Consider the following 126,665-nt stretch of genomic DNA (forward strand, 5'->3'; position numbering starts at 1 on the left):
CATCTGCAACATCAGAGGGCTTACAAGTGAGTTGTCGGAATTCAAGATAAGAGTTCGCTCATTTTTTTAGGGTTCCGTACCTCAAAAGGAAAAAACGGAACCCTTATAGGATCACTCGTGCGTCTGTCTGTCTGTCTGTCTGTCTGTCCGTCTGTCACAGCCGATTTTCTCCGGAACTACTGGACCAATCAAGTTTAAATTTGGTACACATATGTAAGTTTGTGACCCAAATACGGACATGTAACGTAAACAAATGAATTTTAAACATGGGGGCCACTTTTGGGGGGTAAATGAAAAATTGAAAAATATTTTTTTTCAAACTATATCATGTTACATATCAAATGAAAGAGCTTATTGTAAGGATCTCAAATATATTTTTTTTATAATTTTCGAATAAACCGTTTAGAAGTTATTCAAGAAAATAGGCAAACAATTACCATTCCCCCCCCCCTTATCTCCGAAACTACTAAGTCTTAAATTTAAAAAAAAATACATAAAATAGGTCTATACCTATAGATGACAGGAAAACCTATTAGAAATGTACAGTCAAGCGTGAGTCGGACTTAATTACAGTTTTTGATCCGACCCCTACGGATTTTTTAAAGAGATTTCACTCACGTTTCACATAAAATATACATTGTTAACAGTGCCGGATTACTTAGAGTAGTAGTTTTCTTAGAGTAATTGGTGATAATTTTCTGATAAGATAATCATTTTAAATATTTAACGGTCTTACCTACTTACGAGTAATTGTAAGGTCAAATTAAAAATAATGTTTAAAAAAAATATGTTAAATTGAGAGCTAGCTCAAAGTTTTTTGTACTCGTCGACTTTAATGGTTGATTTAATAAAGACTTTGTAACCAATAAGCAAAACAAGCACGTGCTTACGGCACCACGTTCAGGGAGGGCACCAAAATGCCAGGTTGAAAAAGGTGAACAAATTTTTAAATTAGGGACAGACACATCGTTTTTACCACACGATTTTTTTAACTGTTCAAAAGCTAATTTGCAAAAATAATGGCGCGTAATTTTTTGGGAAACAATCGGTAGCAGTAGAAGAGTCGTGATTACATGCATAGATTCGATTTCAACCCACTCTTTTGCGGTTCGGCGTTAGGTCTTATGCGAGGCCTTCTGCCTTACGGCAAAGTTGATCTTCTGCCTTAATTACACTTGGGCGTGGATCCAAATCCAAGCCTTCCTCTTTCGCAGCTGGGCCTACTGCCTTTCTCACACTTCGCCAATTCAATTCCAAGCTCTCTGCTTTCTTGCATATTTTATGCATGAAAACAACCTCGCTGAGACCCTTAAATATCGAGCCCTATGCGAAGCTAGGCTGATAGAAAACTGTCCCATCCCTTCTCTGTATGAAATCCTGGATTCGCGCCTGGTTGGGACTAAAACTAAAATTGCGTTTTTATATCGAAAAATTTTCGCGCTCGCTTCGCTCGCGTTTTCAATTACTTTATAAGGTATGATAAAGGTGACATTCGGATGGCGACTGCAGCAACATTACTCTGTTGCAACGTTACTGCTGCAGTACTGTCAACTTCCGTGATAAAATGATGTGACTGATTTCCATACTAAAAGTAAAAATGTACAACTGTCTATCATATTGCGTTTTTATATCGAAAAATTTCCGCGCTCGCTTCGCTCGCGTTTCTATTATTTTCTACGCTATGATAAAGGTGACATTCGGGTGGTGACTGCAACAGCATTAGGTACTCTGTTGCAACATTACTGCTGCGGCACTGTCAATTTTCGTGATAAAATGATGTGACTGATTTCCATTCTCAGCTGTAATGCGGCAATGAACTTCTCTCAATTTACCAAAAAATCAATGTTATCTTGATGACCCTAGGGAGAGGGGGCACCTAGAAATGCTTAGGGCATCAAAATATCTTAATCCGGCACTGATTGTTAAAAATTGTGTAATATACGGAACCCTTGGAACGCGAGTCCGACTCGCACTTGGCCGGTTTTTTGAATGTTTAATGGCCATATTGGCCCAGAAATGTCACGGGCGACGGTTCATTCCACAGTTTAGTTGTGCGAGATAAGAAGTTTCTGTAGAAACGCACGATAGAGGATTGCCAATCATCTAACTGGTGAAAATAGAAATTTTGTCGCGTAGAGCGTTGGCGGAAAGAAGCGGCTGGGATTAAATGCGAACAATTCCTCAGAGTACTTCCCATTAAACATGCTATAAAAAATGCAGAGCGAGGCTACTCTCTTCTCTAAGCCGCAAGCCAATCTGAAATATACTAGCAGCCGACAATTAGAGTCCTGCATTTATTTTCGGCAATAACGCTTCCGCCTCTGCCTTGTCCACGCCAACACAAATAAAATGTCGCCCGCCTTTACGTCTACAATAAAACGCCTTTCTGTTATTGACGGGAACACTGCGTTTTGATGATGACAGGTAATCAATGACTAACCACAAGCATAGGAATGAAAAATAACTATCTCATACTCATAACATCATACCTAACTATTTTTGTATGTCAGAGAATACAATAGGATAGAGTCCTTACGCAAAGGTAATTTATTTAAAGTAGTCTATCTTTGATAAAAAAAAAAAACACCTGCCGCGGGACCGAAATATAAAATGTTGCATACTTTCATACCTTATAAAATACTGATTCCCCACTTTACTACTTTATTTTTATCATTTGCTACTAGCTTCTGCCCGCGACTTCGCCTGCGTAAAATGATGATGATGATTAATGAAAACTATCCTTTGTTCTTTCCTGGGCCTCGTACTTTCTCCATGCCAATTTTCATCTAAATCGGTTCCGCGGTTTACGAGGGGTCTTCCAACACACAGCCAGACAGACAGAGTTACTATCGGATTTATAATATTAGTAGGAATTAGAGCGAATTCAGAAATTATTATACACCGTGTTTTTATTGAATTCCGTTAACTTCGGGGTATAGTTAAGTACGTTTATAAGAACTAAATGGCATAGTTAATTTTCAAAAAAAAAAAAATTTTTTTTGTTTTCTTTTTTGTTTTTTTTTGTTTAAAAAGTAATTAAATGTAGCATATAGCGTTGTTGTAACACGGGCATTACATTTAACTCAACCAAACAATTGAAATCTGTGACATATCAATGTCATTTCGTACATCAATCGACCGAGATTGTACTTAAGTTTAGTAGCAAATGTATGAACTCATTCTAAACACTAATCAATATGTAAGCCGGCCCTAAGGCAAGTGTACACGCTTGTAGAGGCCTTATAGGAAAAAAATAAATTATGGATTATCTCCGAAATGGACTTAATTAGAACATCGGTGTCTTTGAGAAAGTTGCTTGATTTAAGCTCAGGAATGCACCCTTGAAATTAACGGAAATCAAAAAAAACACGGTGTATATTTTCAACTAAAGTGTCATATGGAACTTGCTAACTATGTAAGGTAAACGTCCGTATGGATGACACTGACCTAATGTATGACTTTTACGCAGTTTATTTTGAAAAATAAGAAAACGGTTTTTAATATAAACAAAAAACATGACTTAATCGATTGTATGTGTTATCTATAAATTTTGTTCCGAAGCTGTCATTAATACGTTAAATATTTTTCATATCTCATGCTCTGAAAGTGGGTCGTTGTTGTTCTAAAAGGTGCGCAGAAAGTGATACGTTTATGCTCTAGCGCAGAAAAGTGGTGTACTCCTCTGCGTCCCCGTCCCACGAACAACTGGGTGGAAACAAAATGGAAAAATAGTGTCTTTATTTCCTCGCCTGGAACAATTGGTAATTGTTTAATTTTACTAATCCCACGTTGATCCTTTTTTTTTTATAAAAAATGATGTAAGTAAATTCTAAATTGTTAAAAACTAATTATTCTTGATTTCTTTCGTTGAATTCTATTTACTCGATTTAATAAGGCGGGAACCAAAAGGAATACACCAAAAATATTTTTTTAAACCTTACACTTGCGTAAATGAGCAAAGGCAGAATCTTATACAGCCACAGTTAAACGTTTGTACGATATTAAATTGGTTTTTAAAGTTATTTAGCACTATATATATTCATGAAAATAAATAAAATACAAGATAAAAAAATCTTTTATTATTCATTTAATTGTTATTTAATATTTAAAATACTTTTATTATGTTATTACGTAGTGCGGCGCACCAAGGTCGCGGTGCGGTCTGGTAGTCTGTTGCGGCTTTTAGAATGAAAAAGTATAAAATTAAAAAGTAAGAGGCAATCCCGCTGATTTTCATACTATAATGAACAAATCATTTTAAAATTACTGCAGTTTGTTAAAAAATGTGTGTTTTTGTAAATATTGCAATCTAAATGATTTTCGCTAGGGGTTATTAATCTTCACACATGTAAAGTCTCCGATTGCAAGTAAGTCCTAAGGAAAAATATCATGGCCGTAGGTCTATTGGGTACTTCAATTACTGATTTTGCGAAATTGCCTTGTCTTGTTTGGTTTCCTCGCATTCGATATGAAAAGTAGAGTGTTTAACTCGGGTGAAAGGCACCATTTCCGTCTCGGACTATTGGCGCTCTCACTGCGTTCGAGCGCCAAACTACCTCGACAGAAATGGGTTCCTTTCAACCCTTGGTTAACAATCTACTATTTCACTTTGTGAGGTAGTTTTTGCTAGGAGGTGCATCGATTCAGTTGTGCTTCGGGTTTCTTAGTAAATCTGTTAAGACTTTACATCTTAAAAGTGTAAATAAAAAACAGGAATTTATGAGTAATTAGTAAGTGCTTATTCATATTGTTACACAATAAACCAAACGATTGATATTGTATATTAAAAGTAGATTATTTTCCTTACGTTAGTATTTTGAAGACATGTCATACACTGGAAAAATATTTAGCGTTTAGTAGTGTATGACATCTATGTCATTCACTCGCACAAATTACTATTTTATGACATTTAATATTGACCATGTTGTAAGGTAGTAGACATACATTGAATATACTCTGTAAAAATCAATTATTTTTCGATCATGTGAGTAGTATCTGACATGAGTGTCATACACTGTTTTACTATGGAGGTGGAGTGAATGACAGTTACGTATTGAGGTGTCATTCATTGGGTCATAACTAGTGTCATACTCGTACATTGGTTACAGCTATCATGTAAACTTGATGCACCTTCAGTCCTTCATGTCAAACACTGGGTCAACGACATTGTTTTTTGATAGTTTTTATAAAGACTGTATCGTTAATTCTAGGGACAACTTTACTTAGCCGTTTTTTAGGGTTCCGTACCCAAAGGGTAAAACGGGACCCTATTACTAAGGCTTCGCTGTCCGTCCGTCCGTCCGTCCGTCCGTCCGTCTGTCACCAGGCTGTATCTCACGAACCGTGATAGCTAGACAGTTGAAATTTTCACAGATGATGTATTTCTGTTGCCGCTATAACAACAAATACTAAAAACGGTTTACTAATATGTGGCCGAAAATTGTATGGCAAATTATCACTACCCAAACTATTTTTCCCATAGTATAATTTGGCAAAACTATCAGATGGCAGACCAATGTTTCGCATATATAACATGTCGCAAATGATTATTTACAATATTATCGTATGGCAAAATATTTAGTTGGTCATGTTTCAAAATGTCTTTTATTGTTATGTCGAATGTATTGATAGGCATAAATTATTTTTCGCCTAATATTGTGAATAACGTACCTATCCCTGGGAGCAGTTTCGTTTTTAGGGTCATAAAAAAAAATAACCCTAACCTACCTATCTCTGGGAGCAGTCTCGTTTTACGGGTCATAAAAAAAAATAACCCTAACCTACCTATCTCTGGGAGCAGATTCGTTTTTAGGGTCACCAAAAAAAAAATAACCCTAACCTACCTATCTCTGGGAGCAGATTCGTTTTTAGGGTCATCAAAAAAAAAATAACCCTAACCTACCTATCTCTGGGAGCAGATTCGTTTTTAGGGTCAACAAAAAAAAACCCTAACCGACCTATCTCTGGGAGCAGTTTCGTATTTAGGGTCATCAAAAAAAATAACCATAACCTACCTATCTCTGGGAGCAGTTTCGTTTTACGGGTCATAAAAAAAAATAACCATAACCTACCTATCTCTGGGAGCAATTTCGTTTTTAGGGTCTTAAAAAAAATAACCATAACCTACCTATCTCTGGGAGCAGTTTCGTTTTACGGGTCATAAAAAAAATGCTAAATATAGTTGTGATCCAATAAAAAGTATGCGAAATTTCAATTTGGGCAAACGTTATTTAACAATAAATAGTTAGGTATAATAAAACATTTGCTTAGTAACTATTTTTCTAAATGAATAGTGGTAAAATGAACATCTGCTAAATAAAATTGTGTTCAAATAAAAATTATGCTAAATAATAATATGCTAAGTATTGGTTTACCAACTAAAAGTACTGCAATAAGTTGGTTGGGAAGTGAAATTAGGCGAAAAATATTTCGGCGAGATGGCAGTACACCACTAAAAACAGAATAAAATAAAGATTTAAATGGGGCTCCCATACAACAAACGTGATTTTTGACCAAAGTTAAGCAACGTCGGGAGTGGTCAGTACTTGGATGGGTGACCGTTTTTTTTTTGCTTTTTTTTCGTTTTTTTTTTTTGCATTATGGTACGGAACCCTTCGTGCGCGAGTCCGACTCGCACTTGCCCGGTTTTTTTTTGGTATTATATTTTTATTTCAAAATTACACAATCATGTGTTTAATTAGTGCTTTAATAAGGAACACATTTCGTCCTGGGACCTCGACGTAAAGCATATGGTTTGGACAAAATTTACCCAATCCTCTCGAGTAACAATTACGACTGCTGACAAATACTACAAGAAAATTTGCGGTTTGCGAACAAGACAATATCACACAAAAAGAAAACCGTACTATGTAAACAGCAATTACACATGATTCGTATAGCTAAACATCTGGACATAGTCTAAGCATTTCTTTTCGTAAAAAAAAAGTTTAGGATCTGTGCATGGTGGCCTTTTAAAGAATATGGCATGCTACTTACGACAACTATGACTTTGACATCTAATATAACTATCATGGAGTGTTTCTATCGACCCGCTCTAGCGATGGATCAACGCCATGAATGTTCGTTAGGCTTTGGTTTTAAGCTTATTCTTCTAGCTGTCTCCGTCATTATGCTTGCATCAGAAATTGAAGGGATTCCAAAACATGGGGTGAAAAATCGTTTTTATGTAAAAATAAAGATTCACTACATTTATTCCACAGCTGCTCAATTGAACAGTCATGAAGAGGACACTTAGATAACATGTTTTGGCAACCTATTAACCTGTTGTTACTTTAAATCATACCAAAGAGTCGGTGAAATAGTCTCAAATTCAGCTCGATAGGCTTGTCCGGACTGTATTTGCTATACGGTATTAAAAGCATCATAAAGTCCCTAAAATAAAAAAAAAATCAAACTTTCTTAAATCAGATATAGCTTAAAAATACCCTCAGATCAAACTCTTAGAACATAGTAATACAAAATAATACACATGCCAACAGTTAGACCAGGTTTAATCTGTCCCTATACTTAACAATACGGTCTTTACAATGGGACATTCGAAATTTCGCCAGTTATCCACTGGTACAATTTCAGATGTCGAGGAAAACTGAAATAATTAATAAATGTTATTACTATTATACAATGTATTGTTCCGCTGATATAAAGGAAGGACTGGTTCATAAATCTGCATACACCAATTTATAGTCTGTATGGGTCATAGTTAAGTAGTTTTCCGAGTAAATGTCTTAATGTCCTCCTAGTAGTGTCATTCACAGGAACACTTACCGTAAACAAAAGTCACTAGTAAGTAAATTCATCATTCTTTGATAATTTCAATATGGCGGTTGGTTTACATAGTTAGCAAGCTCCATAGAATGACACTTTATCTACCTATTACCACGTGGACCGTAGGAAGTATAATGAGCAGTCATTGCGTCTCACGAGAGCACACGAATTTCATCATTGGAGATAGTTTACTGTCTTGTTCTTTAAACTGTGATGATTTTTTTGGTATCCACAGTTAAATTTCCTTTTTGTTCCGAGTTTTAAAATGTAAAACGCCTTGTTGTTATTGGCTGTTCTTTGACGCTGACAGCCAATCAATGGGCGGAACAATCCACAAAAACCTGCCGGATTGCATGTCAGTATTTTTGAAAATGGAACGAGATTGTTTGATCACGGTTGGGGTTTTCAAGGGTTGATGGATTTTTTGCCTTTGAAACATTCACTTTGTCTACAATAATGCTCGTTCTATACTTTTGCACTTCTTGACAAATTGATGATACACGAATCAACATGATTTTGTTTTTCAGTACCTAGTACCTACACTTAACCCTTCCTTAAACGGGCATTACGGCGCGCAACCTTATGGCGGCTGGCGCTTACGCTATTATTAACGCCGCTCCAATATTCACCCGGGGCAATGGTACCTTTTGCCGTGGAACGTCACATATCTTTACTATTTCATATCTAATGAATCTCTAATTCATTTCCCGAATCGCGCCGTTAGTATAGTCGTACGGTTTAAAATGTCGGAATCCACTTCAGAGATTACCTGCCGATGAATGGCATTGTTTTCTTTTGTTAAACCAAACCGCTAATTACGTGTGCATTTCCATATACTATGTTGTGGCGTTAAAATAAATGTATTTCTTCTATTTCAAAACGACATGAACATAATGAACATAAATCTGTGTTCTAGTACTAGTTTATGTTGCTATACCTAAATTATTATACAAAACTACTCGCTTTAATTTCCTAAACTGAATATATTTGTATAATAAAAATTAATACACTATCCGCTACTTTAATCCGTTAAAATAAATTTATTCCATAATTTATATACCTACTTATGCTTAAAAAGTGAAGTCTATTTGAGGTGGTCCATGGTATGAACGTTATGAATTTATATTAACTGCACGTAGGTTGCTATTTTTCAGAGTTATATTTTCGCAGAAAATGAATTTGTATTCTGACATGATGTAGAAAGTAGAAATCATTGTTTATGTCTGAAAAGTTTTAGTGTATCCACCCTGCATGTGTTTATAAACTATTTAAATTCAGGTAGAAAATAAGGTAAACGTACTAGTGCTCGACATGCTAATGCCCAATAAATGACACCTTGCTATCACCTCTATTGACAATAACTTAAGTTTCAAGATGATATGTACTGGGACCGCGTCGAGCACCATTACGTTTACCTTACTAGTAACTTAAAAAAAAAATCAATACGGTTAACTCTGGCTGCGGGATAAATGTGGCTGACCTTCACTTTGGGCCCTGTTTACATTTTACTTTTGTGCATATGACAGCGGCCAGGAAAGGAGCGGACAGCAGCGAAAATAACATTTAGAAGACAAAAAATAAAAGCTAAAATGAAATAAAAGGAAAATAGTAAAAACGCACACGAGGAACGCGTGTTGTATGGATGTGGTTCGTCTTGAATATACTAGTCTCTTGACTCTAGGTACCACTATATCACACCTAAAAACAAATATAGACTTAGACCGTTTATGATTTGATGTCTTGATTAAATTGCTGAGGACAATGGAAGTTTGTTGAATTTTTAATTAATGGTGGATAATTTAGTGCTTTTCTGATTTCTTTTGAGAGATTTCTTTTGAGAATATTTTACTATCTTGTACTCCTTACTTATTTTAGGTGTGTCCCTACTTATTCCAATGATTATTAGGGCCTTATAGACTCTTATCTTAGTCTCAAGCTATTAAGGGACCTCGATCGATGAGTCGCCCGAAATTATTTTACTTTCGGTTTCAGATATCTATTACCGTTTATAATTTGAATGATACATATTACCTGATCTCAAGGTCATGTTACACTGTTGCTAACTTGGTTCACTCACGCTCTCTGACCTAAGGCAACACACACAGGTAGGTAATAACGGCGTGAACTTCACAACTAAGTATATGATTAATTCACCGACGAACAATGAGAAAACTTTGCACTTTTTTAATAATTTATTACTCGCTTGACAGGCTTAGACAAGTTTAGTTTATGGAATTTATTAAAAAGGTTCAATATTTCATAATGTTTGTGTATGTATTATGCCTTTATATATGCCAGTCGCTCGCGCGCACTCAGGCGATTCGGGTGCGTTGCGAACCGCTAGCCGCTGCAATATGGCAGACATCGTGAAGTGTAACAATTGTAACATAGTAGTGAACGAACTATTGACCTTTATGGTCAATAAACTCAGTGTTATGGACGACGAAAGCATGTGTCGAATCTGTGTTGAATTTTTTACTACGCTTGACATCAAAACTGCCAAGGACCTGCTGTTTCAATCAGTGCCGGCACGCAAACGAAAAATAATAAGAAGGAAAGAGGGACAGGAACGCCGTGATATAGACGACATACTGGACTTACTCAAAATTACCGATCCGGAAACTATTCCCGTATTTGTTGCCCGTGATTTGAAGAAATTGCCCCCTATTGATTTCGATTCGGTGGATGTGTCATCACTTTTGAAGGATATAGTGACACTCAAAAATGAGTTACGAATTATTAAGTCGCAATATGTCACCATGGAGTACTTGGAAACCTTCAACAAGAATCAAAAAGAGTCACCGCCAGTTCTGAAAAAGAATATCGACCTTTGTTATCGGGACGTTGGCATTTCAAATATCACGGTAAGACGTGGTGCTTACTTGGATAGCGGGCCAATAGGATTGGCGCATATCGACATGTCAGCGCTGAGCCAATCAACCGACGATCAGAACAAAACAATTCTGTCTCCCTCAAACTCGAATGGCCATGCTATTTCGCCATCGCCGCCGTCACCGATACAACGAAGGGGTGATTCGGCTATCATCGTAAACAACGCCGCTGCGCCTGCGCACTCACTGAGTGCACCGCCCCGCCCCTCTCCACCGTGCCCGCTGCAGCCCACTGCGAGCACCGGAGCGCAAACCGGTAAACAACAAGCCGTTAGCAACAGCGCCGCCGGCCGTGCGTTAACAGAAAAACAGACAGACATGACTAGCGTACCTACCGAAGGTATCAATAAAACGACGATCACATCGAGTACGAACAAAATGTCATTTTCGGATATGGCAAAACAGGGTGAATGGAAAACGGTCGAGCGCCGGAAGAAATCCTCTGCGAGCAATCGGTTTCTCGGTAAATCCGGAATCGCGGCAACTGACGTCAGCTGCAAGTTTAGAGCAGCAGAAACATGGATACCGATACTGATTACAAACGTTCATAAGGAAACACTACAGTCGGATATCGTCGATTATATACGCGAGAAAACAGCTGTCATTGTCAACATGGAACAAATTACTATGAGGGACAGTAGGAAGTTACATAATGCCTACAAATGTTATGTACCTAGATCCAAAGTGGATTTGTTTCTTAACGAAACATTGTGGCCTAAGGACATTATATTTCGACGTTTTGTGCCGTCTAAACATAAACATTATTCGAGCGCCTCGCCATTAAGTACCAGTGCTACGAATGTCGCTACGTGTGCTACGCGAGCTACAGCTGCTACGTCCGAGTATAACAAACTAAATTTAAATGAATAAGAGTGTTAATAATATAGTTTTGTGTTCATTTAACTGTCGTAGTTTAAAACGTTCCATAGATGACATCAGACGAATATGCTCTTTTGCGGATGTGATAGCCATACAGGAGACATGGCTTTTGCCACATGACCTATCATTTTTGAATAGTATAAGCGACGAGTTTGCCAGCACCGGTACGTCAGCTGTAAATACGTCGGAAGGAATGCTCCGAGGGAGGCCCTATGGAGGGACTGCGCTTTTGTGGCGAAAGAAAACGTTTCCGTGTGTCTCTGTAATTTTGTGCGATAACGCTAGAATCAGTGCTATTAAGATATCTTCCGGGAATAAAGATATATTAGTATTTAGTGCGTATATGCCGACCAACTGTGTCGATAATTTACCTGAATTCGTGCAATGTATTAGTGTAATGAATGCTATAGTTAGTGAAAGCGGCATTGAAACTGTATATATGTTAGGGGACTATAATGCGCATCCCGGTGAGTTATTTAGTGACGAATTGTTAAGTTTCTGTGCCGAGCAAGGTTGGATTTGTGCCGATTTAGCTAAACTTAACATTGAATCTGACACATTTACGTACCTCAGTGACTCACACGGAAGTAAACGCTGGTTAGACCATTGCATAACTACTGCCGCGGGATGGAACTCGATAGTTGATGTTTTTGTTGATTGTGGCGTTTATTGCTCTGACCATTTTCCTCTAGTCATTAAGTGTAATCTAAATATAGTGGTACCTAAATTGTGTAATGTGAATTTGCCACCGCAACATAAACAAATAGTTTGGGGTGACAGGACGCCGTGTGAAATTGATAAATACACCGATAAATGTAACGAGTTGTTAAAATCTATCGAGTTTCCTGCCGAACTTCGAGACTGTTGTGGCAAGTATTGTACAAACAATTCACTTCACATTAATATTCTTGATGACATGTATCTAAATATTATAAATGCATTGAGTGAGGCGTCTGTATACAGTAAAGACATTGCAGGTGGTACTGGAAAGAAAAAGATTGTAGGATGGAATAAGCATGTCAGTGAGGCCCACAGGGAGGCCAGACTTCACTTTCAAAACTGGATGTTATGTGGTAAACCGAATGCGGGTCATGTTTTTGCCGCGATGCGTACTAGTCGCAAAGTCTTTAAATCAAGGCTGCGTTGGGTCCAAAATCACCAAGATCAAATAAAGATGGACATGCTTGCGGCCCATCATAAAAAGTGTGACTTTCGTAACTTCTGGAAACTTACGAAGAAAATGGAAGTGAAGACTGGACTCCCAGTTGGTGTCAACGGCATTTCAGACACCAAGGGTATCGCTGACATGTTTAAGAACCATTTTAATAATAAGGCGCCATCTGTTGTAGGGTTAGAAGGGTTGCGGGTGCCTGACGATGAGGTAGGGAGTGACTTGCAGATACGTTATAGTGCAAAAGATATAACTAAAACATTGCGGGATATGAAAAGGGGAAAGTCTCCCGGTCACGACTGCCTAAGCGTCGAGCACCTGCAATTTGGTGGCCCTCACTTGCCTAGAATCCTAGCAATGTTTTTTAATCTGTGCATCGGACACTCATATTTACCTAAGCATATGACGAAAACCATAGTGGTACCTATTGTTAAAAACAAAACTGGCGATATATCTGATGTGGCAAATTACAGACCTATTTCTCTGGCAACAATCGTAGCCAGAGTACTTGACAGCCTACTTAACGTGGAATTGGACAAATGCTTGCACTTACACGACGCGCAGTTCGGCTTCCGAGCCGGCCTGTCGACTGAAAGTGCGATCGTTTGTCTAAAGAACACTGTTGAGTACTATACTCGGCGTAATACACCTATTTATGCGTGTTTTCTAGATCTCTCTAAGGCATTTGACCTTGTAAATTACGATTTACTTTGGCAAAAGCTTGACGAGACAAACTTTCCTAGGGAGTTAACACGCATATTTAGATACTGGTACGCGAGCCAGAGAAATAGTGTTCGATGGGGAAACGTTTTGTCAGATGAGTACGGATTAGATTGTGGCGTCAGGCAAGGCGGACTAAGTTCGCCAAAATTATTTAATCTGTATGTTAACGAGCTTATCGGTGGGCTCAGCAGCACGCATGTCGGATGCCACGTGAACAGGGTAGCATTCAACAACATCAGCTATGCAGATGACATGGTGCTGTTGAGCCCATCGGTTGGCGGACTGCGAACCCTAATCAACATTTGTGAGTCATATGCTTTAAAACATAATTTAAAATATAATGTGTCGAAAAGCGAATACATGGTTTTCAAGGCGGGAACCAAGTGCCCATCTCATGTCCCACCCATTCGCCTGAATGGAGAGCAGCTTAGGAGGGTCAATTCGTTTAAGTACCTTGGGCACTTGGTAACCGATGACTTACGCGACGATGCGGATATCGAGAGGGAGCGGAGGGCTCTGGCGATCAGAGCCAACATGATAGCTCGCAGGTTCAGTCGGTGTACAGCGCAAGTTAAAATTACGCTATTCCGTGCGTACTGTACATCGCTGTATACCTGCAGCTCATGGTCGAAATACACGCAGCGCTCGATCAATAAATTACGGGTGCAATACAATGACGCTTTCAGGGTGCTGTTGCGACTGCCGCGGCATTGCAGCGCGTCTGGCATGTTCGCGGATGCGCACGTTGACGGTTTTCATGCGACGCTGCGCAGGCGCTGCGCCGCGACGCTCCTCAGAGTCCGCGACAGCCGCCACAGCCTCCTGAGCGTAGTAGCGGGGAGGTGGGACAGTGGCCTAGTCAGGCACTGGTCCTCTCTTCACTTAGGTTTAGGTACTAATATAGTTGTTTATTAAGTATGTTCTTGTTACTAACACACTATGGACACTTATTAGTCTGAAATAAATGCATTTTATTTTTATTTTTATTTTATTTATTTTATTATTTTATTTATATTAAATACAAACACAAGAAACACAGTTAATAGAAATTGAACACAACAACGGCGTCGGCGTAACAAAGAAATTTAGAGCGAGTAGAGGTTTTACATACAAAACTACTCGCTGTATTTTCTTTATTTAACAATTTTAAGCAACGAAAACTAGGAGCAGACATGGGTACTTACTATATTTTATGTAAAAGTTCATGCCAAGCTTCATGTAATTTAGGCATGTCGTTTTAAAATGAGAGCGTAACTCTGATTGTATGGGAGCGGCATTAACGGGTGGTAGATACTTTGCATTGCTCATCGTTTTATCCCCTACTATGAATGCTGACTGTACGTAAATCGATTGTAACAATAAGGAAGACATGTTTACGTTTTATAAACATGTTTTGATCCCAACCAAAGGAACGATATAAACAAATAAGACGTACAATGGCCTTGAGGAACTTGGCCATACACAACGACAGTAAAGTTTCATGACCATCTTTGATAATTATAATAATACCATTTCCGCGTATGTAAATACCTATCAACGAGGGTTTTCGGTTTTCCTGCCATCTGGATCACCAGCGTTCCAGCCATCTGGCACTGCGAGTCGTGTTGTACCTGTAAGGTAATCTCGCTTGCACTTATTAGTACTATTAGTATGCATGAGATTCACTAAGATTCCTGTCAAGGTCGTATCGTAACAATAACAAAACAAGTTGAGATTTTAAGCGTAGATTCGGCACTCCCTATGACATGACATAACTCCCAGCGTGCCTAAATTATTCTTTTTTTATGATGCATACATTTCGGCAATACCTACTGTAACCGGACTGCGTTGAACTAAATCTGCATAATATTTACATATTTAGAACGTTTTTATAGCGACGTTTAAAACCAGAGGTTTTTTGGGCGGTTTGTATGAAGTGCTTGTTATTTTCGCTTAATTACTATCGTGTTCACTATTTCAACGTTTTTCGTTTGTGTGAGAAATATATTTATTGCTTTTGGTTTAAGGAATTGTATACATACAAAGAATAAATGTATATGATGGCTCTTATTCCTGATGTAATTTATTTCTTATGGTTTTCAAAAAATATGAAATTATGCGATTTTACCTGGCCTGATGTTGTCTTTATTTCAAAACATAACATTTTTTACTGAGAATTATTTTTTAAGTGTATTAATATGTTGTTAAAGCCAGTACTCGTGAAACAGTAGCAATAGGCGATCTCAGCGGATCAGGCAGAGCGCGCTATCCGTCTGCTAGACAAATCGCTGCCTCAAATGGAAGATTACTGTAAACCTGGCACACAGTCACACGTCACACCGAAACCTGTTATTATTCTCTGTAATCGAAGTGTAGCGACAAACTCATCGCACAACGCGGTTGCGATTTCACGCTGTTTTTTGTTTTCACTTGACAATTGGGTCCATAACACCGTTTAACTGGTGCAGTTGATAAAAAGTTAGTGGGATCATCTATGCACTGTTTGAAGCTTTTCTGTGCTAATGTGCAAGCAAGCAAAATGAAATGTAAAGCAAGTGAAAATGTAATACAAATAAAAACAAGTTTTAGTCGTAAAACTCGACTAACTTATATAAGAAAATCTTCGAGCAACCTTTTGGCCCACCTGGGATAAATGGTGATAATCAGTAACTCTTGAAACAGTTTATTTGTTCATAGGAAACAACCCTATTTCCAGTCGGGCGCCAATAAGCCTATTTATTAGAGCGTTAACGTGCGCGTTAGCCCAATGAGATGAACTAAATTTTTCAATTTCAAAAATGAAATATTATACCTACGTGTGATTTAGTAATTTTTTCACCCTTACCCTTCATGTCTAGACGGTGCAAGCGGCGGCCATTCGCGTCCTCAGTTATCCTCCGAGAAGATAGTTTTATTGCCGGTTTTTATTTCGTAAACAATTCACTTTGTTCTGTACTTAGAGTTAAACCTGCCCATTTTGCTTCCCTGGTTAAACAAACATAGTTTAGTTCTTAAAGGACAAACAATGTACAGTCTACCGCAGTTTACCGTCCCCATTCTACCATCGGACTTTAAGGGGCCCACTGATTAACAGTCCGCCGGACGGTATCGGCCTGTCAGTTAATACAAAATTTTGACAGTTCCGAACAACTGACAGGCCGATACCGTCCGGCGGACTGTTAATCAGTGGGCCCCTTAGACGCACGGCCGGTTTCCATCCTTACTTGGTTGATATTCCACCAATTCGCACGAAGCGCTTTGCTTCTTCTTTCCTTATGCGCACTGCCAAGGAATGGAATTCCTTGCCGGCGTCTATATTTCCGTGTTCTTATAACCCGGCAACCTTCAAATCAAGAGTGAACAGGCACCTTCTGGGCGAGCTCGCTCCATCCTAGGCCACGTCTACGCCTCGGCTAGTCTGTGGCCATGAGTAAGCCCATTCATAATAAAAAAAAAGTTTACTTGTACTAATGATAAGTAAATGAAATAAGGCGCATTGTTGTAGTTTCGAAGTTCGAACGTGGGGTAGTTTTGAATGACAGCAGGGTAATTTTGGCCATTAAGTTATTATTACTATAGAGAAGCCATACAATGAAATTGTTGCAATCGCAACCTGTACCACGCGACCAAAACGTCGTAAACGCCGTAAAATTCATGGCGATTATGCGTTAGACCGGGCCGTGGGCGGGCCGGAGCTTCTGGAGCTTCGTTTTCTATGGATAGCACCACGTGATCACCGATCAGCCGTCATAGAAAATGACATGTCGGACGCCTCGGCCCGGGCACGGCCCGGTATAGCGTGAGTCATCCTTCTATGGTTTGTTGTCAAAACAACAACAACTCATAGCGCAAAATATTGGTTCTCTGAGCCGGTTTTATATGTAGTCATAATACTAATAATAGTTCAATGATTTTGGCAAATATCTACTAAGCTATATAAGTAGAAACGGTAAACTTGGTAAACGTTGCAGTATAGTGTACATAAATGTCGCTAAAGTATGAAGTGCCTCTAGCCGTATAAAAATTTGTCATTCAAAAATTACCCCACTTTCTAAGTAAACCCAATGCACCTCTCTCTCTCTCTCTCTCTCTCTCTCTCATCTCCACCTCAGTGGAAAGGCAGCCTCAGCAAGTCAGTAGTCTTTATTACCGACTGGTCGCTCCTCATACTAAGTGTTCCAACGTGAAGTTTGCTCTTACTTTTAACGAGACACTTCTCAATTGTCATTGTCTGGATAGTTGGATCGTTTTTCATAGTGATGGCTGTTCAACTAATGTCGGCCTATGTACGCTAATTCTATGGGCTATCTATTCTATGAATTTTATTATCTTTGCCGTGGAGAATCTCGAATAAGAGAAGCCCTAAGGCTTAGGTCGGGGTCCGACCTACGGCCCGAGCCTTTAAGATTGGTCAGCGAAAAGGAAACAAGAGAGCAAAAGGCCATAATTATAATTTTACCATATTAATTGGTCTTTTGCTCGAATATTGGATATTCGAAGTTGGTGGTTAGGGAAATACAAGCGACGCTTTCGTGGAACAGCATCTACATACTATTTGGAAGCTGCCAATTGTCAGAAAATAAACAATAGGTCCTACACCCACTAGGGCGCCAGAGCGAATAAACTGGTAGAGCCGAAGGCCTGGCCCCTATTTCACCAACCTGACAGGTCCGACAATTGTCGACATCACTGTTACTGACGTCACAGGCCTCCATAGGCTACGGTAACCGCTTACCATCAGACGAGCGGTATGGCTGTTTGCCACCAACATGTTAATTAAAAGAAAACTCCACTATATCGCCAGTTAATAAGTACTTATTTTGCGCTAATTAGCGCTTCATAAGCTAATGACAATTGTCACAAGAAATACGACAATTGTCACGAAATTCCGACTCAAAACTCATTTGCTGTCAAGAATTACCGAAAGTTCTTTAAAATCTTGTGACAATTGTCATGATTATCATCATAAACATCGCAAGAGAAATACCTGTTTTTTGCCGATGTAATAAAGTTTTTTTAAATAATACAATGATGGTGACAAACAGGAATACGGCCCGCCCGATGGTAAGCGATAACCGTAGCCCATGGATGCCTGTGACGTCAGCAACAATGAGACTTGCGAATTGTCGCACCTGTCACGTTGGTGAAATAGGGGCCTGGTCTTGGCCCTCTGGCCAAAAAGTTAGGGGTTATCTGTTGTTATATCGATAGGTACCATCCTTAACTATTCTGTGTTATAGGGATCAAAGGATCAAAATACAGTATGGGACGGCCGAAATATAAAATTATGCAAGACACGTTACATAATTTAACAATTCAGCCGTGATGTGAACAGCTATGTCACCTTCAGTACATTTCATGATTCAAATAGGTCCCCAGCTAAAATAACCGCCCAGGTTCAACCGCCCAGCATCAGTCAGGGCGCATATTAAGCAGGAGTGATTAATGTGGGGCCGCTCGTTCTCGCCGTACCTGCCCGTGACTGATCTACCCTGTGATTCTTGTTCAATATGAACAGGTTAGTAGGGATGAAGGTAGTTAAACGGTTTTATGTTAGTCATACTTTTATGTATAGTCGAGGTAACAAACATGTTTACCTACAAGCCAAAGTGCCAATAATAAGTTAACACGTCTCCAAGACACCTGATAATAAGGTCGTGTAAATATATTTATGGAACGTTGGCTTATTAAGATGTTTGTGAACTCGTCCGAACTAAACTCGACCAACAATTTAAAAACTAAATTACCTATGAAACGCAACTGCGGTAGGGAAAATCTTAAAATTCATACGTAGAAAATAGTTGTCCTGGATTTAATAGCAATGCAATATTATCAAGCCATAGAGCTGAAGGAGCTGATGATCTGATAATGGATACAGATGGTGGCCATAGGAACTCTATAGCCATAGAAAAGAAAAGAAAAGAAAAGAAAATATTTATTAGTAACATTGTTACAAGTCGGTTTGTAAATTTACATTTAAAGCACTATAGTTATAACACTTATAACTAACATATCAATATTAGTGTATAAATAACATCACCATAGGTGGCTATAGATGATAAAATTGATAAAACAACTCAACCTAATTGTAAGGTTTGTTAGAATTGTCTCGATGAGTATCAGTTGCCTGTTGAAAGTGTTAAAGTACAATCAGCGATAAAAGCTTGTATCAAAAATGTCATTTTTGACAAAAAACTTTTTGAATAAATCCTAAACGTCAAACACAAATTGCCCAAGCGTCTCAAAGTTGTTTTTTTCCGAAGCAATCGCTCGAGCGTTTCAAAGTGGAGCGATTTCCGCGATTCCATTTAGTCGGATCTAAAGCGGATTTGCCCTAATCTGCCTTCAGTGCCCTGATCCGTCTGCGTGCCGTGGCATTCTAGCCACTTACAGAGCACCTTGTGTACTGATAGTATCTAGACATGCGGTAGCGTATCCACCCAAGTTCAAAGAAAAATTAACTGGCGACGCAGCAACCGTGTGTATTACACGAACTATTTCGAGATACTTTTGACCCCTTCTCAACTTGCAATCTATACACCCTACACCCTGCAGATTAAATAGATCTGTGAGGGCCACTAAGCTATTTTAAAACTACCCTTAAGCTAATTACTCAAGAATATGGACAGGGGGGTGTCACTACGCAGTTTAGGTACATTTGGCCGGCGGGCCTCCCGGGCAGGGCAGGCGTATGGCAGTGGGCTGCCGCTCGACCGCACGATAGTCGTGTCACGTGGCGCTCGCGCAAAGAAGATTCAACGTTCGTGCACGGTTATAAGTTTCAATTTTGTTGCAGGCGGCGAGTATAGGTCTAATTTTATACCTAAATCTGACTTTTGTGAAGGAGTGAATTTTCTGTACGGTAGTACTATTAGATATTCTGTGATATCGGTAAGAACTGCGATATGTTTCGCAGTGCATTGAGCAGCGGTCACGATAGCCGCGCCCACGTCACGGCGCGATAGCAGTAGGATGCTATAGAAATATAGCACCCGGAGACCAAGTCACACTTGTTCGCTCGGGTTTGCTCGCCGTTGAGAAGGTAGGCTTTGGAATAGTGTGTTACACTTATAGGGGCTCGAGCTGGCCTTGCTCTCAACTCTCCCGCTAAATCGCCAGTGTGATAAGACTCTTACTTTATTCAAAACAGCCGCACACAAACGAACGGAACAAACAAAGCCAGGCACTTCATAAACCGTCATAAAACTGTCCGCCGTACAAATGTCCTCTGTGTAGGACAAATGGCGCAGCTTACATGCAAACTAGGGTTATTACTGCCAGGACGACTTGAGCAAAGACGCTGTGGCGTTCGGTCAATAGGCTGTGGAAGACATAGCAACGACACATATAGGTATATTGACGAAGCTATCAATACACTTTTGCCTTGCACGGTCATATGACTGACACTTATTAGACACATTATTATTGACGACCGCTCTGGCCTAGTGGATAGTGACCCTGCCTGCGAAGCCGATGGTCCTGGGTTCGAATCCCAGTAAGGGCATTTATTTGTGTGATGAACACTAATATTTGTTCCTGAGTCATGGGTGTTTTCTATGTATATAAGTATGTATTTATCTATATAAGTATGTATATCATCGTCTAGCACCCATAGTACAAGCTTTGCTTAGTTTGGGGCTAGGTTGATCTGTGTAAGATGTCCCCTAATATATATATATATATATATATTGTCCCCTAATATTATATCACAGAAAATTATCACCTCTCCATAAATATTCCCCGCCCGCAGCTTTCATATTACCCTTAATTTTTTATATAACCAGAGACAAAAACAATTAATATAGTAAATCTGATTACACATTCATAAACCACGTGATTTTCACTAATCAATTATAATAATTTTATTTCAATATTTATATGATATTCGTAAGTCGTGTCATAATAAGGCAACACAGTGAAAACAAATGAAACACAAATGCAATTTTTGCAGTATTTTATCTCCACACAATCCCCTCAATCCAGTCAATGTACTGCGACACCCTGGCATAAATGCCGGGCTTATTGGAGCGGGCGCAGCCGATCCCGAACGAAGTCACGCCGATCACGTAGTGCAGCGTGCCTTGTCCAGGGACGTCTAGATCGGGGATTCGTACTTGGAGAGGGCCTCCAGAGTCACCCTGGGGAATTAATGAAAGAAATGACTGTTAATTTACAGATAGGGGTATATAGTGTAGCGGCACCATACAAAATCTGCTCCTTTGCCTCCTGTATCATAAAAGAAAAGTATATTACCTGACACGCGTCGACTCCACCAGCAAGTATTCCCGCGCAGATCTGTCCGTCCTGCAGACCGCACCATAATCTGCTGCAGAACGGCCTCAGAAGCTGGTCGCAGACGCCAGAGTCGATGATGTCCACTTCTGCTGCCTGCAGTTCCGGAGAGGATTGGAGACCCGCTGCAAAACACCTTGAAACTTTAGAAGTGGGTAAAGTAAATTTTTATCTCTATTTATGAGGCAGTCCAACTGGGAAATTACCTAATTCTTAGATCGCAATATTCTCAACCAACTAAGTCATTCTCTGTATAAGCTCCTATTGGTGAGTTGTTTCCTCGTAGCGATTAATATCATAATAGCAGTTATTAAATAAAAATAAGCTGTAGGTATGTAACCTTGAAACGATCTTATGCATTTTAAACTTTTAACACAAATACCAACACACACTTGCTGACTACATAAATTATACACGTGAATATGATTGATGATCAAACGAACTTCTTGAAGTGAAGTTCGATCGAAATTATATGAGTCACTTCATTTGAAGATATAAATTTATATTAACCATGTAGTTTCCCTATTGTACAGGTAGCATCGCACACATTTAAGAGTAAGTATTTTGATTTAAAACTGACAAATAGCAACTTCCGCCCACTTCCGGTTATCCCTCCCCAGCGTGGGGCGGCCGCTCAGCTCCTCATTATTTTTAGAGAAGTCAGGAACCAAAACTTATATCAGGGTTCTAGGGCGGGAGGGACCTTATATTATATCTTCAAATGAAGTGACTCATATAATTTCGATCGAACTTCACTTCAAGAAGTTCGTTTGATCATCAATTATATTTCGTCACTTCATTTTTCAGATATAAATTTATATTAACCATGTAGATGTTTAGAGATATAAGTTTTGGTGATATTAAAAAGGAAACCAGTGTATGTATTAAATATATTTTAATAACAGAACCAAGAATGCATGTTTTATTTTATCATATTTATTATAACCTTGACAATCTTCTAATTGATCTTAATTGTACCTATGTTGAGTTATTTGGTAAACAAACAGACCTGGCAAATTCAGAGTGATCTATAATGGGTCTATTATAGAATTTGGCAAACGTCAGTGACGAGCTGGACCAGCCCGCTGTTTTCCTAATAACGTCAACACTAACACCAGCCGCGTTCGCAGCTGACGTTGACGCATGTCGTGCGCTGTGTGCGCCGTACATCACATCTACTCCGCTCGCTGATAATACTTTTTTGATCCATTTACTAATGGTTTGCGATGAAGCAGCTTTATAGGGACGTCTGCAGGTTAAGAAAAGATTATTTATCGTATCAGTTCTCATATCCTTTGTTATATCTAAGTAATCATTTAACGCTTTCGCAGGGCAAATTGTGGGATCTTCCTTAAAATAAGGAAGAATTAGTACTGGCTGCTCTCTATTAGGCCCAGAAGTTTTAATAATATCAGTGATGAATATTTGAGCACCATTGGGTGTAAACTGTATATTATTTACTTTAATTAACGACAGCGTTTGAACACGGTGGGCCGTACATAATGCGAATAACACAGCTAATTTTTTAGTTAAATTTTCGAAAGGGATGTCTTTATGAGGCGTCCATTGCGAAATATAGTGTAACACTTTTTTTGGGTCCCATGTACTGTTGTATTTAGGGGCAGTAGGTTTAAGTCTATACACGCCTTTCAATAATCGTCTTACTAATGGATCCGATCCAATGTTCTTAGGGCCTAATAGCAAAGATAAAGCTGAGCGATGAGAATTGATAGTACCATAAGACGCGCCTTTAGAAAACTGCTCAGATAGGAATGTAATTACCGATTTAATAGAACCTTCAAAGAAATCAACTTGATTAATTAAACAAAAGTCCCACCAAAGCTTGAGGGATGAGTTATATTGACTTATCGTATTGTCAGCGAGCGAGGCCACCATCAGCTTTATAGCGACAGCCGTGTGTCCCTGCCGTGCGTAGGCTTCCCGCAAAGCTTCGCGACACCCAGGGTAAGTTTTCTGAACAGGGGGTGATGACTCCTGAAAGGAGAATGTAACAGGTCTTTATGCGGTCCAAAATACATTATTTCAGAAACTAACATACTTTTTAAAAGAGGGTACCACGGCTGTGATGGCCAATGTGGAAATACGACAACGCCAGTTGCATTGTCTTCGAATATTTTTTGTACGCATTTCAACATCAACGAGAATGGAGGAAATGCATAGAAATAATATTCGTTCCAACTCACTGTAAAGGCATCAATTGTTAGGGCCTCTGGGTCTCTTTTCCACGATATGTAATCGTGACATTTAGCGTTGGTGCGAGACGCAAACAAATCAATTTGCGGTTGTCCGAATTTACTTACTATAGTCTCATAAACCGTCTGAGAGAGCTCCCATTCCGTATCTGGATTAATTTTTCTTGATTCTTCGTCAGCTTCAAAATTCTCCGTTGTATTTATGTATGATGCAAATAACCAGATATTTCGTGTCTCGCACCACTGCCAGATTTGTCTAGTAAGGTTTGTTAAATGTGGGTATTGAATACCGCCCATCCTATTGATATAACTTAACGCAGTTGTGTTATCTACCCTCAATAATATTGCGCAGTTAAAACAATTTTGTGCCAAACATTTTAATCCTAAGAAAATAGCTAATAATTCGAGATAATTTATATGGTGGTTTCGCTCGTCGTCCCTCCAATAACCATTAACGCGATCATTGTCACTGACTGCTCCCCAGCCAGTGGAGGATGCATCAGTAAAAATAACTTTGTTAAAATTTAATGTTCTCATAGGGCTCGTTGCGCTATATATGTGTTGAGCCCACCAAACCAGATCGTTAATAATTGTTTTTGGAGGGGTGACCTTAGTTTCATAGTCGTCAGTTTTTTGTAGAAACAGGTATTTTTCCCGTTCCAAGATTTTAGTGTATAGCCAGCCATATCGTACAGCTGGGCAAGCGGCGACTAGAACACCAATAAGTTGGGCGAATTCTCGAATTGTACATCTTGGCAAGGACATAAATTTATGGACTAACTGTGCAATTTTGTTTTGTTTATCTATAGGTAATGACACTGTCAAGTTAGCCGTATTATACATAAAGCCAAGAAATTTACAGATTTGTTTAGGTTTTAATGAACTTTTTTCGTAATTAATCACGAACCCTAGGCAAACGAGTAGGTTTAGTGTTTCGTTGACATTTTTAACACATTCTGTATAAGAATTGCCGATACATAGAATGTCGTCAAGATATACGACAGATTTAAAGCCGCGTGACCTGAGAAATGTTACAACTTCTCTCATTATTTTACTAAACACTCTAGGGGCTACTGAGAGTCCATACGGCAAGGAGGTGAATTCATATGTTAGTAAACGTGATTGATTATCTTCAAATTGGAAGCGTAAAAACTTTCTACATGAACTGTGGATAGGTATAAGAAGATAAGCTTCTTTTAGGTCAATTGTTGCTAAAAAACCGTTTTTAGGGATAAGCTTAGATGCAGTTCTGTAGTCTTCCATCTGGAAATGTTCGGTTTTTATAAATTTATTAAGTGGTTTGAGGTTAAGTATGAATCTTTTACCTCCATTTGACTTAGATGCCAAGAATATTCTAGATATAAATTGATCCGGTAATGGGAGACATTCTGAAACTGCACCTAAGTTCAAAAGGTTTTGAATAGCTTCAGACATTTCATGTTTTTCCTGATTTGACCATATCGAATTATTGGGTACTACATTTTGAACAACATCAGTGTCAAAGGGGATACTATATCCTTCCCGGATCCATTTTAATATTAACAAATTACCAGTAATGTTTTGCCAACAATCAAAAAAGTAATGTATTCTACCCGCATGTGGTACCTGTGTTAACGGCGCGCTAATTGGGCACGCGTTGTCGCCTTGCTGGCCGGCCTCGTCTGAGCCGACGAGGCAGAGCTCGGTCTGTAAGATGACGTCCTCTTGGGCGCTCCCCGCGTCATCTTGATCAGCGGGTAACGGGGAGGCCACGACCAGTTTCCCCGATGTTGGGGAGGACGAGCGGTTGATGTAGATGGATATGGTGGGTAGGATGGGGCCGGGATTAGGTTAGTAGGATTTTTCTTTATTTGAAGGCCTTGCTTCTCTATAGCTTTACAAGCTTTAATTTTTTCGGATAAATTGTTTCCGAATAATGTTTCGTCACGGCTTGCGTCTTGAATTACATTTAGAAACTGTTTTTCTAAACCGGGTGTTAATAGCTTGATTCTGGCTTGTGTATTAACATGATGTAGATCGCTTAAAATGCGGCAGGCGTCACTTAAGAACCTAATTGCTTTTAAATTATCTTCGTTGCCGTTGATCAAGACGTCCATAGCTCTGTTGATCGCCGTGATGCCTGCGCCCAGTTGTTGCTGATTGAAACTTATTTTCTTATCCCTACCTCGAGCTGTTTCTGGAACGGCGGCAGATATCTCTGGATTTAGTTTCGGTGACTGCAACAAACTACAGTTTTGAGGAACTAAGTATTCCTTAAGAAGTTTGTCCTTGTCGTCCTTTGACATGCCTTTTTTTTAATAAAGGCGTCCAAAGTTGTGCTAGGTTTTCGTGTATTTTGTTGCCGTACACCGCATCATCACCAGTTTTGGCACCCAGTGCCACTAAAATATCAGGATTTAGCTCTGACGCGATTTGATCTGCGTCCGTGGCCTTCAAAGGATCCGCTACTAACGGTTCTAATTGTAATTCAGGCTCATGATTTGGTTGTAACTCGGGTTCAGGGTTTGGTTGTGACTCGGGTTCAGGATTTGGTTGTAACTCGGGTTCAGGGTTTGGTTGCAACTTAGGGTCAGGATTTGGTTGGAGCTCAGGCACCGGATGTAATTGTAATTCGGCCTCGGCGCCCGTGTGCAACATAACCTCCTCAGGTGTATTTCCATGTGTATCTGCAATATGTAATCTTATAAGATATCTATTTGTAAAATAGAACAAAACGACAGCCTCAATCGGCTCTAATGCTCAAAGTAAAAATTCGCAAGGAATGGAAATATCTAGGCCCTTTTGTTTCGTTTCGTGCGTTATTCGATCTTTTGCCTTCGTGTTGGTTCACGACCAACCCCCGGGCGAAATCAATGTTCGAAATACGAATGTACTTTCCTTCGTGTTGGTTCACGACCAACCCCCAGGATGATTTATTCCTTCGTGTTAGTTCTCGACTAACCCCCAGGATATATATATTTTTTAATTATTATTATTTTTTTATTTTTTTTTTATTGCACGCCATAAAAAAGATAAAAGTTGGCTCTCGGCCAGAGTAGGTAGTGTACGAAACGGGCAGAAAGATTTTCGAGACTAACGTTGATTTACGATACTTACCGTCACCATCGGAAGAATCCGATGAAGAGTAAACTATTCTTCTACGAGATTCTTCTAGTTTTCTTATTTTATTTTTATAATATTTGATGCGCGCACTACGTTTCGGCATCGTGCTTAGCGTGTGCTCGCTACCGCGCACAAATAAGGAATGAGGAGCTGAGCGGCCGCCCCACGCTGGGGAGGGATAACCGGAAGTGGGCGGAAGTTGCTATTTGTCAGTTTTAAATCAAAATACTTACTCTTAAATGTGTGCGATGCTACCTGTACAATAGGGAAACTACATGGTTAATATAAATTTATATCTGAAAAATGAAGTGACGAAATATAAATGCTCCTTTGGGCCATGGTGCCTACTAGCCTTCAAATAGGCTGTATTCTTACATATCGACTTCTTAAATACCAAAAATCCTCCATACTCTTACTCTTCTCAATCGTCCCCCCGCCAGTGAGGTTAGCTTAAAGTTGCAAAAGTTCAAGGTATCGTGCTAAAACACTATTAGCTATATTTGGTTTTCACAAATTCAAGGCCAAAGTATGTTCAAAGATCTTTATATTTTACTTACTCGTCTCAACCACCCCCCACCCAGTGAGGTTAGCTTTATGACCAAGACTGCTAGTGTCGAAAGTGCCCCAAAGACAAGCAGGCTGAATCAGCTCAGTAAAGTCCGTGACACCATCCACCAGCTCGATGATCGCTATGTCGTGGTACTTCTTCGGTGCGGCGTATTCTGGGTGCTTCGTTATTCTTTGGATGGTCTTGTCAGTGGGGAGTTGTTGGTTGGAGAACTGAAAGTTGAGAAAGGCGTCATCACGTTTAGTTTAAATAATGAGTGAAATTCATTTAATTTTATAATCAATAAGGGAATCGTATTCTCACCACGTCAGCTATGTTCTTGTCTCCAAGTCGTACTATTTTCGGTACTGGGTCTTCGACGGAGGGATCCCTTCCTGAGGTGCGGGAGCAGTGCGCTGCAGTCAGTAGGAACTAAAAAATATCCCATAAATATTTTTAGATTTATTTATTGTATCTAGTTTAAATACATCTAGTTAATAAATAGTATAAATACCTTGTGACTGATGAGAGAGCTGCCACATTTGAATATCCATGTTCCACCACCAGCTGCTTTCCAACCCACTGCCCCCTGAAAATATAATAATTATTAGTTTTTATTGCTTTTAAGTGTTAACATGGTCGGCAAGTCGTGTTCGGATGAATTCCATAATTGAAATTAATAATATGACGTAAGTTTGCAGTTTTAATTAGGTATCTGTATCCCTTCCACCTTCAATTTAAAATAGTCATGAAGTCAATGCAAAGTACCTAATTTACTAGCTAACCTAATCTAAAATAGACGCAGTGTGAGACTTAAATGAGTGTCATAGGCTGCCTTTCCACTGACACTGCCGTGTCACGCCCAAGTCCGTTAACTCGAGTTACATGAGTTACGGATAACCAGTCTAAATCCTCTTAAAAACCATTAAATATACAGTATGTAACTGAACGAAAAGCAATTACTCAAACCCGTTAATGTTTAGGTCATACTGAGCAACTTTTACTATGGGACCAACCCCGAAAACGCGGAAAAAAATTGGAAGTTTCATACATTTTGCTGGTCTGATGTTGAAATTGCCTATGGGAGAGTCAATTCTTTTTTCGCGATTTCGGCGTTGGTCCCGTAGTAATAGTTGCTTAGTGTGACCTAAACATTAACGGGTTTGATTAATTGCTTTTTGTTCAGTTACATACTGTATATTTTCTAAAGGAAAATTTTGAAATACTTCATTATTTACTGAGAAAAGCATATGACTAACTCATGTAACTTAATTTTTTTGCCGATGGCGTCAGGCACAACTCAGTTAACTTGAGTTGCATGATATATGCATGACTGACACAACCAAAATATCACCATCGTTTCTTAAGTTACCAAAGTTAGGCATGACTGGCCGAGCGCTTGGTTTATACGACAACAATATTATTTCGCTTGATTATGAAAAAATGACACGTTTTATCTCGTAAATACGGTATTGTTTATGTGCACGCGGAATTATCCTTTCTGCTTAACGCAGGTACTGGTTTTATTATCTACTTCCTCCAACGACGGGGCGTGCAGCAATATTCAATAAAATTAGTATGTTATGACATTTAAAACGGTGCGTAATAAGTGCAACAGTTTATACTGTATTTTGTTTCGTGTATACCGTGTATTGGCCAAAATATACAACAAAATGAGTTCTGCGCGTAATAATACATTGTTATTTATGTGTAAAGAAAATAAAGTGTTTAAAAACAAGGGTTCGCCGATAACGGCATATAAATGCAGAGAAAGTAAGCCAGGAAACTTATTGGTTAAGTAATACGTGCCACGTCTGATCACGCGTATGTCATGTAACTTGACTTACGTGACTTAGTATGACCACTATTGTATGGAAGGGTTGGTCATGCGGAACCATTTAACTCGAATAAAATGAAAACTATTCAATTATGCGAAAAAATAATTAAACGTCCTATTCTGTGACCATATTTCCTACATGTAGATTATAAAAAATTAAGATGAACCGTCAACGATAACAGTATTTGAATCAATAAAACTTTAAACGTAATTATCTCGAAACTCTACTTTTGAAGACTCTACTCTACATGAGATGCGCGTGACAAGGCAGGACGCAGAAATGCACGGAGATGAGACTTGCTGGAATCAACCTATAGCATTAGTTGTAAATTGTAATCCAGCGGAGAAATGCTATTAGTATATATCCGCACACGTATGTGTGCGGATATATATCCGCGTATCTCACACACACACACACACACACACACATCTATACAAGTGATACACATCTGATAGCCGAGCCGAATATAATAGGTGAGACCAAAGCGCATCGTCTCCGATGGCTTGGCCATCTCGAAAGGATGGGTGAGGATCGGGCAGCCAAAAGGGCCTACTTGGGTCGAGCAACTGGGCGACGTCCTATTGGTCGTCCTAAATACCGTTGGGCAGATAGAGTGGAGGCAGATCTCCGTGAGCTCGGCGTCGCCGAAAGCTGGCGGGATACCGCTCTGGACCGAAGTGGCGTGCTATTGTGTTGGAGGCCAAGACTCATTTTGGGTCACCGCGCCAACCAAGTAAGTAAGTATATTCCCGCACGTCTGACGTAGATGAGAGTTCATCTCCGCTCATCTCCGTTCAGTAGAAAGGCAGCCTATATTTATTTATTTAAAGTTTATTGCACAGTAATAATTGTAAAAAAGGCAAACATAATGCCAGAAGGCATTATCTACCAGTTAACCCTCCTATAGTCAACTCAGGCAAAGCCGGAGGTTTGTAAACTCACCATGTGCGGATATTCCCCTGGTAGGGTAATATGGCCACCGATTGCCGCGAGAATGGTCGTTTTATTCGATCGGCTCAGCAGATACTGTGTGCCTGTTGAAAATATCATAAACCTAAATTCAATCACACGCCAATTATCAATAAACACAAAAAATATTAAATAAGTACCCAAATTATAGAATAATTAATGCACTAAACTTATTATGTAAAATTTAATTTGGAATAAAACTAAAAATGGAACATATAATACTAATATTACAAAGTGATTGCGTGGTTTTATGAACCCACGATGCAAGTGAAACTTTTTTTTCGGATTGTAGGCATTTGACAGATTTTTTTTGGAAAATTATTCGATTTAGGGTATTAAAATCCCGTTTTTAATCTTAACTTAATACCTAAATATCCTCTTTAAAATTAAATGTCAAAAAAATCTCAGCCATCGTGAATTAAGTGTATTGATTTCAAAGACTATGAACTCTAAATACTACCAAATAAAGTAGAATTTTACGACTGTAATTCTGTACTGCTGTAATTCTATAATGCGACATGCTAAAGACGGACAAAAAAATTTGAGGCGATAGAATAAAAGTTTCACTTTAATAATGACCTTTATATTGAAGGCATAGGAAATAGTGCATTAATTTATACATTAAATCATTCATTCGTTCCGTGTGCCTCTTTATAAAATCATGCTAGTATAAGTACTTACACAGGTTATTCCTCTCCTCTCTCTCATCTCTAATTTTCATGTGCCAAATATACTCCTCGCATTCTGAAATGGAATAATTTAACTTATGTTTCTAATAGTGATGTGTACTTTGTCCTTCTGTTATAGAACTATAATTACTAGCAACCCGGCCCCGGCTTCGCACAGGTAAACCTTAACAAATTATACACTTAACCTTCTTCAAGAATCCCTCTATTGATAGATGAAAACCGCATGAAAATCCGTTCAGTAGTTTATTCCGAAGCCGAATATACAAATAGACAGAAGCGGCGGGGGACTTTGTTTTATAAAGTGTAGTGATATTAGACAATAGGAAATACAGCCTATTCGGACTGGAAATACTGTCGGTTCTATTTAAGAAAGTAATGGATATTCAAATTCACAATGCAATTAACTTCCATATCTCGGTTTTAGGCTAAGTAGGAGTCTTTCTTAACTTACTTTTGTTTCTTATTCTGAGTCTGTTTTTAACGTTTATAAATGTATTCTCTTTCTGTCTTGTTTGTGGCTAAATATTCCACTCTGTACAATATTGCCAGCAACGCCACAGTGTTTCGTCTAGAACAAGCTAGGTGGACAAAAGTCGTTATCAAATTATCTCTGAATGAGTCATTAGATAAGATAAACAACATATTTAAACCCCCAAACCCATCAATAGATTATATCTCACTTTCAAATTTTATGAGTCATAGGGTGCAGAAGTCAGCCAATGAGGTAAGTGCAATTGCACAATTAAATCATTTGCAATTTTGTGATGCGTTCAACAACATCTCTTACAAGTAAAACGTTATTTTGTGAAAAGTTTTGGTGATGGATCTTATAACTGAAGGTAAGCACTTTATATTTTTCTTAAAAACATGGTAATATCAGATGTAATAATACTCGTATAGAGCAATAAATATGCACTTAAAAACGTGGGGTTTTTTTCTTCATTTTAGAACTTTGATAGACTAGCAAATACTTGACACCGCTTGACACCGGACTAGATTTTTGATATTATTTACTTGCATAATTCTATTTTATGATGGTGTATATTTCATTTTCAGAAATTTGCATAACATTTACGAAAATTTCCACCTGTATCAGTTTATATTGGTAAAATATGAGTTACCTACGAGATTTCACAGAAGAGTCTGAGAGACGGTTGAAAAATATTTTAACCAGTTATTCATCAAAACTGAATACCAAGTGGAATAGTGCGTCAAGATTAAAGAAGCAATTTGTGGAAAAGTTTAAAAGTGGTCTGGATGGCCAAAATATAGAATTACGAGTGTACATAAATAGACCAAGTGCATCAACGTCATCTGAAAATGTTAATCCTGCAGGAAGACCCAAATTAAACTTCAAAAGTTCCTCTTTTAAAACGAAAAAACGCTGAGTTAAAGATCTGGTACAATTACGTACCTATGTTTTAACTGCTGCCGAAATCCCGATTGATTCTTGATCGGCAGGAAATAGAACACGGCAAAAATGTTAAAAAATATTAGCGAAAGTCCACATAAGCCAAGGTAGTCTTGTTCTTACGACAACAGTGGGTACTTCAATGAATTCTAGGCAGCTAAGTGTTAATGAGGCATTAGCATATTATATTGAGTCAAAATCGACAAATACAAACTTACAAGCAGACTAAAAAGTGGTCAATGAAGGCTGATTATCATATATATTCATCATATTATTAAGGTACGGCGTGTTATATAGCCTTCAGAAGAACTTCAAAAAACTTACGCAAAACAAGGAAAACAATTATTATTCTGATATAATACATGAGTTAGAACAGATTATTAAGTTATTAATAATTAATTTCTCTTTATTCATTTCTCATCTTAAGTTAGGTTATTTATAATATGAATATAAAAGTAAAATATAAAAACACTTACAAAACAATAAAAATGAATATAAACACATTATAAAAAACCTAACCTAGGGTGCCGCCAGCAGCGGGGCAAGGCCCAAGCTACCGGTGGTCAGGGCTGCAGAGAGAGGAACCGGCGGACTATCCGCGCCGTGTCCAAGATCACCGCCTTCTGCATCTGACCCTTGATCCAACCACCTAGCGAGAGTCTCTCAAGATGTTGGTCGAGACTCTTCGCTATTAGACCGTTCACTGAAACGACTATCGGGACAATGATCGTCGAATCAACATCCCACATGGCGGTTATCTCGTGAGCCAAGTCTAGGTACTTACTGGACTTGTCCTTCTCGGCCTTCACGAGATTCTCATCATGGGGGATGGTGATGTCAACGAGCACGGCCCGACGTTGCGATCGATCTATTATCACAATGTCAGGCTTATTGGCTACAATAGTCCTGTCTGTGATGATAGATCGATCCCAATAGAGCGTGGCATGACCATTCTCGAGAACAGGCGCAGGTAAGTACTTGTAGTACGGTACTTCGCGGTCCACAAGGCCATATAGAAGAGCAAGTTGCTGGTGAATAATTCTGGCTACGAGATTATGTCTGTGCAAGTACTCGCCGTTAGCAAGATGAGAACAACCGGAAATGATATGCCTGAGTGACTCTCCGGGACGGCGGCATGCCCGACAAATGTCGACCGTACCGTCCTTCAGGATATATTTCCGATAGTTGTTCGTCATCATCACTTCGTCCGCAATTGCACAGGCAAAACCCTCGGTTTCTCCGAAGAGGTCCCCGAATCGTAACCAGTTCACCGACGCGAGCAGGTCCACATCGGGTCCCGTGAGGGCCTTGTAGAACCGCCCGTGTAGCACCTTACTCTCCCATGCCGCCTTGCGATCCGCAGTACTTAGTACCACAGGTTTGCGCCAGTTCTCGTTTGCCAAGGAGAGCGGCGTGAGGTTCCTGTCTACTGCCACCACATCACGATGCATCCCACACTCGTTGTTAAGGAAATAATTAATTTATTATTAATAATAAGTTAAGTTTTAATTAATTTTCTACATTATATTTTTATTTTTTTGTATATTTTTAAGTAAATAGTATTAAAAAAAATGTATCTAATGATCTGTAACATTTTGTTTATTATTGTTATTAAAATAATATATAATTAATTTAAATATATATTCTATTTTAATTTTTTCACTTTTTTTCATGTGATTTTAAAATTTTTAGTAAATTATATTTAATTGAGTAAACATGTTCTAGACGAAACACTGTGCAACGTTGCTAGGGCAATATTTCTCAAATCCGCACATCACTAAATAGTTGCAAATGGCTGAAAAGCAGATGCAACGACAGCTTGCGTTGGCTTTATCAAAAACTTTGCAATTTAAATTACATTTTATTTGCTGGATTAAAAGTTGAGTCTATTTTATGTAGCTACAGAGTTTATAAATATGCATATTTTTCCATATTTGAAATAACTGCTACTCGTTTACCATTTAATTCACAAGTTAATTGGAACTCTATGCCGTATCAGTGTAGGTATCAGTGGCGATGGTGGGGCAACGAACAATCTTGCTTCATTGGGCAACCCGGAGCGAGTTGCGCTTAATCTTCGAGTGTTTTAAGACGTTGGATAATTTTTCTAAATAGAGATAAATCTCTACAGTTTGTATTCAAACGTATCGGCTACAGTTTAATTATTCTACATATTTTATCCATACTAATATTATAATTACGAAAGTGTGTCTGTCTGCCTGTTACCTCTTCACGCTTAAGCCGCTGAACCGATTTAGTTGAAAGGAGATCGTCGAATTTGGGCCCGGAGAAAAATCATCACGTAAGTATATGGTACTACACGGTACGGTACGGTACCTTAATTATATTCGCATTTTATTACTGGAAAAGATATAATATTGAGTAAAAATTAAACGGGAATTAGAAATACATAATTAAAAGACCTTATATTATTCATTTCCATTTTTGACGATCGGTCTGGCCTAGTGGGTAGTGACCTAGTGACCCTGCCTATGAAGCCGATGGTCCCGGGTTCGAATCCTGGTCAGGGCATTTATTTGTAAGATGATACAGATATTTGTTCCTGAGTCATGGTTGTTTTCTATGTATGTAAGTATTTATATTTTATATATATCGTCTGAGTACCCACAACACAAGCCTGCTTGAGCTTACCGTGGGGCTTAGTCGATTTGTGTAAAAATGTCCTATAATATTTATTTATTTATTTATTTATTTATTTATTTATTTATTATTTATTTCCGTAAATCAATGTATAGTATTACTTAGGCTTTTGCCTTGCTATCGTCAACATCTTTATTAGCATTGACATAACGCTCAACTTCACACAAACCGTGAGGTTTTGTCACTAAGGAGTTAATATATTCTCATTGCATTAAACTATATGGTGCTATAAGTGGTAATATGTAAGTCATAGTTGACATAAGTGCGTTTCGATACTATTCAAAATATCAGTAGCGTCATTTATTATTTATTTAATATATACCTACTTTTAAATTCCAAATCGACTATTAAAATGCCTAAAATAAGTATGTAGTTAAAAATATACTAAGGTGACTTTATATTTAGTTACATAGTTTGGAGATTTAAACGAGTTCAGAATACGACGATATCATGCTACTTTTATTTAACGAAACGCAACCATTTTTATCAATCTGTCAAATATTAGCAAGTAACGCCAACCTTAAATAAACCTTACTTCATTGAAAGAAGATTTAAAATGGTCAAAGAAGATTTAAAATGGTCAGATGTCAATCTGTTCACTCTCCGTAGAAGTAACAATGAACTTCAGAACAAGATCAAAATATAACTTTTTATTGAATGAGGATACGATTTCAGTTTCATTAACAAGTCAGAATTTGACTATTTCATTTTAAAAAGCCATAACACTTTTACAAAATAGTGTGAGTAGTATACGCTTTTGAATATAATACTTTTTCTTGTCATGTTCAAGTTTTTATTGCAGTATTTCTCAAAATTCCCGTTATATTTTGTGATTCTGTTTTTATCATCATAGTCTAGCAATTACGATTAATTACCTATATATAGTTCAATTTGCGAGGGGGCCCAAACGCCTAATAAAATCGACGATCTCCTTTGGTATAGAGGATTTGGTAGATAGTTGGAGTCCCTGAGAAGGAAATAGGATAGTTTTTATGACGGAAATCATCCCTGAAAAGAGTGCAAAGGGGGTGGAATTGGAATTGAGTTAATGAATTGCCTAATAATTGAAGTAAGCAATACGCGTATTGACTGATTGCTATTAGCATTATCCAGGCGCTTTACCTACTTTAGCTGCTGTCACTAATTCCACGCAGACGAAGTCGCGGGCAAAAGCTAGTACAGATATATCGCTTTTTGAGAATCGAGAAGTACCTACTTTTGATGCGTAGTTTGATCCGTTACTTTTGATTCTAACTATACATATATTATTGTATCTAAGTAGGAGTGTTATTTTGGTTGTGGCTTTGCTGTTTGTTTTGTATCTATCTCATGTACCTACAAAATCTTTCTCGTACCATTTGAACGAAATCCTTTGATACAATAAAAATAAAACATATTTGAACTTTAAGCTTCAACAAAAGCTTCGAGTATGTAACTTTGTTAGATGCGGGTGGAATCGTTATCACGACATTCCATAAGGTCGAATGTGCGCACGTTTCAGGGGCAGGTTCGACATTTTAGTGATAAGACTGTCCTCCCACGATGCTGGTGTAATAAACCTCAGTTTAAAAAGGGGTTATCTTTGAGGACACGGGTTAGAACTTGGTAATAGTTACATTTTTATGAGGAAGGTAATGGTTTATGGAAGTATCGTGGTCGTCGGTTTAATTTGGATAGTTTTTTCACTTTTAGTTACATGTACATATGTATTTTTATGTTTTTTTTTTGTTTTTATCATATTGGTATTTGGTGAGGGTCAGTCGGTCCTCGCTAGGAGTACGGGCGGCCGATTGCCTTTAAGTTTATATTTGGTAACCTAAAATATGTACCTATTTGTTACTGTATTTTTATGATAACCTGCATATATTATAGTTAGTAGTGGCTACCAAAATTATAATATATCTAGCTATGTTCCCAATTTCTTACACTTTTAGAGAAATTGGCTGTGAGAAATAAACGGACATACAGATGTATGGACGGACATACGGAACGGACATGACGAAACTATAAGGGTTCCGTTTTTACCATTTTTGGCTACAGAACCCTAAAAATGCTCTAACAAGTGAATAGCGCATCACCTACTTGTTTTTGCAATTTTCAGAAGTTTATTATATTTTTTCCTAATAGGGGGTATTACTGCAATAATTATGTTCTGCCGCCAGAGTGCAGCACTATCGCCTCTAGTAAACCATAGAGTAACTTATACATACTGTGCCTTGAACTGTTTTTTGACAAGTTTTCACAGACAATAAAATAAGTACCTATGACATTGATGCATCAAGGCGGTTTGTTAACAAGTTGTGGTAGTGACGCCCTCTATGCAGAGCTTCGTGTAATTCCCTATTCACAATCGAATCGGAAAAACCGATTAAACAAACTTCAGCATCCAGAATTACGTCTGTCCCAAACTCACAACTCACCTTTTTTAATCAACGACCATTACGCAGCAGCCATAATTTCAATTCCAATTCCTGGACTGCTGGATATTATTACGATATTAAAAGTTACGGAGCAACAGGTAGAGGTGAGATTTAAATGAATGGGGTCGGGTTATTCCATCTCTAAAGTTTCACGGAATCTGATAGTTTATCTGGAATGCTCGCAGAGTTTAAAGTTTCTTACGGCTCGATTCGGAAAATGAATTAGATTTCTACTAGACTTCAACAAGTTACGATACGGATAATTTAAAGATATTTGTAGGATAAATATGTACAAATTTGACGTTTCCGCTATTCTGGAGGTCCTCTTGAACGATTTCGACAAGTTATGACTTAGATATCCAAGTCATATCTAGTCGATATCTAATGTAGATCTAGTTGATCTCTAAATCGTCTCTAGATTTTGTGATTATCTCGAAATCCGAATAGGCCTGTTAGTCGCTGGGTCGTTTGGGTCTTGCAGTCAGAAGAGACCCTTATATAGTTCGTTCGCGTTAAGAAAGCAGTAAAATTATCATTTTCCGTCGGCCTAGCGATGATCGTAACCAATCAAATCGTTCTTTACTAGAAATTATGCCTTCAACTGGTGACTGTGATACTGTGAACTTGACTTACTAATAATTAAGAATGATTTGATTGGTTACGGCCGTGGCTAGGCCGGCGGATAATGATGATTTTACTGCATTCTTAACGCGAGCGAACTATACCTATAGTTTTATCTGTGTGGTTAGTTAGACGGTAGATACAAATTATATCATCATTATCGTGTGATTTTAGGCAAAGCGGCAGTTAAATATTATACCTAATTATGGCTATTAAAATTCAGTAAATAATTTATTCTACTCTTCTGTTTTTTTATGCTTGATTCGACGCTACTCTTCTGTTTTGTATGCTTGATTCGACGAGTTCTTAATGAATACACTTGGAGACCTTTATACATCTCTAAGTATTTATTTATATATTTTATTTTTGAAATGAAATGAAATGAAATGAAATGAAATGAAATGAAATGAAATGCGTTTATTTTGCTTAACATTATGTACAGATAAGTTGGTAGAGTCAATTGTATTATGTCCAGATAATGTCAATACCTTATACTAGTAGGCATGCAAAATATTTTAAAGCCTATTTACATTATATTACAATAAATTACATAATCAATTACAATAACATTAAATAAGAATAACAATAATTAATAATAAATAAAATGTCACAATATTAATAAAAATCTAAGTTTAAATATTCCTTAATGCTATAAAATATGTGCTCGTTTAAAAATATTATAATTTCTTTTCTAAATTTAATAAGTGGCATGTCTCTTAAGTATTGTGGCAGTTTATTATATATTATGTATGTCATCCCATCGACATTATTTCGACAAAGAGCCAAATTGCTTTTTGTACCGAGAAGTTTGTTTAACCGATTAGCTCTAGCATTTGGATTTACTTGAGCTATAAAGGTAAAGTATTGGTAATGTTTTTTTACAAAAATGCATATTTCTGCTATGTATACACATGCCAATGGCAGAATTTTAAGTTTTTTGAATAAGGGCTTGCACGATTCTCTTGTACCAATACCGCCTAATGCTCTAATGCACTTTTTTTGGGCTTTGAATGCTCTATCAATATCAACACAGTTACCCCAGATTATAACGCCATATCGTAACACAGATGACACGTAGCTATGATAGGCGTTTAAAGCTGTGTCTAGGGATGCGATTTGTTTTAGCCGTTTGAGTGCGTACACAAATCGGTTCACTTTAGTGCATACAAGGTCAATATGTTTCTTCCAGTTACAGTGTTCGTCAAGAGTTAATCCCAAAAAGACAGTCGAGTTAACCATGTCTACTTTAGTATTATTATACATTAGATTTAAAGATAATACATGGCTCTTATTTGTTCTAAATTGTACAGCTTTGGTTTTACCAATATTAATTTTAAGATCATGTATATTCAGCCAATTTACTATGGCTCTAATAGTTTCATTTATTTCATTTTCAAAGGTATCAACGTTCGTACATTTAAACAATAAAGTCGTGTCATCAGCAAATAATATACATTTGTGTGTTGTTACATCGGGAAGGTCATTAATATATAAAAGAAACAATAATGGTCCTAAAATGCTTCCTTGCGGAACTCCTCGTCGATTAAGTTTATATTCTGACATGACACATACTTTTTCGTCATTAATTACTTTAGATACTTCTGTACACTGTCTCCTATCACTTAGGTAGCTAGTAAGCCAGTCATGGGCTTTCCCTCTAATGCCATAATCGTAAATTTTATTGAGAAGCGTTTTATGATTTACAAAATCGAATGCCTTAGACATATCTAAAAATAATGCTATAACAGGCTCTTTACGATCAAGGCACTCAGTAACATATTTAACTAAGGAAAAACTAGCCAGAGACGTCGATTTACCTGACTGAAATCCGAATTGATCCGTGCTTAGTAGTTTGTTTTTTTGTAGAAAATCATATAATCTCTTAGCAATCACTTTTTCGAACACCTTTGAAATTATTGGGATAAGAGTGATAGGTCTATAGTTATTCATGTCTAGAGCGTTACCTTTTTTGTATATTGGCTTAACTATCGAGTATTTAAGACGATCCGGAAATATACCTGTGGTGATAGAGAGATTAATTAGATACGTCAGAGGAATAGCTAACTTCTGGGCGCATAATTTTAATAATTTGGTGCTTATAAAGTCATATCCAACCGAATTTGTGTTATTAAGTGAAAATATAATGTTTAACACCTCATTTTCGGATACGGGGGTTAAAAACATAGAGTTTATTTGGTTGTATTTATGAGAACTATGTAGAGGCGCTGTAGTCGTGTTAATTGTACAAGTAAGATCTATAAAGAAGTTATTAAATGCTTCCGCTAGTTCTAGGGGATCATCTATGAGTTTTCCATTGTTGTATACTTGGTCTAGCTGTTTTACAAATCCCTTGGTGTTAATATTCCGATGAATTACTGACCAAGTTGCTCTACATTTGTTTGTAGCAGTTTTAATTGTCTTTTTGTTGACCATACGTTGGGCTTTATTAATGCAACGTCGTAATGTTTTTGAGTAGTTAATGTAAATACTTTTACGAAGTGGCTTATCACTTGCAGTTGATTTTCTGTAAGAGAGATAGAGACAGCGCTTTTGCTTGCAACATTTCCGTATCCCTTTCGTTATCCAAGGCGAGTTTTTAGTCTTTTGAGTAATTCTCACTTTAATTTTCGGAAAACATAATTCAAAAAAGAGAATTAGTAAATCATGGAACTCACTGAACGCTGCATTTATCTCATTATTAGTATATAAATTATGAAAAGACAGAGAATGTATAGCATTGATAAATTTCTGTGTATTTTCCGCACTAAAGTCTCGTCTATGTTCGTACCAGTTCCTAAGATATTTTAGTCTCCCTAGATCAAATGAGATAAACTGTCCTGTATTATGATCTGACAAACCTAAATGGTCATTTCGGCTCAATACCTGCGCTATGTTGCTGGCAACGAGGTCTATACACGACGATTGTCGCGTCGGTGTAGCGGTATGAATTTTAAAATTATTGGCTTCCAAAATGCTAATTAATTCTTGGCTTATCTTATCAGTTTTGAGTATGTTAATGTTCCAGTCTCCACACAAGATAATTTTGCATTGTTTTTTATTTATTTTAGAAAGCAGATAATTTAGTTTTTCTAAGAATGCCAGTACATTCGAGGAGGGAGTTCTGTATATACAGATAACAATCAGTCCCATCTGCTCTATCTGTATCCCACAACATTCAAATATATAGTTTTGTGAAATTTGATCGCAAATATTTAATGTTTTATAATCTAATTCATTTTTAAGCAAAATACATGAACCACCTCTTCTTTCACAGAGGCGTGAGAAAAAAGCTGCCATTTTGTATTTGTTAATACAAACGTTTTGTTCCATTCCTTTTTTAAGAAAAGTTTCAGTTAGGCATAGAATATCAATTGGCTGTTTTTGTGCGGAATATTCTTCCAAAACAATTTCTAGCTCATCCTGTTTTTTTAAGACACTAGCTATATTCTGATGCAATAACTGGAAACTTGTATTACAATCGTGGTGAGTTTTTGTAGTTTTTAATTTCGTTTTAGGCACGAAAGGAATGAGAGTGCGTTGTTATATTAGAGTTTTTTCTTAGAGGTGGCTGCGGGTCCGTTTGTATACCTATATCATTTTTTTTGGGCGAGAAAAGAGCTTTCGGTTCCGGTTGGTTGAACTTATTAAATTGCTCTATATACAAGATAGTTTTCTTGATACCTTGAAATATCTGTTTTACACCGTTGTTATTTATAAATCCAGACGCTCTGCTAAACATATCGTACTCAAATGACAGTTCGAGATTTGAGTCAAGTAAAAATGAGTACTCATATTTTAAGTTATCACAATAAAGTAAATTATTAAAAGTTTCAATCCTCCAATTAAACATTATACCTGTATTTTTACACCTGAATGTTGGTGAACATATAATGAAGTTTGTGTAATCTAATTTTGATAAAGTGTTTCTTATAATGTTCACTAAACGCTGGTAATCTTTAGTTTCCGTAAAATCTTCTTCCCCGATACAGACAATGCAATAATCTTGTTTTGTGAAATTGATTGTCTTTTTGTCAATGTCACGAAACAATTCTGTAATTCCACAATTCGGCATTAAGTAATGACATATCTCTAAAGTGTCTGAAAGTGCATTCTGTGCCACTTGCAGTATTTTGTTTCTTTTGTTAGCACTTATTAGGCAAAGTTTCGACTTTACTATATGTTTCGTCGTTTCTATTGTGACTGATGGTGACCCACTTATTGAAGAATCAGCCTCCGGTGTTGTAGTCCGTTTCTTGGGATTTGCAGGCGTCGAAAGTTCTTTTTGGGCTAAGTCCGAGATTGGCGTGCTACTTATATGTAATTTCGTAGGTAGAGGTAATATAGAGTTTCGAGATTTAGTCTTGCTAGCGGATTTTTTCTTTTTCTTCCCTCTTCCGGCTGAAATTGAATTATTTGGTGTATTTTCATTTAATATTTTACGATAAGTATTTATTTTGACATTGCATTTGTCAACTGTATTTTTTAGTTTAGTAATGTCACTATTCAAGCGAGCAATTTCTTCGTGAGCACTTAGTAGCTGTATCGTTAATTGCTGATTTGCAGACTGCAAGTTCGCTATTTCAGAGCTATTCAAATCGGGTATATTGGGTAGACTTAGCTGTTCCTGTATACTACTCGATTTTGACATAGAGCCGTCCGTATCTGTAGATATATCAAGATTTTCGTCCGAAAAATGGTGAGATTTTCTAGCCTTTCGTTTTGTGACATAGTCGATACTGGTATTTATTTTGCTATCGCAAGAGCAATCTTCCAATGCCTTCGAGGTGTTAACGCGTGTAGGAGACTGTTTAGGAGACGGAGACGTCCTCGAGGTGTTAACGCGTTTAGGAGACGCTTGTGTCTCACACAGGTTAGTACTACTTATGGCAGGCTGTTCCACACTGCACCGATTGCCGACACACGGGTCCTCGTCGTCGCGCTGCTCCTCGTCATGTTCCACTTTGCGGTGCTCTTCGTCAAATTGTTTGGAGTGGTTTTGCACCGTAGTAAGTTGCTTCTCGGTGGGCTGATCTCCGTCAAGCGGTTTCAACTCTCCCCGTATTCCGCTATCTTGGAGGCACTGACTCTCGTCGCTCTGCCGCTCCGTAGACTGTGAAATTTGACTCTTTTCACGTTCGTCAGCTGTACATGACGTTTTGGATGGTAAATCACGATGTATAGAGTTTGGTGTTAGTTGTGTAGAGTCCTCGTTTAATTTGCTTGATGATTCAAGAATATGAGATTCCGATGTCACACTCTCTGTTGGTGTGTTTAGGTTTGTTACGCAGTTGCTACATTTCCATGTCTGTTTATTTTGATTTGTCATAAGTAAAAACCTTTTGTAGCTAACATTAGTGGTGCATTTTTGATGGTATGTATGTTTACACGTAAAGCATTTCAAATATTCTTTTGTGGTAATAGTCGTTTTGCAATTTTTGCATACAATTTTAGTCAATAATTTTCTGGAACTCGAAGCTTTGTCGGTTTTTGTTGACATGGTGCAATATAAATATAATAAATAGTGATTCTTAATATTAACGCCCTCTTTGATGGATTCCGTGTACTAAGATTTCTCTATGTCTTCGATCACAATCTTGATTCACGTGGTAACGCTATTTCATCATAGATGGCGCTGTATTCAATATATGTAGGCGAGTCGAACAAACTGTTATTTTTTGTCTAAATTTAGAGATTATGTTGTATGTACTGTCCAAAATGAGTAATTATTCCGTTTTTTTATATTGTTGACACTTTAGTAATGTATGTGTTATTAATTTAGTCACAGAAATCCACGAACTCTTGATATTGTCACTCAAAAACACTTAGTCACTGTCTAAGTTTTATGCACCGTTTTTTTTTTTATCCACTGATCAGTTTATATAAATAACACGTGTTGTTGCGAATTGGTCCATTGTTGCCATTTTGAACACACTTTAAAGTCAAAAACACATTACAAACAATTTTTTGTTTATTTTAAGTTAAATACGACACACAGAGCACTGTTGATAGTTGTAGCGCCATCTAGCGACCACAATTTTGATTGTACATACCTATATTTTTAATGTTTCTGACACTTAGAGACCTTTACATCTCTAAGTCAACTTAGGCTAGTAATTATGTGAAGCTATACTGTCTTTTTATGTAACATACGAGCACAAAATGCCGTGTCATACAGCTACTCGTACATGTTATTACTATTTTAATATTATTATAGGCCGGTAGCTTGAACATGTCATGCTCGCTTAAAAGTCTTTGCTTACGGTGGCGTCGTTGATCGGGTCGCCACTTTCCCGAATGAAGGTTGAGGGAGGCGATGGCTGAGATACGCGTCATACTCGTGAACGGGTGCTGTTTGTGGAGACTGGTCTGTTTAAGCTAACACAAGCTATTATACTTAGTAACTTTATTTTTGACACGTCTGTGACGTGTGTCAAGTGTGACGGGAGGAAAATATTTACTTATTTAATTTTAATTTCATTTATTGTAAATTTTTGTGACTTGGGAACGGGAATGAGTGAAAAAAGTCAAGGGGCGGAGTCCCTCGACTCCACCAACATCGAGTGTGGCCAGCGGTCAAATGAGTTGCCGTCGTGGGTTTCGACGAGAAGCCGTGGTGGGAGTTTTTTGAATTTAAGTGGGTTTAGCCAAGCGGAGTCCCTGCTGGACGTCTATACCAAGTCGGATGTGCTACAATATTTGGAAAAGTCATCGGCTGATGGTGACCTGAGTGATGATAGCTGTACGTCGGTTGCTAGTTTTTGCACTGTGGGGAAGAAACCAAAGGGTTTACGCATGAGGACAAGTAGTAAAATAGAGGCTGAGAGGATTTCGATATCTGAAAAAGAATTCGAAGTGTATGTGGCTTCGAAGTCGGGACTCCCAAAACAATTTAGTTTAGCCAAATTACTACAACATAATGATATCAAAGGAGTTTTGAGGATCAAATATCTGAGTTCTTATAAAGTCCTAATACAGCTAAATACGATAGAAGAGGCTGAAAAGCTCCTGACCTTGAAAGAATTTAATAATAACGATAAACACACATATTGGACAAACGAAACAAGCTGTTCTTATGGAGTTGTGAAACAAGTTGAGTTGGAAGTTGATGAAGAAGAGTTTACAAAAAATATTAAATGCCAGCAGGAAATTTTAGCAGTACGAAGATTAAATCGACTAGGTACTGATGGTAAGTGGACGAAGTCTGAAGTCATACGTTTATGTTTTAAAGGAGCTGCCCTACCGCCATACATCTACGCTTACGGATGCCGGTTTCAGGTGAGGCCATATAATTTCCCTGTCAGCCAATGCTCTCGATGTTGGAAGTACAATCATCTAAGCAAATCCTGTCCCACAAGCAAAATTATCTGTCCGAAATGTGGAGGCGGGCACGCCAATTGTATGACAACTAACTTTAAATGTATCAACTGCAAAGGACCCCACATGGCCTTAAACAAATTTTGTCCGGTCTTCTTAAAAGAGAAAGACATTCGGAGAATAATGGCATCCGAGGGCTGTACTTATAAAAAAGCAATATGGATCTATAATGAGAACAAGAAAATGCCAGCTATAGAGTCCAGGACTTATGAAATACCACCTATTTCCAAACCAGTTATTTTGGGAAAATCATATAGAGACGCCGTCCTATCACAAAAAGTAAATAAAGATTCCAACGACACCGTTAAAGTCATCAAACCATGCGCGGCCCAAGAGTTGAGGAATAATACGCCACTGCAACAAGAGATGAGAGATCAAGACATTACACAGAACGAGAATGCAAAAAGTCACAAAGAGGCCGAACAACCAATACAAACGATACCCTCATCACACTTTCTGAACACCCCTGACACCGAAGATTCTACCGCTAGGGATAGCAACGAGGGCTCTACGGTTTTTACACGAGTGATTGAAAGTGTGAAAAACATTCTTATGTCTAAAGATAACTTGACCAATAAGCTAAGCCTCATAGTTAATATTTTAATTAAGGAATTTGTTGTACTGCTAATGGGGATTTTCAACTCCGTAGATTTCTTTAAGTTGCTTTCTCCTAATGTAAATGGCTAGTTCCTTTAAAAAATCAAAATTGAATCTCATGCAATGGAATTCGCAAAGTATTAGGCCTAAGTTAACTGAATTTGAAGCCCTATTGAATAGCGAAAAGGTCCACATTGCTTTAGTTAGTGAAACATGGCTTGATGGCAATTCTACACTAAACATAAACTCTTACACTATATTTCGTAACGATAGATCCGACTCGTATGGGGGTGTCGCGGTCATTATACATAACTCCATCAAGGCCCAGTCGTTTCACATTGCCTTAAATAACCCTGGTATTGAAATTGTATGTGTTAAGCTTTTAAACTGTACCTCTTTAAATAATATTATATCACTGTACTGCCCTTCATCAGTGCGAACAACTCAACTCGACTGGGATTCAATTTTCACGGCTCTTTCGAGTAAATCATTAGTAGCAGGGGACTTCAATGCCCATCATACTAATTGGTCATATAAATGTGACGGTAGAGGAAATCAGCTGTTTGATTCGGCACTTGAGCATGGTTTTGTGTCTCTTAATAATGGAAATGCGACAAGGGTTAAACTCGTAAATGGGTCACTCCAGGAAAGTGCTCCAGATATCTCCTTTTGCTCGTCTGATATTGCTGTTGATTTTACCTGGCAGGTCACCAATGAAAATTTAGGGAGTGATCATCTAATTGTGAAGTTTAGTTTAGATTATCGAGACATCAGGCATTTTGAGCAAAGATTAAATTTTAAAAAAGCCGATTGGCCCGGCTTTCGCGATTTCCTAAAAGAATACTTCTCTAAACAGCCAATCCCCACGCAAAACGATATTCAAGTTACTTATGACATCTTTGAGACTGGTATCAATAAGTCCTTAGCGATTAATATCCCTGTGATTAAAACGTGTACTGATCCTACAAGGAATTTCAAACCCAAAAGCTATTGGAATGGCTCGTTATCTTTGGCTGTAGCTCAAAGGCGACTAGCACTAGCAAAATTCAGACGGAATCCGACCCCTTCTAATCTAAAACTGTTGCAAGAAAAGGTTGCAGAAGCACAACGCCTCATTCGTAATGCTAAGGCGTCTAGTTGGCGGGAGTTCTGCCAAAGTATAGATCAAACTATTTCCGCGTCTGACATGTGGAATCGTATGAGGTGGGTAAAAGGTCATAAGCGTTCTAGGGTTGTTGCATCTGAAGAGAAAAAAGTCGAACTGTTGCGTTCTCTCACGCCTGATTTCGTGCGACAGGAGTCACCGACGTTTACATCTGTGAACCCACAATTAGAGGTAGAATTTTCACTAGAAGAATTGACAAGGTGTTTAAAAAATAAGAAATCTTCTCCAGGGGTAGTCGGAATAACGTATGCTGTATTATGCAATTTGCCATCACAAGCATTGTTATTTCTACTAAAGCTGTATAACTTGATTTTTGTGTCAGGCGAGGTGCCCAGGCAGTGGAGAGTTATCCAGGTCGTACCTATTCCTAAGTCAAGTCAAGATAACACTTCGAAGCTAAGGCCGATTTCTTTGATGTCCTGTGTATCTAAGATATTCCACACAATGCTTACGAGACGCCTGGAATGGTTTATAGAACACAACCAGATTCTATCTCGAAATACCGTGGGCTTTAGGAAAGGTCTATCCTGTATGGACTGCCTAACTCGCTTAATATCCCACATACAAGTGGGTTTTGCCAAAAACACTTGCACTCTAGCTTGTTTTTTAGACATTGAAGGTGCATATAACAATGTTTCGGTCTCTAAAGTCGTTTCTATTCTAGATACCTTAGGAGTTGGGGGACATTTTTGTAGATATTTATGGGCCTTCTTGAGCGAGAGGCACCTTCTGCTAAAAGACCCTGATGTCGGTTTGTCTATGGTGCGGTGGACAGACAAGGGCCTAGCTCAAGGGGATCCACTCTCCCCTCTTCTGTTTAACATTGCTACATACCAGATTTGTAACGACATAGTCAATGTCTCAATTTCCCAATATGCTGATGACTTCGTGCTGTATGTCAGGCAAAAGAATTTACATGACAGTGTCTGCTTAATGCAAGACAGTTTAAACTCAATGTTAAAAATTTTGGACAGTTTAGGACTTGAGGTTTCAGCTAGTAAGTCAAAGTTTTGTATTTTCAGCAAAGGTGATAAAAAACAACAAGTAAACCTATTAATTCGAGGACAACCGCTTTGCTCTGATAAATCTATTAAATACTTAGGTGTATTGCTAGACCAACACCTACGATGGGGAGAGCATATTAACTATGTAGTCGAAAAAACCCAAAAATACGTCAGCATTTTGAAAACTTTAGCTGGCGCGTCTTGGGGAATACATCCTAAGCACCTACGAAGGTTGTACATCTCCTTGATTAGAAGTAGACTGGATTACGCGAGTGCACTTTTTCACAATAGCGCCAACAGACACATCTATAAGCTTGAAAAAATTCAAAACCAAGGTCTAAGGGTAATCGGAGGGTTTATTAGGTCTACACCGATTCATGTTATGCAAAGCGAACTATGTCTTGTGCCACTGCATCTCCGTAGATGGTTCCTGGCCACTAGGTTTTGCTTGAAATCACTTACCTGGTCAAATAGCGCCACGGTTGATGACGTTCTGGAGTTGCGGGCCTCATGCCAAAGGGGGTACTGGACTAAGACAAGGAAAAGACCTTTGCTAGCTGTCGTAAATGAGGAAATCTCTGAAGAGCATATTCAGTCGTCATTCCCATTACCAATGTTTCAATTAGATGTTTGGGTGTCAAAAATTGAATTACATGAAGTCTTGTACAACGGTTTAGAATCTGTTGTTGGTGCAAAACACAAACACAACGCCGATGCTCTGCGGATTGATGTGGTTCAAGAACTGAATAGAAAATATATCAATTTCTATAGAATATTCACTGATGCGTCGAAGTGCGATAAAAAAATAGGGGCTGCCTTTTTTGATCCTTTTAGTGCCACAAGAGCACAATACAAAATTTCGACTGGAGTTTCTATAATGACCGCGGAACTCAGTGCGATTTATCAGGCTTTAGTGTTTGTTGAAAATCAAAATTATCCCAATGTGGCAATTTTCACGGACAGTAAAAGCTCCATTCAGCATTTGAGCCGGTGTGCCTCAGGCGAACGGTGCTTTTCACTGGCGTACAAAATCCTAATGAAAATTTTTAAGCTCCGAAATTGCGGAAGGTGTTTGAAAATACAGTGGGTTCCGTCACATATCGGCCTGGTGGGAAACGAGGAGGCTGACCGGTTGGCGGCAGCGGCTGCTTCTGGGGGAACTGAGATTGATGTCGCTCCAGACTTCTCAGAAATAGTCGCAAAGTATAAAAGTAAAATGTATGGTCACTGGAAGGAGTTCTTTGATGAAAGATCGAAAGAAAAAGGAATCTGGTACAAGACCATTCAATGTGAGCCTCCTCGGATACCCTGGTGGGAACTAACTGACTTAAACCGGGCGAATATTGTACGTGCCCACAGGCTTCGGTCCGGTCACATTCCATTAAATAAGTTTGCTCATCTGATGGGGAAAGCAGAGTCGCCCAACTGCGATATCTGCGGCTCCGTCGAAGATGTACAGCACTTCTTAATGGAATGTGTCCGGACTCGAGTCAAGAGGGCACAATTATTTGAAGCTGGGGACTATAAAGAAATTGATGTTGGGGTTTTTCAGTCGATTTTGGCGGAACCCCTGTCTAAAACTGCAAAATTAGTGTACCATTTTTTTGATAACTAGTATAACATTTATTGAAACTCATATAATGTAGAGGCCCAACGGAGCCGACATGTCCCGTTTGACAAAGGTTCCTTTTAAAAACGTAGATATAAAAAAAAAAAAAAAAACTTTATTTTTATTAATTAATTACAGTGAGACGCCTCATTCTGCTCTCGTATGTTTCTTTTCTCTTAATGAATGTATTAATTATACAGGATATTGACTCTTGGAGACCCTATACATCTCTAAGGATAACTTGATAAACTATATAATCTTATAGTTCTGACACCTAGAGACATTTACACCTCTAAATATTATAGTTTTTTTTTTGTATTTTGTATCTGTATTTTTTATGTAATTCGACATTAAGAGACCATATACATCTCTTAGTAATTGTAATACGTTAGATTGAATTCTTAGTTTTATTTTATAAAATTGTTGATGTTATTATTTTTGCATGTATGTAAATTCAATGATGACGTGTAAAAGTGCCCTTGTGGCCTATTTGCTGAATAAATGTTGATGTTTGATGTTTGATGTTTGTTTGAATAATTTTATTCATCACACTTACTCGCTTGGCTGATCCTTTTTCCAGGCGCACTGAAGTCCGGAGTGGGTGGATTGTATGGTTGACAAACTTCTGGGTCTGTGGGTTCCGGGTCTGTGGGTTCTGGGTCTGTGGGTTCTGGGTCTGTGGGTTCTGGGTCTGGTTCTGGACTTACGAATGGCTCGTGGCTTCTCTGTAAAAATATATTCGTAAAAAAAAAATTACAAGCAACGAATCAACGAATAAACATCAATACAATTCTAACAAATCCAAACACAATTAGGTATGTTGAGTTGTTTGATAACAGAGTTCCTATGGCCACAACCTGTGTCAATCATCAGCTCAGCTCGATGGTACTAGTACTAGGCACTAGCATATTGCGTAGTCGAATAATCGGAAGTGGGTCTAATGGGGTTGTGGGTCGAATAGTGGGGGGTGGGCTCGCAAGACTTGACCCGGACCGAACATACATACCTAAATACAGATATATTATATTATAAGTGAAATAAAAACTAGTAAAAAAAAAATTACGTGATGGGTCAAATCAAAACATGATTTGAATCCTTAATTCGAAACATAAAGACCCATACAACCATTTCCAGTCGCCGTTACGACGCGGTGTTGACACATCTTGTGTCGACACCGTCTGTTTCGGTCACAATTCCAGTCGCAGAGTCGTCGCCGTGTCGACACAGTTACCAGAAATGGGGAAGGGTCGACACATGACACAAAGTGACATAAAGTGTGGTCGCCGTGTGCACACATTGTTTCGGGTTTGCGACTACTTTATGCCAAAATCATTCGTTCATTCGTTCATTTTGTTCCTGTCAAATGGAAACTGTCAGATGGAAAAATACTTAAATAAAAATAAGTGACATTAATACGCCATCTCTAAAACGGATTACAAGACGTAATTATATATTGTTTGCTTTTACATATATTACAATAGGACTTAAATTATTATGGGGAATTAAACTGCTCGAGTGATTTGATAAACTAAGTGTAATATAATCAACGCGCCATCACATTGTTTTAGTTTAGCCGGAAATGAAATTGTTTACTTCTCAGTGCCTGTGTTCATAACTATATTATTTGAAGCATTTTTAGTACTTCGATGCGTATACTATACTTAAATAACAGAAATAACGCTTTACATAACTACGAAACTTGTTAATTATGATGTATAAATATGGTTTAAGGCTGAGAAATATTGCAGTCACAAAGTAGTTGCAATGTTTCGACTTTGTGTCGACTCTGTGTTGACACATGACACGCGCTGTCAAAAGTAATAACAAAGTTACTGGTATGTTACTGGATTTGCAAAATGGCTCCTTGTGTTGATTTGTTTTCAGATATTCTCAAAGTGTAAAAATGCCGTGGTCAGAGATGGGCATTAATCGATTAACTGTTTATTCGACTAATTAATGGAATAAAAAAAGTTAATTCTCAAATTTTAATCGCGATTAGTTTAGTCGACCTAACATAGATTGAAATTGAATTAATCTGAATATTAATCGAATAAATTATCGATTAAATCTCGATTGAAAGTTGACAGGGGGCCATTTTTGTACGTAAAAATAATAGAAATGTCTTGCATGCAGATGGTAGCAAAACACTTTGTCATAAAAGTCGAGATGGGTGTCGATATATAGGTTTTAGGGAGTGCCGATTTCGAAAATAATGACCATTTTGGAATCCGAAATGGCGGCCATGCACTGTGTCATAAAAGTCGTCATGGATGTCGTTTTATACGTTTTAGGGGCCCCAATTTTGAAAATGATGACCATTTTGGAATCCAAAATGGCGGCCATGCACTATGCCATAAAAGTCGTCATGGGTGTCGTTTTATAGGTTTTAGGGGGCGCAGATTTCGTCAATGATGACCATTTTGGATTCCAAGATGGCGGCCATGCACTATGTCATAAAAGTCGTCATGGATGTCGTTTTATAGGTTTTAGGGGGCCCCGATTTAGAAAATGATGACCATTTTGAAATCTAAAATGGCGGCCATGCACTATGTCATAAAAGTCGTCATGGGTGTCGTTTTATAGGTTTTGGGTGGCGCAGATTTAGAAAATGATAACCATTTTGGATTCCAAAATGGCGGCCATGCACTATGTCATAAAAGTCGTCATGGGTGTCGTTTTATAGGTTTTGGGTGGCGCAGATTTAGAAAATGATAACCATTTTGGATTCCAAAATGGCGGCCATGCACTATGTCATAAAAGTCGTCATGGGTGTCGTTTTATAGGTTTTGGGGGGCGCAGATTTCGAAAATGATAACATTTTCAATTTAAAAATGGCGGCAATGCACTATGTCATAAAAGTCGTCATGGATATCGTTTTATAGGTTTTAGGGGGCGCAGATTTCGAAAATGATGACTATTTTGGATTCCAAGATGGCGGCCATGCACTATGTCATAAAAGTCGTCATGGGTGTCGTTTTATAGGTTTTAGGGGGCCCCGCTTTCGAAAATGATGACCATTTTGGAATCCAAAATGGCGGCCATGCACTATGTCATAAAAGTCGTCATGGGTGTCGTTTTATAGGTTTTGGGGGGCGCAGATTTCGAAAATGATAACATTTTCAATTTAAAAATGGCGGCAATGCACTATGTCATAAAAGTCGTCATGGATATCGTTTTATAGGTTTTAGGGGGCGCAGATTTCGAAAATGATGACTATTTTGGATTCCAAGATGGCGGCCATGCACTATGTCATAAAAGTCGTCATGGATGTCGTTTTATAGGTTTTAGGGGGCGCAGATTTCGAAAATGATAACATTTTCAATTTCAAAATGGCGGCAATGCACTATGTCATAAAAGTCGTCATGGATATCGTTTTATAGGTTTTAGGGGGGCGCAGATTTCGAAAATGATGACTATTTTGGATTCCACTTTTATGACAATACGTAGCCGCCATCTTGGATTATAAAATGATCATCGTTTTCGAATTCTGCACTCCCTAAAACCTATAAATCGACATCCGTGACGACGCAAGTTATCTTTATTTTCAGATCTAACAAATTGCTACAGAATACAAAGGACAAAAAAGAAGCGAGGAGGTAATGAAACAAGCAAAAATACAGATGATTCCTCGACGCAATTGGGTGATTCTTAAATTGTGTCCAGATTGTTTTTGTCATAAAAGTTTTTATTTTTCGCATATTACTCTCACAAGTTCCGTGACATTTCGAACTTGTAATTTTTTAAGTAAATGTTTTTGTTTATCTATGAGGATCTCACTAGAATAGTATAATCAAGGTATGTTTATATTTGATGAATGAAATAGTAACGCAAAAAAAAAATATATTTGTGTCTTATATTCCTGCCGAAGACTTTTATTTTACCTTTTCCTTCTACACAAGTTTGGCCAAGTAATAAGAATTTAGGGCTCTCAATTTTATTTTGACTTCTACAACAGTAAAGCTACGAGGCCATGTTTGGTATCGTTTTCGTATAAATTCGCAGTACCAAATTTAGTTAAGGTATCACATTGACACCATTCCGAAGTAAAAACATATAAACTTATTAAAATACTTTCTTTTAAACTCCTCTTCACGCTTAAACTGCTGAACAGTTTTAATTTAAATTTGGTACACATATATTTTGAGTCCCGAGACAGGATATAATAAGTTATCTCAAAAATCATCCTTTAAAGGTGTGAAATGAGGTGTAGGGGGGAATTCAGAATTGACTTCTTGAAGTTAATACTGTTTAAGTTTAGGTTTGAAGTCATGTTTTTTCATCATTTTTAACTAAATCAAAGATGTAGACCATCCCAAATTTCATATAAATCGGTTCAGCGGTTATTGATTTCCCGTACAAATTTCCACGCCACTTTTCACACCTTCAAAAGATGATTTTAGTTATAAGATCTATCCTATGTCCTGTTCCGGGACGCAAACTATTTCTATACCAAATTTCAACGAAATCGGTTCAGCGGTTAAGCGTCAAGAAGAGTTTCAAAAAAACCGGCCAAGTGCTAGTCGGACTCGCGTATTAAGGGTTCCGTACATTAAGTCCGACTCGCGCTTGACTGCACATTTCTAATAGGTTTTCCTGTCATCTATAGGTAAAGAACTATTTTGTGTATTCAGACGGACATACATACAGACGCACGAGTGATCCTATAAGGGTTCCGTTTTTTCCTTTTGAGGTACGGAACCCTAAAAAGATTTATTTTTATTTTGTGGAATGGTGTCAATGTGATATCTTAAATGGATTCAGCACCCCAGATTTATACGAAAACGATATCAAACACGGCCTAGCACCTTCACTGATATAGATATACTTATCAAGATAAAATTGAGAGCCCTAAATAAACTTTCAAGAGCGGATATCTCAAAAACTATTCAACATATCGAAAAAATTGACTGAATAAACTTGTAACAAATTAAATTAACTTTCATTTTGTATAAGTGGCCATGTCGCTGAGATGCATAGTTTCCGAGATATAATCGAAAAACGGGAAAATGGGACCTTCAAAGCCCCCTCTCTCCCCCCCCGCTTTTGATTCCGGCCGGGGACTTTTGATATGTTCACCTCCTAACTTGTCAAACCGAGTTACGGAGACAAAAATTGTGTTCCGAGCATTTCCCTCTACAACTTTTGGAGCATTCGTTGCCTGACCTAAGTAGCTTATTGAATTTCTTTAAAAACTTTTCTGTAAAAGGTTGACGGGTGTTGGTTGTTTATATGGTTTCGGTCGATTATTATCATTTGCATTGCCCATGATGACTTACTAGAATTACGAGCACACGAGACACTAATAGTAGTTTGACAAACCTTGGTTTTCAAGAGGTATTTTATATTGACATTTGCTGTCACAAATTTGCTGTCAGATTTAGTCGCAAACCGCACGCAAAGTGCACACAAATGTGTCGACACCTTGTTACGGAAAAGTGTAGACACGGCGACGACACTTTGTTTCGAAACAATTCTAGACACATTGTGTGGACTCTGTTACGACACATCTGACATTTAGTTACCACTTTGTGATTCTGCGACTGGAATGGTTATATGGGGATTATGTCTAATACTCGTATTTTGAACGCTATTGTAATAATTTGTCTTAAACTTTACATAGGTACCTTAGTAGGTAGGTACTTACTTGCTTACTTATATTAAAGAAACGAATCGTAAAAATCGCAAATGGGTCTAGGGATACCTCGCCTTAAACAACACTCACTACACATTTCTTTACTAGAAATATACTTACTGCTTTTGTTGTCGTTTCGTAATCGTCAACGAATCCCCACGACCATCTGTAGTCGACATCTTGCTGAAAAGGATTATTTATCATTTTTAAATCCATATTAAAATAATTATATTGTAAACAATAATATTATCGTTTTTTATTAGTTTCGTTTTTTGATCCAGGCTTTTAGTGAGTGGGCAGGTAGGCTAGACTGCCCTTTTCAGAGGCACTGGGTGCAGCTCCATGTTAGAATATCCAGTCTGGCATGCAATTTTAATTTTATGTTTATAATTTATTATGTCCTTTTGTAATAACAATAACGAACCATAATTTAAATATGACCTTAAATGAATTTAAAAAGTAAATCATTTATTTATATCATGTTTTATACATGGTGTTCACGAGAAATGCGAAAGTTTTTAACCACGCATTTCTGAGGTCAAAATTAAAAAAAAAAAAAAAAAAAAAAAAAAAAAAATGTAATATGAGTTTAGGTCAATTTCGCCAAAAAGAATTTTTTTTTGTTTGGTTTGTTTTCAATTTTTTGAATGTATTTGTACATAAAAAGTAAATGTTATTGGTAAACTTGTCACTTAAAATGGATTTTTCCTTTTTTTTTCGTAAAACTTAGTTTTTGCAGTGTGTTACTTGTCACTTTTTGACATCTATCAATAAGGATATTTAGACTTCGTCCCATAGTAGCAACATTGCCATCAAAAAGGCGTTTTGCTCTATGTAACAATATATACTTGTTTTTTTTTTTTAATTGGTATTAACTCTGAAACCAGGCGAATTTCAACAAAGTTTATAGGACATTTTTGTATCTAAATATGATCAGGAATACACTGTTAAAATTATTCGGTTTCCTCATGTTACACCGTGTATACATTTTAATAACAAAACTTCCGTGAGACACAGACATATTAAATATATTAAAAACGGGTATTAAAATACGTGAGTGACCCGTTTTTAATATATTTAATATGGCCGTGTATACATTATTGACGCAAAATATCAAGGCCATACGGAGATCAATGAGTTCCAACCTACCTACTTCTAAATAATTTGCGTGGTTATGACACTGTGGTTGCAACCGAAAATCGCAATAAACCACCTGGCTTAGTTAAGTAGAGATATACTCATTATACTTAACTTACCCTTTTATTTCTAATTGTTCTGTCAAAATCCTTATTCGATCTCACCGCTTGCACGTAACACAACACTGCCGAAACACAAAATCATTACAAATAAGTAAACACTAAACTCAACAAATTAACACTAAACTCTGAGTATCTTATTACCTGAGCTAATTAAAATAAACTTGAGCATTTTCCTCATTAAAGGCAATATAATACAAGATAATGACTTTGTTTATGTAGATGTAAGACGTCTTCTCTCAGTTTGTTTTCGCGGTCATCTGGTCAAAGACGCGTACAAATCTAGATATTGGCACATTTAACTGATTTATTATCAACCTTATTTGATTAGCTTTAAGGTACATCAATGACCATTTATTTGTGTTGCTATTAGTATGAGGCATTTTGGCTTGGATACGTTTTGCTGACTAATGATAGGTCTTATTGTAAAGAGATATGGTTTATGAACGATCAGTCTTGTTTTTAATGAATGGTAAGGTAATGCCCCTAGAACTGATCGCGTGCCGACTAGATGACGCATACCACGAGCATACACGACTGCTCATTTCAGTTGCGTCACACCGAGGTAACAACCTTCCACCTTCACAACAAAGAGGCTAATTACGAGCCGAAGATATCTTTTGGAGGGAAAACTCTAAAGTACAACCCAACACCAAGGTACCTAGGAGTGACACTTGACCGCAGTCTTACCTACGCGCCACACATGAGCAAATTAGGGAAAAAGCTTCAAACCCGGAATAACATCATGCATAAACTGGCCGGCACCACATGGGGGGCAAGAGCTGATGTGCTTCGCACCAGTGCTCTGAGCTTGGTATATTCGACGGCTGAATACTGCGCACCGGTCTGGCTAAATAGTGCGCACGTGAAGCGAGTGGATGTCCAGCTGAATCAAACCATGATGTGCATTTCTGGAACTATCAAGAGCACCCCCGTACAATGGCTCCCGATGCTCAGTCATATTGCTCCTCCTCATCTAAGAAGGCAACAAGCGCTTATCCGTGAAGCGAGGAAGATCTTGGCCTGCCCAGACTTGCCTGCGCACGCTGATTTCCAAAACCCTCCCCCAAACCGTTTAAAATCACGGCACCCTTCATACCATACTGCACGAACTCTGATCAACTGTCAGTTCAACACATCTACAATGTGGGAAAAGGAGTGGAGAGACAAGACTCCCGAATCCCTGGGCGTTAGTATCAACCCTACGGTGAAACCACCTGGCTTTTTAATGCCCAGAAAAGAATGGTGTCAGCTGAATAGACTAAGAACCGGTTGTGGACGCTCACGAGCGTTCCTGCACAAATGCGGCTGGGTGGAGTCTCCGAAGTGTGAGCGCGGTGCTGCGGAGCAGGATGTCGCGCATATCTATCGAGACTGCGCGCTACGTAAATACGATGGAGATCCAGCAGACTTGTTCACCCTTGACGCCGACGTTATCCAATGGATGCAGGGTTTAAGCATAGTACTATAAACGACTGACAATATGCCATACGATTAAATAAAATAAAAAAAAAGTTGCGTCACAAGAAAAGTCGCACACTTGTATTTAAAGATAGGTACATCTGCCATTTATTTATCTAGCCTGTCAATCCGGAACGAACTAAGCTTTATTCTAATTACTTCACCGAAAAGCGGTAAACGGTAACGTTATTTTACACAAATGTGCCTATCTAAATAATAAATACCAACATAAATTGAGTTTTGGGGATAAAACATGAAACAAAATTTATTTGTTTTGTACTATATGCCTAAGTTAACATATTAACAGTAACTATACGTTACTGTCTGCAACATAAATATGCGACGCACGTAATTGTATAAATAGCAAGTAAGCAATAATAGCCTATAAATATGTTATGTTTAGATTTACTTGCTCTCTCTCTATACTTGGATACCGAGAATATAACACATCTTCGGTAATGTCTCGTTTCACTTGATCTCCATTCGACCCTCCAACTACCAACTCATCAGATGGCGACCCATACCAGAAGAATACCAGGAAAACGAAGTCCACCACAGCGCATCGCATAGGAAAATGAAGATAGAAGTCAAGGCAAGAAGATCACCCTAATGAAGAATTCAAGCTAAAGAACCTATTTTTCAAGAAAGAAACTTCCTGCGCATTTTCAAGAAAGAAGCTTCCTATTAAACAGAACCCTCCCACACATTTTGAAAACGAAAGAGAAGAAAGAAAAAGATGACCGAGAAACAAAACTCAAATTAAGAAAAAACGAAGAAAGAAGAAAGAAGAGCGTTGTCCAGGGTTATCCCGGCTCGCAATTCAAGAGGTGTCCAGGGTTATCCCGGCCCATATCAAGAGGTGTCCAGGGTTATCCCGGCCCATGCTCGAGGGAGTCCAGGGTTAGCCCGGCCCGTCATCGTCGTCGGAGCAGAGGCAGCCACATGCAGCGTCAGCGAGTGCCACATGGAGGTGCCAGCTCGCCAGCAGCGTCACGCGACCGCCCAGCCAGCGCGGAATGCAGCGTCGACATAACCTACTTACGGGGGTACATTGCCCGCTACTAATGTAAGTTAGATATAACTTTATTATTACGTTTTAATTGTTTCGTCGCGATATATAGGAAATGTTAGGTATCCTAATTTTAGCCGTTGTATGTTATTAACCGTAGCCGCAAATTTATTATGCTATCTGAGTTAGTGTCCATTCGTGAAAGGTTAAATAAATTAAGAGAAGATATTGTAAAGTTAGGTCCAGAGAGGCGACGGAAAGAAATAGGTAGAAAGAAACTAGACGAATCAAACGAATTATATAATCGCGCGGCGGATATTGTGTCTCAGTTACAGAAACAAACGGAAAAATATAAAATTTCAGAATTAGAGTTAGCTAATAAGCATATAAACGATATTGCCGACACTTACAGTAGGATAAAGATAGCATTAAATTATTTTGATACAGAATCTCAAACAGACGGAAAAATGGCTAAGCCCAGTTTTGATGTCAAGACGGCCATCGCCTTGTTGCCCGTCATGACGGGGCAGGAGGATACCACTAAACAATTAATAGACGGTATTCTAATGTACAGTTCCATTATTAATAGCGAAACTCAACAGGTTTTAATAGACTTCGTCCTAAAAACAAGACTTTCATCTAGCGCTAAGCTCAGATTAAAGACGTCATATAGTAGCGTAGAATTACTTGTCACGGATATGCGTACATTCTTACTACCTAAAAAATCGTCCGAATCGATTCAGGCTCAACTATACAGAGCTAGGCAAGGTAGGAGAACTATAGAGGCATTCGGAGCCGAGATCGAGGATCTTTTCGTCAACCTGACCATATCTCAGGCCGACGGTAACGATAGCAGGTACGATATACTTCGTCCGCTGAACGAGAAATCAGCCATTAAACGGTTTGCAGACGGTCTAGCAGACCCAAAATTAAGCACAATAATATCATCTAGGCAATTTACGTCATTGCCCGAAGCAATCAGGACGGCCATTGACGAGCACAGCTCATCACCACAACAGGATCAAGTCCTACATTATGGACGGGGACATTCTCGTAATAATTACGGGAACCGGAATGCCCACTCTGCGCGTTACAATAGGAATAGGGGCAGAGATTTTAACACAGGAAATAAAAATACATTCGGGACACGGTATTATTCCAATAATAACCGTAACACAGGTATTTCGCAAGACGTCCCGACAAATAGAGTTAAACGACCTGACAATTTCGCTGACAGTGCAGCTACAGTTCGCCGACCTGCGCACCCGCCCGCTCGACCGAATACGCGTGCTCAGCACATGCAACCGTCACACGATAATGTAAAACCTAACAGGCAGTTTTTTCGTGACTAATATGAATAGCGCAATATTTAGTTATAATAAAGATAATTATAGCACAGTAACTTGTAATATAGGTAAAACATATAAATTAAAACTCTTGGCCGACAGCGGAGCAGGCCTGTGTGCTATTAGGTACGAATATTTACAAAACAAACCCGATCTTTTTAGACAAATACAAGGACATAGCATTACTATTAAGGGAGTATGCGGAGATTTAACTTCAGAAGGATATATATATTTAGACTTAGACTTTAACGGTTTCATTTGCGAAGAAAAGTTTCATGTTTTTAAGAATATGCAATGCGCAGCCCAAGCAATTTTAGGGGAAGAATTTTTCAAACGTTACGATGCAGATATAAGTTATAAACGCAATGCATTAATTTTAGAGGACCGAGGTCAGTCCGTTTCGATACCTATGCAAGTACATTTAAATAATACGTATGTCCATAATATACCTCCGCGATGCGAAGTTATGACTCACATTACGTCACAACTGGTAGACGACTGTGTAGTACTAGCCCAGGAAATGCAAGCAGGCGTTTTTGTAGCAGGTGTCATTTCAAGACCAGACAAAGGTCAAATACCCGTACGGATATTGAATACGACTGATAAGCCTGTTACTTTAGATTTATCAAAGTTGAAGGTAAACCGATTATGTAATTTTGATATTTGCAATTTTGACACAGGGAAAATTAGCGTCAATAGAGTAAAAACCTTATTAGATCTCTTAAATTTACACACTTATTTAAACAAAGAGGAACAATTAAGTATAGAACAAATTTGTGCAAAATACGCAGATGTTTTTCATCTGCCAGGCGACAAGCTTACCACAACAAACTTGCTGGAGCACAAAATTAACTTAAAAGAAAATGCAAGCCCAGTATACGTAAAACCTTACAGGATACCACATGCCTTACGCAAAGAACTTCAAACGCAGATCCAAGATATGCTAGATAACGACATAATAGAAGAGACTACTTCCGAGTGGTCCAGCCCAGTTTTGCTTGTTCCTAAAAAGAGTGATAAGTTAGGAGAAAAGAAATGGAGATTGGTTGTCGACTACAGGCAACTAAATAATAGAATACAGGATGATAAATTCCCATTGCCCAACATAACAGAAATATTAGATTCCCTAGCAGGTAGCATATATTTTTCAAAGCTCGATCTTTCCCAAGGTTATTACCAACTAGCTTTAGACAAGGAATCCCGGAAATACACCGCGTTTACTACCGATAAGATGTATTCAATGAAGAGATGTCCCATGGGACTCCGAACAAGCGGTAGTGTTTTCTCAAGACTTATGACCATAGCCATGTCCGGATTAAATTACAAACAATGTTTCATATACTTAGACGATTGCATTGTCATAGGTAAATCCATAACGTCACATAACCATAACCTCACTCAAGTTTTAGAACGTTTAAGGAGCGCGAATCTTAAACTAAATCCATTAAAATGCGAATTTTTACGTAAAGAGATAATGTATTTAGGGCACAAAATAACTTCAAAGGGAGTAGAGCCCGACCCAGCGAAAGTAGATGCATTAACCAAATACCCAAGACCAACGAATACAGACGAGGTCAAAAGATTCGTAGCATTTGCCAATTACTATAGACGGTTTATTCCAAATTTCGCGAACATAGCTTATCCTTTAAACCAGCTTTCCAAGAAAAACGCAGTTTTTAACTGGTCTACAGAGTGTGAAGCAGCATTTTTAAAATTAAAAAATATTCTTACGAGTCCACAAGTTTTAGACTATCCAGATTTTTCAGAAAATAACATTTTTACGTTACATACAGATGCATCAAAAATAGGATTAGGTGCAGTACTATCAAATTCCAACGGAAAAGTAGTCGCGTACGCAAGTCGAAATCTTAAGCCAGCCGAGACGCGATACCCAATCATAGATTTGGAATTACTTGCCATAGTTTGGTCGACAAGACATTTTAGACCCTATCTCTTTGGGAAAAGGTTTAAAATTGTCACCGACCATAAACCATTGATTTATCTTTTTGGAATGACTGATCCCTCGAGTAGATTAACCAAATTTAGGTTGTATTTAGAAGAATTCAATTTTGATATTGAGTACATTCCGGGGCGAAACAATGCAGCTGCAGACGCATTGAGTCGTTTACCGATGAATAGTGAAGATTTAAAAAATATTAGAACACACGTTGTATCAGTCATGACCAGAGCTCAAACACGGAAACTGCGCGCGCAACAAACTTGCGATCAAGGTGACTTAGCGACAGATGTACCCGCAAACGATAGGCTTGATCAACCTAGAGTTGTGGAAATCATCAAAGCACCAAAAAATTGTACTGAACTCATATTAAGTTCCGATTACAAATTAAGTAAGACATGTCAAAATAAAATAATGAGTACTAAAGGAAATTTTGAGTACGTACCAAGCGAATCATGCATATATCTAACATCCCGATCGTTATCTACCGTAGGCGTGTTAGCGAGGGAATTAGAAGAATTTTGCAAGAAGCAACGCATAAATGAAGTTATAATAATAAAAAATAAACAAAATGCGCAAGAAATAAACGAATTTTTAGCTAGCTACAAATGTGATATTCCTAGGATCCTAGTAACGAAAGGTGTCACGAAAGTATACGATAAAGAGGAAATAAGAGTTATTTTAAACGATTTCCATCTATTACCCACCAGTGGCCACGCGGGGGTTAATAGAATGCTCAATAATATTAAACGTCATTACTTCTGGCCAAGAATGAGCCACGATGTATACGAATACGTAAAGAAATGTGCACATTGTCAACACAACAAACACACTAATAAATACACTAAGGAGCCAATGGTGATAACTACAACGCCAAGTTCATCCTTCGAAAGAGTTTCTTTAGACATTCTAGGACCTTTAGAAATAGATAATTATAACTATAAGTACGTATTAACAATTCAGTGTGAACTGAGTAAGTTCGTCGAAGCATATCCTTTAGAGAGGAAAGACACTGAGTCTGTAAGTAAAGCATTTGTAAATAATTTTATTTTAAGATATGGCGTACCAAGCGACATTATAACGGATCAAGGTACCGAATTTATGTCTAGTGTTTTTAGCGATATTTGTAGATTATTAGGTATAAATAAGCTACACTCGACTGCTTATCACCACGAAACTATAGGAGCACTCGAGAACACGCACAAGAACCTAGGAGCTTACCTTAGGATACAATGTAGTAATAACCGCACAGACTGGAGTACCTGGTTAAGCTATTGGTGTTTTTCGTATAATACCACCGTACATACCGAGACGCAATATACGCCATTCGAATTAGTTTTCGGCAAACACTGTCGTTTACCGAATAATTTAATTTCTTCTGTCGACCCTCTCTATAATTATGATAGTTATCCTAAAGAATTTAAGTATAGGTTACAAAGAGCTCAGTCAGAAGCTAGAAATAATTTAATGTCTAGTAAAGTCAATAGAAAATTAATGTATGATAAGAAAATGAATTCTGTACAATATAAACCAGGAGACTTAATACTTTTAAAAAACCAAGTAGGCGATAAATTAGACTCTATTTATAATGGACCTTACAAGGTCATAGAAGATATGTCACCAAATGTTAAGATATTAAAAAATAATCAGGTTTATATAACTCATAAAAATAACACTAAGATGTATTTTGAAACTAAGTAATAACTAGCAACTATTATATTATAATTAAAAAAAAAAATGTAAATGCAACTGCGTGTGTCACATTTTTTTTTCTTCCTTTGTGGGGGTGAAGAGTAACTTTCCAGGGAGGTGTACTATATGCCTAAGTTAACATATTAACAGTAACTATACGTTACTGTCTGCAACATAAATATGCGACGCACGTAATTGTATAAATAGCAAGTAAGCAATAATAGCCTATAAATATGTTATGTTTAGATTTACTTGCTCTCTCTCTATACTTGGATACCGAGAATATAACACATCTTCGGTAATGTCTCGTTTCACTTGATCTCCATTCGACCCTCCAACTACCAACTCATCAGAGTTTAACATAGGTAATACTCGTATTACAGGTGGTACTTTTAAATACATTTCGATCACTATGTTTAATGATCTTGAATTAAGTATTCTAGTATAAAATTGTATAGTAAAGGATATCACTGAGTAGAGCGGCTTGCTGCGTTATAGGTACAGTTGCCATCAGGTATATCACGGCCGAGGAGCTCATAAATATCTGAACACAATCTCTAACGCCTTGAAAATAGAGGCATGTTCAGATATTTATGACCTCCTTGGGGGCTCCGTAAAATCAGTATCAATTGCAGCGAATAAAACAACGTGCCAAAAGCGTCTGCCATCTAGAAACTTAACGCGTCATGATGCGTTGTCTGTTGGAGGCAGTCTGTCAAGCGGCAACTAGTTAAGTATAGTTGGTTGTGTTTTTACGACGATAACGTTTAAAACACGTCTTGAGAGTATTTTACCGGCCAAGTACAAAGACTAGTAGGTCCTAAAGGTCATGATTTTCATCGTAATGTGAACATTTGTACGTTGGCAGAGTACTTGAGAGACCGTACCGTAACGGATGTGATATGATGGTTGCACTTCCCTATGAGACTAGGGTTACCAGATACAGATTTAGAATTTCCTGACAAAATTCCTGATTTCCGAATATTTTTCCTTTTTTTTTTTAGAGGTGATATATGTAGTTTTTATTTATTAATAACTCTCTATTATATCACGATTGTATAAAATACTAATTATAAAATTTCATTACAGTATAATGAGTACCATAAAAAGATTAAAAACCGGGCAAGTGCGAGTCGGACTCGCGCACGAAGGGTTCCGTACCATAATGCAAAAAAAAAAAACGAAAAAAAGCAAAAAAAAAAACGGTCACCCATCCAAGTACTGACCACTCCCGACGTTGCTTAACTTTGGTCAAAAATCACGTTTGTTGTATGGGAGCCCCATTTAAATCTTTATTTTATTCTGTTTTTAGTATTTGTTGTTATAGCTGCAACAGAAATACATCATCTGTGAAAATTTCAACTGTCTAGCTATCACGGTTCGTGAGATACAGCCTGGTGACAGACGGACGGACGGACGGACGGACGGACAGCGAAGTCTTAGTAATAGGGTCCCGTTTTACCCTTTGGGTACGGAACCCTAAAAACTAAATTTAAAAACTAAAATTAAAAACTACCTAAAATTAAAAACTAACTAAAATTAAAAACTACCTAAAATTAAAAACTAAACTAATCTAAATTAAAGTAAATCTAAAAAAGGCCCCCGCGGCATTGTGCCAAAGGTGCTGGCAGCATTCCCTCGCTGAATGGCAATACTAATGCGTTGCGAGAGAAAGCTGCCAGCTCTCTGGTCACCGGTGGTATCGGCCAGCTTTTTCGACAGTTCTTTAAAAAGAACATGAGCGCTTGGACCCCACGGCCCCAGTGTCTCGTCTCGACACCGAATGCCACAAAATGGTATTGGGGGCCCAGACCTTGATACTTTGAAAACTTTTTGTTTTCAGCCGCCTCGGCAGCCGCCCCAGCCCTGGTCGAAGTTCTTGGTAGATGGGACGGTGCCAGTGTATCGACGCATGTGGCGTCCCAGACTAGCACCCGTCCCATCTTCCACGGGACCAGGGACATACCGTCCGGTCTCTTGCCGTCGTCCCTCAAAACGCCGTTAGGTTCGAGAATAGCTGGCGCATTGACGGTGGCAAGAGATCGGCGGATGATATCATTTAGGGCAGCGTGCCTGGAGAGGCGGCCAGCACTTAACCGACAAGAGAGGCCGTGGTGTCCAAGCACGTCGACGGTTGCGCCGCAGGGGCATCCGTGGGGGGCGCAGACCTTGACCCCTAGCCTAAGGCTTACGGCTAGGCGTAGGGTATCCGGTTCTAAATATGTACCAGAGGGGGGGGGGGGGGGGGGGAGGGGTAGGCATGCAGCCACTGGCCGGATTCCCGTTCTGCAGCAGCGAGCAGCCGCGCACGTGTATTAGGACCATCAGAGCTGGAAAGTAGTACCTCAAAGTTAATTTTGCACAAAGTTGTATATGTAATTTTAAAGGTAAATCTTGACCCGGACAAGCCGTCAGCCAGGCGTCTCTAGCTTCCGTCAAGCACGCCGTCTCGTAGTTTAAAGGGCAGGCCCTTAATATTTTTCCTATGAGGGAGGAAGTGCCATGGACGGAAGATAGAAACGCCGGCAAAGCAACGCTAGAAATTTTGAGCTGCTATTTAACTGATCACCAGATTTAGTAAAATTTAATACCAAAAAAATATATTTTACCACCCTAAAATAATAAATGATCACCAAAATCATAACACCATTTTAATGTGAAATGATTACCAATTTTATTACATTTTACTATCCTATTAAAGGAAATGACACCAAATTAATCATTATTAACCCAAAAATAGTAAATGATTACCAAATGTCAAACCCCATTTTAACGTGAAATGATAACCAAATTTTTACATCTTGCTATCCTATTAAGGAAAAGGACACCAAAATAATCATTGTTAACCCAAAAATAGTAAATGACCACCAAAACTGTAACCACATTTTAATTAAAAATGTGCAAATATTTAATATATCGTTATCCTATTAAATTAATTATTCCACTTCGTCACCTTTTTCTAGTAGCATTTTATTTTTGTAACAGTCGCAGTTCTAACCTAACCTAACCCACTTTTCTAGTAGCATTTCGTTTCTGTAAGGGTCGCAGTTCAAACCTAACCTAACCCATTCTTCTAGTAGCATTTCTTTTCTGCAAGGGTCGCAGTTCAAACCTACCCTAACCCACTTTTCTAGTAGCATTTCGTTTCTGTATGGGTCGCAGTTCAAACCTAACCTAACCCATTTTTCTAGTAGCATTTCGTTTCTGTATGGGTCGCAGTTGAAACCTAACATAACCCACTTTTTTAGTAGCATTTCTTTTCTGTATGGGTCGCAGTTCAAACCTAACCTAACCCACTTTTCTAGTAGCATTTCTTTTCTGTAAGGCTCGCAGTTCAAACCTAACCTAACCCACTTTTCTAGTAGCATTTCCTTTCTGTATGGGTCCCAGTTCAAACCTAACCTAACCCACTTTTCTAGTAGCATTTCTTTTCTGTAAGGGTCGCAGTTCAAACCTAACCTAACCCACTTTTCTAGTAGCATTTCTTTTCTATAAGGGTCGCAGTTCAAACCTAACCTAACCCACTTTTCTAGTAGCACTTCGTTTCTGTAAGGGCCGCAGTTCAAACCTAACCTAACCCACTTTTCTAGTAGCATTTAGTTTCTATAAGGGTCGCAGTTCCAACCTATCCTAACCCACTTTTCTAGTAGCATTTCGTTTCTGTATGGGTCGCAGTTGAAACCTAACCTAACCCACTTTTCTAGTAGCTTTTCGGTTCTGTGAGGATCGCAGTTCTAACCTAATCTAACCCACTTTTATAGTAGCATTTCGTTTCTGTAAAGGTCACAGTTCAAACCTAACCTAACCTACTTTTCTAGTACTATTTCGTTTCTGTAAGTGTCGCAGTGCTAACCTAACCTAACCCACTTAACTGATAGCAGTTCAAACTGATAGCAGTTTAACCTACTTTTCTAGTAGCATAACGAAATGCTACTAGAAAAGTAGGTTAGGTTAGGTAGGTATACGGTGCGGGGTACGGAGGGTTGAGCGGGAGGGGCCAGTAATTTTGGCATCAGTTTACTTTAATTGGTAATACGTATACATTTTTTGGTAATCATAGTGGTTTATTTAGGTGAAAATATCGCACTAATTTGGTCTTCAAGATTTGGTGATCATTAATGATTTATGGTGATCATTCAATATATTTGGTATTTGAATACAATTTGAAGTGCAGTCGCAATTAAAACGGTGGTACTTTTGTATTTCTAGGCCTTATTTTTTTGGTGTTCATTAATTTTTTTTGGTGAGCATGATTTTTTTATTTAGGGTACCAAAGTATTTTTTGGTGGTCATTATATTTGTAGCCTTTTTAAAATATTTTCATTTTTGGATTGTACTTAATATGTACTGTAAAGCTTTTATGTTGTGTGTTGCTGTGTCCGAGCGTCGAGACTTATCATTTAAGTAAACTTGAATCTGTAGCTACATGTGTGATCCTGTAATTGGCTTTCCATCTCTTATTCATTAGGGATACTCTGTATAGATAGCTGTTGGATCTCCAAAACATAAATAAATAAATGAATTTCATATGACTGACACTTATTAGACACATTATATATCACTGAATGTTATCACTTCTCCATAAAATATATTCCCCGCCCGCAGCTTTGATGACCCTTAATTTTTTATGTATTTTAATTATTTATTTAGGAAACAGACACAACAACAATATACGAGTATTTACATAGTAAATCAGATTACACATTCATTAAACCACGTAGTTTCCACAAATCATTATAAAAAAAATATTTCGATATTGATATATTATGATACTCGTCAACGGCGAATACATCACTCACCTTCGGTTTGCCGACGATATGGTAGTCATGGCAAAGTCGATGGAGGAACTCAGCATGATGCTCGATGACGTCAACCGAGTTTCACAACGGGTGGGCTTGAAAATGAACATGGACGAGACGAAACTTATGTCAAATGCCAATGTTGTGCCCATCCCAGTCTCTGTTGGGAACTCGGTACTCGAAGTTGTTGACTCGTACATCTACCTAGGACAAGTAGTCCAATTAGGTAGGTCCAACTTCGAGAAAGAGGTCAACCGCCGAATCCAACTCGGTTGGGCAGCGTTGGGGAAACTACGTAATGTCTTTTCGTCCGACATACCTCAGTGCCTCAAGACGAAAGTCTTTAATCAATGTGTGCTACCAGTGATGACTTACGGCTCCGAAACGTGGTCTTTCATCACTATCGGCCTCTTCTCAAAACTCAAAGTCGCTCAACGAGCTATAGAGAGGGCTATGCTCGGAGTTTCTCTGCGTGATCGAATCAGAAATGAGGAGATCCGTAGACGAACTAAAGTCACCGACATAGCCCCCGGATTAGCAAGCTGAAGTGGCAATGGGCAGGCCACATTGCACGCAGAGAAGATGGCCGATGGGGTCGAAAAGTGCTCGAGTGGAGACCACGGACTAGCAAGCGCAGCGTAGGACGTCCACCCACAAGATGGATAGACGACCTTGTTAAGATCGCCGGAAGACGCTGGATGCGGGTCGCTTCCAACCGTACGAATGGAGGCCCAAGGGGGATGCCTATGTTCAGCAGTGGACGTCTTATGGCTGAGATGATGATGATGATGATGATTCTCGTAAGTCAAAACAAATGAAACACAAATGCAATTTTTGCAGTATTTTATCTCCACACAATCCCCTCAATCCAGTCAATGTACTGCGACACCCTGGCATAAATGCCTGGCTTATTGGAGCGGGCGCAGCCGATCCCGAACGAAGTCACGCCGATCACGTAGTGCAGCGTGCCTTGTCCAGGGACGTCTAGATCGGGGATTCGCACTTGGAGAGGGCCTCCAGAGTCACCCTGGGGAATTAATGAAAGAAATGACTGTTAATTTATATATAGGGGTATATAGTGTAGCGGCACCATACGAAATCTGCTCCTTTGCCTCCTGTATCATAAAAGAAAAGTATATTACCTGACACGCGTCGACTCCACCGGCAAGCTTTCCCGCGCAGATCTGTCCGTCCTGCACACCGCACCATAATCTGCTGCAGAACGGCCTCAGAAGCTGGTCGCAGACGCCAGAGTCGATGATGTCCACTTCTGCTGCCTGCAGCTCGGGAGAGGATTGGAGACTAGCTGCAAAACACCACGTAACTTTAGAAGTGGGTAAAGTGAATTTTTATCTCTTATGAATGAGGTAGTCCAACTGGGAAATTAACTAATTATTAGATCGCAATATTCTCAACCAACTAAGTCATTCTCTGTATAAGCTCCTATTGGTGAGTTGTTTCCTCGTAGCGATTAATATCATAATAGCAGTTATTAAATAAAAATAACCTGTAGGTGTGTAACCTTGAAACGATCTTATGCATTTTAAACTTTTAACACACAAATACCAACACACACTTGCTGACTACATAAATTACACGTGAATATGAATGCTCCTTTGGGCCATGGTGCCTACTAGCCTTCAAATAGGCTGTATTCTTACATATCGACTTCTTAAATACCAAAAATCATCCATACTCTTACTCTTCTCAATCGTCCCCCCGCCAGTGAGGTTAGCTTAAAGTTGCAAAAGTTCAAGGTATCGTGCTAAAACACTATTAGCTATATTTGGTTATCACAAATTCAAGGCCAAAGTATGTTCAAAGATCTTTATATTTTACTTACTCGTCTCAACCACCCCCCACCCAGTGAGGTTAGCTTTATAACCAAGACTGCTAGTGTCGAAGTTGCCCCAAAGACAAGCAGGCTGAATCAGCTCTGTAAAGTCCGTGACACCATCCACAAGCTCGATGATCGCTATGTCGTGGTACTTCTTCGGTGCGGCGTATTCTGGGTGCTTCGTTATTCTTAGGATGGTCTTGTCAGTGGGGAGTTGTTGGTTGGAGAACTGAAAGTTGTGAAAGGCGTCATCACGTTTAGTTTAAATAATGAGTGAAGTTGATTTAATTTTAAAATCAATAAGGGAATAGTATTCTCACCACGTCAGCTATGTTCTTGTCTCCAAGTCGTACTATTTTCGGTACTGGGTCTTCGATGGAGGGATCTCTTCCTGTGCGGGAGCAGTGCGCTGCAGTCAGTAGGAACTAAAAAAACACGAAAATGTCAATAACGTCAGGGAAATAATTTTATTTTAGTCCTTCGAGTCCCTTGAAAGCCCTGTCCAAGAGACTTAGACTCTTTAGGAGACCAACGTCTCACTCAATGCGTCCAATTTGATTATCCAACGAGGATTGCCTGTCGATATTATTCGAACCGTGCAGGCCAGGGGGCATTTTAAAATTTATATTATTTTTGTTTTGGTTTTAAATAAATAAATAAATATATAATTATTATAGGACATTCTTATACAGATTGACTAAGATTGATTTTATTTATTGTAGGTTAAATACATCTAGTTAATAAATAGTATATATACCTTGTGACTGATGAGAGAGCTGCCACATTTGAATATCCATGTTCCACCACCAGCCGCTTTCCAACCCACTGCCCCCTGAAAATATAAGCATTTGTTTTTATTGCTTTTATGTGTTTACATGATCGGCAAGTCGTGTCGTGTGACTAAAAATACGTGAGTTTAAACCGTAAAATTAGTTTAATATTAGTAGGTATGTCTCACGCCAGTTTAAATTCCGTATTTGTAAGCAATTTGACCCATATTGATCTGTAGTAACACACGTCTGACACTGAGTCGCAGCGACCCAAATTGAGTTAGTATCATCCGTGTGGTACCTATTAGGGCGCTCCACGGGTTAAATGAGTGTCATAGGCTGCCTTTCCAATGATGCGGAAATGCACGGAGATGAGACTTGCTGCAAAATCAACCAATATCATTAGTTGTAATCCAGCGGAGCGGAGAAATGCTATTAGTATATTCCCGCACGTGTGAGTAGACGTAGATGAGAGTTCATCTCCGCTCATCTCTGTTCAGTAGAAAGGCAGCTTATATTTATTTATTTAAACTTTATTGCACAGTAATAATTGTAAAAAAAGGCAAACATAATGCCAGAAGGCATTATCTACCAGTTAACCCTCCTATAGTCAACTTAGGCAAAGCCGGAGGTTTGTAAACTCACCATGTGCGGATATTCCCCTGGTAGGGTAATATGGCCACCGATTTCCGCGAGGATGCCTGTAGAAAATATCATAAAACTAAATTAAATCACACACCAATTATCAATAAAACTTTAAAATATTAAATAAGTACACAAATTATAGTATAATTAATGCACAAACTTATTAAAATGTGGAATAAAACTAAATATGAGACAAATAATACTAAAACTAATATAACCTTTATAATGAAGGCATAGGAATTACTTAGTGCATTAATTTATAATCAAATCATTCATTCGTTCCGTTGCCTCTTCTTGAAAAAATATTTATTTAGGTAAATATTTAGTTTTGACAATACACTACAGTTACGAGTGGAGTCTCCCAGTACCGTAAAACGGGGTGAGTAGGTTTCGCGGGGAGAGGTGGGTTATGAATGGGGAGAGAAGGTTTGAGAGGGGGGTGAGAAGGGATTTTAGGGCTACTGCTACAAAAATAATGTATTCCAATTTAAAATGGAGCTTTAATACGCATAATAAAAAAAAATCAATCCAACAATCTTCCAAAATCACCTTTGTATGAAAACCCCTCTCACCCCAAATACGAGGCACTACGGGGTAAGGTGGGTTTTCCTCTTTATCGTCAAAGTTATGAAATGGAAGTACCCAAAATAAAATAAAAACTTAAATACAAATCCGGAACACTTAATATAATAATATATGTCGCAGTAAGATAGATAAAGCCGTTATATAGTTATAACCCTAGGATATAATTATATGACGTAACATAGTTATATGAAAGCGATTCATTACTATCTTACTAGGTATATAAGTATAATACGGCTTTAGTTTAGTGATATAGTTATATTACTGGATTAAGTTTAGTCAAAGACATATGTAACTTCGTATAAGACGAATAAAGTCTACGGAAAAAACGTGCCTCGGAATTCAAGCAAAAGTCATTCTCGAATAGATGGCGCACACACCTTTAGCCTATCCTCGGCTAGATGGCGTGACGACACCGTTTCATATTTAACAATTTTAACACATAGATATCAGTGAATGAACAGGGATCAAAATGATATAAAAATAATAAAATCGTTTATCCATATATATACATTTTTTGATAACTTTATACGTTTTCATTTTGAGTTTTAGTCGTGTGTCGATAGATGGCAGTAAATTTACAGTGACTACAAAATTTACAATGACAGGACCCCTCTATACTATCTATTCTTTTTGGTTTAGTGAAATAATTGTAGGTAGGAGTGCAGCGGTGCGGCGGAGGTATAGTTATATCCCTAGGGATATAGTTATATGCCGTATAATACGTATTATAATCATATTCCTAGTAAGATAGTAATATTGCAATTACTTGTAATACTTTTTAGCAATATTACGTAAAAGTACAGTACGGCTACCACCAGTTTTGACATTGACATAACGCTCACGTTTACGTAACTTACTTTCTATGCATCTCGCTCGTACTCGCATATGCGAGCAATAATGGAAGCGAGATGTACAGAAAGTAAATTACGTAGACGTGAGCGTTATGTCAATGTTAAAACTGATGGTAGAGGCTCAGGTCGATTCACGAAAGCTGGCGCGAGATTTCTACTGAGTGACAGCTATTTTCATTGAAATTCTGTCAAATCTCGCGCCAGCTTTCGTGAATCGATCGCAATGACTCATAAACCCTTAAAATAGCAGCATGACAATATCAGATTAAGATACATCAAATCCAATCCAAGATACATAAAATCTATTGAAAAAATGAACAGTATTTCACCATATTTTTAATTTTTGTTCTTATATGACGCGGAATTATGACATCTAGAATTGCATAGTACTGAATGCTTCTTGCAGGTGCAGCATTTAGTAGAACACTGTGTATTTGTTTTTTTACAGGAACATTTGAAATAACCTTGGCCACCAAATGGCGATAATTTTTGACATATTTCTCTCAGCGACAACTCTTCATTTGGTATAGGATCATTCAAAGTAAGGTTTGTTAGCTATATTGCATTTCTGGGTAACCAATCTTTCAGAATATGATTATAATACGGATATAACTATATCCCTAGGGATATAACTAAACCTCCGCCGCACTGTCGCACTCCTAATACCTACAATTACTATCTTACTAGGAATATGATTATAATACGTACTATACGGCATATAACTATATCTCTAGGGATATAACTATACCTCCGCCGCACCGCTGCACTCCTACCTACAATTATTTCACTAAACTTAATCCAGTAATATAACTATATCACTAAACTAAAGACGTATTATAGTTATGTATATACCTAGTAAGATAGTAATGAATCGCTTTCATATAACTATGTTACGTCATATAATTATATCCCTAGGGTTATAACTATATAACGGCTTTATCTATCTTACTGCGACATATACACCATTCAGTTTTCATATGTAAAAATAAAATGGTATCGAGGTTTGAATTTCAGTTTTGACCCTACTCACCCCATTTTACGGTATTTAAGTTTAATTATACCCGTGACAGGAGACCTCGTTCTTCCTATACAACATCTTTCGTTTAAAAAGCAATTTTAATTTAATTTTATGTCAATTATTTTTTTAAATTATACTAGTATAAGTACTTACACAGGTTATTCCTCTCCTCTCTCTCATCTCTAGTTTTCATGTGCCAAATATACTCCTCGCATTCTGAAATGGAATCATTTAACTTATGTAACTAATAGTGATGTGTACTTTGTCCTTCTGTTATAGAAGTTATGATTACTAGCGACCCGGCCCCGGCTTCGCACGAATAAACCTTAACAAATTATACACTAAAACCTTCTCCAAGAATCCCTTTATTGATAGATGAAAACCGCATGAAAATCCGTTCAGTAGTTTTTGAGTTTATTCCGAACATACAAACAGACAGAAGCGGCCGGCGGGGGACTTTGTTTTATAAGGTGTAGCGATATTAGCCAATAGGAAATACTGCCTGTCTTAGTCGGTTCTATTTAAGAAACTAATGGATATTCGAATTCACAATGCAATTAAATTTCTTATCTCGATTTTAGGCTAAGTAGGAGTCTTTCTTAACTTCCGTTTGTTTCTTATTCTGAGTCTCTATTTTTAACGTTTACAAAATGTATTCTCTTTCTGTCTCGGTTGTGGCTGAATATTCCACCCTGTACAATATTGCCAGCAACGTTGCTAGGGCAATATTTCTCAAATTGGCACATCACTAAATAGTTGCAAATGCCTGAAAAGCAGATGCAACGACAGCTTGCATTGGCTTTATCAAAAACTTTGCAATTTAAATTACATTTTATTTGCTGGATTAAAAGTTGAGTCTATTTTATGTAGCATATTTGAAATAACTGCTACTCATTTACCATTTTATTTACAAGTTAATTACAACTCTTTGCCGTATCAACTACATACCTGTAGGGCTTCGAACATAATTCGTTGGGCAACCCGGAGCGAGTTGGGCTTATTTAATCTTCGAGTGTTTAAAAAGTTGGACAATTTATCTAAATAGAGACTAATCTCTACACTTTGCGTTGAAAACGTGTCTGTTACGGTCTAATTATTCTACATTGGAAAGAAATATCGCTTTATGAGAATGGTATATAATTGCCTACTATTGATTCTAACTATACGTATATTATATTTTATATGGTATAGGTATCTAAGTAGCAGTGTTATTTTGGTTATGGGTTTCTGTTTGTTTTGTATCTATCTCATGTACCTACAAAACCTTTCTCGTACAATTTGAAGGAAATCCTTTGATACAATAAAAATAAAACATATTTGAACTTTAAGCTTCAACAAAAGCTTCGAGTATGTAACTTTGTTATGCGGGTGGAATCGTTATCGCGACATGTCCATAAGGTCGAATGTGCGCACGTTTCAGGGGCACGTTCGACATTTTGGTGATAAGTCTGTCCTCCTATGATGCTGGTGTAATAAACCTCAGTTTAAAAAGGGGTTATCTTTGAGGACACGGGTTAGAACTTGGTAATAGTTACATTTTTATGAGGAAGGTAATGGTTTATGGAAGTATCGTGGTCGTCGGTTTAATTTGGATAGTTTTTTTACTTTTAGTTACATGTATGTATTTTTATGTTAACTTGTATAGTTAATAGCGGCTACCAAAATTATAATGCACCCAAGTACTTATGTTTCCAATTTCTTACAATATACCTTATAGTTTTAGAGATACTGGGTGTGACAAACGAACGGACGGACATACGGCCATGACGAAACTATAAGGGTTTAATTTTTGCATATTTTGGCTACAGAACCCTAAAAATGCCCTAACATGTGAATGCATCACCTGTTTTTGCAATTTTCAGAAGTTTATTATAATTTTTCCTAATTCACAATCGAATCGGAAAAACCGATTAAACAAACTTCAGCGCCCAGAATGACTACGTCTGTCCCAAACTCCCGCCAAACTCACAACTCACCTTTTTTAATCAACAGCCATTACGCAGCAGCCATAATTTCAATTCCAATTCCTGGACTGTTGGATATTATTACGATATTAAAAGTTCCCGAGCAACAGGTAGAGGTGAGATTTAAATGAATGGGGTCGGGTTATTCCATCTCTAAAGTTTCACGAAATCTCTGATAGTTTATCTGGAATGCTCTGAGAGTTTAAAGTTTCTTAGTCGCTATTTAAGTGGGTAATTCGGGTCTTGCAGTCAGAAGAGACCCTTATGACGAAACAGGAGCTGAGTTTTAAATATTTTAGGTAAATATACCCGTCTCGCTAACGGAAGCGGCACCTAAAAGTAGTGCGATAAGGACAAGGCGAAAAATCCTGCGTAAAAATCTCAAAAATCGAGTTTTCGTACTCCTCTGTTTCCTCCTCCAAAACTTAACCAATCGTAACCAAATTTGGAAATCTAAATGATTATGAAATTATCTGTGTCGAACCGTTTCGCTTTTTTGGCTAATTGATATCAGTTTTGATTGCCACGCCTCTCATTGCGGCATAGTCAATTAGGCCATTTTGGCCATTTTTGAAGGGCTCTAGCGCCTTAAAAAACAAAAATATCAAAAAAAAGCGAAACGGTCCGACACAGATATTGACAATATTAATCTGTGTTGAAAAAATCATTGCTCTAGCTTCAAAAACCACGGAGGAAAACGAGGAGTACGTTTGTATGGAGAAATGACCACTCCCGTTGGCTCTTATATAGTTCGTTCGCGTTAAGAAAGCAGTAAAATTATCATTTTCCGTCGGCCTAGCGATGATCGTAACCAATCAAATCATTCTTTACTAGAAAGTATGCCTTCAACTGGTGAATGTGATACTGTGAATTTGACTTACTAATAATTAAGAATTGGGGGATTGAGTTGTTCGCGTCCGTAGGAAGATTGCCCTTTGTTACCCTACACGTGTCCCCCGGGTGGCGCCAAAAGAACTACAACGCCGAGCAATGGGCGGCGGTTAATTAGCCTATCACCTAGTTGGATAACAGCTGGGAGAGGCCATTGGGGGCCTTGAGGGTACAAATGCCCTCAAAAATACCAATAAGAGAAGGAACTCTGAAATAAAATCAAGTGCGGCGGTACACTTTGAGGCAGCAGCCCTGCCAACCGTCTAGGGTACTATGGGCTAATAACCTGTATATCCGAAATCTACAATCTATTACTGAAACTCAAGGAAGGAATACACGGACCGATTTAAACAAACTGACCTTTGGCGCGAAAATAAGGACTCTGATTGGCTGCTGGAATGTTCGCACAATGCGCGAGGAAAGTCGTGTACACCAGGTTGTTAAGTATATGCGAGACTACCAATTAGACATACTTGGCATTTCGGAAACAAGATGGAAGGATTTTGGTGAGCAACAGATTGAAGACCACACTCTCCTGTACTCTGGGCAGAAAAAGAAGCATGAGTATGGTGTGGGAATCCTCCTTACCAAAAAGGCCCGTTCTAGTCTGCTTGACTGGAAACCTGTATCAGACAGAATAATTACAGCTCGCTTCAAGTCTAAAGTGAGGAATATCACCTTAGTACAGTGCTACGCTCCGACCAACTCGGCGAGCTCGATTCAGAAAGAGGCATTCTATAGCCAGCTCGGTACAGCAATGCAAAGCATTCCAAAGGGCGACATTGTGATCTGTCTGGGCGACTATAACGCTCAGATAGGAAATAGCAACCGAGGCATAGAACCATGGATAGGGAAACATGCACTGGGGACGAGAACCGAAAACGGTAACATGCTAGTGGACTTCTGCTGTGAACATGATCTGGTGCTTGGAGGTTCAATTTTCCCGCATAAAAACTGTCACAAGGTGTCTTGGATCTCCCCAGACAGAAGAACGGAGAACCAAATAGATCACGTGATGATTAGTAGAAAATGGAGACACTCACTATTGGATGTGAGCAACAGAAGAGGAGCAGATGTAAACAGTGACCACCATCTTATTGTAGCCAAAATACGCTTGAAGATAGCAAAGGTGCGAAACACAGCAACCACATCATCTCGGCGGTTCGATGTCTCAAAGCTGCAAGATGCGGTCACTAGACAGAATTTTAGCACGGAAGTTCACAACCACTACAACTCCCAGAAAGATGAAGGAATGTCAGTCGAAGATCATTGGCAACTGCTAAAAAATACCTTTCGCAAATGTTGTAATACGTTTCTAGGGCACCAAAGCCTCGAAAAAAAGGAATGGATATCTAAAGAGACCTGGGATAAAATAACGCATCGTAAATCCATCAAAGACAGGCTTAACGTTGCAAGCGATCTAGGCACGAAAGAAACTTTAGCCTATGAGTACTTCCTTTGTGAAAGCGACATAAAACGCAGTGCTAAAAGGGACAAGCGTAGGAGAGCAGCATCTATTGCCAGAAAAGCGGAATCGGCAGCACATAATGGGAACACTAAAGAACTTTACCGGGCCGGTAGAGAGCTTTGCAATAGAAAAGCTGCGGCACGACCCATAGTAGACAAAGCTGGAAAGATACTCGTAACGCTTGAAGAACAAATGTGTAGGTGGCACGAGCATTTTACGGAAGTCTTCCGTACTCTGGATGACGAGCTTGACGAGGGAGAACCAGTTGAGACAGCGGAGGTCCTGGACATAAAAGTTGACCCTCCAGATGTCGATGAAATCTCCTGTGCTATAAAAAGTTTGAAGAGTGGAAAGGCTCCCGGAAATGACTGCATCCCGGTGGAAGCACTGAAGAGCAACCCGAGGGCAATGGCTAGTGTGTTGCATCCCCTGTTCGTAGACATCTGGGAAACGGGACGAGTACCTGAAAGTTGGAAGGAGGGGATAATCATCAAGCTACCCAAGAAGGGAGACCTGTCCCAGTGCTCCAACTGGCGCGGAATAAACTTGCTGCCTGTCTGCTCCAAGGTGCTGTGTAAGGTTCTGCTGAACAGAATGTCGGCCGCTGTCGATTGCAGACTCAGGGATGAACAGAGTGGATTCAGAACGGGACGATCGTGTACGGATCAGATTAACGTCCTGCGCATGATCCTAGAGCAGTGTCATGAGATGAAAAGCGAGCTCCATGTCCTGTTCGTAGACTTCGAAAAGGCTTTTGATAGGGTAAAGTGGAGAAGCATATGGCGAATACTGAAGCAAAGGGGAATACCAGTCAAGGTCATAGAAATAATCAAGTGCCTTTATGAGGGATCCACTTGTCGAATAATGCACAGGGGCCAATTGTCAGATCCGATACCCGTCACTGCTGGAGTTAAACAGGGCTGTTTGCTGTCACCATTGCTGTTCCTGATTGTCTTGGACGATGTGATGCGCAGAGTTACCAGTCAAGGGGAAAGGGGGCTGCCCTGGGTCAATGGCAAAACCCTTGAAGATATTGACTTCGCTGATGACCTGTGCTTACTCGCTACGACACAAGACTATCTGCAGTCGAAGACCGATGACCTGGCCGATGCCGCAGGAAGAGAGGGATTGCGTATCAACTGTGCTAAAACGAAAGCTATGCGCCTGCACGCCCAGAATGCAACGCCTATTCTAGTAAACGGGGAGCCAGTTGAAGAAGTAACAAAATTTACATATCTGGGAAGTGTTATGAACCCCCTGGGAGGTGCAGAAGCGGATGTTGAAGCTCGCATCAATAAAGCCCGCGCCGCTTATGCGCAGTTGAAACCCGTATGGACTTCCACAGTCATCACTCGCCGCACCAAGCTAAGGGTTTTCAACTCGAACGTAAAGTCGGTCCTCCTATATGGATGCGAGACATGGCCCGTCAAGCAAGACATAACCAGTAGACTCCAGGTGTTTGTAAACAAGTGTTTGCGGCGAATCGTAGGAGTCTACTGGCCACGGACCATCTCCAATGTTAAACTATGGGAACTGACTGGCCAAAACCCTTTAGCTAAGGAGATACTTCTGCGGAAATGGCGCTGGATAGGACATGTTTTACGAAGGCCAAACAATCACCTATCCAAGCAAGGGCTGACCTGGAAAATTCCCGGAAAAAGAGGACAAGGTCGCCCACGTACCACCTGGAGGCGCACAGTGGAAAAAGAGGCGGCATCAGTTGGCCTCGGCTGGGCGGAGCTGGAAGAGGCCGCGCTGGACCGCGAAGAATGGAAATCCCTTCTGAGAGCCCTATGTCCCTGATGAGGGATAACAGGATATCATCATCAATAATTAAGAATGATTTGATTGGTTACGGCCGTGGCTAGGCCGGCGGACAATGATGACTTTACTGCATTCTTAACGCGAGCGAACTATACCTAGTTTTATCTGTGTGGTTAGTTAGACGGTAGATACAAATTATATCATCATCATCGTGTGATTTTAGGCAAAGCGGCAGTTAAATATTATACCTAATTGGCTATTAAAATTCAGTTAGTAATTTTCTACGCTTCTGTTTTTTATGCTTGATTTGACGTGTTCTTAATGAATAATTTTATTCGTCACACTTACTCGCTTGGCTGATCCTTTTTCCAGGCGCACTGAAGTCTGGGGTGGGTGGATTGTATGGTTGACACACTTCTGGGTCTGTGGGTTCTGGGTTTGTGGGTTCTGGGTCTATGGGTTCGGGGTCTGGTTTTGGACTGGGGCTTACGAATGGCTCGTGGTTTCTCTGTAAAAAAACAAATCCAAACACAATTAGGTATGTTGAGTTGCTTGATAACAGAGTTCATATGGCCACCTCCTGTGTCTATCAGGGATGTTACGGAGCTCCGGTTCCGTTTCCGTTAAGGCGGAACTTCCGTTTGGTATTACACATCCGTTTCTGTTTCGGTTCCGTTATGTTTGAAACGGAAGTTATAACGGATGTCAATGCTTCGCGCGGCGGCGGCGTACATCAAATACAAGCATCATACCAGTCATTCGCTCATCGCCCCGCTTGCCACGTGCTACGCTAATTTGTTGTTTGTTTGTATACTTTGTTTTATTCGTGTTATTAAAATTAAAATCGTATGTGTTCTGTTGTGCACTGACTACTGACTTGTGTGTAGTGTGTGTGGTGAATGTTAGTGTGTAAAAAAACGCACAATGAAGCCGAAATCAAGTTCGATTTGGAACTATTTTGATGAAGTTAGTGGGGACACGGCTAAGTGTAAACTTTGTCTGAAGGTTTATTCTAGAAAGGGGAAAACGACTACATCGTTAAAAAGTCAGGCTCCGATTCTGGTTCTGGTTCCGTTTTCAGTTCCGTTTCCGTTTTCGGTTCCGTTTCCGTTTTCGGTTCCGTTAAACTAAATTGAAAACATCTGTTTCCGTTTTCGGTTCCGATAAAACCACATCCGTTACATCCCTGGTGTCTATCATCAAATCAGCTCGATGGTACTAGCATATTGCATTGTCAACCATTTTACATTATGTACCTATGTAGAATGTATTGTGAAAGTTTCAGCTCAGTAGAGTAATGGGTCTAATTTAGCTTGCAAGATACAAATATATATCTATTGCAAATTAATCAAAAAATAGTAAAAACCAAAACATACGTCATGGGTTGTTTTGAGTCCTTAATTCGAAACAAAAAGTGTACTTAAGGTTATGTCTATTTTTTTTAACGCTGTGGAAATAACTTCTCTTATAATTTACGTACTTACCTAAGTAAAGTAGGTAGTACCTACCTACTTGCTGAATTATATTAAAGAAACGAATCGCAAAAATCGCAAGTGGGTCTAGGACACCTCGCATTAAACAACACTCACTACACATTTCTTTACTAGAAATATACTTACTGCTTTTGTTGTCGTTTCGTAATCGTCAACGAATCCCCACGACCATCTGTAGTCGACATCATGCTGAAAAGGATTATTTTTCATTTTTAAATTCACATTAAAATAATTATAGTTTAAACAATAATATTTTCTTTTTTTAGGGTTCCGTACCTCAAAAGGAAAAAACGGAACCCTTATAGGATCACTTTCATCTGAGGGCACTTTCATCTGGCCCTCGCCTCTGTGCTTGCCTTGACTGGCCGGCCAGAGTGGAGTCGCAAGAGCGGGACCTATGCTCCAGGTTGGAAGTGTAAAATGTCATAACGCCGGCGGCCTGCTGAACGGATTACCGGGATCTGGCTACCGCAGACTCACCTCTCGACAACCTTACAGCCGGAGTGGCGTGTTGCCCTGTTGTCGCACTGTGCGTGCGGCCATTGCGGGGCCCACTCTATGAGTTGGCAAGTCACCACCTGTCTCATACAATTTTGAGACTGATTGTCACGGCAGGTGTCCGCTAGTCTCCTCCCATAGCCCGATATCCAGTCCATCCAACATTCAAATCTATAGCTAACCTTAACCTTAATTCCCATCGCAGCACAAAAGTGCTGCACTGCAAAAGTCTTTGCACCTGGCGGGGACCATCTCCGGATGTATCATATTGTGCGTTCGGGGATGGTATCCGCCACGTGTATCCCTTGCCTTTAGATTAATTTGTCTTAAAGGGCCTCTGCGCTGTTGGCTTCGGCCCCACGCACGTCTCCCAAAGGTCCGGGACCCCATGGTCCCGAGATATGGAAAGACAGACAAGTAATAATAAAACCCCATAAAACTTGACGCCGTCAACGTCAGACGCGTTTTTTACTAAATTTTCCTTTTATATGCGATCAAATATGTTTTTACTGGCTTTTATTATATGGATATGGGCTCCATGTTAGAATATCCAGTTATCCAGTTAGGCATGCAATTTTAATTTTATGTTGTGTAGGTAGGTATTTTTTGTTTTATGTCCTTTTGTAATAACGAACCATAATTTTAATATTGACCTTAAATGAAATCAAAAAGTTAATCATTTATTTACATCAAGTTTTATAATACAAGTGTCAAGGTCATGCGGAGATCAATGAGTTCCAACCTACGTACTTCTAAGAAATAATTTGCGTGGTTATGACACTGTGGCTGCAACCGAAAATCGCAATAAACCACCTAAGGCTTAGTTAAGTAGAGATATACTTATTATACTTAACTTACCCTTTTATTTCTAATTGTTCTGTCAAAATCCTTATTCGATCTCACCGCTTGCACGTAACACAACACTGCCGAAACACAAAATCATTACAAATAAGTAAACACAAATTAACACTAAACTCTGAGCATCTTATTACCTGAGCTAATTAAAATAAACTTGAGCATTTTCCTCATGATAATAAATTAAAGGCAATATAATACAAGATAATGACTTTGTTTATGTAGATGTAAGACGTCTTCCCTCGGTTTGTTTTCGCGGTCATCTGGTCAAAGACGCGTACAAATCTAGATATTGGCACATTTAACTGATTTATTATCAACCTTATTTGATTAGCATTAAGGTACATCAATGATCAGTTACTATTAGTACGAGGCTTTCTGGCTTGGATACGATTTGCTGACTAATTATAGGTCTTATTGTAAAGAGATATATATGGTCCATGAACGATCAGTCTTGTTTTTAATGAATGGTAAGGTAATGCCCCTAGAACTGATCGCGTGCCGACTAGATGGCGCATACCATGAGCATGCACGACTGCTTATTTCAGTTGCGTCACAAGAAAAGGCGCCCAGTAGGATTTAAAAATAGGTACATCTGCCATTTATTTACCTAGCCTGTCAATCCGGAACGAACTAAGCTTTATTCGAATTACTTCACCGAAAAGCGGTAAACGGTAACGTTATTTTACACAAATGTGCCAATCTAAATAATAAATACCAGCATAAATTGAGTTTTAGGGATAAAACATGAATCAGAATCAGAATTTATTTGTTTAACATAGGTAATACTCGTATTACAGGTGGTACTTTTAAATACATTTCGATCACTATGTTTAATGATGTCGAATTAAGTAATCTAGTATAAAATTGTAAAGGACATAACTGAGTAGAGCGGCTTGCTGCGTAATCGGTACCGTTGCCATCAGATATATCGGAGCGGCCGACGTGCTCAAAAATATCTGAACACAATCTGTAACGCCTTGAAAATAGTTCAGATATTTATGACCACCTTGGTCGCTCCGTAAAATCAGCATCAATTGCAGCGAATAAAACAACACGCCATAAGCATCTGCCATCTAGAAACTTGACGCTTCATGATGCGTTGTCTGTTGGAGGCAGTCTGTCAAGCGGCAACTAGTTAAGTATAGTTGGTTGTGTTTTTACGACGATGACGTTAAAACACGTCTTGAGAGTATTTTACCGGCCAAGTACAAAAACTAGTAGGTCCTAAAGGTCATGATTTTCATCGTAATGTGAACATTTGTACGTTGGCACAGTACTTGAGAGACCGTACCATAACGGATGTGATAGGATGGTTGCACTTCCCTATGAGACTAGGGTTACCAGATACAGATTTAGAATCTTCCGACAAAATTCCTGATTTCCGAATATTTTTCCTGACATTCATATTTTGACGACATTGAGCCGAATTTAAGTTACATTTAATTTTGTATTAATTTAAGTAAATAAAAAGGTACTTTATAAAAAAGTCTACCAATTCAAAAAAATCCTGACATATTTGTGTTCCGTCTCCATTCCTGACAAAAGGCCAAAATTCCTGACATGTCAGGAAAATTCCTGTCATCTGGTAACCCTATATGAGACAGGGTTATAAGTATCTCGTCTGTTCCCTAAAGTTATGGGTTTGGGTACTCAATAATAATCGTAATGTCTGAAAGGACGATTAAACGGTTGACTTGAAATAAAACGCATATTTTTCGAATGATTTTTTATAACATTTAACCACAGATATATGAATATGGACATGCCGGCAGATGAGTTAGACGGCACACTGGATGCGATTCGCTTGTCGGCCCGATGTTTGAGCGAGACAATACTGCGCGCGTATTATAGCGACATCCCGCTCGCACATCGGAGCGACGTGCGATCGCATCTAGTATGATAACCGCCATAGACTACCCGTCTTGTCCTAACTGGAGATTAACTGACCGTAGTTCTGTAGAAAGCGACCAACTTTTTATTTTTGTCAAAGTGACTTACACCCTAACTCAGTAGCTTTGGTCGCTTTCTGCATTGATAAAAAAATTGAGTTGGTCGTTTTCTGCATAACTACGGTCAACTTTCAACTCCATTGACACTGCTGGGGTCCCCAGATTTTCTTTTATGCAGCACTGCCTAACCCTACCGCTAGGGTTGGCAAACCCTATCCCCATACGTGGCGTTCGATCCAATCGCTATACGCGGCAATCCTAGTATAAACGCCGGGGGCGCCGGCGCGCGCGCAACCGAAGCCGAATGACGTCACACCGATCACCGAGGTCAATGACCCGGCCCGCACTTGCAGCGGACCGCCGGAATCCCCCTGGAAATGGAAATAAACGTTAGATGAGGAGAGTGGACGCTCTTCTTCTCCATACGAACATTGTCCCCATTTTCCTCCTTGGATATTGACATTATGAAAAAATATTTTTACAGAATAGTTTATAAATGTTAATATAAAGAACGCGAACGCCTTGGGCCTGCCGCGCCGTATCGCGTCTGCGAGTTGTTTGCTTACGTAAGACGTGGCTCCTCTTCACGTTGGGCCAACGCCAACGCCAACGAGGGACGCAGCCATGCGGTAGAATGAGATAGCAATATCACTTGCTCCCTCTAAAGCATAAATGCGTCCCTCGTTGGCGTTGGCCCAACGTGAAGAGGAGCCATAAGACGCAGCGTTAGGAGCGAAAAACAAATTCCATATAAATATTTAAACGCTATATAGGTTAACGCTACTTATGATAATTGAAAAAGCGAAAAAAAGGCCATAGGAGCTGTAGTTAATATAAGTAGGTACATCAAATTGCTCAAAAATATTTTGTGTTATTTTAATATCCAGCCATCCATGTCTATTTGTAATCCCGATACCAAATTTTTTTCTTGTCGTTTGGCGTTTGTCATCATTCGGCCCCATTCGAATTTTAAGATAAGTCAAATACCTATAACAGTGTCAGTGTGAGTGATAGATATGTCAGTGTCAAAAGTGACGTTTGTTGAAACAAAAACGTCATATTTGACACTGATATATCTAATCCAGATCGTATCTAGACGTAATATTTGACGTATCTTTAAGTTCGAGTCGGGCTCATTGTTAGCTTAGGTAGGCCCCCTGAACCGGTTGTTGCTGTCTCGCGAAAAACATGCGCAGAACATTCTGAACACTTCGCCCACTTGATTACTTCTGCTATCTGTATATAGGTACTACTTATTCTATATATGTGTTCAAAACGCGAAAGTTTTCAATATTATACTACTTATTCTGTTATATTTTCTTTATCATATGGTCGTTTGACATAAATTAGATAGCATAAGATACTAGGCGAATTTCAAAAAAAGTTTATAGGACATTTTTGTCTCTAAATATGATCAGGAATACGCTGTTAAAATTATTCGGTTTCCTCATGTTACACCGTGTATTAAAGGTCAACGTATGTGGGAATTATCGTGCGTAATAATAATGTATGTACTTGCTAACCATTAAGGACATGATTAGCTGACCAATCTAACCTAAACCTTATTGCAAAGGAATAAGGTACCTATATACATAATTAATTATAGGTACCTTAGATAATTGTACCTATCAATAATTGATAATTAATTCTCGATGTGGTTTGATGGCGGCTAGGTATCTACCTATCAAATTTTGCTAATCGCAGTGAATTTGAGACCTAAATTATTCAAACTACATTATGGTCGTTCCGACGGTTTTTTGATGGATTACATTATAATTATTTTCATTGTACTTATGGAAAAAGGATCCAATCAGTAGAACGTCAGTCTAGTTAAATTTTGTACCTACTACTCTGTACCTAGTACACAGATAAAAACACGGTCTTGAAATATTATAAGGAAACTCGAAAATGTCTTTGTCTAAGAAACAAAGAATCTTATATTAAGTATAGATCTTGGGGTAAGAACTTTCCGTGACAACACTGTGATACAACACAGTAATAAAATTCTTGTCACTGGACTTTATTTTGAATTTTGAGAATTTAACATCCTTGAACCATCTCGACAAAATAAATATCAGTTGAGACATTCTTATTACAAAATTATGTTTTTTTTCCGGTGTATGAAATAATATTTTGATCACTGACAAATTTTTGTTATTACGAATTTTTCTTCATTACAATGAAAAGATCTTTGTATAGAACTGAGTTGATTCCCATTAAAAATAATTTCAAGAACAAATCACATTTGGCCAACATTACTGTTATAAAAAATTGGATAAATGTTTCGAAATAGTTTCCCTGTAGGTACACTACTACTGTGTTCCATATTTTATTATATTTTCCACTTTAGTGTCTCACTTAAATTATAAAGGCTACAAATATAATGACCACCAAAAAATACTTTGGTACCCTAAATAAAAAAATCATGCTTACCAAAAAAAATTCCTGAACACCAAAAAAATAAGGCCTAAAAATACAAAAGTACCACCACTTTAATTTCGACTGCACTTCAAATTGTATTCAAATACCAAATATATTGAATGATCACCAAAAATCATTAATGATCACCAAATCTTGAAGACCAAATTAATGCGATATTTTCACCTAAATAAACCACTATGATTACCAAAAAATGTATACATATTACCAAATAAAGTAAACTGATGCCAAAATTACTAGCCCCTCCCGCTCAACCCCCCGTAGCCCGCACCGCATACCTACCTAACCTAATCTACTTTTCTAGTAGCATTTCGTTATGCTACTAGAAAAGTAAGTTAAACTGCTATCAGTTAAGTGGGTTAGCTTAGGTTAGCACTGCGACCCTTACAGAAACGAAATGGTACTAGAAAAGTAGGTTAGGTTAAGTTTCAACTGCTACCCATACAGATACGAAACGCTACTAGAAAAGTGGGTTAGGTTAGGTTTGAACTGCGACCCTTACAGAAAAGAAATACTACTAGAAAAGTGGGTTAGGTTAGGTTTGAACTGCGACCCATACAGAAACGAAATGCTACTAGAAAAGTGGGTTAGGTTAGGTTTGAACTGCGACCCTTGCAGAAAAGAACTGCTACTAGAAAAGTGGGTTAGGTTAGGTTTGAACTGCGACTGTTACAGAAATAAAATGCTACTAGAAAAAGATGACGAAGTGGATTAATTAATTTAATAGGATAACGATATATTAAATGTTTGCACATTTTTAATTAAAATGTGGTTACAATTTTTGTGATCATTTACTATTTTTGCGTTTACAATGATTATTTTGGAGCCATTTGCTTTAATAGGATAGCAAGATTTAAAAATTTGGTTATCATTTTACATTAAAATGGAGTTCTAATTTTGGTGGTCATTTACTATTTTTGGGTTTACAATGATTATTTTGGTGTCATTTTCTTTAATAGGATAGCAAGATGTAAAAATTTGGTTATCATTTCACATTAAAATGGGGTTTGAAATTTGGTAATCATTGACTATTTTTGGGTTAATAATGATTAGTTTGGTGTCATTTCCTTTAAAAGGATAGTAAAATGTAATAAAATTGGTAATCATTTCACATTAAAATGGTGTTATAATTTTGGTGATCATTCATGATTTTAGGGTGGTAAAATAGATTTTTTTGGTATTAAATTTTACTAAATCTGGTGATCAGTTAAATAGCAGCCAATTATAAATTACACACGCACAGATGCAATTTTTCACATAAAACCTAACCTCGAATGCATACGGACCGTATTTGGCGATCAATTTTATTGGATGAAATAATAAACTCCACAATCTACGCTTTGCATGATCGCCAGGATTTAACGTTATATTTTTATTGCAAAAATTTACATCAAAAACAAACGGACGGCATTAAATAAAATGAAATCCAGGTGGAGAGATAAACGTTTAATACTGTTCTTAAAAAACGACGTAAGAGCAATATATTTTACAAGCTTTAAATACCTTTTAGTACGTTAAATCGCTCACATGCTCCGAAATGGCGAGACTTTCAATGCTTTTTAATCGGTTTTCAGCCCTGTTGAAACGTTTAACCTAATTAAATGGTTTCCATTCGTATCCTCATTTAAACATACTCCAAAGTTTGGGGTTTGTGTAAGCCAGCATTGGTTTTTATAGAGTGCGATGTGGAACATGTAATATTTTTTTTATAACATACAGTAAGTTCAAGTTAAGTAACTATTACGTAAGTACGTCAATGTCTACGCTAAAGGTACTGTTCGAATTCAGACTACATAAGCATTATGCTGCAGCAATGTGGTGCGACATTGCTGCCGACTGCATTGACGAACTATACGGGTTACGGCAATACTGCAAAGTTATGCTCATCGAAATGTCACTTTAAGCTGTTACGTCGTTCCATAAAAAATCTCATAAAAACAAATTTGCGTCCGATACCTGGCAAGTGTCGACTCCTCCCGCGAGTTTCCCAGCGCAGACCTGGGTCTGGTCTAAGTCGCACCAATTTCGGTTGCAGTAGCGGCGGAGCAGCCCGCTGCAGGTGGTGGACTCTATGATGTCCACGTCAGCCGTTTGTAGATTCGGGGACGAATCGCGACTACCTAAACGTAAAAAGCTGAACAGAGTAATCTCAATTCTAGGGATGTATTTGATGTTTACCAGTCATATTTCAGTGACGGATAACATATTGACAAACAACACTGGGCTAAGTCTAACTTTTTCTCTAGATTGAACTGTCAGATATTAGCAGTCTCTTACATTAAAACATAATAAAAAAAAATGCCGGATAATTGTATTGAATGAGGTCCACATTCAAGCTGGCTGCGTGTCTTGAGAACTCGACATCTCTGGACAATTGCAGTAGGACTATGTCATTAAATTATTTATACTTGCAAGGATGAGACGGTGGTACAATGACTATTAAAATACCTACCTGACAGAACAACTCCCCAGCCGGTAACAATTACACCGACAATGGCGCTTGCATTTAACGAGGTCCACAAGCAAACTGGCTGTATATGTCTGGAGAACTGGACATCTCTGGACAATTGCAGGAGAGCTATGTCGTGTACTTGCAAGGATTAGGCGATACATACTTAAGGACTCATAAAATACCTGACACTACAACTCCCCAGCCGGTAACAGTTGCACTTAAAATGGCGCTTGTATTGACCGAGGTCCACAAGCAAGCTGGCTGGATATATCTTGAGAATTCGACGTCTCTGGACAACTGCAGGAGAGCTATGTCGTTGTACTTGCGAGGCGGAGTGTAGGAGGGGTGGACGATGATTCTAGTGATTAGCGCGTCGTGGGGTTCAGGCTGAAAGCAAAATTTGTTTATACCCGGTTTATATGCATCTAGAAGGACATAAATAAAGAGAGTTCTATGTTCAACATTGGGTATACTACTTTTAAAGGATTTTTTATTGAGTAAAGATCTGTTTACTCGAACACATTGATTAGTGTTTAGTGGCAGTTCCTACATTTTCTACTTATAAACTGAATTAGAAAGAAAAATTGACCAAGGCTGGAATCGACCCAAATGCAGAGGGCATTTGCGGCGGATGCCTAGACCTTGCTCCCTCTCAGTCCCACGTCAAACAGAGTCTGCCACAGTGATAGAGCATGAAAACTTGGCTAACCGTGTAGCCAACTTACTCACGACATCGAGAATATTCCTGGCTCCCAGCCTCACGATCTTCGGAGCAGCCTCAGCCACAGTAGGATCGCGCGATGACTTGGTGCAGTGAGCAGCCGTCAGCACAAATCGCGGGCTGATTAGAGCCCCTCCGCATTTGAAGATCCAAGTACCCTCGACGGCTCTCCAGCCTAGCGCTCCCTGAAAAATAGGTGATCCAAATTTCAAGTCCTATATTAAATATCGTTGATAGAGCAGCTGTTGGTTCTCCGAATAAATAATAAAACTGCGATCGATGTAAATAATAGCATTAATTTTTCCATTGGTCTCTATTGGAAATATGACAAACATATTCTTCTCAAAATGAGAGTAAGGGTACGCTACATGCATAATTAAATTAACGAACTAATAAACTTTAAATATGTTAGGTATGCTGTAGAGAACTGTCATACTTTTCATACAAGCAACTTTTAAGGAGCTGTTATGACGTTTACAGACTATAAGAAGATATACGGTCAGGGAAACAACCGAGATGACAATCGTTGATAGAAAAGTTCAATCGAAACTTGAATAATGTATAGAAATTGTCACGTGACTTTTCGTAGCCATCTGGCGCCCCGGTACATTTTTTCTATTCGTATGGCGTTTGTCGATGAACGATTGTTATCTTGGCTAGGCCCCCAATACAGAAAGAAGATTAGAACGGACCATGTGAGGGTATTCGCCTTGAAGAGCTCGTCGGCCACCGACGACGAGGTTCCGGAACGAGTGTAAACCGGCCTTTCTTCTCCTGTAGGCCAAACCTGAAAACATTAAACCCCTTTTTATAAAAAAACCTATTTAATGAAAGATTTATTTGAGTTATGGAAGTATATTAAAGTTGCTGAACGTAACAAACCTTGGATTTGCCACAGAGCCGAGTGACAAGCAAAAGAACTTACATGCCTTTTCCCTTTGATCTCTCTCATCTTGGTCTTGCATTTGCCAAACATATTCGTAGCATTCTGAAAGTATAGTAGATAAACTAAATACCCATTAAATAGTGCCGGAATAGAGTTTTTTTCACAGTCTAATATTAGCTGTAGAAGTGTCTTATGGATAAAGCAAATCGTGAAGAAATTGTCGTCAAAGACTCTTGGAAAATCTCAGTGCTACATAAATAGCTACTAAGACGGTATTCAGTTAGAGCTGTCCATTCCGTCTTTGCACCTTTTTAAATTGACAACGCTTCGAAGACGATACCTATTGAAACTGTTGTTTTTCTAGTGAAATCTACTATTTAACACGTCTTAACACTTTCCTAGTAACTAAATACTTAAGGATGACTCACGCTAGACCGGGCCGTGTCCGGGCCGGAGCTCGGGGCGTACTTTTCTATGACATGACAGGTGATCACGTGATGCTTTCCATAGAAAACGATGCGCCGGAAGCTTCGGCTCGGACACGGCCCGGTCTAACGTGAGTCATCCTTTATTCATAAGAAATTAACAAACAATGAATCTAATAAAATCATTCAAATTGATTATAAGTAACCTACTCCTTATATTGAAATTTGAAACTTTGCAAGTATGTTACGTACAATCAGAATCAATAGTAGAAGGCTATTAGAAGCAAAACATTCTCAAAAATTTTGGAAAATTTCATGAGGAAATTCTTATGCAAGTTTCCACTCACTGATTAGGGATTATTACTCAATGTTCTTAAAGTAACTGTTGACGACTGTTTCATTTAACATTTATGTCACTCATTGGCATCTATTTAGTGTCATAGAAACCGAAACTAACTGTAAGAATGTTTGGAAATAAACGTGCAGAAAAAGATACCGTCAACATTTCATGGGAATTTTCGAAAATTCTATTTGGCACATTGCTAGCTGAAACAACGCGCCTTAAGTATCTGGCACTCTGGATAAATTTTATAAATATACCTACATAAATCTCTGCGGTAGTACGCGTTCAAAAGTATCTGTTTCAGTCTAAAAATTGTTCTACATAGAGAGAGATATATCTCTCTTTGATAAGCTGTTTGTGAATGGTATATACCTACTTTTGAAGCGCAGTCTGATTCGCTCCTTTTGATGCTAACTGTATAGTAAGTTAATAATCTAATTACAATACAATAATTTAGTACCGATCGAGTTGATACGATAAGAGCCAGAAGGTGGATAGTGAAATTCTTCTTCGGCTTTTAGTGAACGTCTTAATAAGTTCGAGGTCAATAACTAGACTGATTTTGATGAGATAAATACTTTGGGGACGTAGTTAAATTAAATGACCTACTACAGTTAAAACATGCTTCTATAAACTACATTTTTGTAGAAACTTATTTTTTTAAATTTTATATTTTAAGATATTTGAAAATATAGAAAATAATTTGCTCTAGGAACGACTTATATAATTATGTACTCACTAGTTTCGCTGATCCGCCGACCTGGCTGGTAGAAATCAGGCATAGCCGAGGTGTACGGTAGACACGCAGCCGCTTCATCGTCGGCTGCTGGCGTGGTGGACAGCATTAGCACCTGGCTCTAAAATATACCTAGACTTAGGGCGTCCGCTAGATGGTGCGGGTGAGCGGGTTAACGAAAAATAGTAGGTGTGAGCAACGCTAACGCTAACGGGCGCTAAAGACTGAATTAAAAAATCTAGACACGCTCAAGCCAAGTTCATTCAATAATTGCTCACACCTACTATTTTTCGCAAAATTATTTTGCGAAGAATATACGAGATTGGAAATGAAGAACAGCATTAAGTCTGAGTTTTTTCGTCCATTTACGAAAATTGCCTTAGAACTGTGTCATTCAAATAGTAGATATTTATTTGACGATATTCAAGTTAAGTAGTTGGGTAGTTTTGCGGTACTTAAAATATTATCAAAAACTTACATTTTTTGGCTCATTATCCTCGACCAGTCCCCAACTCCAGTAATCTTGCTGCAACACACACAAACACACAAAATTATACCGTTTATACAAATTAATACAAATTCCAAACATTAATAAAACGATTTAAATATAATTAAATCATAATTTACCCGTTTATTCCTGTTTCCAAATGATATATTCGCCGCATTCGATATCGCTGCAATAATTATTTCCATTAATTATACGTTCCGATAGAAACAAATGCATTGCGATTGTAAACAGTAGGTACAGTCGGTGTCGAAAGTACCTTATTGTCCTAACGAGTGAAATAAAGGTGACATTATTGAGTGGAGATTGCTGTTGCAACGTTTAAGATACCGTTCGGATTAAGACTAATAGACCAGCATTGCTGCTATTTAGTTATATGGCGCAACTTTGCTGCCAACTGCATTGCTGCCGTAAATGTTAAAAAAATCTGGGAAGCATTACTTGACTGCAGCAAGGCATTAGTAGCGCATGTCAAAATCGATGTTACTGCCCGGGTGTTTGACATTTGCGGCTGCAATGCAGTCGGCAGTAATTTCGCGCCGCAATACGGCTGCAGTAATGCGGTCTAGTCGGAATCCAATCAATATTAAATGTCTGGGCACGTACAATAATATAATTATCTTAAACTATCCAGCAATTTTAAACTCGAATGTACATACCTGGCCCTAATTTCACCACGGCTACAATTGTCAGTGACATATGTCGAGCGACAATTGTCAAGCGACAGATGACATATTACAATTTTATAAAATATTTTCTATAGAAATACTTACAAACATGACAGGCATTTTGCTACAATTGTATGTATTACAATTATGTTGTGAATCAAGAATTATTTTTTCTAGTCGACATATTTGTAGAATTGTCGGTGAATCTTGACAGGAAATGAGTTATATGTCGGAATTTCGTGACAATTGTCGTGTTTCTTGTGACAATTGTCATAAACATAGCAAGAGAAATATCTGTTTTTTTCCGATATAATAAACTTTTTTTTAAATAATACAATGATGGTGGCAAACCGGAATACGGCCCGCCCGATGGTAAGCGGTAACTGTAGCCCATGGATGCCTGTGACGTCAGCATCAGTGATGTTTTACAATTGTCGCACCTGTCACCGTGGTGAAATTGGGGCCAGGAAGCATAAACAAAACGCAAACGTTCCACATTTGAAGTTAATTATTTAAAAATGGAACTAGTAACTGCTTTTTAATAAAACAACACGTTGAACTGGTTTGAATGCGAAATAGTTAATGATGTTGATTGGACTTTAATGTTGTTATTCTTCGCTTACTCGGAATACCTACCTATTGTTATATACTGGGAACTGATAAAGGACTTGCGGCACAGATTATTTTTTTTATAATAGACACGCCACTCTTGAATATAGAACTTTCGATAAGCTTGATTTGATTCGAAAAATATTTTTTGTTTATACAGTGCCTTTTAAAAATAAAACGTCAAACCTTAGAGAAACCATTTCATCGCTAACTAAAGGTTGTCGATCAGAAGAGATCGCTCTTCAGCTATAAAGCCGCCTGTTGTTTAGCTCTGGCTTTATAAATAAATAATAATAATAAATTCATTTACTTGCGACCAACTTGGATCAATAGTGTTAGTATTAGTGACAGTTTTTATCTTAAGGCTAATGTTAGTATGAATATACCTACACAATTATTTACTGCCCATGTTTATGTTTATGTATTATGTGTTTTTATTCGTTAATTATCTTGTTTATTAATTGTTGGTCTTATTTAAGTTTTTTCAAAATCTTAGAAAGGACTAAAACCATGAAGAGCATTGGAAGAGGTAATAGAAAAGTTGCATTGAGATTTGAAGGAATAATTTAGAAGTTTAATTATTTAGAGTGGTGTGTCTGTTATAGGTTTAGTTACTTATTTAATCTGTCCATTTAAGGTCGATAACTGAATACTGTCATAGTTTGTTGTTTATTTCTTGCTAATATTTTAGCTGTATGAAGTCATGTTAACGCTAAACTTATAGGGAAAAGATTCATTTAATATTGTCATAAATATTCGGCTTATGTTTTTTTGTCTCTTTCGATGCTATTTCTTGTGAGAATCAAATATTTATTATAGAATCAAAAGTTAAAATGATCAGAAATGAGAATCAAAGCCAGAGTGGATCTTTTACTAAATGGCTTCATACTGTGACGTAGGTACATTATTGTAACTATAGTTTGTTGATCGTACAATATATCGCTTTAAAGTTTACCTATCAATTAGTGAAGGTAACCTTCCATACCATATCTTAGAAAACTTAATAATCTAATACCTTTAAACGAAAAATTCTTGTATATTTATTTATATATTTCGGGGATCTCGGAAACGGCTGTAACGATTTCGATGAAATTTGCTATTTGGGAGTTTTAAGGGCGATAAATCGATCTAGCTAGGTCTTATATCTGGAAAAACGCGCTTTTTTGAGTCTATATGTTTTCCGAGCAGAGCTCGGTCTCCCAGATATTATCAGCTAGACGACAACGAGTAGGTATACTAGGTATTTCTTTATGAATTGCCTTTTCATGTAAGTATTTTATATTGACGGCCTCCCAACCTAGTCGGTAGTGACCTTGCCTGCGAACTAGGAGGTCTTGTGTTCGAATCCCGGTTTATTTGTGTGTTTATATCTTCCTGAGTTATAGAGGTTATCTATGTATCTAAGTTTGTATTATTATTTATTTATTGGCCATAAATCCTAAAGAAAGGAAAACCGAACTCATGAAAACAATAAAATAACCAGGACAGCATACAACGGCAGAGACACCGGCAGGTGTTCAATTATGAAAAGCACTTGTTGCGCGCCATGAATAAGGGAGTGGACCCGGTTAAGTGTGGAACTTGGCTTGTAAAGGCTCCATAATGCAGGCAATATACGAGTTAGCTCCTTGAGAATATGCCGAGCCTGATTCTGTATTAACAAATTATTATGGTTATGATACGACGTTGAAGATCGTTCACTGTGATTGGTGCATACTAAATGAAGTGAACGTCGTGCGCGAGTCGCGTGCACAGACAAGACATCCTCCAGACTGAGCATAGTAGCTCTACCCCCTCTGCCACAAATACGGTAGTTCTACTCCATTTTCGAGACGAATGTGGCTTTGTGTGACGTCTCCGTGTCTTTGAATGGACCAATCACGGCATGGGACCTCGCTCACCTCATCCCCCGCACCCCCGTATTTTTGGCAGCATCGGTTTCATGAAATAATTGCTCTAAACTCCGTCTAGAGGATTCCCGCGCCAATTACCAAGACATCGACCAGGTCGTATCAAAATCAGTTCAAAACGATAACAAATTGTTAAATTAGAATCAACGTCCTGGAGACTGATCCTGTATTAACAATAATATGATATGATTCTTATCTCATTTTGATACGGCCTGGATTCGAGTGGTCAATCTCACGCGCATCAATAAGTGGGAGGGAAATGTCTTATGAGACGACTCTTGAGGGCCTGGCCAAGATGACAATGCCAAACGAAAAAAAATGTATCGGGATGACACAGTCGCTACGAAAAGTCCGTGATGACTATTGCCATACATTATTTAAGTTTCGATAGGCGTTTCCTATCAACGATTGTCTTCTCGGCTAGGCCCCCTAATTACATTTCGTCAGCGTGAGCCGCTAACGCCCATTGGTGCTCACGGTCAAGGTCGTATCAAAATAAGGTGATAACTATATCAATTTGTTAATACAGAATCGATGTTCAGGTACCTGAAAGATTAAATGAGAGCCTTTCTTCAACTCGCTAACTATTGGAGCTTGAAGCTGGGGAATTTAAGTTCGAGCACGGCGTTGAGCTAAAAGTTATAGTGCCTAGTTAATTATAAGATGGTTTGGAAATTAGCTGTTTCAATAAACCGGATATCTTAAAATCTTAAGACGAAAGTGGACGATCGCTCGAAATCGCCCTGTACAAACGTTGCCCCCATTTTCCTTTCTGGATATAAATATATTTTAACAGAATATGGCGGCTAGAGGATAAGTAATTGAGTATGTTGATGATGGGTATATGCTGTTCAAAGTAACTCTCGACCATCTGCTGCTTGTAACATGTACATGTTGCTTTTTTATTTTTACTAAGGCTTTGCGAGTTCCCGTGCGCAACCCCTATTTAAAGGCCCCCAGGGGTCGCGACCCACAGGTAGAATACGCAAATGTAAAAGAACGGTAAGATGTAATATCAATATGGTATTTCGCAGAATGCAAGCTTGATGGGCATATATCTACTTATCTGTAATGTTTTCTTTTCATTACGCTGAGGCGAATTCATTTTGTTAAAATTAAGACGGTATCTCATAACTCATTTGTGTACATTTGTGATGATGATTGGTTTGAATTTCTTATGGCAAATTTTATACAAATGTTTACACAACTGCTGTATTTTATACCTGCTACAATTTGTTAAAAATATATACGTACTCGTATATCAGGCTGATTTTTGACGGGTGTGTAATGCTTAATATAATTATAAAAAAACTATCATACATTTGTTATAACGCCATTTGATAGATTATTGTATGTTAATTATAATGTAATTTTTATTATACGTTTCCTTTATTATATTGTGATTTCATCTAAACTGTCAATAATATAATACCTAATGTAATATAATGTTCAAATAGTATATAAACATGTTTTATAATGACATTTGTTATATTATATTTTTGTATAACGTAATACTTCATACAATTTTATCAAGTATAAATACATATATTGTATAACATTTTTTGTCCTATTTCATTTACTGATAACGTAAAGACATACTTATTATAACTAGTACGTCTAGTACGCAAGCCTACTGCTTTTGCTAGCTATTTTATTCTAGGGAGGTCGCAGTTCTAACCTAACCTAACCAATTTTTTCACGGTTTTCGTTCTGCGGGGGCCGCAGTTCAAACCTAACCTAAACCACTTTTTGCTAGAGTGTTTTATTCTACGGAGGGTCCAAGTTCTAACCTTACCTAACCCTCCTTTTGTTAGGTAGTTATTCGTTTATGCGGAGTCGCAGTTCCAACCTAACCTAACCCATTTATGTCATGCAACTATTATGCCACACAAATAATTATGTAATGTCACTTGTTATAACAAATAATATGCTTTAGAGTATGTAATAATTATGACAATGTATATTAGACGAAGTGTAAATATACCTTATGACCATTATACCAATAATAACATTATGCATTCCGTTAATATGGTATTACGGTAGTATGCTATTTATTACGTTATTCAAAATAACGATATATCCAACTATAATATATAAAAAGTAATTATAACAAATGTAATGCACCCATTTTTGACTAATAGTTACACGATTTATTTTAAATTGAAATGGCTATTTAATAATATTTAATTATAATACATATAAGGTTGTAGATGCACTGCGAGCTGCGAGTAATATCAAATCAAACTAAGATCTTAAAAGTTTGAGAGGGTTCTAGAACTAACGTATTTAGTTTGCGCCTAACACTCCGTCATTAGCGCGCTCATTAATTAACAGCTGACTGTACCCGCAGAGTGAGGACTTCCTAATGCTTGCATTAGCTAGCTCACTGTTACCATCCATTAGGAATAACATTGCAAGTACCAAGTTTTGTTAATAAAAGGTAAGAGATGGAACTTATTTAGCTTCTATAAACTATTAATTACAAGTAAGTAGAGGTCTAGAAATGAACTTTTTCGAAATACTTATTCATGACTGTGAATTTATTTTAAGAGCCCATCAACGTGCACACTAGCGCCACTGCTAAATAATCGTGATTATTTCAATTTACCGAAAGATATTTAAAAAAGGGGGCCGCTACGGACTGTATTTTTTGTATTTAAGTACCTATTGAATACATCAAACTAGTTTTTATGTTGCTGGATTCGTCAATCTATGCGTCCAAAGTTAAAACGGCCGTTTTTGTTTTGAGTTCATAGATCGACGAATCCAGCCACATAAAAACTAGTTTGACGTATTTAAAAGGTATTTAAATACAAAATACAGTCCGTTTCTGATTGACTGATTCGGCGCAAAATATTTCCACGATAATTTATCAATCGAACATGGAAACTGCATAACGAGGACACTTAACTAATATCACACAGCTCCCAACACACGAACAACAATTACCTACCGATTTGTACAGTGACGTCACAATTCCGCCATATTGTAAACAGAGCAACTTGTAATCGACGTGTTCCCTTCAAATATCCGAAACTTAACGTTCTAGCGATGCGATGTGAGAATTATTTGGAGGCGGTATTACCTTAAATATAACAGACATGTATAGTCTTTAGCTTCTCTTGGTCTGACTCTAAAAGACACACTGGAAGTTGATGCAGCGTAGGTATACCCAGTGCCGTGTCATAAGGCACCTACCGTAATTGCCTAAAAACTGGGCAGCAACATTTTAATCACGGCAGCACAGCAGTCGGCAGTAAGGTCGCGCCGCATTATTGCAGCAGTAATGCTGGTGGTGTAGACTGAATCCCAAGGGTATCCTCATGAGTTGCGATTTTTTTTTCATAAATTTATGGGTGATGTGGCCAGTTCTTCATCCTACTCGTATGTTTGTGAGTGTGATTTATGTTATTCCGTCATACGATATTTGAATCTATAAGTAGGTAGTCTGTCAAACAACTTTTTCAGTAGAAAAAGGCGCGAAATTCAAATTTTCTATGGGGCGATAACCCTTCGCGTCTACATTTTTTAAATCGCCGCTTTTTACTACTGACGGAAATGGCTTGACAGACTAATAAGAACTATACCAGGTAAAAAGAGTAATGAATAATTATTTTATTATGCTCTACAGCTCTATTGAATCAGCGATTTCATTCATTAATAAACAAATAGGAAAACCATTTATCAGCACAAACTGAAGTCCGAAAACGCATGTTAAAAATACATGCCCCAAATCTTAAGAACATCGAATAATAATTCAGTCCGACCCCATTTTCTCAACTCGTATACTTTGAAATGATCACTAACGACCGACTGAAAATATGGCAAAGCCATTTGAATACATTCGGCGTGAGCCTGACAAAGGAAGGGTACTGAATTCGATTTCCGTTCCGGCAACAACTTTGTATGAAATAAACAAGCGTGGTTGGGGACTTAGTTTTTCGTGTGAACTCAAGGTCAAAATGTTGTTATTGGTTACAGTTTTTACGGCGGTTTCTATAGAGATAGAGGTCACTTATGTCATGTGTAGGTATGTTATGGTGGGGGCACAAGGTTTGAGAGTAAAATCGTTTAGTAAACTTACTCGTACTCCAAATGTAAAGAATTATAAAGTAAGAACTCATTTATAAAGTGGGTATGTACATTTGCAGCTGTAATCTACACCTCGAGCCACACGAATGATAACTAAACGACCTCATTTTGATATCGAAATGTTAGTTCGAATTGGCCACTTTCCTTACATTGACGGAGGATTCTGCGCCCCATCTTACTCTTACGGTCTATTTTGCCGTAATATATTTGCAAAAAGAATTAATTTGCACTAAAATAGTCCAGGTTAATAAACATTAATCTGCCTGAAGCTCATTAAGTCGGGAAGCCGGGGCAGCAGTCCAAATATGTATACGAATTTGCACCTTATTTCAATGGATTAAGAGCTATGAACTTGAGAATACAACTTACAGTTACGTAGTTACCTACGTCTAAGTAATTGTTTTCCACATAACAATAAAATTCAATAAACATACAGAGTGACCTTATCTTGGAGGGTGAAGCTACTCACGGCGCGATTCGGGAAATGAATTAGAGATTCACTAGATATCAAATAGTAAAGATATGTGCCGTTCGACGGCAAAAGGTACGTTATGGCGGCTGACGAGTATTCGGCTTAATCAGACTTCCATGACAGATCGTAAAATTGGGTTGCTTTTCCGTGGGGCAATAGTAGAGTGATTCTCAAAATAGTGGCATCTTAACCTGTCATCGAGTTTTTGAATTGAATGTATTTTTATTTGTTCTTTTTCATGAAACAAAAATGTATCTAAATAAACTAAAACAATGTTTATCGAGGCCAAGTCATTATTTTTATTTAAATTTAATACTTATAATTATAAAAAATAAAGAGTAGCACTTTTTACTGTAACCTGTCTTGTCCAAAAGCATCGCTGTTCCAGTTTTAGTTCTTTAGATTTTATAAGCACCAATTTATGTAAATAACATATCATGCTATATAATAACATAAACAATATCTTTTAAAATGTACTTTGCACAGGCCTTATATATATTTTTTTACAACAATATTCACGCACTAAGTTTGTCCAAGGATATTTTCACTGTTAACCTGTACCAACCTGTACATGCGCGGTATTGCATCTGACTCATACACAGAAAAATTTATTTAGATCATAACTATGGCAAAATATTAGGTAAGTATTAAGCTAACCACCGTAGGGTACCATTATGACCCAAGTGTCGTAGTTTCGTAGAGACAAGTGGTTAAAGGCAGAAATCTGGGGTTTTGTAACGGAATGTTAACTTTAACTTGTCTCGATTATTTTACGAATTTGGTATGGGGCCTAATGTAATAATATCATTTTAATAATGTATGAAGGTTTATTCATCTATGCTAAAAGTGAGACATTCGTATTATTATCCGTTCAAGGGAAAAAATAAAAATGAATTTATTTTTTACTGTAACCTGCTTAACTTTAACCTGTGTTCAATGTATATGGTATTGTATGTCTTGAAAATAACTTCTTCATTTTCCGTTCCCTTTTGAAAATTTGGGGTACTTGAAGTGGTAAAACATATTTTTCATTATTAAAAGTAAAAAAAATACAAATAAAAATTTTTCATTAACTTTAACCTGTCGATGCCACTTTCTCGAGAATCACTCAGTAATAAATTGTCGTATCCACGCCATCATCCCTCCGTCTCTAAAGACGCCCGGGCCCGCAATAGTTTACATGTTATCGCACCGCATTGTGACACTAGTTTCAGTTTAGTTGGCTTTATTAGAACACTGCGGAGCTCTCAGGAACGAGGAATTCATAGCAAGAGTTCGCGTCAATAGAGTTTTCGGAGAGTTCAAAATGCGCTTAAGTTGGAGGAGATGCGGGGTTTAGCAGAAGCGCAACAATGTATGTTTGATAAATCCTACTAAGAATGTTATAAATACCAAAGTTAGGTAGATACCTATAGAGGTATTGATGGATGTATGGTTGTTTTTCTTTAATGTTATAATGAACGGATGTGGATGAAAACAGTTTGACATTATTTGACTATCGTGATCACCAACATGGAATTAGGAATAAATATGAAAGGTATTTTCATATTATATATGGGTGGGGTTAAGTCACACATTGGCTGTTAAGTAACGTTATATGAAATGTTGTGACAGGAGCAACATAATAAAACACTATCCAATACGATCATGTTGTATCTGTCACACGATGTTAGTAATATAACGTTATACAAACGCCAGTATATGGGAGCACCAATAGCGCCATTCCACATAGTTTATAAAAAAAGATTAAAATATTAAAGCATTAATATACTCAAATGAATTTGGACAATTAGGTCTCTAATAAGTACCTATTGTGTTTAATTTTAAAGATGCGTTTAGCGTTGGTATATACCATGTTACCCGTGTTGTACAACTAAACGACCTTGGCTTTGACTTTCCTAGCATTCACGTACTTACATAGTAGTACAAAGAGCAGCATGAAAAACATTTTCAATATCGTGCAACAGAAAATCCACATGCGGTAATGACGCCACAAACCACGCGAATATGGGAAAAATCCCGGTAATCACCATAATCGCATGCATATGCGCAAAACATGCGTTCGGCATCGGCATCCCGTTATGGCCAGTAATGGGAACTCACTGATTTTGCAATTGTAGTTCGCCGTAAATTCGATAATTACTGAACGGTATTTCGATATTGATTTGAAATTCGAACTGAGCTGAAATTGAATGCTACCTACTGGTTTTTATAAATTTTTTGGTCAATTAATTTGAGAGTTGTTTTTGTTGTCACTGTTGTTGTTTCCTTTCGGACTTTTTGATAAGATACTACCTATTAGCCTTTTTTACAAAACTTCCCATTGTACTACACTAAAGAGCAATCACATATGGTCAATTTATATAAGAAATTAAAATAGTGTGTTAGCTGCATTTAAAGATATTTCCAACAACAGGATCATCCTACACGCTCGGATGCTACTGGCCATAACACTGCCATAATAAGACTTCCAAATCAACCTCAGCCCTTCATCCCCACAAAGCACTTATCTCTCGTAAGAAATATCATTAAAAAGGCGAAACGAATCCATTGTACGCCACAAAGGGATCTGCGCGAGACAATCCGAGGGATAAGAGGGTTTTTTAGGGATCCAAGGTTTAAACTTGGATAAGGGCAGTTAAACTGTTGTTTTGCGTAATTAAAGAATTTTATTGTGCAGATTAAATATGGTTTGGATGGAATTAAATGTGTTGGGGGTTTACGCCGTTGATAAGTAAATATAAAAGTTACATTACTGCGTCCTTGGAAAGTGATTAACTTATTTCCAAGAAAAAAAAGACACGCGACCCATGCTAAAGGCACCTACAGTAATACAAGTTAGCATGGAGCAAACAGACTTCTTTTGAAAATGCATGCCTGTCACAAACTGTTAAAAAGTTATGATGTAAGCCAGGTTTAAGAATGTTTATTAATAGAGCGTTTTAAGAAAACAATGTAGGCATGTATGTACCTACTTTTTTTTTAATCGTAGCAAATGTTTTTTTCGAAAAACTTAAAACCCTCAAAGACAATCTTTCCCTAACCTAGTTAGTGACAGAAACCTAAACGAAATATTTCTTACTAAAAAAATAAACATTTAAATTTTATTGTATAATCTCTTCTTCTTTGTCGTATCCTCATGGCTGAGGGACGTGACGAATGTGGACACTTTTCACCAGCGCTCTCCAAGCCGCTCTGTCTTGGGCCCAGTGCATGCTAGCCTGCAATGTGGCGTTTTTCTCTGACGTTATTCTGTCCGTCCAACGCGTGGCCATACGTCCACCCCTACGCTTCCTTGCCATGCGGCCAGTAATAAGGAGCTTTTCCAGGCTATCCGGCCCTGTCCTGCTCAGTATTGTATAATCTATTAAATACAATATCCCATCTCCGTTTTATTTTGACTATTGACAGGCATAGCAAGACGCCACAATTTAATTATTTCCCGTGACCTTACTTAAATAATTCTCAAGTAAATTTAAAACATCAATGTATTTCAATAACAAAATCAAATAATAATATCCACACGAACAAATCTTTTCAGGGGCAAAGACTTAAGACTCGAAACTTCGGCCCAAGCCAAGTAAAATACAATACAAGTTGAACAAGTTCCGGCTTAATAAAGCATTGATTTATAACCGAAACAACCCAAGTCATTAGGCCAGTTGGCAAGTGAAATCTGTTTAAATTAAGACCCGTTTATATTGTCAAGATGTCTGATAACCGGAATCCGACATTTAATAATACAAATCGAAATTAAACTATGTTTACGGTTTAACTCACGCAATTTCGATTACTTTTTGACTAAGATGTGGCTGTATCTCTCTGATAGTGATAACACGTTGGATGTCGGTTTTGAGCTCAGAGGGCCTAACGAACCACGTTCGACGTGTTGCTTCCCTGTCACACTTACGTACGAAATTACAAGTGCGAATGAGAGCCAACACGTCGAACGTGGTTTGTTCGCATAAACCCGAGATTTCACAAAACCTCAAATAATGAAATCGCACGGCGTTAAATCGCATGATCTTGGTGGCTAATTGACATCTGAATTTCGTGAGATGATTCGGTCTGGAAATCGTTGCTGCATATTTTTGTAATGAGCAAACATACGGCGCGATTCGGGTAATGAATTAGAGATTCACTAAATATGAAATAGTAAAGATATGTGACGTTCCACGGCAAAAGGTACCTTATGGCGGTTGGCGCTTACGCTATTATTAACGCCGCCGCTCCAATATTACTGCGGCCGCCATAATGTACCTTTTGCCGTGGAACGTCACATATCTTTACTATTTCATGTCTAGTGAATCTCTAATTCATTTCCCATTTCCCTAATTCATTTTCAAGTGTGTTTGAGAAAACGAAACATTGATGAATCTGTTATCGATAAGTCATAGGTAGATTAATATTTTAAATATGTAACTTCTACTTGCTGTAGGTAAGTTATCGAGAAATTTAAAACATGAATACAAATCAATCAGAAAGCGGTATATAATTTCTTTATTACATATTTTTAACTGGTGACCGAAGAGCTGGCGGCTACCTCGCACAACGTATCAGCATTGCGATACAGCGAGGAAATGCCGCCAGCATCCTTGGTACAATGCCTCAAGGGCCTATTTTAGATTTAAGCTAGTTATTAATTTCGTTTAGTAGTACCACTGTATATATATTGTATGTAAATAAATGAGTTTTTATATTTTTAGTACTCAAAATTTAAACGTAAACTGGCATTGGCAAAAGAATAGAAGATATCGAACGTGTTGTGTATTTCGCGGTAGCTATCTTTAGATGTTTATTATAAGATATTTAACGCTTTATTTATTTACATTTTATAAGAAGATAAGTGTAACGTTAAGGTAACCTCGATAACAGACATGTCGATATTTCATTATGCCACAAAAACTCCTATGTATGGCAATGAGTTTTCACAATGATAACACGTTCTTCTTTTGTGTAACGCTCCGTTTTTATTAACCGGAACATCACAGGTGACAGCTGTCAAATTTCTGAGTTGGCACATATACGAAAAAAATACACAAAAAATAGTGCACTCTTATGGAGACACCCTATACAGCTGGTTCAAGGAAACGGAAGCTTTAATTATTCATAATTTTCTTGTGCACTTTTTCTTTTATATCTGTTATTTTATAGTCGGTTATCCGTACGATATCTCGGACAGTGTAAAGCTCCTCTAACACTATTCAAATTCACTTGATGGCTTGTCACCGTCCAATATGAGCAAGTTCACGCCGCAAATACGCTTTTGTACCAAGTTTTAGAAGTAATTAACATTGTTGGTATTAAATCGGTGCCGGGGTTGCGGCATTCCGGAAGTAAGTCAACTTGTGCGGGGTATAATGACAGGAATTGCTGTGGGTTCGGTGAGTCGATTTGACATCAGGATTCGACCGTTATACCACTAGTACAAATGTCAATTATGACCCCTTATAATTGACATTTGGAATCGGATCGGCCCCAATTGTGGTCTCATAATCGTAACTAATACGTACCTAAGTTAAATGGAACTTTAATCGAATCTGCCATGAGACTGAATTTCAATGGATCAACGTCATCGGGCAATATACGTTAGTATCCTGTTAGGCACAAGTTGAGATATGTCACACTTGTCCGGATCTTACCTAACAAAACAACCAATTCGGTAACAAAATAAAATTCGGCTCAAGTAGGTAGTAAATAAAATAAGTTACCTACTCAAATGCGGACAAGACAAGTGCTAACAAAATAATGGCGCATAAAGTTATACAGCCGACAAACAGCAAGGCACTTAACTCAGCCTATATCAATAAGTCAATAACCCAATATGTTAGCAATCGTAAAACGGGTTTTACTGTCCCGGTCCCGGCCTAGTCTATTTACAATACGTCTTCTAAATTTGTAAGTCGACGAGTATGTAGAGCAATTAGACTGTATCAAGTACTGAATTATTATTAAACGTGGCTATTAAACTAAAAACTATTAAAAGGCTATTAAACGTGGCAGCCAAATTCTATGGGAAACTATATGAGTCACAAAATACACACTACTTGACGGGCGGTACAGAGTGCTCACGTGCAACTCTGACAAAACATTACACTGAAGACATTCCAGATATTAGTACCTACGAAGTTAAGCAGGCTATGAAACAACTTAAGCAATACAAAGCTCCGGGAGAAGATGGCATTACCACAGAACTGCTCAAAGCAGGTGGACGCCCGATACTGAAAGAACTGCGATGGATCTTTAACGAAGCTCTGTTCACCGGTGAAATACCAGAAGAGTGGCAGAATAGCATGGTCACATTATTTCACAAGAAAGGCGCCAAGACAAGTCTTAAGAATTACCGCCCTATTGCCCTCCTAAGCCAAGTGTACAAAGTATTCTCACGAGTTGTCACATCGAGAATATCACGAAGATTGGACGAATACCAGCCTAAAGAGCAGGCGGGCTTCAGGAGCGGTTTTAGTACAGTCGATCATATTTTCACAGTAAGGCAAGTGATACAAAAGTCACTTGAGTACAATATACCACTTTACCTTGCCTTCGTGGATTATGAGAAGGCGTTCGATACGGTGGAGCATTGGACAGTTTTTGACTCCTTAAAACGTTGCCGAATAGACTACAGATACATCCAGCTGTTGAAAAACCTTTACCGCTCAGCGACAATGACAGTGCAAATTCAAGGCTCCAAAACCTCAATACCACTCGGAAGAGGAGTGCGTCAAGGTGACGTAATATCTCCAAAACTTTTCACAAATGCACTAGAAGATGTATTTAAACACTGTAACTGGGACGGCAGAGGTATCAAGATAGATGGAGAGTACTTAAACCACCTACGCTTTGCTGACGACATTGTTTTACTCGCAGAGACACCTGAAGATCTCGAACACATGCTCAATGATCTAAGCCAGGCATCGATGCGAGTTGGTCTAAAAATGAATATGGAGAAAACAAAGTGGATGAGCACCGCTGAAAAGGCAACCATTTCATTGGAAGGCAAAACGATGGAGAGAGTAAGCGATTACGTATATTTGGGCCAGAAAATAACGCTTGACGGTAACCCCTTGGATGCCGAAATTAGTAGGCGCATTCAATTGGGTTGGGGCGCATTTGGAAAGCTAGGCGATGTTTTCAAGTCCAAAATCCCACAGTCACTGAAAACCAGGGTCTACAACCAATGCGTCCTCCCAGTGATGACCTACGCATGCGAGACATGGACGTTGACCGTCGGAAGGGTGCGCCAGCTAAAAGTGGCACAGAGAGCCATGGAGCGCGCGATGCTCGGGATCTCCCTGCGAGACAGAATTTGAAATGAGGACATTCGCCAACGCACGAGAGTTACCGACATCGCCAAAAGAATTGCGCAACTGAAGTGGGAATGGGCCGGCCATATCTGCCGCAGGGATGACGACCGATGGGGCCAGCGAGTACTATTCTGGAGACCTCGACTGGGAAGCCGGAGGGACGGAAAACCACGAGCCAGATGGTCGGACGACATTAGAAAGACGGCAGGGCCGACCTGGCATAGAACCGCCGCATACAGAACAACATGGAAATCCATGAAAGAGGCATATGTTCAGCAGTGGACGCAAATATGCTGAGAAGAAGAAGTACTGAATGTACAGATATAGGTATCACTATTTCGCGCTAAAAAAGATGAGGCCTTTGCCCAGCAGTGGAACACAAAATAGGCTACTAAAAAAAGTCTAGTAGTGATTAGTAACTAGAGTCTAAAAACTGAGTTGAGTAAAAAAGATAAAAGTTCAAAAGACTCTGAAAAGACTCGAACAACTCGAGTCATCACATCACTACTGCGGTTAAGTCGTCGCATCAGCTCACACCAAGTGTCATATTAAACTGTTCGGTCATATCTTTGGATATTTTCGCGTTTGTGACGGTATTAAAGCAATTATGGTTATCGTTTGAAACATTTCTTGAGAATATTTCGTGGTAAAATGGTGGTATTGGTTTGGGTTAAAGAGGTTTCACTAGTTTCAATTTCATATTAAATATATTAAGAACGGTCACTCACGCATTGAAACATGTCGAGCGTTTTTTCACTTAAAATACGTGAGTGACCCGTTCTTAATATATTAAATATGTCAGTGTCTCACGGAAGTTTTGTAAGTTTCAATTTCAATTTCCTTAAGTTTAGTAAGTAGAAAAAAAATGGCTTAGGTACTTATCCTTACCTTACTCTCCTTAGTAACTCTGTCTGTCTATTAATTCTACACGCTTAAACCGCTGAACCGATTTAGATGAAAATTGGTTTGGAGATATCCCAACGATGGACATAGAATAATAATTATTTTTATTAATCATCATACCTAATTCCACACAGACGAAGTTGCGGGCAGAATCTAGTACAAAACAAATAGATGAGCAATAAAAATACATACACAATGAAGGTAGTAATTATTGCAATCCGCTTCTGCAATTGGTACAAGCACCTACGCCATACCACGTGTACCTACATTTGTCTTAAGTATTCGTGTAAGTAATAAAGATGAAACAACAAATTCACAAGACATATTCCGTTTTACCGAAGCTGAAAAATCGCACACCGTCAATGAAGGTATCCCCTCAAGGTACGGTACTTTATCAAAGAGCTAATGAACTCAGCATTAGACTCGATAGAGGAAAACACGCATCAGCGGGCGGAGAACTACTCGCATCTCGCATTGATCTGAAGCCCGGAGCTCTACTAGATAACTGAGTCAATCAGTCAATCAACAGAGAAATGAGAATGTCGTCTCTTTTGTCGGTGCCTGTTTGAAATTATCGGTTATTTGTCGTGTTGTAAACCTACTACCTGTACTCGTAACTTGTAACCTGCCTACTTATTCTCGTCGATCGATCAATCGGTCGGTGCATTAGGAGCATTATGCTTTATAAAGTAGGTAACTCTACTTCATTCAAGTATTTAAATTTATAATCAGACAACACCAACGTAAAAAAAACAATTTTCTTGTTTTATAATATTGTGTCTTTATCATTATCACAAAATTTCTAGAAATTTAATCCACCCTACACACCCTAAGGGAATAAATTTTCAATAACGATGAAATTCTATTTTGTATTTAACAAATGCCTTTCCTACCAAAGTTTCAAGTTGCTAGCTTAAAATAAAACTTATCTCACCTCAGTATGATAAAAATCATCTCCATATTCTTAAATAATAAGTAGCTCAGGGGTTGCTTTCCAATACTGCATAAAATACAGTCTAATCACACACATTTACAACAGCACTAACCTCACCTAAGTACGGTGTCCTGTCATCAGAAACCTCTCCAAATAGTGGTGATCACGTATTTTTCGCAGAGACGAGGGAATAGCCGTTATCCAAATCTAATGGAAGGCCCCTGATTTGGGATGCAAGTCGCGTTGGGCCGCAGTAAACTGTGTTTAGGGTATTATTTTGGGGTGACATTCTGATTGCTAGCCAGTGAAAGTGTTCTGAATATAATAACGACGGAATATAGTTATTATTAGGTTTTTTAAATTCAGATAACTGTCTACCAGTCAGTTAGCCCTTCTCCATAAATCCACCTCGCCCGGAATATTACTCGATATTTCATGCTATTTAAAAAGTTGGGATTGGTCACGACGAATTTATCAAAAACATCATAGAAGGGAAAGTTGAAGCAAACAGGAAGAAGGGAAGACCAAGGAGAGCGTACATGAATCAAATAAAGGAAAAGATCAACGTCGTGTCGTATTGTCGTGTGTCAAAGAGAAGGCAGAGGACTGCCAAACATGGAAATTGCTCCACCGGCATACTCTTAAATATATGATGATGATGATGGCCACTAAAAGGTTTGATTGGCTAAAATAGAATTCTATACTAGTACTGTATGTCTAATCATCTTTCGCGGCATTACAATATTTGATGTTACCAAAGGAGCATTCCACGGGCTGTCCCGTACAAATGCATTTTATTTCCTGTGTTGCGACTATTTTTTCGGCATTAAAGCAGGCGATTATTTTTCTGTGCATATTTTTGACCATTTGTCATAGAAAAGAAAACTCTTATACCTGCAAATCTTCAGAAAATTCGCGTTTGTACGGTACAAACGGTAGACAACTTTATGGAATGCTCCCAAATTGTGTTACGCAGTACAGTTGAGTCACTTGCCCATACATGTGGGGCACAGTTGAGTCACTTGCGAATTGCGGAACAATACACGTGGTGTCATTTTTGAGCTCTCATTTCTCAGCCGAACCCAAACCGACCCTTCTGTCGGACACTACACTTTACTTGTCGCTCAAAGTCATGCCGACTGTGTCAATTGCCCAAGACACATGTTTAAGTCAAATCGCCTGATGTTAACAAATACCGTCGTTCATCCAACCCCAAAGGAATTGCAAGTAGTGCGTTGCCGGCCTTTCACCTAATGCTCTTTTCTTGAAGGTTCGAAGGTAGTGTCGGTCTGGAAAGTCAGTCAGACAGTCAACCAAAGATCAAAGTATTTCTATTTTAATAACAAAACTTCCGTGAGACACAGACATACGAGTATTAAATATATTAAAAACGGGTCACTCACGTATTTTAAGTCGAAAAACGCTCGACATGTTACCCGTACGTGATAATACGTGAGTGACCCGTTTTTAATATATTCAAAGTATTTTGAGCTTGACTCGTCCTCTTGCATCAAGGAGAATATCCAACCGGATCATATTCGCCCGCAAACAAGCCCTATCTGGGCAATTTGGGGGATCACTCGAGACATTTGTTTTTGACGGCCGCGATTTTTCAATGTCCACAATTGATGGCTTTGTTACTTTTAATAACAGTGTTTACGATTCTTGTTTGTGTAGTTAATTGGCCCTGAAATTTTGGTTCGGTTTAATTATAAATTATTAATTGTGAATTATATAATTTGTGTAAAGCTGCGCCTTTTCTGTTTTTAGTAGTATTAAATCATTGGTATTCATTATATAAAGATGATTCCGTTAGTCAATAAATAACATAATATATAGCAACGGTAGCCAGGGACTTGTGTTAGATTCTCTACATTAGGCGCAGGTATTCGGGTTTTAAACATATGAGAACTAGGTATTTGTAAGGAATCGGAGCACTCGCTTCTTAGACATTGATTTAAAGTAGGTATCGTCAATAATTGTATGCATTGCATAACCTGTCATTGATTTTCAACTGCTCTCTAAGACACTCTCTTCAAGTCTTCAAGAAAAGAGCGTAAATACTCCCATCTTAAAGGCCTGCAGCGCACTCTACTCCCTCTAGTATTGCGGCGACGGTAATCGCTTGCTGCTCGTTTGCCTCATTTATCTTAAAAAAATATTGAAACGGACGTTGGACCAGAAGCCTTAAGTTGAAAATTGATTTAATACTTATAAGTATTTTTAAACCTATTTTTCCAATTTTAATTTTTAACAAGCAGAAACGTCTGCGAACGATGCTATTATCCAGCACATAGATAGATGCTGTTATTATTATTATCGATGTTATTATTATCCAGGGGTCGTGAGTTCAAGTCTCACCCAAGACAGTAATTTTTCCACTTTTAAATTTATTCTAAGCTATTTTTCCAATGCTTATAGTTCTATTCACCTACATTAATTAAACCTAGATCAGTGACTCAAGCTATAAACCTTGTCAACCAATCTCTGGGCATTCCATCAGCACCTCGAGCGACACGCTAGGGTTCTCCCGAGAGTTACCGCGATTCTCGCGAGAATTTTTGGGAAAATCACCGCGCGTGCAGACGCGATAAATTACTTAGCGCGGTAGTTAGCTGGATGTTTTCTTGAAGATTGTCACTACACAGCTTTAACCACTTGCAAGCCTTCGTCTTTTTAGTGTGAAATCTGTGGCAACAAAAGCTATCAAAGGCTCCTCAAGTACAAATTGTAACGGGATTTAAGTTTTGTCGTTGAAGAGAGAGGTATTAAAGGATTGTATGTGTAAGTAGTAAGCGCGATAAGGCGTTTATGGGTAAAAATACGGCTCTTCTTCTTCTTCCTCGCGTTATCCCGGCATTTTACCACGGCTCTTGGGAGCCTGGGGTCCGCTTGACAACTAATCCCAAGAATTGACGTAGGCACTAGTTTTTACCATGCCATCTGACCTTCCAACCCAGAGGGGAAACTAGGCCTTATTGGGATTAGTCCGGTTTCCTTCACCGAAAAGCGACTGGTAAATATCAAATGATATTTCGTACATAAGTTCCGAAAAACTCATTGGTACGAGCCGGGGTTTTACCGCACGCTCTTACCGCTAGGCCACCAGTGCTTCTTGGGTGAAAATACGGCGATATTAAATACTTAAGAATCTTAGGATAACCAGTCACAAAATCTTCAGTAAGTAGGTAGGCTATGTAGGTATACATAGGAATCATCCATAATTCAGGAACACACCAATATAATGCCGTGGCTGGGCATAAAACGGGGATTTGTATTGATCTGCTATTGTATGAGTTTTACAGCTTTAATACTTACGTTATTTTTACGCTGTTCATGTCTGCGGAAGGCCGGACGACTTGTGGGCCAAGTTAACTACGGAGTGGGAGCCCCACGAGTCTAACCGGAGATCCGGCAGACCTCGTCGGCGATGGCGGGATAACTTGGACTCCTTTTTTAGAGGCTGGCCAGATATAACACTAAACAGAGACGAGTGGAAAAAGAGGGGGGAGGCTTTTGCCCAGCAGTGGGACACAGTGGGCTTTGAATAATAATAACAATACGATTAGATTGTTTGCAAGAGATCCCTGTATATAAGTACTTTCCTTTATTGAGGTGTACATCAAAAAGAGTTTGTATTGTATTGTAATGTACACACTCATATTTACTCATTAACTATTCTGTACCATATAACAAGCCACAGAAAAACAGAAGAAACTAAAATTACAACGAAAAACATTGTTTCATAAATAAACAACCGAGCGCCCTGACTTTTGAGGCGTTACAAACTTTTTGTATAATTCTCTCCGTGTCAAGTCGCGTTAGTTAACTTTTCCCATCCATGCTGATAGATATACTTTTTCTTTATAGCTAGATATTGTCGGGGTAATTTAACCTTTATAGAGTGGTAATAAGGTTCTAAAACATTTTTGATGACTCAGCGATCTTAGGAAAGTTAGTAAAAAACTTTTGGTAGTATATATATGAGATACGTTGTTGTTATGCAGTAATGAGCCAGTTTTGCTGAGAGATTTTCGAAGTTTTATTCAGTAGTTTGGAAATAGATGCATTACATTTACTTTATTAAACACGAAGTTACAGGCCTAATTTTCTTACTTTATCGTTATAGGCATGTTAAAACCTTTTACCTCTTATAAGCTGTGTGATGAACTGATGAAAATTTTAAGAAAATGTATCCTAATCGCTGTTTTTTGTTATGTCCGCAGAAATGACATCGGCTTTCGCAAACGTTTTGACCCATTTAAGAATCGAGAGTAACGTTTTCAAAGACCGGCAGCTGACTCAGAATGTATTTGATCAACTAAATTACAAAACCTTTGTCTTATTGAGTCGGCCTCGTTTCCGAAAGCAATCAAAAGCACTTCTGATCCAACAGCGCCCGCGACACCTCCTGTTTACAAGAGGCCAGGAAAGTCCCAGCCTAATAAATATTCCAATGATTGCCATCCAATTCGGTCAGCGCCAAATCTTTCCGATGGGAGTTGTGCATTAGCATACAGCTCGATAACTTTATTTTGCTGCCCGTTTCGTACATACAATTGAATCTCAATCTTATCTTTAATGTGTTAAGGATATGTTTTGAAATCTTGATGGCGATGGTAAGTTGGTTTAGGTTATTTCTAACGCTCAGTGAGAACAATCCTTCAAAAGAGCGCACCTCTTTGAATAGAGCTTGAGACCCAAAGTTTGAGGGCCTTAATTTATGCGTTTCTCTTTAATTTTGTTCAGAGATTTCAATGCGATGGATTTGATTTAAGAGAGAAGACAATGCAACATTGAAGAAATGAACTAAAACAAATGAATGAATACTTAATTCAAACCCGTTTGAAGACCGTGGACGTAATTGGTACATTTTAAATGATGTTTATTTTGTTTCTTCCGTATGGTAATTAAATGTCGGTAGTTAGCAGCAGTTTTCGCAGGTTTCTACGGTTTTCTGTTCATTTTTATTGGGTTTGCAGCTACTTTAACTAGTTACCCGTACTTAGTAACGGTGCAGCTTAAACATTTAATTATAGGACTTAAAGTTATTTTGTATGTCCGTACTGTGTTCTGCCACCGTCCTTAAATAATTAGAAGGATTTGTGTAAATTTGTTACTGTACATTTGATACATAAACATAATTGAAACGTACATGATCAGGTAAGTACCTATTTATAAACTTAAGTGCGAAAATTGAAATGATTCATAGCTATGCCCTTCGTTTGTTTTTTTTCGTTTAATTATTATAAGTATTAGAAGCATTTTAAAATTATGATGTTTGTTTGTCGCTTCTAACTCAAAAAATCTAAAAAATCTATAGTAATCAACAAAACAAACAAAACAAGAACTCTTGTTTGCTAAAACAAGAGTTCGAATAATATCCATCATTATTATATTTATAGTATGTATTGTATAAATATGTAGTAGTTTATATATATTTTATTTATTTATGTAGTTTATATGTATAGTTTGCTTTTTTTATATTCACTGAATAGGTATATTTCTCTCTCTGCACCAATTGTAGATGTCTGTTTGGCCCTATGGTTGACTGGTAGAGAATGCCATTTGGCATTAAGTCCGCCATTTGTACATTTTGTATATACTTTGTGCAATAAAGTTTAAATAAATAAATAAATAATCAAAAAATCTAAAAAAATCAAACGCAAGGGGCGTTAGACTTTTTTATGACGTTTGCTATGGTTAATATTATACTTACATCAAATTGCATAAAAATATTTTCATTAATGTTAATGTTCAGGGAGGAAAATGGGGACGACGTTTGTATGGAGAAGCGGTCGTCCCCTTTCCTCTTTATGCCTTCAATTCAAGTAATCTGAAGCACATGTGTAGGAAGCCGGTAAGCGAGTTAGTGAGTTGTGGCGCATTCATAAAGGCCATAGTCGGTTTTCCATAGTAAGTTGGCCCTTAAATCAATTTGATTCGAGTTTTTTTTTGTGAGTACCTCTTATGGTGTAGGATATTTTTGCTGAGTATCAACATCCTACTAGTGACAGTTTTTGACTTATGATTTTATTAATTTTTTTCTTTAATGTATTGTTTTTCGGGATGTATTCAAGCGATTTACTTAATTTTTTTAAATAATGTTCTTTATTTAGGAATGAACCGATACTCAAAAAACGAATACCAGTTGTCATATACTTCTTCTTCTTTCCGTGCCTCTTCCCATTATTTGGGGTCGGCCCTCCTCGTTCTCAAGCGCCAGGTCGGGCGATCCTGGGTTGTCTCTTTGTTCAACTGGGTCTGTTTCAAATCCATTGATATGGTGGACCACCACGTAGCAGGCGGGCGACCTCTGCCTCTCTTATTATTCGGTAATGCAAGGGCTTTCCTCACGACATGGTCTTCGTCGCGATTTTTTATTTTTATTATAATTGTAGGCCAGACATTGGCCTACTACTTGCCTAAATATCAAAATTTTCCAAACGGTACTTCCTGTCAAAAATTTGCAATATGTGTGGTCAAGTCCTGTACTCAATCGGTGTTTTTCAATGTAGTATAGCAGCAGACAGGCTGTTTTATACTTGATGTTATACTGGTCCAAAAGTTAGAATAGGTTGGTGAATGTCAGCGTGCCGCGGCTGTCCGCGAGTTAGGACTAGAACAATTGCCTTTTTATACTAAAACAGCCTGTTCCAGGCTTAATTGACCGAGGTAAAGCGAAGGTCTCCGTTTCAGTATAGGCAAAAATCTTTTGTATAATGTTATCGTCTACAGGTGGTAGTATTTTTCAACCATTCTCGTAAAATTTGGTGAGTAGGTTAGATAGTTGTATAATATTTTTTTGTCGGTTCAGTTTTTTGGTATTTTCAAAATTGCGGAGCCATGAGGGTTCGCGAGGTCTACAACTCACAGAGTAACTAGTGTTAGGTGAAAGAGGGAGAAGTGGTTGGTGAACAGCAACCTGCTGCGGCTATCCGCGAGTTAAGACTTGAACAACTTTGCCTTGGAGAATAATCTGCTAATACAGTTTGCACCTGGAATATTCAGGTTAGAGTATTTGTTTAATAGAAGAGTAAGTACTTTAAAATGCATTAACATTTGAATTTTGGTACAAATCGGGACAGCGGTCTGTTACATCGGTTTTGACATTTCAAAATTGATGTTGCTGTCCGTATTCTTGACATTTCGCTGCCCCAATATTACAAGGTTCTATGTTTCACTTTTATCGAACTGAAATTTGAACATTGTCATAGTGACATTAAGTCGAATTTCAACTATCTTGTAAATGTAACACAGAACCCCGTAGGTAATATAGGGGCAGCCATTTGATAATGTCGCGCTGCAATACTGCTGCTGTTATGCTGGTGTTGTCAGTATCCGAACAATACCTTTGAGCCACGTATTCACTATAAATAATTTTCTTTATAATCAGTGTTCGCAAACAAAGTTTCCCAGAAAACGTATAGTGCCTACTCGATTACGAAACGTTTATAAACCTGGTTTAAAAACAAAAATGTTTATAATGAATTATGTGGCTTTAGCCTACTTAAGCCCAGTGACGTCATCATTTCAGATTTTTTTTATGTTTAGCACTGTACGTATGAGAGTACAAATTCTGTGTAATATATTTATGACACGGGGCCTCAGGAGGTTAAGTGTTAAATTCGGAGCACATATTTTTCTTAGACTTTACACATCGAACACTATCAACGAAATCTTGCTACAAACATTCACTAAACATTAAGTATTTCATCCAGACAAGATCGACTGCAAATGACACAACCACAAGCACTACTAAATCCCAGAAATTTATGCATAAATAAATCTGCCGTTAGTTAGTTTATGGGCCGTTAATAACAGCTGGCAAATATTCTGGCGCGACCTAGAAGCAATTTAACTTGGAACCAATTGAATTGTAGATTCGCAGACTAACCAACCTGCTTAATCAGTTTTGGGAGTGCTGGCACTACTGGAACTAGATTGCTAAACTTAACATGTCGGAGTTAGAAAATTGTTACTAAGCTAAAAAGCAGAAAGACATGTAAAGACATTATACTGATACTTATTCTATGGATTGATGAAGGGACATAAAAAAAAATCCCGATTTTTTACACCCAAGTAGTTTGACCATGAGGCGATTTATTGCCTTTTCTCAATAAAAGCGCCACCATTTTCTCAATGCTTTTTCTCAAGCCATGATTTTTATTTATTATTCAAATCAGTGACACATCATTACAGTAAAAACCAAGGCACTGTGAAACTACGAAACTATTTTGTTACTATTTTTAATTCTTTGAATTTGTTACAGCTGCCCGAGAACAGTAGTAGAACTAACAAGAGGATGAGGAGAGGAGGATAAAATTAAGTAACGAGGTTAATTGTGGTGTTTTTACAAGTGATTTCATCTTGGGGAATAGAAAATATAATTTAGTTTACTAATCCCCTTTAAAGAAGATAGTTCTAAAATTCAGTTTTAATTTTTTTATTGAAATAATAATTATTGCTATAAAAGGCTGGCAAGCATAAAGTATGTGTAATAATTGGCTCAGATCCGAGTTCCAGTCGGTACGTAATTGCGACGGGAATGTAATATGGTACGATGTTAACGTATAATCAAAGCCTTGTTTTTAGATTTATCGTTCCGAGCGAGCTGCCTCATACAAATGATAAAAATCATCATCATAAATCAGCCTTTTATCGCCGACTGCTGAGCATAGGCCTCTCTTCTAGTACGCCACGTATCCCGGTCCTGAGACAATCTCATTCAGAAGTGACCCCAAAACATTATTGCTTATTATTATGTTGTGAACAAGCGAGACTCAAAAAGTGGAATATTCAGCATGGCGAAGGTTTCAAGGCACGAGAGTGAAATAAATTCGGCCACCGAGTGAAACACAATTTTTTTTACCAAACCAATGCGAGCAAAATACTAAATGTACAACATCAAACAAAATCAAATCCGAATTAAAGTTAATCAAATCCAAATCATCATTTTAAAAGTCAATTCTACCAGCCAACATAAGGAAACAACTCAAAACATGCATCATAATTATTACTTTCCACTTTTGTGGATAAAATGCAATTTTTTCAATGAAAACCAAAATAACATTTTGCTAATCCGCGAAAATAATTATAACGTGCTAGTCAATCAGTGTCGCGGAGTAACGCCTGATTCTATTCATTTTTTGTAACTTTTTCATCAAGAGAGCCTTCACTGGTGTGGTGAAAAAACATTTGTATGTCAGCTTGCAAGTATGAGAATTATCTTAAACATTGCAGCGCGGCGTGTTCATGCCTCTCGTTACGCGCCGCCCCGGGCCCCGCCGCGCCGCGTGCTAAATGAAACGGGAGAATCAGACATGTCGAAATTAAATTCACGGAGAAAAATATATTAACGTGCCGATACCTTGTTATTTTATATAAAGAAAATATTATATATAGGTAGGGTTAGTTAGAGTTAGAGTTAGTTACATTCGTTTTATGAAAATACGTGCTTAATATATATAATTCTCGCAATATCAATAATTTTTAATAAACAGTAAAAATGTACATATAGGTACACAAACGCAGTGCTTTGTTAAAATTATCAACAATTGGCTCGATTCGGAAAATGAATTAGAGATTAACTAGATACGATATAGTAAAGATATATGACGTTTCACGGCAAAAGGTACCATGGCGGCTGGCGCCGCGATTCGGAAAATGAATTAGAGATTCACTAGATATGAAATAGTAAAGATATGTGACGTTCCACGGCAAAAGAAGGTACCTTATGGCGGCTGGCGCTTACGTCGCATAGCGCCGCAATAATATTGGAGCGGCGTTAATAATAGCGTAAGCGCCAACCGCCATAAGGTACCTTTACCCGTGGGACGTCGCATATCTTTACTTTATCGTATCTAGTTAATTAATCTCTAATTCATTTCCCGAATCGCGCCGAACATCCTCATAATAAAAATGGCAAAGTATTTTTGGGCCGGGCCGCCCTGCCCTGTATTTATCAATACGAGAGCAATAACATTGCTTTGCTATTTTTGTACTTTACAGCGTGCTGTTACTGATAACGAGCCTGATAACTTAAATATATAGATTTGACTCGTTAGTAAAACAGCATAATTACAATCACGTAAGTTTTTCCTAGGTGAGGTTATTGAAGTAATATTCAGAGTCCGAAACAAATATTCTTCCTTCTGTTAAGTATATTTTTATAGTTTACAAATTACTGAATTGCGCTACAAAATTAACCCAATTGGCACCTAGCAGACCTGGTTACTTGCAGCGTTGATTACACCAGCTCATAGCTAACTCTATATTCATTAGGGGAGCGTGAGGCTTCTATTAAATAACAAAATTCAAACTTCAGCATAATTATATATTTTTTACATGACGATAATTTATTCATCTTTCATATTTCTAAATACCTATGTCAAATCCGACGAAAACTGGCGGGATACCGCTCTGGAGCGATCAAAGTGGCGTGCTCTTGTGTTGGAGGCCAAGACTCATTTTGGGTCATCGCGCTAACCAAGTAAGTAAGTAAGTATGTAAAATGCCGATTGGATTGCTCGGCTTCGCAGAACGGAGCACACAAAAAAAAGTCATTTGTTGAATCAATGAAGAGGTAAGAATTAACATTTAGTTTGCTGTTTCAAAAATTTAATTAAGACACAAAAGAGCGCCACTCTGCCCTATCCTGCGCCACTTCACGCCTGTTGGATATTCCGAAGGCAGATAGGTCTTTCACCCATATTTCGCCCATAGCCTTGACGTATATAGTTTACTAGCTAAGAGGCTTGTTAATACCTACCCCCGTTAAAACAAGCCCCACGCTCCCCTACTTGTTATTAAATTTGTCAGTCCGAGCGCAAATTAGCAAGCAGACATCTTGACGCTAATAGACAGAGGAGACGAACCAGAAATCCCTGACCTGTGAACTTACCACTGTGTAATCTCTCGATTGAACCATTTAAAAGGGGGTGGTAGGTCTGACATTGCTGGTCACGTTTGCTAGTTCCAAGATCGCTGCGATGATCTTGAAAGTTTTATTTCCGCAATACGAAGTTGTCGGTGACGCTAAGTTGGACAATTGACTTGGAATAAATTTAACTGGGAATTTTAACTTACAGTTTATAATAGTTAAAATCATCTAGAGAGAGTGTATGTTGACCAGGCGGCGTAGCACGGTCGCGTTTTTATCCCTTGTCACCATGCCTGTCACGTTCTAACAAGTATGTAAGTGCGAAAGGGACGCGCATAGTGATAGACGATAAAAATGGAACCGTGCTGCGCCCACAGTACTAGTTGTAAGTAGGTACTTGCTGTCACCGGTCATTAATCATTATAAGTAATTAGTTTTTGTATAAATTGGTTACTAAAGAAGAATGTTTCTGGTAATTACTTTAATCAAAATCTTCTGATTTCTGACTGAGTATTTCTGTCATTAAGACAATATGTATTGTAATAATAACAATATTTCAGCCTATATACGTCCCACTGCTAGGCACAGGCCTCCTCTCATACGTGAGAGGGCTTGGGCTATAGTTCCCACGCTAGCCCAATGCGGATTGGGGACTTCACATACCTTTAGAATTTCTTCGCAGATGTATGCAGGTTTCCTCACGATGTTTTCCTTCACCGAAAAGCTAGTGGTAAATATCATATGATATTTATATAAGTTCCGAAAAAATCAATGGTACGAGCCAGGATTTTAACCCACTACCTCCGGATTGAAAGTCGGATATCATATCCACTCGGTCACCACACTCACCACCGCTTTTTAGTATTGTAGTACTAAATTAAATAGAATTAAGATGTCAGAGTTAAGTATCTGTCCTGTTGTAACACCAGGGCTGTATTTTTCGAAGGTACTTCTCTGTATGTATGCCTATTTTCTTGGTTCGACCTCGTAAAAATTGACGACCTCCTAGCCTAGTACCGACTGGCCTACCTTCCTTAACCCTGCCTACAAAGCAAGAGATCTCGGGTTCAAATCCTAGTAACGGCATTTATTTGAATAATGAATGTTTTCTAAGTATCTTTTATACCTATATAATTATTGTCGTCTAGTATCCACAACACAAGCCTTATAGAGCTTGGTGTGAGGCTACCTATTAGGTCGATTTGTGTAATATAATAATTATGTATATATTTTTTAAAGTGGCATAGACTAATGCCACGCCTACTCGTTTTCTAAAACGTAATAGCAAATGTACAGTCAAAGAATTTAATTTCCGACCAATTTCTTACCTTGTGACAATCAATAATTATGAAAGTCTCTAGAGACCTCAATACTAATTGTCACTGTGACAAGGTACAAAATGGGTCGGAAATTAAATCATTTCACTTTACATAACGCACACACATTTAGAACTTTTCCGTTCAAATAAGTGGCATAAGGCGGTCCTCAAGGAGCCGCGAGAGCAAATAGTGGTCCATTAATAGTGGTTTAATATTGGTCGTTCGTGTGCTGAATCAGAAAACGGGATCAGATCGGAGTGCAGCGAGTGCAAAGATTGATGCGATAGAAAAGCGTTCCTGAGGAAACTTTCTATGAGATTCGAAGGTATGACCAACTTAGTGGGATAACACAAATCCGTCTGTATTCGGGACTGGTTTTAAATGTTTGTTTTCACTTTCTTCATGCTCGTAAAGTTGGTGTTTTAGTCGCGTGTGAGCGGTTTAAAGTTGTTTTTTTATGATCTAGTTCATAAAGTAAAATCATCTATTACGACCCGTATTGTCTTAGCAATAAAATACAAACTGCTTCTGCTGCGGCTGGCGGCGGCTCGCGCGGGCCCGAACTCATTTCTTTCGTTTTGATAAAATAATCTAACAATAATCTATAATATTTGGTATTTTTGTAGAATTTTTTCGTAATCGAAGTGAAGAGCAGAGTTTATAAGGGTGCCGTTCAATTTTAATACAAACATTTTGCATAATTACATTTAACTACTTTTAAAACTCATAATAAACATAATGTATAGAAACAAAATCCATAATATTATTCGTAATAATAATTAAATTACAGAATGTTCTATAATCATAAAAACGTTGTTTATAACGATCATTAGGAATAATTTTACTTGTTATAACATACATTTAGTATTATGATTAAAATGTAGAACTATATTTTAACGAACGAAATATTTAATATGACATAAATTATAAAACAACTTACATATTCTACTTTAAGGCAGGTCGCCGTTAGGTACGACGACGAGCGAAGCGAGGAGGAGTGTTAGGTAGAACTGCGACCCTACAGCGCGCGAGCCGAGCGAGCGAAGCGAGCGTGCCGCGGTAGCGGCCGGCGAAGCGCCAGAACCGACTTATTTTATAATAGTACACATTTTATTACCCTCTCGATCATGAGAGGAGGCCTGTGCACAGCAGTGGGGCGTGTATAGGCTGATGATGACGATGCTATACTTTTTTAAGAATAAATAAAGAGTAACCTTAAATTTTAATAGGTAGAAAGTTGAAAAGAGGCGTTTATATTATTTGAACATTATGAACTTGGTTTTTATGGAAAAATAATGTTATGAGCATTAAATAGTATACAAAGTGATCATTATACTGATTGTCTGTTATGCAAATACATTACTATGCATCTCAATTATTATTATTACTGAAATTATGCAATTTGTTCTTATTCATTTTGTTTTTATACTAAATAATCATTTCTGCATTTCAAAATTATGCAATTCGAATTATGCAAAATGAAAATTCGAAAATAGTTGTTATTAAAAACATTACACACCCAGTTTATAAGTCACGCATAAATCTAAGATTCGAGAGACAAGTCTGATGTCTTCTGATAATAATTTTAGACTGTAAATTGAAAGTTCCTGTAAGAAGGAATAGGATAAGGAACTATTTTCTTCATAAAATTATTGCTTAAAGTTAGGTTTGAGCAGTAAAACTGTTTGTGAAGATAAAAGATAAAACAACGACATTCGAATAAGGCAGCGAAATGACTACTCCACCGACAATACTGACAAGAGCTAGGCTCTTAAATAGATGACAAATATCTATAAATATATACCTCATCATCATCATCATTTCAGCCTATATACGTCCCACTGCTGGGCACAGGCCTCCTCTCATGCGCGAGAGGGCTTGGGCTATAGTCCCCACGCTAGCCCAATGCGGATTGGGGACTTCACATACACCTTTGAATTTCTTCGCAGATGCATACATCAGGTTTCCTCACGATGTTTTTCCTTCACCGAAAAGCTAGTGGTAAATATCAAATGATATTTCGTACATAAGTTCCGAAAAACTCATTGGTACGAGCCAGGATTTGAACCCGCGACCTCCGGATTGAAAGTCGGACGTCATATCCACTCGGCCACCACCGCTCCCAAATATATACCTACTTTACGACTATCCACACGTTCCACAGGTCGAAATAGAATCCATCTTCCCCAGACTGTCGCTGGCAGCCTGTGATTACCCTGCCGTACCATCCACACAATTAACTAGCTATATTTCAACCTTAACACCAAGAGATAGGGTTCAATCACAGTCAGAAAGAGTGTCGCTGTTAGTACACGGCACTGGCGTCAGTCCAAATCGTTTGTCCGCAACTGTTCGCGTTTTTACTGCCCCATGCCCGTTTTTAATTCGGGAATAGTCGCATTGCGTTTTTTGTGGCGACGGCGACTGCGATTGTGGAAGTGTGTTATTGAACGGAGTCTAGCGCTATTTAATTTTGTTTACTTTAGTAAGGGTTACGTTGGCACTGGTCGTTGGTAACTGTTGTAGGGGAACATTTATACGGTGATAAATTTATGTGGACCAAACGCAATCAAATTTGATTATAAAAAAGGAAAATTACATAATTAGGTATTCATTTTTAGTTATCCACTTAGAAAACAAATGTTAAAACATCTCCAGGAGCTCAGATTTACCAACATCAGCCTTACCAACCCGCCATAGGAAACAGTAACATTTCATACATTTATATAGAAGAGATAAGTATTTTATCAAGTATGTTCGAATTGTAAGTAGTTTACCCCATATATGTAATTGTCATGTTATAAATTTATTTATTTATGCGTATGGCGTATTAATATTGTAGGCAATATAATCATGCTACTAGTGTAACTAATTATAAGTCGACATCCAGGCTACGCAGCCAGTCGATCGCATCAGGTGTCAGATTGGTGTAGAGGTCCTCCGGGCCGCCCTGGAAACGTCTCTTTGGGCACCGTTCTACAATGTGCTGGGTAGTTTGATCTTCCAGGCCGCAGTCACACAACGGACTCTCGTTCCATCCCCATTTGTGTAATGTGTTATTATGTTCATGTTATAAATAAATACCTATGTTAATACAACTTTACTTAAAACATCAACATTCTCAAGCCTGCCTGACTACCGGCCAGTGACGCGCAGTACACGGCACTGGCGTTGCATGTTCGCTCAAATTGTTTATCCGCAACTGTTCGCATTTTTACTGCCCTATGCCCGTTTTTAATTCGGGACTAGCCGCATTATTGCGTTTTTTGTGGCAACAGTGATTGTGGAAGTGTCACAGTGAAGTTTTTTTAAGGTTTAGACATGGTCTACGCGGTGAATGCATGTAGATTATAGGTAGGTACTAACTTACTTGAATACTAAG

At 38.2% G+C, this 126,665-nt stretch overlaps 3 protein-coding genes and 1 pseudogene across 3 annotated transcripts; 1 reads left to right on the forward strand and 3 right to left on the reverse strand.

The window, feature by feature from the left end:
* Positions 1-21,365: 21,365 nt before the first annotated feature.
* On the reverse strand, positions 21,366-94,356 carry LOC134798605 (transmembrane protease serine 9-like). Its single transcript, XM_063770968.1, has 17 exons — positions 94,313-94,356; positions 94,164-94,211; positions 93,689-93,806; positions 92,221-92,283; positions 91,988-92,082; positions 91,304-91,480; positions 90,757-90,961; positions 90,079-90,242; positions 55,693-55,755; positions 50,497-50,665; positions 31,071-31,133; positions 30,363-30,454; positions 28,097-28,171; positions 27,907-28,014; positions 27,593-27,815; positions 21,682-21,845; positions 21,366-21,566 (listed from the first exon to the last, which is right to left on the reverse strand). Exons 3-17 carry the CDS (start codon positions 93,792-93,794, stop codon positions 21,384-21,386), a joined length of 1,950 nt encoding a protein of 649 aa, XP_063627038.1. The 5' UTR covers positions 93,795-93,806; positions 94,164-94,211; positions 94,313-94,356; the 3' UTR covers positions 21,366-21,383.
* Positions 22,135-26,885, reverse strand: LOC134798610 (uncharacterized; annotated as a pseudogene).
* On the forward strand, positions 59,766-66,691 carry LOC134798951 (uncharacterized). Its single transcript, XM_063771380.1, has 4 exons — positions 59,766-60,351; positions 61,454-61,777; positions 66,137-66,298; positions 66,681-66,691. The coding sequence occupies exons 1-4, from the start codon at positions 59,766-59,768 to the stop codon at positions 66,689-66,691; spliced, it is 1,083 nt and encodes a 360-aa protein (XP_063627450.1).
* On the reverse strand, positions 69,919-76,233 carry LOC134798952 (serine protease snake-like). Its single transcript, XM_063771381.1, has 8 exons — positions 76,212-76,233; positions 74,952-75,014; positions 72,345-72,400; positions 71,687-71,761; positions 71,250-71,354; positions 70,936-71,158; positions 70,235-70,398; positions 69,919-70,119 (listed from the first exon to the last, which is right to left on the reverse strand). The coding sequence occupies exons 1-8, from the start codon at positions 76,231-76,233 to the stop codon at positions 69,937-69,939; spliced, it is 891 nt and encodes a 296-aa protein (XP_063627451.1). The 3' UTR covers positions 69,919-69,936.
* Positions 94,357-126,665: the final 32,309 nt, after the last annotated feature.

The sequence above is a fragment of the Cydia splendana genome, chromosome 17 (genome assembly GCF_910591565.1).
Source record: "Cydia splendana chromosome 17, ilCydSple1.2, whole genome shotgun sequence".
Lineage (NCBI taxonomy): Eukaryota > Metazoa > Arthropoda > Insecta > Lepidoptera > Tortricidae > Cydia > Cydia splendana.

What these genes read in the sequence shown, in the direction of transcription:
- LOC134798951 (XM_063771380.1), top strand. Translation starts at nt 59,766, where the DNA reads ATGGCTAAGCCCAGTTTTGATGTCAAGACGGCCATCGCCTTGTTGCCC. An exon ending in TTATGGACGGGGACATTCTC is followed by an intron (nt 60,352 to 61,453) that starts GTAATAATTACG and finishes TTCATCTGCCAG; the next exon opens with GCGACAAGCTTACCACAACA. An exon ending in AATATTAGATTCCCTAGCAG is followed by an intron (nt 61,778 to 66,136) that starts GTAGCATATATT and finishes TTTTGTTTTCAG; the next exon opens with CCGCCTCGGCAGCCGCCCCA.
- LOC134798952 (XM_063771381.1), bottom strand. Translation starts at nt 76,233, where the DNA reads ATGTCGAACGTGCCCCTGAAAC. An exon ending in GTCGAACGTGCCCCTGAAAC is followed by an intron (nt 75,015 to 76,211) that starts GTGCGCACATTC and finishes ATTCCATTTCAG; the next exon opens with AATGCGAGGAGTATATTTGG. An exon ending in CAGGGGAATATCCGCACATG is followed by an intron (nt 71,762 to 72,344) that starts GTGAGTTTACAA and finishes TTATATTTTCAG; the next exon opens with GGGGCAGTGGGTTGGAAAGC.
- LOC134798605 (XM_063770968.1), bottom strand. Translation starts at nt 93,794, where the DNA reads ATGCTGTCCACCACGCCAGCAGCCGACGATGAAGCGGCTGCGTGTCTA. An exon ending in CCAGGAATATTCTCGATGTC is followed by an intron (nt 90,962 to 91,303) that starts GTGAGTAAGTTG and finishes TTTTGCTTTCAG; the next exon opens with CCTGAACCCCACGACGCGCT. An exon ending in CTGGGGAGTTGTAGTGTCAG is followed by an intron (nt 90,243 to 90,756) that starts GTATTTTATGAG and finishes TTTTACGTTTAG; the next exon opens with GTAGTCGCGATTCGTCCCCG.